This window comes from Staurois parvus, unplaced genomic scaffold (genome assembly GCF_062004578.1).
Source record: "Staurois parvus isolate SC_StPar_1 unplaced genomic scaffold, SC_StPar_1.0 ptg000362l, whole genome shotgun sequence".
NCBI classification, from domain to species: domain Eukaryota; kingdom Metazoa; phylum Chordata; class Amphibia; order Anura; family Ranidae; genus Staurois; species Staurois parvus.
In genome coordinates, this window is record NW_028318158.1 from 9,146,822 (window position 1) to 9,291,000 (window position 144,179).

General features: G+C 42.5%; 3 protein-coding genes and 1 long non-coding RNA gene across 4 annotated transcripts in view; 1 reads left to right on the plus strand and 3 right to left on the minus strand.

Annotated features, from left to right (window-relative positions):
• Positions 1–23,521: 23,521 nt before the first annotated feature.
• SDE2 (spliceosome associated SDE2) lies at positions 23,522–51,719 on the minus strand. The gene is made up of 7 exons (XM_089685092.1): positions 51,211–51,719; positions 47,829–47,946; positions 44,060–44,171; positions 36,235–36,404; positions 29,909–30,017; positions 24,985–25,384; positions 23,522–23,930 (listed from the first exon to the last, which is right to left on the minus strand). The coding sequence occupies exons 1-7, from the start codon at positions 51,358–51,360 to the stop codon at positions 23,721–23,723; spliced, it is 1,269 nt and encodes a 422-aa protein (XP_089541218.1). The 5' UTR covers positions 51,361–51,719; the 3' UTR covers positions 23,522–23,720.
• Positions 51,720–59,061: 7,342 nt separating this feature from the next.
• LOC149456419 (uncharacterized) lies at positions 59,062–75,438 on the minus strand. The gene is made up of 3 exons (XR_016313888.1): positions 75,314–75,438; positions 62,232–62,331; positions 59,062–59,525 (listed from the first exon to the last, which is right to left on the minus strand). It is a non-coding gene; the product is annotated as an uncharacterized LOC149456419 (long non-coding RNA).
• H3-3A (H3.3 histone A) lies at positions 74,799–94,546 on the plus strand. The gene is made up of 4 exons (XM_089685093.1): positions 74,799–74,927; positions 76,223–76,377; positions 85,492–85,645; positions 92,835–94,546. The coding sequence occupies exons 2-4, from the start codon at positions 76,250–76,252 to the stop codon at positions 92,961–92,963; spliced, it is 411 nt and encodes a 136-aa protein (XP_089541219.1). The 5' UTR covers positions 74,799–74,927; positions 76,223–76,249; the 3' UTR covers positions 92,964–94,546.
• A 28,018-nt stretch (positions 94,547–122,564) lies between these two features.
• The window catches only part of ACBD3 (acyl-CoA binding domain containing 3), a 47,474-nt gene continuing 25,859 nt past the window's right edge, over positions 122,565–144,179 (minus strand). The window contains exons 3-8 of the mRNA XM_089685094.1: positions 140,845–140,985; positions 140,477–140,635; positions 137,207–137,381; positions 134,041–134,242; positions 131,694–131,978; positions 122,565–123,678 (exon numbers count right to left, since the gene is read on the minus strand). Of these exons, the coding sequence (XP_089541220.1) occupies positions 123,467–123,678; positions 131,694–131,978; positions 134,041–134,242; positions 137,207–137,381; positions 140,477–140,635; positions 140,845–140,985 (1,174 nt within the window). The 3' untranslated portion in view covers positions 122,565–123,466. The remainder of the gene's footprint in view (positions 123,679–131,693; positions 131,979–134,040; positions 134,243–137,206; positions 137,382–140,476; positions 140,636–140,844; positions 140,986–144,179) is intronic.

Below are 144,179 nucleotides of genomic sequence, written 5' to 3' on the forward strand. Positions count from 1 at the left end.
CATGGACACAGAGGGGCTTCTTAACAACAACAGCTGCGATGGAAATTTGGATGGTTTGATGAATGGAAGACAGGACAAAAACAGGCCGTTTGTCCTTCCACTTCAATGCGAGCAATCCATCATTTTTTAAGCAGGCTTTCTCCCTCTTTCTAAGTTGGGTATTTACAAGCCATTGGAGGTGCTACATGCACCAATTCCAAGATTATACAAATGTCTAAATAGTGGTACACGTGTATAAAAATTCTCCATGTATAAGTGGTACCCCATATGGAAAAAGGGAGACACCAAGTCCCAAACTATCTTGCCACTGCTCCCAATGTAGTCTGGGCATCCTGAGGGCTTCATGTGACTATCTTTTCCCTCGTAAATCAAAAAATTACATGTATAGCCTGTTGCCCTCTCACAGGTCTTATACATTTTGACCCCATATCTGGCACACTTGCTGGGGAGAAATTGTTTAAAAATGAATGAGGGACTCATCAATGCAGATGGTTTGCTGGGGCATATACACATCTGTAAATTTTTGCTTAAGGTGATTTACGAGGGGCCGAATTTTATGGAGCCTATCATATTCAGGGTCACTTGAGGATGACAGAGTGTATTGCTGTTGACATGCATAAATCGCATTATATTCTCATATCTATGCTTGGCCATGGCAGCAGAGAACACAAGCATATGATGAATTGGGTCTGTAGACCAATACAACCGCAACTCATTCTTTTTAGTAATACCCATGTTGAGGGCTAAGCCCAAAAAAATTTAAAATTCAGAAACCATAATAGGTTTCCATGCAAATCGTCTGGCAAAATTTGAATTTGGTTTGGCAGCAATAAGTTGTGCGTATGAATTGCTTTGGTCTACAATCAAATTATACAAATCATCTGTGAAAAACGGCTCCAAAAAATCAAGGAGAATAGTTACATTTGCTGTTTCCACCTGAATTCCTGGGTTAGGCAGTGAATGGGGAAAATATGAGTGCTGCAGAATTTGTGGGCTGCCAGTCAGGATTTGCAAGCACATCAGGAAGGACACTATGGTCTCTACGGGCCTGTGTTTGAATTCTTGGTGGCTGCGGGACACTGCTTGTGCTAACCATTGCACCAGCTTGTACTGCACTTACAGGACTCACCACGTCACCAAGTGATACTGCAGTGCTGGTATGTAAAAGACCAGTATGTACTAGGCCAAAAGGTAGAGCGGCACTAGTACTGGCACTGTGCTTCATATGAGAATCATCATGCAATTGGAACACCTCAGCAACCTGGGAAAGGGATCGGGTATGCGTGACCTTAGCAGGGACCTCTACTCCATCTATCTGTCAAGGTGCCGCTGCTCTCTACAGGTTCGTATTCTGAGCCTGATTCTGTCAGTGAGGCTTCCTTCCCCCTTTGCTCTCATCTGACATACTCAGAATCCTGTAGATCTCTTCACTAGCGTACATTTAGTTTAATATTTTGGCCACTACACTAAATTTACAGATACTTCGTGTGACTCACGGGAAAACGAGCACCTGGCTGTCAGGGACTGCTTGAACCACTACAAAAAAAATTACCTGCTAGTGCTAGCAGAGATCAGGCTTGATCTTTCTAACCCTGCAGTTTTGTGTACAATGTATTAAGTGACAGTGATCTATTGGCACTGCACTTGCTGGGGGAGAGGTTAAGCGTAGGGGCTAAACGCAGGTGCTGGCAGGTGTCAGGGCTGATCCTGCTAATGCTGCATTTTTGGGGACACTATTGATCTGTTCAGACACTATACTAGCAATGGAGATTTATTGTGTATGTGAGTGTGTTCCTGGCAATCAAAGGGTTAAATGTGATGAATGATGTAGTGGTGAGCAATCTGATGCTATCTGGGAGGGACGCTAATGCTATCTGAAGTTGCCCATGACACTAATACAGTGATTAGTAAAAAAAATCTGTACACTGTAATAATGACACTAGTGACAGGGCAGTGAAAGGGTTTACTTGGGGTGATCAGGGGGTTAAATGTGACCTAACTGTGCATTTACTGTCTCAGTGTAGTGCCTGGACTCATGTGGATCTGCTTTCTTCTCTCTCTGGAAGGGAATGTGCCCAGGGAGAGAAGATTGCATCATTTCCTGTGCCTGTGTAATATAAACACAGGCACAGAAAGACATCTGATTCACTATAGCCAATCAGCAGGTCCAGGCCAAACATCATTAGCCTGAATCCGATCAGTGATAGGTGCTGTGCCGAATCACAGTACCGCCAGGCCGGCGCGTGCCCCCTGTCCGTGAACACGTAGGGAGCGCAGATCGCGTGTACAGACGTGATTTTGCGCAGGGAGTCCGCCCTGTAGCAGTAAAACTGCTATAGGATGGAGGGAAACTGGTTAAAAAAATTGTGACAACAGGTGTGGGGAGAAGATCCCCCACTCACTGTCACAAAACAGAATCAACAAAACATCAAACTATCCCTTTGCCCAAACTGGCATCCACAGTAGTGATGATTTTATAACAACAATTATCTGCACAGAAGCACCAGCCTGTCTCTGTACATGATAGAAGACATTTATAATATTTAAAAATCCCAGTTTCTACATAGTTTTGTATGTCATAGGTCTACTGAAATGATTATGCAATCAGCCTGATGCATGAAGGTGCAGACATAATTAATATTCATCAACAGTTTCTCATGAGGTGAATAGGCAGAAGGTAACACCATGCATCCACCTCATCCAAACAGAGAATGCTTTGCATTCATTCAGAAAATGCAAAGCATTCTATGAATGCCACCCATGCTGAGTGGCTGACCACCTGAATGCACCAGGCTGGCCACTCAGCATGGGACCTGGAAGCAAGTGGAGATCACTGAAATAGTGGATTTCCAACTTCCAGTGGCATCAGCCAAGTATGGTAAATAGATAGTTACATTTGTCCAAACTAGATGGTTGTTTTCCATCAACAAATTTTTTTTTTATCATGATCTATATTTGTTTACCATATATTTTTATCATTAGGAGTTTTAATTATTTTTGATTGTCAACCAGTTATCATCTACAGTATACATTCATGAATATAGTTAAATGTTTTACACATTCTTGATTTCAGTTTGCATTATGTGTTTTATTTAAGCTCCTGAGAAATACATGTGTATGTTGTGACTCCCAAAACCTTTTTACTATAATATTCATCATTTATTAATTTAACTTTAACGCAAAAAAAAGAAGAGGTAGCCTGCCCCCACACCCCTTCCCCAAGGGAATTTTGACACAGCCAGGAGCCCAGGCTTAAGCCTAGTACACACGATCAGAAAACTGTATGAAAAATACCGCTTTCAAAGCGATCATACGATAATCTGATCGTTAATACACAAAATTTCGTCCAAAATTATTCGCAGGGACGAGCACGAAAATTATACCCATACAATACCATACGATTTTTGTTTAATCGGTACAGTTTTCATTCAAAATCACAATGCATATATAATACATTACATCCCTTTCAAATTTGTTTTCTATCATACGAGAATTTTCATAACTTTAGTAACCTCTCTATTTTCGATATGAGACTAGCATGCAGAAAAATCCCCAAAAAAGAGACGATCATTTGTGTAATATTCTTATCGTGTGTACGGGGCTTTATATGGATGTTGTGCCTATCCAACCTTGATGATGGCTCATGATAACCTTTATGTGTAAAGTCCTGTACACACGATGAGAATATCAGATGGATGATCATCCGTTTTGGGTTTTTTTGCATGCTAGTCTCATATCAAAGCGAAGAGGTTACTAAAATTACGAAAATGTTTATACGATAGATTAAAATTTTGGAAGTGATGTAATGTATTTGTATTGAGTTTTCAGATGAAAACTATACTGATTAAACAAAAATCGTATGATCTGGTATCATACAAGAAAACTTTTAGTGCTTGACCCTTCCAATAATCTCAGATGAAAGTTGTGTAGTAACGCTCAGATTATAGTACTATCGCTTTGAAAGCGGTATTTTTTCGTACGATTTTTTCTGATCGTGTGTACTAGGTTTAAAGGTGCTTTTATCTGTCTGTACAAGAATAGGAAATCATAAACGGATGTGTATTGCAAGTCCTTTTTAATCCAGTTAAAAGCAGCCAGCGTAATAATCAGATTACATGCCCCTAGGAGAGGTAGAGATAGTAAGTAGGCTGCTGAGCTGTGAATTCTGTTTTGGCTCCTGTGGTATATTTATCTGTCAGTATGCAAGATTAGTGATGTGTGCTGTGGGTCAGCTGCCTGGGAATCGCACAGAAGCAAAATAAATTCATCCTGCAGATACTCAACCAAATGTAATCCTGGCGTTCACACTCCCAATACTAACGTGGACATATTTTAAAGGCTGTCAATGAACATCTCTTTCTTGCCCCCCTTCTGATCTGTTAAATATACTCATGAAAGTGTTTTGTTATAACTGTTTGATCAGTGCGGAAAAATACCTGTAGATCCCACTGGAAATCTTGTAAACTGATACTGTAACTTCCTGTGTTCTCTGTCTGTGCAGAATGTCTCTGAGGACTCCCGAACCATACCACTCTATGTTATGGAGAAGAGGAGCGTGGCAGAGTCATGTAGTCCTATTCAGTTTCTGTTGTCCTGATACAGGAATGTTGTCATCTTTTGGCCAAAAGTGTATTAATGGCAGAAATAAAGGTGCAAAAAAGAAAACTAATGCAGCCATCACATATAATATCTGTTAGGCTGCAATATATTGTTTTCTATTTTTGGGTTTAGCTACACTTTCAATACACCTGTCACAAAAATGAATTCATTCAATGGCTCTAAAATCAAAATTTAGGTATGGAAATTTTTGCATAGTTACATTGACCCAGCATGGACCAATGCAAGTACAGTATGTATGTTTCATTCATGTGGGATCCCTGTAGAAGCTGGAAATCACTGTAGTAGGCAACTCTACTACATGGATCGCACACAGCTTCTGGGCCCTATGCCAAGTGGCTGCCCTGCTACTTAATGAACATAAGTGCCATTCAGAGAACACTTTGCATTTTCTGAATGAATGCAAAGTGCTCCCTGATTGACCAGGATGAGTAGGCAGGGCGGTGACATTACAAGCACCACCTTGTCCAATCAGAGAATAATTTGTATTCATTGAGAAACTGTAAAGTATACCCTGAATGGTACCCAGCACAGGACCCAGGAAGCTAATGGCAATCACTGTAGGAATGATATCTATTACAGTGATTTCCAGCTTCCACAGAGATCCCACAGGTATGGCACCTTCATACTTACATTGGTTGAAGCTGGACCAATGTAACTATGCAACTATTGCCATACCTAAACTTCAGCTTCATAGGGAAAGTGAGAAAGGGAAGGAAGAGAAGCTCTACCACTACGTGCCCCAAGTACGGGCCACATGTTTTCAACCAATGAGAGGGCAGTCTCAGAGTAGAAGAATGCAGGCCATCTGGTGAGTGGTTAATAACAGCACAGACTTTGACTAGTTCGGAGATGGGAGACCAATTAGGCCTCTTACACACTGTACTGATGTAAAAAAGTAATCATGCCCCTTGAAATTTTCCCCATTTTGTCATGTTACAACCAAAAACATAAATATTTTATTTGGATTTTTTTTGATAGACCAACGCAAAGTGGCACATAATTATGAAATTAAAGGAAAATTATAAATGGTTTTAAAAATGTTTTACAAATAAATATCTGAAAAGTGTGGTGGCATTTGTATTCAGCCCCCTTTATTCTGATACTCCTATTTAAAATCTAGTGGAACCAATTGCCTTCAGAAGTCACCTAATTAGTAAATAGAGTCCACCTGTGTGTAATTTAATCTCAGTATAAATACAGCTGTTATGTGAAGTTTTGTTAGAGAACATTAGTGAACAAACAGATTTTTATCAATATGCGGCACATGTTTACTTGCCTGTATATACAGGCACATTTAAAACAATGGGCTGCATTAAGAAAATGCCAGTCTGTCTGAAAACTGAGCATTTTCCGGCAGCAGTGTGCAAAAGTCCTTAGGGGGATGTAAATAGGCTAGCATAAACTCACCTGAAATAAAGCAACGGGTTAAACCTTTTAACCTCTTCCTGATTAGAGTTTTTATTTTTAATCGCTTGGATGCCCAGGCTAAGTTACGCAGGGTTAGAACGCAACAGCTAGCTTGACAATAACTTTGACCAATTTTTCAGATTATTGGGTCTGAGAACTAGCGGCATGCACAGTTGTCCATTCTTAATTCTCTGCTGTAAGCAGGGGCGGACTGACAACTCATGGGGCCCCCCGGGCAATAGGGGATCATGGGGCCCCTGTGTCCTTGCCCAAACTCAAAAAAGCCTATGAAAAAGGTACCAGGTGCATCTCATGGGGCCCCCTACTGACCCCGGGCCCTCGGGCAGTGCCCGAGTTTCCAAATGGTCAGTCCGCCCCTGGCTGTAAGGTTAACATTCTAAAGGGAAAGCTCATATTCCATATGCAGTCTTAAGCCCCGTACACACGAGCCAATTACCAGCCAAAATCAGCCAGTACAGTAGATACCGGCCGACATTCGGCCCGTGTGTACAGATCCTTGTTTGACAATCTCACATCGGCATCCGATTACTGCTCTCAGCCAATGGCTGTGAGTGCTGACCAGCGTTTTCTGGCGGGAAAGGGGGGGGCGATCCCTCTGTCAGAATGCAATAGTGTGGCAGCGCCCAAATATTGCAGAGTTCCCCTTTTAAGCTTTAAATTTTCTAAAAGCATCTGCAGAACTAGGTCATCAGCTCACTTCCTCCCCCTCATTTCCTGTGGAACAATGTGTTCCAGTCTAGCAGCTGACACCCTAACTTTCAGTTGGTGATATTTTATCTAAATATGAAACCGCAAAGGCTATATCCTGAACTGTTCAGAATGTATTTTAACGGTCAAAAAAAGTAAAGAGGAAATTTATGCTTTGTGACGTAAATGTTGATATATATACACCTTTTAAGATGCTTTCCAAGGCACTTAGCTTGCAGACACGAGTCTGGCTAAGTCAAAACCAGCTGGTAAATAAAAAGCTTGTTTTCCTCAAGGTCGTGTACGGAGTTTTCCTGGAATTCCCAAAGTTGCTATTACAATAGCTCAACAGAGAGATCGCTGTACTAATATCACATAGTTAGCACAAAGACCTTCTCGCGAGCTCCTGGGCTGAATGAATAAAAAACTTACTGTGTGTACCAGGCTTAAGAACTTTCCTGTGGTAATGAGGTCCCATACTGTACTGCTCAAAAAAGGTACACTTTTATATCAGAGCATAGCATCAAGTCAATTAAACTCCTGGGAGCTGTGTGCTTTTCACAGATGAGAGCAGGTTCACCCTGAGCACGTGACAGACGTGAAAGGGTCTGGAGAAGCTGTGGAGAATGTTATGTTGCCTGTAACATCGTTCAGTATGACACGTTTTGGTGGTGGGTCAGTGATGGTCTGGGGAGGCATATCCATGGAGGGACGCACAGACCTCTAAGGGCTAGATAATGGCACTCTGACTGCCATTAGGTATCGGGATGAAATCCTTGGACCCATTGTCAGACCCTACACTGGTGCAGTGGGTCCTGGGTTCCTCCTGGTGCACGACAATGTCTGGCCTCATGTGGTGAGAGTATGCAGGCAGTTCCTGGAGGATGAAGGAATTGATACCATTGAATGGCCCCCACGCTCGCCTGACATAAATCCAATAGAACACCTCTGGGATATCATGTTTCATTCCATCCGATGCCACCAGGTTGCACCTCAGACTGTCCAGGAGCTCAGTGATGCCCTGGTCCAGATCTGGGAGGAAATACCCCAGGACACCATCCGTTGTCTCAGGAGCATGCCCCGATGTTGTCAGGCATGTATACAAGCACGTGGGGGCCATACCAACTACTGAGTACCATTTTGAGTTGCTGCAATTAAATTTCAGCAACATTGACTCGCCTGCTGCAGCATTTTTTCACTTTGATTTTCGGGATGTCTTTGAATTCAGTCCTCTGAAGGCTGATAATTTTCATTTCCATCAAACGATGGGGCATCTTACATTCCTAACACTCTACCCAGTCCATATCAGTATAGATATCCAGCATGATATTTTTTCCCACTGAGATCTGATGTGTTTTCAAAGTGTTCCTTTATTTTTTTTTGAGCAGTGTATATGTATTTTGGTCCTTTTTTTAGAGTCCGTATCTGCACACTTGTTCCAATACTACAAGAACAAAATCTTCATAAATTGTAACATAAGTCTACTCTGAGTTTTCTAAAAGCACTAGACTTTTATTTTGAACGTTCTGTTCTTGGTATTAGTTCCATGCTTTTGAGATTGCAGATCACTTATGGTCATTGATATTGGTTCAGCTGTGCCAGGGTTTTATGTTGCAATAACTAAGTATTGGCAACCTGGCATACTAGCATTTTAAAGTGGTAGTAAAGCCACTTTAACTTTTACCTACAGGTAAAAGTGCCTTTACCTTGCATGGGATTTTTTTTTGGATGCGGTTTACTACTGCTTTAAGCAGGAGAGCTCATTCAACGGCAGCCTCCATGGTTCTCTGATGACAGATTACTTTTAAAGGATCTATCTAAAGATAGCCATTCTTGTACAGAAATCTCTTGTTCAGCCCATGGGCTGACAGAGAAATCGAATAGATACCTCCATCCATGATAAACAATATTGTGAAAGCCAGCACCCACCACTGTCAGAATACCTGAACAATGCATCTGATTGGATAGTTGAGGAAAGTGGACAAATAGCGCTGAATTAATAAGGTTATAATATTGATATTGTGATCTTAAAGGCTAAGTTCACCCTTCTCAGCATGTTACACCCATATTTAGGGCAACATTTTGAGCATCTGCCTCCTTTCAAGGACCTTCATGGCAAACTCACCAGGTATTTTTTAATTAAAACTCTAAATTTTAAAATTACAATGTGCTATAGCAGGGGTCAGCAACCAGTAGATCTTGGCCAGGTGACTGGTAGATCATGGTTTGGGCTTGCTGACCTGCCATCCCAGAGCATCAAACAGGGTGCAATGCAGAGGGACTACTTGTAAAGTTGGATCTGTAGTAGGGAGCAAGAGCTGCATAAGCCGATGTCTCCTCTGTGGTGCCGGCTCCTGTCTCATGCGGAGTGATACCAACTGCACTCCACCTCTTATCCTGGCTATCGGTCTCCAGAGAGGTGCCAGCAGGAGTAAAGAAGAGATCTTCAGGTCAGTGTGAAGGAATACACTGGGCATAATAGTATAGGGATGCACACTGATGAGCTGCGATTAACCCACACCAAGGGTGCAGGGCAGTGTACATGCAGCTTTCCTGCACTAGACTTCTATTGTATCCTGCAGGCTTGGTGCACTTTCTGAAAGAGCACCAAAACTCCTGAATGCAACAGAAAGGGTTCTTTTACATTTGCAGTTTGGGGAGTGGTAAAACCCCATAGTTGAGATGTGTTTTTACCACACCCCCTTTAGCTGCAGTGGCCATGGGTGTACAAATGTTGCAGCAGGAGTTATATGCCCTGTCATGGTTGGTAAGTGTAGCCTAGCATGACCCATTCAAGTGAAGGCAGCTGCTCTTCAAGTGCCCTGCAACCTTGTGCAGTACAGCAAACAAGGGGTTAAAGCAGGTCATGTGTTGCTTTCTCACCACCTGCTTTAACCCTTTGGACCCCGCAGAAGCTTGCAGTTGTAAGGCGCTTGCAGAGTGGCCTCATTTACTTGAATGGTTCGCAACTGGCAGGCAGTTTTACCCACCAAAAGCAACAGGGTTTAATTCCTGCTGCGGCATGTGTACACCTTTGGCTGTTGCCTCAGCAGCTAAAGGGGGTAGGGATTGGGGGTGGTAAAACCACCCCACAACTCCACGTGTGTACGAGCCCTAAGAGTACAGCCACCGAACGCAACTAAGGGCTCATTCACAAGTGCAGCAGGCACTGCTGCTCCTCTGAATAGTGATCGGAGTGTGTTTGACAGGTGGTGAGAAGGTGATATGTTGCCTCCTCACCACCTGATTTGAACCCGTGATTGCTGTGCAGTGCACACGAGTACGACACGTTAGTTAAAGGTTTAAATCAAGTGTGAGGAGGTGACACTGGATGTCACTGTGCCCAGTGATCCTTGATGTCTCCCATGTTGTTCAGGTAGATCTCCACCTCTTTAAGGTTGCCTACCCCTGTGATTAAGCTAAGGCCAGGGGTTGGACTGACCATTTGGAAACTCAAGCACTGCCCGAGGGCCCGGGGTCAGTAGGGAGCTCCATGAGATGCCCCTGGTACCTTTTTCATAGGCCTTTTTGAGTTTGGGCAAGGACACAGGGGCCCCATAACCCCCTATTGCCCGGGGACCCCATGAGTTGTCAGTCCGCCCCTGGCTAAGGCTGGCCATACACTATACAATTTTCTGCCCAATTTCCTTTAGATTTACCTTCAACTATGTACTACAAGAGCCTGCCTAATTGGATACAATTGAAAGTGTTGTTAGTTTTGACCTCCTATTGTATGGTTTTTGGTAAACCTAAAGCAAAAATCTCAAGAAAATTGGATAATCTATGGCCAGCCTTACTGTACATGAGATTTTGGTGATTGGGTTTGCATTTACTCTAAGATCAAGTGCACATAACCTGATACTACATGAGACGTTTTTCTTTACATTCCCACTCACCCAGTCCCTAGCATAAAGTACCCTCATTGCCAGTATTAGCCACTTGCTCTTAATTATTCCGATCCTGATTCCAGAGACTTCAAATCTCTTCCTATGTAAAAGTCTAAGCATATTTGTAAACATGTTTGTTTTCCTGTGTACTTTACGGTCTATGGCTGGAAATGAGATGTACATACTAATGTGTGTTTTCTGGAGAATTAGGGAGGAAGGAAGGGGAGCAGAGATTACATTTTGATGAAAATTCTGTAGAGGAATAGAATGTAGAATATTTCCTCCCAGTCTCCCTACAAGGTACATACAGGTCACTGAGTCTCCCTGTGTGGCAGTTCTGTGTGTCAATAATGATGTGAATACAGCAGAGGCCTCCTATTCAGACAGACACCTGGGAGATCCCTGAGACACTGCAGGGAGTAGCAGGACCTACTGACAATACACCTGTTTTCTCTGAATGAGCCAGAAAGGACAACCAATGCCTAGACTAGCCTTCATAGCTGCTGAAACAGATCACAACCACAGAAATGTGCGCCAAGCTGCGGTCAATGCAGGTAATCGCTGGCTCTGTGAACAGACACAAATAACTGAAGCCACCAACAGCCAGTCATTGCACTGTATGGACATGGTGCCTCTCTGCTGGCCCAGCTCCTCCATTCCTTCCCTTTCCTATATAACCTTTCATGTCGCTGTGGGTGGAGGTCTGCTGGAGCAACATCTAAGATGGTGGCACCTAGCAGAAGACAAGGGAGACTTTTACAGGTAAACAAGATACAAACAATAGGATTATTGTATTCCCAGACTGCCTGCCTGCAATGTACTGTAGATGAGCGGCCTATGAAGGCACAGCAACTTATTGGTACATTGCTGCCTGCTTCCAGGTTTAGGGAGTGCGCCCTCTCCTTCCCTGCCAACTCCCGCTGTAATTGTACACAGAGGGCTCTGTCAGCAGGGCCCAGCCAATGATTCACGGAGAGGACTTGCTGATCGGCTGTGTGCAGTCACATCCCAGAGCCCTGTTTTGAAAATCAACACATTGCTCTGTACAAAGGATCAATCTCTGTTTCTCATCCCTGCAAAGGAAAGAACCAAAGAGATCTTTTAGAGAAAGCAGCAAATAATTATCACTGATAATTGCGTGATCACTGTATTACCCTGGTTCACATATATGCTGCGTTTTGGGCAGACACGAGAGCCTATTCATTTGAATTCATTTGAATGGACTCCTGTGCCCCGTGACACTCAGGGAAGAAGTCCCTGCACTTCTACAGAAATCGCAACCCACACTGGAACCTCGGTTCCCAGTATTGTTCCATTTAGAACTAATGGCACCCACATTTCTCTGTGCGGGTGGTGCGGCTGCACGGATTTTTGTGCGGATCCACAGTGGCATCACCCACACATATGTGAACCAGGGCTTAGTGTCACTGGAGGTGCCAGTGTCAGATTGTCTTCTGCACTATCATAGTCCTATTATAAGTCCCTGATCACCGCCATGAGCAGTAGCAGTATAAAAAAAATTAAAAATTCCATCATATATCCCATCGTTTTTAAACACTATAACTTTCATGCAAACCAATCCATATACACTTATTTGGATTTTTTTATTTTACCAGAGTCATGTAGCAGAACACATTCTGGCCATAATTTATGAAGAAAGTTGTTTTTTTTTAATTGGATATGTTTTATAGCTGAAAGTAAAAAATATTTTTTTTCAAAATGTTCATTTTTTGTTTATATTATTATTATTTATATTGCAAAAAATAAATCCCAGTGGTGATCAAATATCACCAAAGTAAAGCTCTATTTGTGTGAAAATAAATGATATAAATTTCATTTGGGAACAATGTTGCATAACTGTGCAATTACCAGTTAAAGTAGCGCAGTGCTAAATGGGAAAAAATGGCCCGGTCATGAAGAGGGTAAAACCTTCTGGAGTATAAGTGGTTAAGTCCATTGAGGAATACAGGATGTCATTCACCTGTGGGTTATACTGCTGCCTACAGTATGATTGGATGCTGGCAAACAAAAGGATTTTACCATGTACCAAAAAAGGGAATTTTGATTTAGCTGTAAATTCCATATCTTGAAGTACAGTAGAGGAGTGGGTATTCATAGACCCTGGTTATGGGCTGGTACCTTCAGGTGACTGGACACTGACAAAATGTTTCTGGACACGCTCCCTGGGCATACACCTATAAGCCTACCACACCCTATTCCACTTTATTTAAAGCAACCAATGCAGAGTAATGCAGGAAAAGGAGGGTGTCCTGTACTCCAAGATATGGAGTTTACAGGTAAGTCAAAATGCAATAATCGCACAATACATGACACAGGCTGGATAGGCATAGACCCTAGGACATCCCCAAGCAATTAATTAGAAGGGTAGGCAGCAACAAGGCAGACAGAATTGTGCCAACAGGACCAACAAACCAAGCAACATATTTTATGTTTAGTAGTACTCTGTACCATTGACACTTGCTATTTGTTAACCAATAGTTCGCCAAACTGCTGGTCCTTGTAGTTCCACAGCTGCAGTCGTTTTTTTCTTCCCTCTCCCTTTTCCCTATACAAGGACATTTGTAACAATACAACCCCAGGCCTGTAGAAGGAGCTGAAGCTCCGAGCACGTATCCTATATCTGGTCCCAATCCTCTCCTCCTTCTGTTGACGTCACTTCTCCTGTGCAGTTCTGGTGCACTTCCTCATGTATACAGGGTGTCCCAGGCCCCTTCTCTTCCATCTCCAAGTTCGGATTGTGATGGCGGATATTGCAGGACTTTGGAGTGAGCAGTGACCCAATATTGAAGAGCCTTTTATATTTGCACATCCTGTGAATGTTTTTAATCCTATATTAATAAATACTTTTACTAATGCTGCACTTAGCTGGCGCCTCCCCCTCTCTTTTTATCTACTTCATACAGAGCTGGCCAAACTCTGCAGATAGCTGCCACTGGTTCTGAATAGGACTTATGGACTTTGTATATTTCAAATATATTTGAAGGACTTTAACCCTGTTCTGTTTGGAGGAACAAAAATTATGACTATGACCCTAAGAACACCATCCCTACATTCAAGCACAGAGGTGGAAACATTATGCTTTGGGTCTGTTTCTCTGCTAAAGGTACAGGCCGATTTTGCCAAATTGAGGGGCTAATGGACGGGGTCATGTATTGTAAAATCTTGGATGAGAACCTTTTTCCCTCAGCCTGAACACTGAAGAAGGGTTGTGGATAGATCTTCCAGCATAACAATGACCCAAAACATACCGCCAAGGCAACAAAGGGGTGACTCAAGAAGAAGCACATTAAGGTCATGGAGTGGCCTGGTCAGTCTACAGACCTTAATTCTCTAGAAAATTTATGGAGGAAGCTGAAACTTCAAGTTGCCAAGCAACAGCCAAGAAACCTTATGGATTTGTAGAAGATCTATAAAGAAGAGAGGACCAAAATCCCTCCTGAGATGTGTGCAAACCTGGTAACCAACTACAAAAAAAAGTCTTACCTCTGTGCTTGCCAACAATGGTTTCTCCACCGAGTACCAAGTCATATTTTGCTTGGGGATCAAATACTTATTTTACTCACTGAACTGTAACTCCTCAATTTATAACATTTGTATCATGCAATTTTTTTTATTTTTGGTTGATATTCTATCTCTATCATTTAAAATACACCTATGATAAAAATTATAGACCCTTCATTTCTTTGTTAGTTACAAAGTCTGCAGGGGATCAAATCATTTTCCCCACTGTAGGAATGGCACAAAGAAGGAAGAACAATGGTGGAAAGCTGAGGCCACCTTTGGTAGAAATGAGGGTCTTTTGAAGAGTGAGGAAATGTTCTTTACATGAGAGAGCTGCTGACTCAGAAACACGTCTGACTGATATGATACCCACTAAGAAGGCTCTCATTTGTCAGCATCTTTAATGAGCAGGGAAGAAGAGACTTTACTACTTCCAAGTTAGGGTTGCAAGTCCACCAAGATAGGGAATGAAGCATAGGAAGATCTAAAGCAGTGTGCTTGTTCCAGGCCTTCAGAGTGTTGTGCTGAAGAAGCCTTAAGTGGAACTGAGCAATAGGAACAGCCTCAAACAAGGGTACCAAAAAGCCAATCTCAGGAACGGAGTATGGGATCTTAGAGAAGCAAGTTTGTTTGCTGGAAGGAAAACCTTTGCCAAAACTAAGTCTAGAAAGAGACCTAGGTATTCTAGATGAGGGGAAAGCTGGAGAGCAGACTTTTGAGGGCTGATTACCCCAGCTGAAGGCCCAAAGAATCTGGATAGTAACTTAGATGTCTGCAGATAGCAAAGAGCCTTTAAGACCATCCTAAATTTTCTGGCTACAGAATCTTTAAATAAAGAAACATCTTTTATTGGGACAGTAAGATGTTTAAGACTGAGGCGACAGGGTCTACTACTAGAACAGTCCACTTTTTGAATTCTTTTTCCACTGGATATAGCTCTGCAAAATTCCTCGATGGATTGAAAATCTTTTCAGGAGCACTCCAATCATCCTAGATTGCTCATTCTCTTTGTTCTTGTATGGGGCATGTCTTTTTAGACTTTGCAGGTCTCTTCGTACCCAAGGGGGCATAGCAAGACAGAGGAGAATCAAGTGGAACTATGCTGAAACTTTTTTTGTACAGCGTAAATGAGCAAATCTATGTTGCCAAACATTTTCGTGGAGCCAAGGTATCAGGTGCATAAGAGCTTGGGGGCAAGAAATCTTCTCTAGCCTCCATTAGCATCAAGCGGCCAGTCACGGAGTAGAGTGCAAAAATGAGATACAGTCAGGTCATTAAATATTGGGACATCAACACAATTCTAACATTTTTGGCTCTATACACCACCACAATGGATTTGAAATGAATTGAACAAGATGTGCTTTAACTGCAGACTGTCAGCTTTAATTTGAGGGTATTTACATCCAAATCAGGTGAACGGTGTAGGAATTACAACAGTTTGCATATGTGCCTCCCACTTGTTAGGGGACCAAAAGTAATGGGACAATTGGCTTCTCAGCTGTTCCATGGCCAGGTGTGTGTTATTCCCTCATTATCCCAATTACAATGAGCAGATAAAAGGTTCAGAGTTCATTTCAAGTGTGCTATTTGCATTTGGAATCTGTTGCTGTCAACTCTCAAGATGAGATCCAAAGAGCTGTCACTATCAGTGAAGCAAGCCATCATTAGGCTGAAAAAACAAAACAAACCCATCAGAGAGATAGCAAAAACATTAGTCGAGGCCAAAACAACTGTTTGGAACATTCTTAAAAAGAAGGAACGCACCAGTGAGCTCAGAAACACCAAAAGAATCGGAAGACCACGGAAAACAACTGTGGTGGATGACTGAAGAATTCTTTCCCTGGTGAAGAAAACACCCTTCACAACAGTTGGTCAGATCAAGAACACTCTCCAGGAGGTAGGTGTATGTGTGTCAAAGTCAACAATAAAGAGAAGACTTCACCAGAGTGAATAGAGAGGGTTCACCACAAGATATAAACCATTGGTGAGCCTCAAAAACAGGAAGGCCAGATTACAGTTTGCCAAACGACATCTAAAAAAGCCTTCACAGTTCTGGAACAACATCCTATGGACAGATGAGACCAAGATCAACTTGTACCAGAGTGATGGGAAGAGAAGAGTATGGAGAAGGAAAGGAACTGCTCATGATCATAAGCATACCACCTCATCAGTGAAGCATGGTGGTGGTAATGTCATGGTGTGGGTATGTATGGCTGCCAATGGAACTGGTTCTCTTGTATTTATTGATGATGTGACTGCTGACAAAAGCAGCAGGATGAATTGTGAAGTGTTTCGGGCAATATTATCTGCTCATATTCAGCCAAATGCTTCAGAACTCATTGGACGCCGCTTCACAGTGCAGATGGACAATTACCCAAAGCATACTGCAAAAGCAACCAAAGAGTTTTTTAAGGGAAAGAAGTGGAATGTTATGCAATGGCCAAGTCAATCACCTGACCTGAATCCGATTGAGCATGCATTTCACTTGCTGAAGACAAAACTGAAGAGAAAATGCCCCAAGAACAAGCAGGAACTGAAGACAGTTGCAGTAGAGGCCTGGCAGAGCATCACCAGGGATGAAACCCAGCGTCTGGTGATGTCTATGCATTCCAGACTTCAGGCTGTAATTGACTGCAAAGGATTTGCAACCAAGTATTAAAAAGTGAAAGTTTGATTTATGATTATTATTCTGTCCCATTACTTTTGGTTCCTTAACAAGTGGGAAGCACATATGCAAACTGTTGTAATTCCTACACCGTTCACCTGATTTGGAGGTAAATACCCTCAAATTAAAGCTGACAGTCTGCAGTTAAAGCGCATCTTGTTTCATTTCAAATCCATTATGGTGGTGTATAGAGCCAAAAATGTTAGAATTGTGTCGATGTCCCAATATTTATGGACCTGACTGTAAGTGTGTCTGTAGAAAAGCACCTGTGGTGTAATGTAACCTACCCATACACCTGATTTACTCAGTGTAACAATCTTTTTTATTTTACCCAAAGAAAAAAAAACAACTGAGCATTATATTGGGTTTGTGTGCACCAAAATTCATTAAAGTTTATGTTTGAAAAACTGCTGTGCAAATACTGTGCGTCATAAAAAATTGCAACACCCACCCATTTTATTCTCTAGGACCTCTTCTTAAAAATACACATTTGGGGGTGTCAAGTTATTTTCTTGCAAAAAAAAAAAAAAAAGATTTTTACATGTAGGAGAGAAGTGTCAGATTTGGCCTGGGTGGCAAGCAGTTAAATACATGTACTGCAAGCGATGGACATATTTGCTATAAGCTATGGTGTCAGCCAGATAACAATGACAAACCTATCTTACCTTTCTACATCGCTGGTCCCTATTTAGGTCCAGGCTTCTGCTGTCACTGTGAGCATACCCCCAGGGTGGTCTTCAGGGTCACGGAACCATAGGAATGGCTGTGCCCTAAATCTGTATGCACCATGTGGGTAACTACACTCATTGCACTTAGTGCCAAGGTGAGCACCCAAGCAGGATCTAGTGCCTAAAGAGACATTACAGGCAGGTCCGGGTATGTTTCTCAGGGTTTCACCTTCTAGCAGAAAGCAGCAAAGAGATGATTGAAAAATCCAAGATATGAGAGTTAATTGAAGAATCCAAATAATTGCTAGTAAAAAATTTTCATAAGGAAACAGAGGTCCATCACCTAAGGACACTGGCAAAAAACTGAGGTTCCACAGAGTGGGGTAGGGGTATGGGGTAAACCCAGGGGAATTGTCCAGCAAAGTTTTGCTATTGTCCAACCACCTGAAAGTATTTAATATTTATTACAGGTATTTATATAGCACCATCAATTTACACAGGGCTTTACTTATGTATTGTACATTCACATCAGCCCCCGCCCTCTAGGAGCTTACAATCTAAGGCCCCTAACTCACATTCCTTCATATACATATTAAGGCCAATTTAGACAGGATCCAATTAACCAATCAGCAGGTCTTTGGAGTGTGGGAGAAAACCTAAGCAGGCACAGGGAGAACATGCAAGCTCCAGGCGGATAGTTTCATGTTTGGGATTTGAACCGGTGACCCTAAAACTGCTGGGCAGAAGTGCTAACCACTTAGCCATGGTGCTGCCCATAATGTAGCAGCCTTATTTTATAACTATTTAGGAAGAAAATGTGCATATACAGGGAGTACCATCACACACACAAAAAAAAAAAAAGAGCCACATACATAAGGAAACAGTTATACAAGCCCAAAGGCATTTACAGTTCAGAGTTCCTGGGATCAGGAGTAACAGGCCATATACATCCCATCTATGACATATACCTATTGTAAGGCCACTCATACAGGAAATGATGAACGATGAGCCTGCAATACACAGAGTCTAGCACAAACTTTTATATTTGAAAACCTAGAATCAGTCCATCATGGGACCAAAAAAAAAACAAAAAAACAAAAAAAAAGGAAAATAACATGGAAAAACACTTCTCTTCTCAACTCACTGGAAGGGGAAGAAAAAGGGGGGGGGGGGGTGAAGGGGAGACGAGAGAGGACAGAGTGGGGGCCCACAGGTCATACCAGAGCTAGGGGTGGAAGGGCAGAGCAACACAGGGCCCTCCGCTCCATCTACCCCCCCCCCCCATACCATTTATACAGTTGGTAACAGCCTTATTATAACCCCAGGTATAGGAATATCCAGCCTGTGTCTTTAGCTGTACGATTAAGATACCCCAAATTTGCTCTCTTCAACTGAAAGACACAGGAAGCTTTTGCCTTTGGGATCTCCAAAGCAGTCCAATTGAGGAGGAAGGCAACACACAAATATCAGGGCCAAGAAAACTAGGGACTGCTTGCAGCTCAAAAAGCCACCTGAAGGATCTTATAACTGATGGATTCAGATGAGGCTGCAACATTTACCCAATAGAACTTAGAGAATGCAGGAATAGAAGACCATCTGGCACCATGCAAATTTGTAAAACAGTTGCTTAACCCTAAAAAGTACAATAAGTACTCACATCTAAAAGTGTGTGCCTTGACAGAAATAGAAAATTGAGACCATAAACCTGAATGATGGCCTGTCTCAACCACCTGGAAATATTGGAACCAGAAGCTGGGACAACCTTACCATCTAGGATGCCTTAAAAGGGAATCATTCTTTCTGAAAGAAACAGACTCACAACCTGAACCACATCCAAACAATGAAAGGGAAATTTTGTTTTGGTGAACTGGAGCCAGGGAGAGGGAAGAAAGAACAAAGTCCTGGTTGAGTTGAAAGGCAATTATCTTAGGCAAAAAAGAAGTCCTGGGCCTTTACACCACTTTGTTCATATGCAAAGCCAGAAAAGATTCTTTGCAGGACAGGGCCACCAAACACTCATCTTGCAGAGGAGATGGCTACACGGAATAACCGCTTGTAATTGACAGTAGAGAGGGGTCTTTAGTGGGCTCAAACAGTAATTTCAAAAGTGCAGCATGAACCAGACTCAGATCCCACAGACTTGCAGTGTAACAAACGGGGAGCTACATAGAGTCAAGGCCTGAAAGGCCAACGGTCTCTGAAACAAGATAGAAAGGACAGAAGCCTGACCTTTATTAGTGCTGAGAGCCAGACCCAGCTACAGGGAAGGAGAGGATTCATCTTCTAGGGTGAGAGCCCTAAGACTCACCAAGTGAAGTATGCCTCCCCTGCCCAATGAAAGACCTTGTGGGAAGTAACTTAGTATTTAGATTGTTCTTTTTCCATATTGACAGGATGTTGTCTTGTAGAGGTCAGGAGTGAAACTGGGCAAATAGGACTGTCTCAAGGAGGCTACCATCAGGCCTAAGACTTTCTAAAGTGGAAAGTCAGACTCTTTTGGACTCCTGTGTGTTACATCCTTGTGACTTCATGCAGGCCATAGACGGGTCGTATATCGACTGAATTTTCTTCCGCACGAAAAATAGGCCGATATTCACGCCGTTAGTGGGGTCAGCCCATCAGCCGTTTTTTTGGATCTTTTCGTTTACTTTTATTGGTCATGCTGGAAAATCCACGAAAAACGGCCATTTTTCGTGGACATTGGTGGTAGCACCGCTGCCAGCAACGACCGATATTTAGTTTAGCGGACGAAAATTCATCCGATAAACGATCCGTCTATGGCCAGCCTTAGGTATGTGTACTAACCAGAGAGCCATGGGGGAATAAGCCAGAAAGCCTACAGCAAACCAAGTTGAAAGCTACAGCCACTTGCTCTATGCGTTCTATATGTGAGGGATGAATTGTGATAAGATTCCTTTTCAGGGATTTTCAGCAGTCTGGCAGATAAAGTCCCAGGCAATAAAGAGTGTGATAAGAGTAGGACCTGTCAACAAGAGGTGTTCTAAAAATGGCTTACACCCACTTATTATCTGGGTCCTTAAAGACTGTTGCCATGTCCTCCCATGTTAAGGCAGGATAAGGTGGGACACTGTTAGATCAACTGTAGACATAGCATACTTTTGTTAAAAACGTCCCCCAATGGGCACAGGGGCTGGGGGAACAGTGTGTCAGGGCATTTCTAATATCTACAGAGGAAGAGTTGCAACAGCAGGTGCAAAAGGACCATTGTCACAGTCTTAGAGTTGCCCAAAACTGAAAACTGCACTGGTAGAAGCAACAGGCTGATCCTAAACATTTAGAGTGGTGTGCACCTCATCGATAAGAGCCAAAACTGTTTTTTTTAAATGGTGAGCAATAGCAGAAGATTGTGAATCCTCCAGGATAAGCTCATCTGGCAAAGCCTGGCCCAACTCAGAAGCCACTAAGGCTACACATAAATCAGATACAGACTCTGCAGGGGAATGTTCAGAAGCAGCCTGTGGGCTCTGCGGTTCGATCTAGCAAATACCGAAGTGATTGGTCCAAAAATTATTTTCTGACTAGTGAAAACTTCAGCCAAAACAGAAAAGGAACTAGCCACTCCCAGTGAGCTGAAGAGGACTCTGATGACAGAACAGACTCTACAAGCATAAGGAAGCATGATTCCAGTCTGCAGGATCAGTAGGTGTGCTGAAAGCATGAAATATAAGTGTGAAAAGTGTATAACACACAGTGAAATTTTGTAATCTGAAATTTCTAGCATCCGAACTCCAGCACTAGAAACGAGCAAACTCCTGCAAACTTTTTGCATCAATTAATGGCCAACACAGTACAAGACTAATGGAAGATACTTCCATGTCAAACTTACCCCCAGTTCACATGTATGCGGCCCGCGTTTTGCACGGTCACGATAGCCCATTCATTTGAATAGACTCCAGTGCCACGTAGGGAAGAAGTCCCTGCACTTCTTTGGAAAACGCAGCCTGCACGGGAACCTCGGTTCCCACTACAGTTGCATTTTCCAGTGCGGGCGGCGTGCCATTAGAACTAATGGCACCCGTCCGTGGGTCCGCATTTCTCTGTGCAGGTGGTGTGGCAGCACGGTTTTTCGTGCAGCCCCGCAGCGGCACCACCCACACAGATGTGAACCTAGAGTTAAAGGGCATCACTTTAACATACTTTAAAGATTACAGATACACTTTAACTATCAACCCGGCCATAGATGTTGCGGTTTTCTTTTCTGCAACCACGGATTTCCATGAACAGTCAGTGTTGATAGGGAAATCCTTCCTGTTGAGCCTATTGTGTTCTGCTATGGGGGGGGAGCCATCCCTGCTAGAAGAACACAGTTAACATTGCTAGCTGCTATAGCTACTGGCAATAATCGCATGACAGACTGGTTGTACCAAAGACGTACAACAAATTGGATACAATCAGCATGCCCATAGGCATTTAGAATCTTGGTCGGTACAGACTATCTATGGCTAGCTTTACACAATCTTATGACTGTTATGCAAGCCATAGACTGGTCGTATATTGGCCGAATTTTTGTCCACATGAAAAAAATTGGCTGATATTCACGCCGTTATTGGGGTCAGCCCGTCGGCCGTTTTTCGCGGATCTTCTCGTTTACTTTTATCGGTCATGCTGGAAAATCCACGAAAACCAGCCGTTTTTCGTGGACATTGGTAGCAGCATCGCTGCCAGCAACAACCGATTTTTCGTTTATTCGTAAAAATTCGGCCGATAAACAACCCGTCTATGGCCAGCCTTAGCAATGCTTAGGATAATGTAGCAACCAGACATATAGCCATCAGAATTCGAACAGCCAGCATCATCAACAAGCCCTGGTAATCCTAATGAGACAAAGCCCAAAGCACAGACTGCTAATAACCCCCTGATGTCTGTTTATCTGTATTAGGAACTTTTCAGCTCCTCTGTGATGATATACAGGTAAAATAGGATTGCAGCTGAGTGTTTGCACAGTGTAGGTAATGAACAGCAACAAACAAGAAACTGAGAAATGTATCACTTTCTGCTACTTAATCCAAATCAGTGATGATTAAGTAATTAACAGAAACCTCCACAAAATAAATCTGCATTGTCACCTTCTAGTCACTGAGCACATTACCCTGTAAGGCTAAATTCACACTTTGCATTGTGAAAACAGTTGTGCATTTTTTAACATGGATTACAGCATGCCTGTTGTGCACCCATTGCACGTTTCTAACGCAAGTCACTATACTCCATTTCCCTGCAGTTGTTGCATGTTCCTTCCTAAAAAAATGAAACTGAAAGATGTATAGTATACTGCACTTAAATACATTGAAAATTTGAACTAAATCAAATATAAATTTATTAGAGATACTGTGGTGCTTCTTAGGACATTAACGTTTCACAAGTTTAAAGTGGCACTATGGAAAAAATAAATAGGAGGAAGAGGAAGGAAAGAAATGGTAACTCACTTTGTGGAAAAAAATATACACAGCATATACAACTGCTATACATAAACTATATTGTAGTTCAGTGTCAAAATTCAATGCAATATGGAAAACTGGAGACATGCTGTATTACATTGGTGTACAAACACTCCTCCAAAAATGTAATTTCTTGCTTGTGTGATTGGCTCATTGATTTTCCCAGAGCTGTGCACCGAGATGCAAGTTAGATTTTAGTCATCCTCTGCAACGAAAATGTTGTATTTGGGGAGAGGCTCCCTGAGGGTTAGTTACTTCTAAAGGGAGGCAGACACTGCAACTTTTCTCATCAAAACAGAGTGCAGCAGGTGATTATAATCACTCCTATTCAGAATCAATCTGCATAAGACATAGTCAAACAAACAGCTATTTCTAAAGCAGATAGGAATCTGCAAAAAAAAAGGTTAAAATCTTTGCAATGTACATTGATCATGCAGATGCAATTTTTTTTTTCCTTCCAACAAAAGTGGAGTTACTCTAAATTAATGAAAGGTCCTCTCTATATACCAATTCATGAACTAGGAGAGCCATACAGGGACAGATTCCCTTGCCCCAAATAAAATTAGAAAAAAAATTGCCAAAACTATGTAAATGAAAATGTACAAAGTTTATTTAAAACAAATGTAGATAATGACTTTGTTCATACATAATGACTTGCTGACCACAACAATGACTGGTTCCTGAAGCCCTGTAAGCCCAGGTGCACCACCTCCTGCTGTGGCAACAAATCTGTGTCCCATTGTCCCCAGCTTTCTTCAGCCCAAATCACAGAGACCTCCTTAATGCTTTATTTTTTCTTTGCTTTGGTTGGTTTGGCAAAGAGAGCCGGGTCTATCTGATCTTTGGAAAGTGCACGCACCGAGAAGAGTCTGGCTGCACGCTCTTGTAATGTCCCGCCGCACTTCAGACCCAGAGCCATCAGTTCCGTTTTCAACTTGTCAAAACCCAGAGCCTCCAGCTGCACAGCAGAGGAGAATGACATGAGGTCAAAGGCGGCCTAAAAGAAAAGAAAAAAAAAAAAAAAAAAAGGAAAATTACTGTCAAGTAACATTAACATATTCTCTGTCTCCAGAGTGGATCTGTCAGGCTATAATTACAAACATGAAACAGTAACCGGCTTAGACTCCCTAAGGTTGAGTAAATTCTGTGAAACCAAATTGTGTACTGCGTTCTGTTTTTTGGACACGTTCCCGCCTTCCCTTAATTCGAGATTCAATGCTCTAGAGATGAGAGGCATGATACCCTATAGAAAATATTATGAGAAAGACTTAATGAAAGAATCCTGTGCAGTCTGAAACATGGGAGTATGCTTTTTACCTGTGCAGGCTCTGATGCTGCCATCCTGCTTCACTTTCTTTTAAGTTACTGACTTGGGACAAACGAATGACACAAGTCTGATGTTATTTGCTGTGTACTTATTCCAGGTCGCTATTGTGAACCTTTTTTTTTTTTTTTTTTTTTATTGTATAGCATTGACTGTGTTGATATTGTAAAATTACAAACACACACCTGTGAAACATTGTAAATGCCTACTTTCTGCATGCACTGCTATACAACACTCTGACAAATGGTCCGGAAACATCCGTTGGGAAATCAACACTTCGCGGGGTGGCAATCTCCTGGGTCCCCCCCACAGCTCTTGCCGGTTCCTCCTGGTGACCTCAGTTTATTACTATCTCCTGCAAGCCTAAGTATTCCTAACACCCAGCATGTTCAGTTTACTGTCAGCTCCAAGTTATCTTAGGAGCAACCAGTTTATCCCACAGTGCAATACAAACATTTCAACATCTTCAGAAATGTCCCCTATACATTATGAAATTATAGCCTATAATGTATCTAAGCAGTCACTTGTTCAACTTCCTGATGGTAAGGTACATGTCCAAGTTTAATGACGTTTTCCCCAAGGGTCCCACAAGTGGCAGGTTCACTTTAAAGTGGAACTCTAGGCATTTAAACGCAAAACTTTGCTGGGAAGGTAATTGTTCTCTACCAGTTTGTTTCTCACTAATAGTACTGAAGAAAACTTCCAGCACTATCACGCGTTTACTTACCATGCCAAAAGACTCCTTTGGTGGGTTAGGGGTGAAGGTTGGTTTCTCAAGTTCTGGCAGAGCCTCTGAAAGTTCTGTCTGCCCTTTGTCTATGGCCTCTTCGAAAAGTTCTGTCTGGCCATGTTTAGAGACTGGTTGTCCATTGTCTGCAGCCTCTTCAACAATTTCTGTCTGGTCAGAATCAGAAGCTAACTGTTCATGGCCTGTGGCCTCTTCATCAAGATTGATGTGGTTGCTCGGCTTTGTGAATATCAAGGGGGATGAGGAACACTGTGCCTGATCATCAGAATCACTCTCAGAGCTGTGCAGTCTCTGCTCTGCACTGTGACAAGATGCCGATGTGCTGGGTGACTCTGAGTCACTGTCAGAGCTTGAAACCTCCATCCCTTCCATTCCAGTCCTGAAATCAAAACAAAAATGTTTTACTTCATACACAATGCTGAGAAGACTTGAGTTTTATACAGAAAGTCACAGCCTTTGGGAGCTGAATTTTATGATCAATCTGAATTTAAGTTTTGTAAACAATACAGAAAAAAAAGCATTCACACAAACAATAACATTGGAGGGATATAAAACTAGACAAACAGAAAACACAAAAAAAAAAAAAAAAAAAATAATACAATACAGAATAAGGGAAGGGGAAGAAAATAAGACAGGCAAGTAGGGCAAAAAGCAATCAAAAACTGAAATAAGCTGGTGCTAAGTATCGTCCATAACAAAATCTAAGGCACATTGCAGGTAGCCTGGTTAAACAATATGGACAGGCCCCCAAAGGGTACAAAGACACCGCCCCGTCAGTGGTCCACCCCCCCCCCTTCCCCCATCCCTCCAGCAAACCAGCGCCCAGGAAAGGAGAAAAGAAAACGAAAAAAAAAAAGGGAGGGAAGGAAGGGAAGAGGAAGAAAAAGAAAGAGAAGAATAGACCCGCCTGAGGAAAGGCGCCCAGTGGGACAACAAACCTGTAAGGACCAGAAGGGGAGAAAAAAAGATAACTCGTTCAAGCAGCCAAGAGAGCCTGGAGTGCAGAGGACTCCCTATACATATTCCAGGAGAGCCAGGTCTGACGACAGCGTTCAGAAGTGCCCAATTCCAGAGCCAAGAGCAACTCCATACGTTCAATATGATCCATCTCCTCAACCCATTCCAGAAGGGTCGGGACAGAGCTAAGTCTCCAATGGCAAAGTATAACCAGCCTTTGATACGCGTTTGATACTTTTGAAAGAGCCTTACAAGATAGAAAGCAGAACAACTTGAGGCGTATTGGATACCATCTGGTCCATAACTGCAGAATAGACTCGGAAAACAAGATCCCAAAATGCATGAATAGGGGGCATTCCCACCAGACATGGAGAAGAGAGCCGGGGGCAGCCAGACAGCGCCAACAGAGATCAGAGGTGGAAGGGAAAATCCTGTGGAGTAGGGTAGGACATCTATACCACCAAGTGAGCAACTTGAAATTGGTCTCCTGCGCTTTGCTGGTCAGAGACAAACGGTGGGTAAGAGTAAAGGATTTCAGCCAGTCCTCATCCGAGATCTGGGTATCAAGGGCCCCAGCCCACTTAGAGGCATATGGTAGAAGATGCAGCTTCCGAGGACCCCAAATAAACTTCAGAAAAGCAGTTTGCAACCTGCTGAAAAAGGGCCAAGGGATGGCAATAGGCAGAGTCTGGACCAAATAAAGAAAGCGGGGGGGGAACATCCATTTTCAATATATTGATCCGGCCGAACCAATTCTGGAGATCCTGTAATGTGTGTTGAAGTAGAGGAGTAGAATTTTCAGAAAATATGTGAATGATTAGTAGGAATTTTAATACCCAGGTATTAGAGAGCCAGAGCAAAGCTTGAAAGGAAAGTTATCCCCCAGCTCTCGTAGCCGAAGAGGTGACATAGAAACATTAGGAATCTCAGACTTCGTCAGGTTGACCTTGAAATTGCTAAACTCTCTGTACCGTTGGAATTTCGATAAAATAGAAGACAGAGACACATGAGGATTAGAGACATAATGCAGGAGATCAGGGAGCTGAATTTTACACTAAAAACTGTAAAATATGTCACTAATTTACTGCCAGTATTGAGATTTTCATCAGCTAAATGGTAGGAATAGAAGTATTCACACCCCAAGTTATACACAGCAGACAGGATTTCTTAGAATTCTGTGCAGACACCAGCTCCCTCCAGTGGCTGCATCTGTGTTATTCAGGGGTGTGGAAATTGAGAAAAACTACTTGTCCAGGGACTAAATCAGTGTCCCAAATGACAATATACTTGTCCTGATTAAAAACAAATTTAACCAAAACTGTATTTAAATCTGCTTAAGGCTACGTTCACACTAGCTCTGTCAGCAGGCAACAGACAGGTGTTTGCAGAATTTTCAGAGGCGTTTGGAAAGCGTTAACGCTTCCCACATTGCAGCACACAGTGCTGTTCACACGGAAGCGTTAGCGTCGCGGCAAAATGGACGTCTCTGGTCGAGTCAGGAAGAGTTGAAGCCTCCCATTCAAGTCTATGGTGCCGCTCCGCAAACGCTTTGCGGTTGCGACATTTTTGCGGAGCGTTAACACCATTTAAACTTCATTATAGGCGTTTGTGGTGCATTTTTAACGCTTGGCAAACGCCTACCAACCTCCGCAAAACCGTGCAAAGGGAGTTTTTGGAGCAGCGGTAAACACGCTTCACAAAACGCCTGTCAAGCGCTATAGGGGCGTTTGGCAAGAGTTAAAAATAAAGTCAAGTGTGAACGAGCCCTTAAAGTAATGTCTGGGGCTTTTAAAAACAAAAGGGGCTTTATGGCGACTTAAATGTTTAATATTTTTAACATTGCACTGTTTATCTCCTCCCCCCCCTCCCTGCCTCCAGCCCCGCCCCCCGGGGTCTAGCAGGGAGAGGAGAGACCTTGCAGTGTAATGAGCACCGATTGGCTGCTCGTCAGGAAAGGGGAGTGTCCGACTTATCCTTTATCCATTTCACTGCCAGAGCTGTTTTCGCGTTATTCGCACACGTTTAAAAAAAATTTGTTTTAGGCCTTAAGATTACACAAACCCCCAAATCATGAAATATTTTCTGAAATCAGAGATCCTACAGAACAAAATAGCGGTAGTTCCCATTTTTTATGTCACACGAAATTAATCACAAAGGTTTCAGTAAAAAAAATACACTTAATTTTAGGGCACAAAAAGCAATAAGTTATCCAATTTTTTTGTAAAATATAAAAAGACGAGGTTGCAGCGAGTAAATAGATATCCAACATGTCAAACCTTAAATTTGCATGCCCTTGTGAAACGGCAACAAACTTTAGTACCCTATATTTTCTACAGGCAACACTTTTAAAGCCCCTTATAGGTCATTAGTATAGTGTTACAGAGGAGGTCTGGTGCTAGAATTATAGCTCTCATTCTGGCATGCGCGGCGATATGTAACATGTGTATTGCAATCCACGTTTTCATGTGTAGTGTAGGTGCCCAAGCATGTGCTTTTACGTTTGTGCATGTGTACATATGTGGGGGGCCTTGAAAAATTTGGGGGTGTTATATGCTTGAGTGTGACTTCCATTAAAAAAAAAAATAAATTAAATTTTTTTTTTTAAAAAAAAACCACATACGGGACAAAGTCCCCTATGTGATGATTTTTGGTGACAGGTTCTCTTATTTGAGACATGAATGCATGTCTCCCCTGTACTGCACTTAATGTAATGCGGTGCACATCGCACCGCATTACATTCTTTCCTGGCCTCAATGACCGGGAATCTGTCGAACGGGGACCTGGAAGTGACGTCCCATCATCTCCGGGTCAGAAGGGGAGGGAAGCTCCCCTATACCACATCCCGCAGCACCCACTGAACCAGTCTTGGGCCCGTAGATGGGCAAGCGGAGCCCGGGACATATAGTGGTAAAGAGGCTGACAGTGTGGGCTTCTCCCTCCTCTCTAGCCGACGGAGAGTCAGGCCCGCAGATGGGCAAGTGCAGCCCAGAAAACCTCAAGCCGGGGACGCAGAGAGGCTGGCACTGTGTGAAAGCAATCAGGGGCAGCGCTGCCGCCGATTGCTTCACCTGACAGGTGAGCCCGCTGCTTGCCCACAGCAGGGCTAAAAGGCCAAAAAAAAAAAATACCTACCCAGCACTACATGTCCTGGGCGTTGGGCGTTAGGAATTGCACATCCCTGTTGTTACACAAACACATAGATATTTCACACTATGGAAGGGTCTGGCTTCTATAGATTCTGGCCCTGTTCCAACCACCTTTGCAATTGTGAAAGTTCTTTCTTCTTCTGTTGCATTTTACATAAAATAAAAAACAACAAAATCATGGGGGAAGTGGGATTCTCTAGAGAGAAGCAGGTGTGCAGATCTAGGAACTCAAGCTTTGCAGGTTCAGAGAAGTGTAGGAATATTACCCATATAACCTGTGGATGATTGCATTCTATCTATGGTCCTTGGAGTCTAATGGATTCAGAGAAGTGGAAAAACACCATCTGTATGATTAAATGATAGCTGGAGCAGTTAGAGGTCCTCTTTACTGAGACATCTGGGGTTTATTAGACCCCAGATGTCTACTCTGCCTTTAGAAGAATCTGATCAAATCAAGACTGGTTTGATCAGATTCTTACACAAGACTTGTTGCTACAGATTTCTTATACCATAGAGATTATTGGGGGTATTCTGGTCCTCCATCTTTGGTAAGCTGCCGGCTTCAGTCCCAGCTCCGTTGGACGGGAGAGCTTGGAAACGGACCAAAAAGTGACAGTACTGCCGTTGCATGTAAAACCAATCCAACAGCTAATTAGCCGCTAAGAGCACTTTCACATATTGCATTATAAAAATTATACTTGGATAATGCCTGTAGCTGCAGGCATCAACCCCAGGTTAACCACTGAAAGTCCATGACATGGTACAATGTCCTGTGGGTGGGAAGTGATCACTGGGCTTACCATAGAAATTTCTGCTTGGATTTTCCTTTGCCACCTGGGGACTCTTTCCTACGTTTGCAACAGTCACTTGACTCTGGAGAAACCACTGTACTCGAAGAAGCTTGCAGACCTAGCTTAAAAAAAAAAAAATCATCAGTCCAATATATACACTGCTCAAAGAAATTTAAGGAACACTTTGAAAACACAACAGGTCTCAATGGGGAAAAAATATTATGCTGGGTATCTATATTGATATGGACGGGGTAATGTGTTAGGGATGTAAGGATGCCCCATCGTTTAATGGAAATTAAAATTATCAACCTACAGAGGACCGAATTCAAAGACACCATGAAAACCAAATTGAAATTTCATTGCAATTCAAAATGGTACTCAGTTTGTATGGCCCCACGTGCTTGTATGCATGCCTGACAATATCAGGGCATGCTCCTGAGACGACAGACTAGGACATCACTGAGCTCCTGGACAATCTGAGATGCAACCTGGCGGCGTCGGATGGACCAAAAAATGATATCCCAGAGGTGTTCTATTGGATTTAGGTCAGGCGAGTGTGGGGGTCATTCAATGGTATCAATTCCTTCATTCTCCAGGAACTGCCTGCATACTCTCGCCACATGAGGCCAGGAATTGTCGTGCACCAGGAGGAACCCAGGACCCACATCACCAGCGTAGGGTCTGATAATGGGTCCAAGGATTTCATCTGGATACCTAATGGCAGTCAGGGTGCCATGGTCTAGCCTGTAGAGGTCTGTGCATCCCTCCATGTATATGCCTCCCCAGACCATCACTGACCCACCACCATCCCACAGCCATAACATTCTCCACGGCTTCTCCAGACCCTTTCACGTCTGTCACATGTGCTCTAGAGTGAACCTGCTCTCATCTGTGAAAAGCACAGGGTGCCAGTGGTGGACCTGCCAATTCTGGTGTTCAATGGCAAATGCCAATCGAGCTCTATGGTGCCAGGCAGTGAGCACAGGGTCCACTAGAGGATGTCGGGTCCTCAGGCCACCCTCATGAAGTTGATTTCTGATTGTTTTGTCAGAGACATTCACACCAGTGGCCTGATGAAGGTCATTTTGTAGGGCTCTGGCAGTGCTCATCCTGTTTCTCCTTGCACAAAGGAGCAGATACCGATCCTACTGATGGGTTAAGGACCTTCTACGGCCCTGTCCAGCTCTCCTAGAGTAACTGCCTGTCTCCTGGAATCTCCTTCATGCTCTTGAGACTGTGCTGGGAGACACAGCAAACCTTCTGGCAATGGCACGTATTGATGTGCCATCCTGGAGGAGTAGACTGCCTGTGCAACCTCTGTAGGGTCCAGGTATCGCCTCATGCTACCAGTAGTGACACTGACCATAGCCAAATGCAAAGCTAGTGAAAAACAGTCAGAAAAGAGGAGTGGGGAAAAACCTGTCAGTGGCCTCCACCTGTAAAACTATTCCAGTTTTGGGGGTCATCTCATTGTTGCCCATCTAGTGCACCTGTTAATTTCATTAACACCAAAGCAGCTGAAACCGATTAACAACCCCCTCTGCTACTTAACTGACCAGATCAATATCCCAGGAGTTTAACTGACTTGATGCTATACTCTGCTCAAAAAAATTAAAGGAACACTTTTTAATCAGTGTATATTCAGCTACAACTGCAGAAAAACTATGCACTACAAAGGGTTACAAATTTTGCAGTTTAAATTTTTTTTACCAAGCTTTTAGAAACCTTCATAAAGCAAAGAATGTAATGTCTGTGAGCTGCTAAGAATCAATGTACATTAAAGCATAATTTCACCTAAAGGCTTGTTTGTATCCCTCACCCCCCCCCCCCCCCCTCCACTGCCACATTTGGCAGTTTTTTGGAGTGGCGCGGGTACCTGTCAAAACCAGGTACCCGTTCCCACTTCCGGTCAGATCACCACAGCGACATATGGCCCCTCCTCCTTCCCCTGCAGCCTTGTTGGACACAGCATAGGTCCCCAAAGACTGCGGGACAATTCACAAAGCTCAGCATGGCTTGCATATGCACAGTAGGGAACTGGCTATGAAGCTGATTGAAGAACTTGCTCGGTGAGGATATCGCTGGATCCCTGGACAGGTAAGTGTCCTTATATTAAAAAGTCAGTAGCTGCAGTATTAGTAGCTGCTGATAATTTTTTGGGAGACTGGAGCTCCTCTTTAAAAAAAAAAAAAAAGGAGTGTACACGCATCAGCATAAATTTATATTCACCCACCTACAGTGCCTTGAAAAAGTATTCATACCCCTTTAAATTTTTCACATTTTGTCATGTTACAACCAAAAACATAAATTTATTTTATATGATAGACCAACACAAAGTGGCACATAATTGTGAAGTGGAAGGATAAATGGTTTTATTTTTTTTTACAAATAAATATGTGAAAAGTGTGGTGTGAATTTGTATTCAGCCCCCTGGAGTCAATACTTTGTAGAACCACCTTTCACTGCAATTCCAGCTGCAAGTCTTTTAGGGTATGTCTCTACCAGCTTTGCACATCTAGAGTGTGAAATTTTTGCTTATTCTTCTTTGCAAAATAGCTCAAGCTCTGTCAGATTGGATGGAGAGCGTCTGAACAGAAATTTTCTTTCCACAGATTCTCAACTGGATTCAGATCTGGACTTTGACTGGGTCATTATAACACATGAATATTCTTTGATCTAAACTATTCCATTGTAGCTCTGGCTGTATGTTTCGGGTCGTTTTCCTGCTGGAAGGTGAACCTCCAGACCAGTCTTGAGTCCTTTGCAGACTTGAACAGGTTTTCTTCTAAGATTGCCCTGTATTTGGCTCCATCCATCTTCCCATTAACTCTTACTGGCTTCCCTGTCCCTGAAGAAAAGCATCCCCACAATATGATGCCACCACCATATTTCAGTGATGTGCATTGTTCGTTTTCCGCCACACATAGTATTCAGCTTTTAGGCCAAAAAGTTCTTTTGGTCTCATCTGACCAGAGCACCTTCTTACACGTTTGCAGTTTGTGAGAAGCTATGTGGGGAAAACAGCAAAAAACAGGACCTCTTATGGCTCTCTTAACAAAGGCTTTCTTCTTGCCATTCTTCCATAAAGGCCAGATTTGTGGAATGCACAACTAATAGTTGTCCTGTGGACAGATTCTCCCACCTGAGCTGTGGATCTCTGCAGCTCCTCCAGAGTTACCATGGGCCTCTTGGCTGCTTCTCTGATTACTGCTCTCCCGGACTGTCAGTTTAGGTGGACGGCCATGTCTTGGTAGTTCTGCATTTGTGCCACTCTCTTTCCATTTTCGGATGATGGATTGAACAGTGCTCCATGAGATGTTCAAAGCTTGGGTTTTTTTTTTTGTTTTTTTTATAACCTAACCCTGCTTTTCTTTTTTTTTTTAAATTCCCTAACATGCAGTTCCGGGTGTCAGGCAAGAAGGTTTTTTATACATTTAGCCCTGGTGCAGGCAAGCAGCAGGGTTTATAGCCAACGGTCAGCTCTCGTAAAAGCAATCCAAGCAGCTCCAGGGAGTGTGGGGGGGGGGGGGTGCACATCCCCTCCTGTTGCCTTCTGCACTTCTGCAGTCCGTCCGGGCGTCTGTGGAACCCCCCCTCCTGCTTAGCAGAGGCATGCTCCGGTCCAGTCCCACCCCCCATGCTGCCCGTTAGCTGACAGTGCCGCTAGTCAGAGCCAGGTGTTCTCCATGTCCAGCAGCTCTCTATAAGAACACAATCAGGACCGGGCAGCCATACAGAGAACATCTGGCTCTGGCTGGCGGCATTCTCCACTAATGGGCAGGGAGGGAGGCATAACTGGACCAGCGGAAGGTGGGCCTTTTTTTTTTTTTTTTTTTTTTTCTAATAGAAATATATTAATTTTAGATTTTTATTTATATTCTTATTGTTGTGGTCATTATCTGAATACAGTTATCTGCAGAATATGTTTTTTATTCATTTATATACCTTATTTTATTTTTAATTTTGTATTTTATTTTTTTAATTATCTTGTTTATTATTGACTTATCTGCAGATTATTTTGTATATTAAAATTATTTTTATAAAATAAATTTTTATTTATATTTTCATTTAATTTGATATTTTAATTATGTTCTATTTATAGTTATTGTAATCTGATTGTTATCTGCAGATATACATTTATTATTTTATTTACTTTTTTTTTATATATATTATTTTTGTTGGTGATATTACCAGATTATTATTATGTGCAGATTATATATCTTTCATTTTATTTATTTGTGTTATAATTCAGTTGTTAACTGCAACCTTGTACTGTCCCAAGTTCCATCCACTGGGAGGGGGCCTGTCCAATCCAGGACACCTGGACAACCAGCCAGCGCTTCTGCTGACTGATCATAGAGGTGGACAAAGACCAGCACCACTCTGTCTCTATGATTTAGGAAACAGGAAGCATATATCACTTTCCCTGATGGAAATGGCACCATTTTTAAAAATGAAACACATTTGATCACACCGATCTTGGTGTGATCAAATGCTTTTCAGGGCAGAACAGGGATTTGATGTCTTTATGACCCCAGATCTCTCCATAAAGAGTACATATCACTGCCAGAAGAGATGTATACATTGCTTGTGACAGTAATAAAAGCAATTTGAAAAAAATTAAAGTGACAGTGTCAAAATATATAAACGTTAAAGCACCCCTGCCCCCCCCCCCCAGTGCTCACGCACAATAATGAATGCATGCATGCAAACAACGATTGTCACACACCTGAGGTATCACCATGCACATCAGATCATGGGCAGTAATTCTAGCACCAGACCTCCTGCGTAAAGCTAAAGTGGTAACCTGTAAAAGCTTTTAACCGCCTCCCGCCCGCCATATAGTACAATGACAGGCACAAGGCGGTTCTCTCGTTCTGGGAGGACGCCATATGATATCCTCCCATTCTCACCGCGCATGAACGGCTCCAGGAGCGAGCAGCAATCGGTGGTGCGCTGTGTCCCTTGGACACAGCTGATTACCGATCCAGGGAAAGAACCGAAGATGTCTGCTCGGTCATGTGATCAGCTGTGTTCAATCACAGCTGATCACATGTAAACAGGGAAATGCCGGTTATCTGCATTTCTCTCCTCACGAGCTGTCACGCTGACAGCTTGAGAGGAGAGCCAGTAATTGGCATTCCTCAGAGGGGACATCTACACTGATCATCAGAGCACTAATGATTAGTGTGCCCTGATGATCAGTGTAGCTCCAGCAGTGCCACCTGCCAGTGCCCATCTGAGCTGCCTTTCAGTGTCACGCATCAGTGCCGCCTATCAGTGTGCATCAGTGCCACCTATCAGTGCCATATATGAGTGCTGCCTTTCAGTGCCCATCAGTGATGCCTGTCAATGCCCCTCAGTGCCACCTACCAGTGCCTCCTCATCAGTGCAGCCTATCAGTGCCCATCACTACAGCCTCATTAGCGCACATCAGTGGAGAAAAATCACTTTACAAAATTTTATAACAAAAACTAAGAAAAAAACTTTTTTCCAAAATTTTCAGTGGTTTTTGGTTTAAGAAAAAATGAAAAACCCAGAGGTGATTAAATACCACCAAAATAAAGCTCTGTCACAAAAAAATTATAAAAATTTCATATGGGTACAGTGTTGCATGACCGCACAATTGTCATTCAAAGTGTGACAGCGCTGAAAGCTGGAATTTGGCCTGGGTAGGAAGGGGGTATAAGTGTCCTTAGGCTAGTGATTAAAGCATCACCTATGGATAGTAAAATTTACACCATTTGTTGCTATTGCATGGGCAATTTTAAAGCATGACATGTTTGGTATCTATTTACTTGGCCTAACATCTTTTATATTTTACCAAATTATGTATTGTATTATTTTGCGTTAAAATGACAGTGCACAGGGGCAGACTGACCATTTGGAAACTCTGACACTGCCCAAGGGCCCGGGGTCTGTAGGGGGCCCCATGAGATGCCGCTGGTACCTTTTTCATAGGCTTTTTTGAGTTTGTGCAAGGACACAGGGGCCCCATGGTCCCCTATTGCTCGGGGGCCCCATGAGTTGTCAGTCCGCCCCTGGCTGTGCAAATGCCGTTTGACTTAAAAAAAATTTAGCAAAACCCACCAATTCTTTAGGGCTTCTGCGTTAAAAAAATGTTTGGGAGTTCTAAGAAATTTTCAGCGAATTGTTATTTTTGTTTTTTTATCAGGGCAAGTAGATTGTCATAAGGGACAAGTAGATTGGGACCTTGATTAAGTCCCTTGGACAAGTAGTTCCACACCCCTGTAAACAGTATACATTTTCTTTTTTTTTTTTAATTATTAAGGAGGTGTTTGTACTTTCCAGAAAGCAGCCACTAAAACACTCACCTTTGATGACAGAGTCCTCCAGCCTCTCAGACATGTCACTGCGCTGTTGGTGATACTCTGGGTCAGTGAAGTAGTGTTTTGGCTCTTCAAGCTTCCGTTTTAGTCTTTCCAGGCGCCTCTGTTCCTTCTCTGCTTCACGCTCTGCTTGTTTCTTGATCCATTCAGCCATGCTATTGAGAAAAGACCAAAAAAAGAGGACTTCTAAAAACTTGGCATCTAGAGAGACAGTCCCCACTTTCTCATTCTTTGCCTTGAGTAACTGTATAGTCTCCACAGGACAAACAGGGGTTAGACAAAAAAAATGGAAGCACTACATGATTTGCAATTTGAAAGTGACAACATGTTTCACGTTGAAAGCAAAAGTGATGTAACATTCTTTTGCTTCCACTGTGTGATGAGACACCTAGCTAACATGTGGGAAGTCTCACTTTCATCATTCACTGCGTGCACTGCTAGTAATATGGGGTCATGTCAGAGCTTACTGAGCTTCAAAAAAATGCAAACTGTTGGTGCATCTGAAGTCAATTTATTTGCCGTGTCACAGTATCAAAGGTTATGAAGGAATATACGGTATCCTGGAAAACGTCATCTAATGCCCATAAGCACACTTGACATGGTCCACTGACAGACAAAAAGGACATTGCGCAGGATTGTGACCCGACTAATACAACTGCTGTAAAAGTGAGTGCAGAGCTCAATATTAATCTCATGCAGGTGGAGACTACGCTCTGACCCTAACTGTATACGATGTTGCCCCGAGCTTTTCGGGTACTGCACAGCAGTAACTGCCTGCAAATCTGTAATTTATGCCATTGATTGAAATGGATCCTATAGCATATTCTAGAACATATCCAGCTTTCTGAAAACCATAATGATGCATTCACAGGACTCTAGGGTTCTGTTCACAAGTTTGATAAGATCTAGTGTCTCTGGATATTCTTGCCAGGTATATCTCAAAGCATGATGTATGCGTTTTGTATGCTAAAAACCTATGGACCTCTTCTTTTGTAAACAGAAGTTGCCTGATAGTCATGCTGAGCTTCTCACTTTAATACCCAGAATCACTGACCCAGAACAAATATGCAAGCAGAGATTGAAAGTAGTACTGAACCCTCAGCAATTTTAGTTAGCACACTAGGAACAATAAAATAAGTATTCCCCAGTAAACAATGTTACAATTTCCATCCCAGCACTTGCAGTTCACAACTTTCAATGCTGCTGCTGGCTCTATCAGTGCTGCTTCCCTGAACTTCTGGTCTTTATAGGAAGAAATTAACAGTGGACAATTTAGAAAGCATTAGGATGGTATAAAGTGAGCGCTCCTAACCAAGCAGCTAGCACTAGAGGTAATCACAGTGTACCCGTAAACAACAGAATAGTAATAACAAAGTGCAGCGCTGAGAAATGAGTGTAAAAAGCAAATAGTCCGTGGTTATTAGCTAATATAAATATATAGTCCCAAGAAAAAGCTGATGAAGACCAGGAAGCAATGGAAAGAGTGCGCACTCACCGGACGCGCATGGAAAATGCGCATAAATGAATAACTCCTGGAATCCTAGAGTAGATGGAGAGGGTGAATTCCAATATGTGGATCAGTCAGCCTGGGAAGATATATCAGAGATCCGGAGGTCCCCTTAAGGTAGGTATGATTATCAGCCAGACTCCAAAAGCTCCGTCCCTCTGGTGGTGATAGGTGAGTACTACAGGGATCCTGCAAATGGATTTAGCTCCCAATGGGAACCAAGAAACAGGTGCCCATAGTGTAGTATTTTAAAATATGTTTATTCAATGTAACTCAAATAACAGGCAGGGTAGTAAGGCTGTGTACAGTACATAAATAAAGCAGAGTACGCAGCAATGGTACTCACCCTGAGTTAAAATGGCCGCGGGGCTGTCTCGTGGCTCCGGGCAGAAGATGACGTCATGCTCTGTCGGTTCCTCCGAAGGCCTTTCGTGCCCAAGCACATCATCAGAGGGGATACCAACCAGAGCATGACAGACGTCCATCTGATTTATTCTGAATCGCGGCATTCGCGCATGCGCAGTGCGGCGCCGCCATTTTGCCGAAGTCTATGGAGTGCGCATGCGCGACTCCATAGACGCCATTTTGCCATAGGTTAAAAAGCATATGCAGTTCCTGATAAAAACGGTTGTTACTAACATTAAGTGGTACAACCAAAACCTTATAAAATTACATTAGGGGTCAAATAGAGATGAGGATTACAAACTAATACTCAATATAATAGATGGGTAAAGTATCAGACCCAAAAAATTCTATTTAATATCCAAATAATAATCAGGATTATTATACTCTGCAATACGGCAAAAGGGCACAAGGGGGTGCTAACTCCAATACGGAATAAAGCACTAATAATGAAATATACTACAGAACGGAACAACCTATTATATAGTTATAAAAAATATATACATGATGTTTCATAATATATAATAAAACATGTACCAATATCAGGATATGTAATACAATTTCCTAAAAAATCGTGATGAGACTCAATATAAAATCAATAAAAGATAAAAAATTTATAATAAAATAAAATAGTATAATAGTATAAAAGAGACAAAAGAAAAAATACCAGGAATCATGGGGTATTAAAGAACCTAATAGGGCGAAAGATGTGTAGCTTAATAGTAGTCAATTGTTTGCAATAAAGCAGTTGACATCAATTTCTATATTGTGTCCTAGTGGGTATAAAGTACCCAGTTCATATACCCACTTAGTTTCTGCTTGTGATACTGCACGCATTTTGTTCATGCCTCTCCAGTGTGGAGTGATGATATCAATCGCCGTAAACTTAAGCGAGGTGGGATCTTGATTGTGATAGATCCTATAATGATTTGATAAGGCATGGTCCTTGTATCCTTTCTTAATGTTGGATACATGCTCGTGTAAACGATCACGTAATCTCCTAGTGGTGCGACCCACATACTGTTTTAAACAAGGGCATTGTAGTAAGTACACTATGTACCTACTATTACAAGAAATAAAATGCCTTATGGTATATGTTTTACCTGTAACATGTGAATTAAATGTATTTACCCTGCGTTTCCTGGTATTACCACATTTACAAATAACGCACCTGTTACATGGATGAAAACCCGTTAGGTCAGCAAATAATTTTACATTTTTAGGGGGGTCAATGACATTAGATGCCAGACTGTGTCTCATAGAGGACGCTCTCCTAAACACAATTTCTGGTTTGTCTGGCAGAATATTACTCAAAATTGGATCAGTTTTAAGAATATCCCAATTCTTTTTTATTATTCTGCTAATAGATCTATGCTGGATTGAAAATGTTGTAACGAATGGGCAAACTTTAGCTTGTATAGGTCTAGTACTATTCTGTAGCATTGCATTCCTATCAAAGTTAGCTACATTGTTAAGAGTGTTTACCAGAGTATTATCGTCATATCCTTTTTCAAGGAATCGGTTTTTCAGAATATTGGCCTGAGAATGGTATACCTCTAGATCTGTACAATTTCTCCTAATCCTCATGAATTGACTTTTAGGTATATTAGCCAACCAGTTAGGGTGGTGACAACTGTTGGTAGGGATATAGCTGTTTCGATCCGTATTCTTAAAGAAAGATTTGGTTATAATCCTTCCGTCAATGTTCATGAGTGTTAAATCTAGAAAATTTCTCTTGTTTACTGTATGAGTAGGTGAGGTGAATATTTAGTTTGTTGTTGTTCAAGGTCCCAAAAAAGTTAATTAAGGATTCCTCATTACCATTCCATACCAACACAATATCATCTATATATCTTTTATAAATAGTCAATTCCGGCCAATCTCTAGCATATATAAAATCTTCCTCCCACCTTGACATAAACAGGTTAGCAAGACTGGGGGCAAACTTTGCCCCCATGGCCACTCCCTTAATCTGCAGATAGTGGGTCTTATTGAACCAGAAATAGTTTTTCATCATGGCAAAATCCAGTAACCGCAAAATGAAATCTTTCTGTACAATGGGTACAGTGCTGTAATGTGTCAAATAAAAATCAGCGGCCTCCATTCCATCACAGTGGTTAATATTAGTATACAGTGAAGTTACATCCGCTGTAACCAAAAATGTGTCTGGGGAGATATTAACATTGTTGATAAGGTTCAATACTTGCTTGGTGTCCTTTAAGTAAGACGGTGTCTGTATAACCAAAGGCTGCAAAAAGAAATCAATGTATTTTCCAATTTTTGAGCACAAAGACCCAATTCCACTAATTATGGGGCGACCTGGTGGTTTATTGGGGTCTTTGTGAATTTTAGGCAATATGTATAAAATGGGTAGTTTAGGGGCAGCAGGAATCAAAAAAGCCTTCTCTTTCTTATTTAGTATGTGATTATCATTACTCATACAGTAAACAAGAGATACATTTTCTAGATTTAACACTCATGAACATTGACGGAAGGATTATAACCAAATCTTTCTTTAAGAATACGGATCGAAACAGCTATATCCCTACCAACAGTTGTCACCACCCTAACTGGTTGGCTAATATACCTAAAAGTCAATTCATGAGGATTAGGAGAAATTGTACAGATCTAGAGGTATACCATTCTCAGGCCAATATTCTGAAAAACCGATTCCTTGAAAAAGGATATGACGATAATACTCTGGTAAACACTCTTAACAATGTAGCTAACTTTGATAGGAATGCAATGCTACAGAATAGTACTAGACCTATACAAGCTAAAGTTTGCCCATTCGTTACAACATTTTCAATCCAGCATAGATCTATTAGCAGAATAATAAAAAAGAATTGGGATATTCTTAAAACTGATCCAATTTTGAGTAATATTCTGCCAGACAAACCAGAAATTGTGTTTAGGAGAGCGTCCTCTATGAGACACAGTCTGGCATCTAATGTCATTGACCCCCCTAAAAATGTAAAATTATTTGCTGACCTAACGGGTTTTCATCCATGTAACAGGTGCGTTATTTGTAAATGTGGTAATACCAGGAAACGCAGGGTAAAAACATTTAATTCACATGTTACAGGTAAAACATATACCATAAGGCATTTTATTTCTTGTAATAGTAGGTACATAGTGTACTTACTACAATGCCCTTGTTTAAAACAGTATGTGGGTCGCACCACTAGGAGATTACGTGATCGTTTACGCGAGCATGTATCCAACATTAAGAAAGGATACAAGGACCATGCCTTATCAAATCATTATAGGATCTATCACAATCAAGATCCCACCTCGCTTAAGTTTACGGCGATTGATATCATCACTCCACACTGAAGAGGCATGAACAAAATGCGTGCAGTATCACAAGCAGAAACTAAGTGGGTATATGAACTGGGTACTTTATACCCACTAGGACACAATATAGAAATTGATGTCAACTGCTTTATTGCAAACAATTGACTACTATTAAGCTACACATCTTTCGCCCTATTAGGTTCTTTAATACCCCATGATTCCTGGTATTTTTTCTTTTGTCTCTTTTATACTATTATACTATTTTATTTTATTATAAATTTTTTATCTTTTATTGATTTTATATTGAGTCTCATCACGATTTTTTAGGAAATTGTATTACATATCCTGATATTGGTACATGTTTTATTATATATTATGAAACATCATGTATATATTTTTTATAACTATATAATAGGTTGTTCCGTTCTGTAGTATATTTCATTATTAGTGCTTTATTCCGTATTGGAGTTAGCACCCCCTTGTGCCCTTTTGCCGTATTGCAGAGTATAATAATCCTGATTATTATTTGGATATTAAATAGAATTTTTTGGGTCTGATACTTTACCCATCTATTATATTGAGTATTAGTTTGTAATCCTCATCTCTATTTGACCCCTAATGTAATTTTATAAGGTTTTGGTTGTACCACTTAATGTTAGTAACAACCGTTTTTATCAGGAACTGCATATGCTTTTTAACCTATGGCAAAATGGCGTCTATGGAGTCGCGCATGCGCACTCCATAGACTTCGGCAAAATGGCGGCGCCGCACTGCGCATGCGCGAATGCCGCGATTCAGAATAAATCAGATGGACGTCTGTCATGCTCTGGTTGGTATCCCCTCTGATGATGTGCTTGGGCACGAAAGGCCTTAGGAGGAACCGACAGAGCATGACGTCATCTTCTGCCCGGAGCCACGAGACAGCCCCGCGGCCATTTTAACTCAGGGTCAGTACCATTGCTGCGTACTCTGCTTTATTTATGTACTGTACACAGCCTTACTACCCTGCCTGTTATTTGAGTTACATTGAATAAACATATTTTAAAATACTACACTATGGGCACCTGTTTCTTGGTTCCCATTGGGAGCTAAATCCATTTGCAGGATCCCTGTAGTACTCACCTATCACCACCAGAGGGACGGAGCTTTTGGAGTCTGGCTGATAATCATACCTACCTTAAGGGGACCTCCGGATCTCTGATATATCTTCCCAGGCTGACTGATCCACATATTGGAATTCACCCTCTCCATCTACTCTAGGATTCCAGGAGTTATTCATTTATGCGCATTTTCCATGCGCGTCCGGTGAGTGCGCACTCTTTCCATTGCTTCCTGGTCTTCATCAGCTTTTTCTTGGGACTATATATTTATATTAGCTAATAACCACGGACTATTTGCTTTTTACACTCATTTCTCAGCGCTGCACTTTGTTATTACAATTTAGAAAGCATTGCACCAGTGATCAGTAGATTGCTGATGCCATGCAGGTCTCCTGCAGATCTGTCAGAATATCTGCTTGCCATATGGGATGTACGGTCAAGCAGATATACTGTCAGGAAGCTTCAATGAACTACCACGGCGCACCACAGCACTGTGGTAGTTCACTGAAAACTGCAAGCCCACAGCCGCTAAGGCTGCCGGGACTTATAGGTACTCACTCACAGAACACTGAATAAGTGACGCAGTTGTGTGGGCAGTGCCCCGCATGGCGTCATTGTTTTAAAATCTGACAGATAGTATGGGGAAAGTTCTCCTCATACTATCCTTCAGAGGAGCCATCTTAGGCTGTGTATTTCTATTGTTACACACAGTGTAGGGATACACAAGTCTAACTCCTGCATGCAAGAATGGCTCCATAAGATGCTGCAAGAGAAAGGAGCCAATCTGAAAGAGGAAACCTGAGGCCGAAGTCATAGCACCATCTTAAAATGGAACATAGGAAAGGATTAAAAGTGGCATAACAGGTAAGTAATTAAAACAGCTGCTGAAAGTGCTTAGAAAAAAAAAAAAAAAAAATTTAGGTTTAATAGGGTTTAACATTATATTAAGTCCTCAGAAGCAACTGAAGCCAATGAGCCACCATTGAACTGTGACAGTTCTGGGGGAAAAAACAAAACAAAAAACACTACAGCATGGACAGAAATCAATCAGTGCTGTCATATGCAGCATCAATAATCCTGTATAAGCCAAGAACCCAGTAACCTGTAGCTTATACAAGGATTTCCTATTACTCCAGGCAAGTGAATGTAAAAGGTAGGTGGGTAATGCTGCCATGGCTAAATTCGTTCTGAAAATTCTAGTTGACTGGCTGCCATAATGACCCTATTCCTTCAACATATCATGGTTAATTCAGTACTCCTTGAACTGCTCTATATACACAGAAGCACTCTCACGCACAAGAGATTCATTTTGCATTGCATGAGCAATAAAAAGCTGAGCTGCAATGCAGACCTTCCTTTGGCAATTTGTGGGTACTGAAATAAACATCTTATTATAGGGCTTGAATGTACTGTGTAATCCAAAAAAGGTCAACAAAATACTGATTTTTTTTTCAGTCAGTTTACAACACATTTATATTATACCCAGCAAGAATTTGTGACTTACGCTTTTTCATGATTAACATCTCTAAGTCGCCTTCCACTGAGATCACGACAGGCCTCTCTATTTGTAGTCTTCTCAATTTGAGCCCCCAGTGCCCTAAGCATGGAACCAAAACCTACAAATAAAGTATACACTAATTATTTCCCTCTTCTCAAATTCTCGCTCGGAATACAACAAAACAAATGCAGTACACCTCTGCAATACATGCACATTTCTCCATTTTTGTCTCTAACCAATATACTACCATTTATTCATTTTCTGAAAGCAGAGACCCTGGAGAATAAAATGGTGGTATTTTCATTTTGTCACACAATATTAGTGCACATATTTTTCAAACCCATATTTTCAGTAGACAAAAAATAAACCTATAAAAGATGAGGTTGTGGATTGTATATAAAAGTACTCAACATCAAAACTGCACATGCCTGTGAAACAGCAACAAACTTTGGTACCCCAAAATTGTTCAAAGGCAATGCTTTAAAGCCCACCTATGAGATTACATAAAATCACAATTTATGCAATCCTAGGAAACTGGGATTTTTCAGTGATCTATTTTGCCATCTGTGTCCCAATGAGGAGATTTCCCTTCACTTCCTGTCCCAGAGCCAAACAGGAAGTGAGAGAATCTCTCCAAAGTAAGGGAATCCCTGGTTGTTACCAGGATCACTAGAATTGGTGTCCCCATTGAAGAATTTCCCCTCCATCGCTGTCCTGGTAACAACCTAAAGTTTGGGATTTTCTTTAACTTTCATTCTTGGTGACAAATAGAAGACAAATAGACCGTAGGAGTCTCCCTAAAGAGACAGCAATAAAAAACTGAAAAGGGTTTTAATCCCTCTCCGCTCTATCAAAAAAAAAAAAAAAAAAAATTGCTTTTAGATACACTTTCACTTTATTGCTCTCACATAGGGAGGACTAATAGCCCCCTAAGTGATAGCATAGTAGAAATGACAGGTCCTTTTTAGGGAGAGCACAGGGGACTATCAGATCTCGAGTGTCACTTATAGACCCTAGTGAAGCTGATTAACCACAGCTCATGCTTGATCAGTTTCTTTCCCAGCCAGTGTTGCCATGGAATGACATCTAGCTTTGAACCTGGAAGTGACAAAATTGCTAGTCTACAAGCATCTGAGCTTCCACCTCACTGTTAACCTTCTTGTCCCTTTAAATTTGGAATTTGCAAGACTCTACAGAAACCGCCCTCTTAAAACTCACCTCTGATTTAACTGACAAAATTAATGGTCACTACTCTGTACTCTGACTCGGATACTGAATTTTCATCTGTATTCAATACAATGGACCACTGGCTCCTCCTCCTCAAAAAAAAAAAAAAAAACACAACAACTTAACCTCCCTCTGCAGTGTCCCCTACAACTATCCCCTCTTCCTTAGGGGACATCCAACCCTCTGTTCTCAGGTTTATTCTATTCTCTACATACACTCCCTCTGCCTACACCCTTTGTGTCCCACATCCATTTGCTGTCCAAATCTTGCCACCTTTATCTAACAATTCCAAAATTCACCCCTTCCTAACAAATTACACCACAAAGCTTCTTATTCACTCCGTTATCTCTCACCTCGACTATTGCAACTCCCTCCTCATTGGACCTACCTCCACACAGGCTATCCCCCTTTAGTCTATCATGAATGCTCTGCAGGAATCATCCACCTTACCAATGGTTCAGTGTCTGCCACTCCTCTCTGCTATTCCATGCACTGGCTTCCGTTCACCCAACAAATAAAATTTAAATACCTAGTATATTATACAAAGCCATCCACAAGTCTGCTCCAAGCTAAATCACCAACCTCATCTCAAAATATCACCAAAACTATCCTCTATGCACCTCCCAAGACCTCTTCCTCGCTCGTCACCAACTCCCATGCTTGTGTCTAGGATTTCCCCAGAGCTTCTCCTATTTTCTTGAACTCCCTACCCCAATTCATCAATCTCCTACTCTATCTGCCATCAGGGGATCCCTGAAAACTCATCTCCTCTGGGAAGCCTATCCGATCTCTACTTAACTGAATTTTACTTTCTCCATTAACTCATACCCCCACAGTTATTACCTTTTGTATCACTTACCGCTCTCATTAGATTGTAAATGGTACCTAGCAAGGCCCTCTGAACCCTCCTATACTGAACTGCATTGTAACTGTACTGTTTCCCTTAATTTTGTAAAGCACTGTGCAAATTGTTGGCACTATATACATTTTGTATTATAATAATAAAAAATAATAATCACATGCAAAACTGGCATAAGTAATATGTTGCCTGTTGCCTACCTTGCTGTGCAGTGTAGCAGATGTGTGTAAATTACACAGAATTACAAAGTATGCTATAGGCATGTTGAACAGTAAACATACATTTAAACTATGCTTTTAACCTCCCTAGCGGTCTGATTATGTCCATATTTCTGTGCTCAAAGCGGTACATTTTTTTGCATGGAAATATGTATTTTTTATTGTAGACCTGTAATTTTTAGGAATAACTCACTGAAATCTGTCCGAACAAGAGTCTAGTAAACATCCCGGGTAGGATAAAATTTGAAACACAAAATCAAAAATTATAATTTAATAAATAATCATAAAAAATAACATAATAATAAATTTAATTCAATAATATAATCAAACCAAAAACACAGAATTTTGAAATATAGTGCCAAGTTCGCACATCACTGAGCAAAGTCGCAAAATCGTTTTCAGTGTCTGATGACGAATTTCCCCACGAATCATTATCACTCAATTCTGCAAGTGGTTCTGATTTACTATCGCTGTTCTCTAGCTGGTCTAAAACCGCTTTTGACCTAAAGGGACGCTTTTTGGACGCCATGGACTTTTCTCAGTTTCCAGGCAGAAAGAACAGACAAAATGCAGGCAGGGCAGAGGACAAAGCATTAGGGACAAAATGTATGTGAAATGGTTTGAGACAGTAACGTTATACTATGTGATTTTAGTGTATTTAGTGAATGTCACTTTTTGTCATTTTCAAATTTCCTGCTCTTCCGTCCCCTGTACATCCCGACGTCGCAGGGGACGGAACCCAGATGACAGATGCCGGCATCCGCCGGATTACATTGCCGGGGACACTGCAGGAGGGACAACGTGGGAACGCAGGACAAGGTAAGTGGTTGAGGGATCCCGGAGCAGCACCGCATGGTAAGCCCGAGTGTAGCTCGGGGTTAGCGCTTGTGGTACTGAAACTTTACCCCGAGCTACACTCAGGAATACCGCCAGGGAGGTTAATGGACTGTCTGAAGCTCTGCTTTCACTTCTCTAGCCAGTAGCGGGCAGTAATAAATAACCTGACTGTTCAGTATTTGCATTATGACCTTTATCTCCAATTAAGACATACAATACAACCTTCATTATATACTAGATGTAGGGTGTTTGGATATGTGAGATTAACCCCTTAGTGCCAGTCATACACATATGTGGCAGCCTGGAAGTGGGCCTTATTCTGTTCCGCCACGTGTCCATGTTCCGTGCTGGGAGCATGTTCTCGCTCATGCCCACAGCACAGTGACCACACTGTCACAGACAATTCCCAGCCACACAGCGAAGACCAGAAGCCGATAGGACTGGCTCCCGATCCACATAATCACTGTGACAGCCAATCACAGTGATCACATTATCGGGAAGCCCATGTAACACCTGTGGTGTTATAATCTCATGACGAGCCAGCAATAAGGGGTTAAGATTTGATGATTTTCCTGACAGAGTGGATAAGATTTGCCAATAACTTTTATGATTTAGAAAAACTTCACAAACATACCTCCTTTTCCTCCACAGAGTCGCGGCTCCACACTGTAAGTGTATCCATTCTGCACAGCGTCATCTCTGCTAAGTCGTCGCCCATTACAGGTCACATAAAAGTCCCAGCAAGATATTCCCTGAAAAGATGTCAAACCACCATCAAGTTACACCAAATACTTCTTAAGAGGGACCCTGTTGCCAACTTCTAAAATGCTGTCAAAAGCACATAAAAATCAAGCACTTTAACAAATAATTTGCTGCATTTTCTTTACCATTAACATTGTTTTGCTTACTTGTGTTTAAACATGCTAGAAAATCTTTGCTCCACAAAGTGTCATCCCTCTAAAACAGCCCCCTCTGTCCTTGTACACCATAGAAACGCTCAGAAAATGAGAAAGCCGATTACTTTTTGTACTGGCCCAGCTGCTATGCCCCTCCCTACACAACCTGTTATGTGTCTGAGAGGGTAAGAATGAAGGGAATTACAAAGGCATAAATTTGAGCTCTGTGTCTGCAGACACATCTGAACTGGTGTGTCCTCCACTCTCTATCCTAAAGGCTGTGTGTTTGGCCAGGACTGTATTGGGTTAAAGCGATAGTAAAAAAAAAAAAGGTCCCGGGCAGTAATGTGCTAGTATGGTGTGCACCACACGCTAGCACATTATGACAGAGTTGATTGAAAACGAACTCCAGCGGCACGCTATCACCACTGTCTTCACCCAGTCTTCCTACCTGGTTGGCAGGCTTTGGCGGTATGAATGGCCATGGCACGGGAGATACGGTTTAAGGCACAGGGCTCTGAAAGTACGGCCTGGTATGCTGTTCCTTCAGAGCTCATGCGCCGGTGATGTCACCTGCTGCTGCCAGAGTCAATATCTCCTAAAAAGTGCACATTTAGGAGATACATACCGTACCTATAGGCAAGATTCAACCAAGGGAGCTTAATCCCACTTTGAGAGCTCTCTCAACACAGAAACATTGGTCATCCAACATATGTGAGGGCATTACCCTGGTTCACACTGAACGCGACTTTGAAAATCGCTCTACTTCCTTAGAACATCTGTCAGGTTTTTATTGCTGTCTGTGTCCCCATAAAGGAGATTCAACCTCTCTATTTGTCCTGTTTATTGTAATTAAGGGTGGCACAGTGGCTTAGTGGTTAGCACGTCTGCCGTGCAGTAAATGGCTCATGGGTTCAATTCCCAACCATGGCGCCACCTGCATGGAGTTTGCATGTTCTCCCTGTGCTTGCGTGGGTTTCCTCCGGGTACTCTGGTTTCCTCCGACACTCCAAAGATATGCTGGTAGGTTAATTGGTTCCTGTCCAAATTGTCCTAGTTTCATCCCTGGCTATGCAGGATCTCCTGCATGGTAGGGGTTGGGGAAAGATTTGGCAACCTACCCTGTAAAATAATTGCGAAGACAATTCATGGAAAAAGTAGCTTACAAGTGACAGCCCATGCAATCGCCAAGGGTCGGATACGACTGAATGATAGAGATTGTAATTTTAAAAAATCCCAAATTTGGTGTTTTCCCCAGAACAGGAATAGTGGGAAATCTTCCAATGGGTATACTAGTTCTGGCAAACCTGGTGACAACCAGAGACTCCCTCACTTTGGAGGGATTTCCTTTCCCTTCCTGTTTTGGCTATTGGACAGGTCACAGAAAATCTCCCCAATGGGACACGGTGCAAAAAAAACTAGACAGGGGTTATAACCCTCCCTTACTATATCCAAAATAAAGAGTGTTTACTTTTGTTCTACTTTAACCACTGGAGCTCTGGAGGATTTTACCCTCTTTGTGACCAGGCCATTGAATGCTATACTGCACTGCGCTACTTTAACTGATAATTATGCAGTCATGCAACGCTGTACCCAAACGAAAGTTATATCATTTTTTTTTTCCACACAAACAGAATTTGCTTTTGGTGGTATTTGATCTCCGCTGATTTTTTTGAGATTTAAAAAAAAATTTTTTTTTTTTAAATTCCCCCAAAACATTTTTTACTTTCTGCTATAAAACATCTCCAATGGAAAAATGTTTACAAATCTAATTTCTTCAAAACTTTTGGCCAAAATGTATTCTGCTACATGTCTTTGGTTAACGAAAAAAAAGAGACTAATAAGTGTATTATGATTGGCTTGTGTGAAAAGTTTGTATTTATTTTATTTTTTTTTAATACTACTAGTGGCAGTGATCAGAGACTTATAATGGGATTGCGATCTGACTGATATCACCAATGATAATACTGTACACGGCCACTGTACTAATGGCACTGGCTGGGAAGGGGTTAACATGTAGGGTGATCAAGGGGTTAAATGTTTCCTTAATGTGTGCTGATTTTACTAAGATCTCTAAAGTTTCAAATGCATTATTACTACTTCTGTACAGAGCTCTGTGTTGCCTGTCAACACAGAGCTCTGGGCTGTGATAGGACATAGCCGAAAAGCAGGTCCAAGCCATGAATCACTTGGCCAGGACTTGCTGACAGGCTCCCGCTGTGTACAATCACAGGGGTGCCGCCCAGGAGGGGAGGTTGGTGCATGCACGCTCCCGAAACCCAGAAGTAGGGGAGAGGTGTACAGATACATTGTTTTGTACCACAGAGGCCACCTCCCTACAGTACATTGCAGGCAGGCGGTCTGAAGGTGGTTAAAGCAGAGCTCCACCCAAAATGAGAAGTTCCGCTTTAAGCCCTCGTCCCTTGCTCCCCGTTAAGGATTGACATCTTTGGGGGGGGGGGGGGGTAGTTGCAGTTGGAGCGGTTACCCATTTTGACAGGTACCCACTTCCGCAGAAGATCTCCTCGCCCCCTTGCAGTCTTCTAGGACACATAGATCCCAGAAGACTGCAGGCCCATTCACAATGCACAGTAGGAACCCAGCTTCACAGCTGTCACAGCCCAGCCGGCTGCCCACGCTTAAGATGGCGGAAAGAGAGGACGGCCGGTGAACCTGGCTGCAGTGAGCACATCGCTGGATGGAGGGATGGGCGAGTGTCTGTTTTTTTTTTTTTAGAGCTCAGCAGTTACAAGTCGATCGCAGAGTTGTAAAAACTGCTCTGGTCCATGTACAGCGCTGATTGTAATGTACAGCGCTGAGTGAACTATTGGTGCTTTATAAATACTGTATAATAATAATAGGGCAAGAAAAGGTGTGACAGGGAAAGTGGTTAAAACTCCACATCCATGCAAGAGTATCCTGTCCACAGGGTGACAACTCTGCTGTGTCATTTCACTGTGGAAGGAAGAGTTGTCACCCTTTTAAAGGAAGTGGAAAATTAACAGCCTTCCTGGCAGGATCCATAGGTAATACAACTATACTACTGAGGGAAGGTTAGTGCCAGTCTGCTCCTTGTGGATAACCTGCCCTGGGCCCCCGCTGTCATATGAAGACACTCACCGGGCCGCTGGAGGGAAGGAGCTCCCTCACGGTGGATCCCTGTGGCAGCTCCGCCTGGCACAACCGGCCATTCTCCGGGTCCCTCCGCCACACCAGAAGCACAACCGCCTCCATCTTCCCCTTCCCTGAACACAGGCGAAGGGACGGCATCACCCAGTCACAGCACGTCGACCAGGCGTGGGCTCACATGACCCGCGCTAAATCGTCACTCACGCAAGGCCTTAACGGAATCCCCCAATCGCCATCTTTGTTGAGGTAAAGTCAAAGGCAGATATGGTTCTCACAATGCCAGAGAATGTTCTAGAAAATGTCGACAGCCCTCGACGGAAAACTAGGCAGAGTCAATCTAATAATTAAACAGGCGACTAAAAGTTGTATTGGCTGTTCGATTGCTTAGTCTTACAAAGTGATGGTTTTGTTAGTAAGACGTTTTTCTCGCGGTAGTGAAGTTATAAATGACTCTGTCGTTTAGTATGGCGTTCCTTTTCGATATGAGTGAGATGGAGTTCTCTTCCCCAAAAAAAGATGTCCGATAATAGGCAGCCGAGGGCGTGAGGTGGGCGTAAATCGCTGTGGTTGGTGGTTTGTGTTGGTGGGCGGGGCTGGGTATTGTGTATGCAGATTTGGCAGCAGCTGGGAGCTCCCTCAGGCATGTGTTGTGTCAGAGCTACATGGTCTGCCATGGGCTGCAGAGACTGAAGAGAACCTGTCCTGAGGGCCATATGCAATGTTCTCAGTATTCAATGTTAGCATTGTGAATAGAAAAGATTTGTATGTGCCATTGCCTATTACTAAGCTTCAGAGTCAGTCATGTCTGAGATGTCACCTTAGCCCTGATAGTTAATACCCTGGGGGGATCGATCAAAACTGGAGCAGCTGTGCATGGCAGCCAATCATCTTCTAGTTTTTCTTTTCGAAGCTTAAAGGAACAGTTTACCTTTATATAAAAAAAACTCTGCCAAGGGACGTCTAAATAACAACAAACTGCTGCTTTGACCCAACTTGAATAATGTCCTTGCTGTAGGTGACGGCCATTTATGTACCTCATGAAGTGTGACAGGAATGTTTCTAGGATGTTGCTAAGTGAGGCCTAGCTGTTACTGCTCACCTCCACCATCACCAGAGTGAGCTCTTTCTCTGATACAAACCCCCTCACTTTCTCTTTCTATGATACAAACCCCCTCAAATCCTCTTTCTCGGATACAACCCCCCCTCACATCCTCTTTCTCGGATACAACCCCCCCTCACATCCTCTTTCTCGGTTACAACCCCCCTCACATCCTCTTTCTCTGATACAAACCCCCTCACATCCTCTTTCTCTGATACAACCCCCCTCACATTGCCCTTCACTGATACAACCCCCCTCACATTCTCTTTCTCGGATACAAACCCCCTCACATTCTCTTTCTCTGATACAAACCCCCCTCACATCCTCTTTCTTGGATACAAGCCCCCTCACATCCTCTTTCTTGGATACAAACCCCCTCACATCCTCTTTCTTGGATACAAGCCCCCTCACATCCTCTTTCTTGGATACAAGCCCCCTCACATCCTCTTTCTCTGATACAAACCCCCTCACATCCTCTTTCTCGGATACAAACCCCCTCAAATCCTCTTTCACTGATACAACCCCCCTCACATCCTCTTTCTTGGATACAAGCCCCTCACATCCTCTTTCTTGGATACAAGCCCCCTCACATCCTCTTTCTCTGATACAAACCCCCTCACATCCTCTTTCTTGGATACAACCCCCTCACATCCTCTTTCTCTGATACAACCCCCCTCACATCCTCTTTCTCTGATACAACCCCCCTCACATCCTCTTTCTCTGATACAAACCCCCTCACATCTTCTTTCCCCTGATGCAGTAGCTCTGAGCTCAGCGGTTGAGAACACACTCCTGTGAAAGTGAAGGTGAGCAGTAACAGCTAGACCTCTCTTAGCAATGTCCTTAGCAACATCCTAGAAGTTTTCCAGTCAGGCTTCATGAGGTATGAAAATGGCCTTCACCCATAGCAAGAAAATTATTCAACTTTGACCAAAGCTGCACAGCCTGTTTTTACCTACAGGCGCCCCTTATCTGCATAGGCAGTTTTTTTGGTAACGGTGAACTAACCCCTTTAATAAATAAGCTGAAGCTGATTGGTTGTCATGCACAGCTAGTCCAGTTTTGATCAATTCTGCTCAACATCTTCCAGCTTCTGAGTGTGCATAAAAGGGTTTTAGTAATAAAACTCAGTAAGGCTCCGTTCACACTTGTGCAACTCCATAGTCATGCCATTTACATTGCGACTTTGATGCAACTTTGGCTTTGACTGTTGCACAGTTGTCACAGTGATAACATTGACCCCTTCCTGCCTATGGCTACTTTTACACTGAGGAGTTTTTGAAGCGTTTTTGCATTTTGCATTTTTGCATTTTTTTGCAAAAAGCACCTGAGAAGCTCAAGAAAAACACTTCCCTATGTATGTGAATGTATGTATGTTTTATGTATGTATATCTATGTATGTTTTCACACTGAGACTTTGCGCTTGCGTGGTGTAAAAACTGCTTGCAGCATCTTTGGGGCATGTTTGGTGAGTTAAAAAAAATACCCCAAAAACGCCTCTTCCCATTGAAATCAATGGAAAACACTTGAAAAATGCCTCAAAAACAAGTGCCTCAAGTCACGCTCAGAAAGCGTGGCAAAAACGCCTATGCATTTTTGCTGTGTTTTTGCGGCAGATCAGTGTGAAAGCAGCTTTAGGGTAAAACTAATGTTAAGGCCTAAACACAAGTGCAGCCCAGAAACAATGGTGTGCATTTTGCTTTTTTTTTTTTTATCCTGCCTAAAACACACTGACCTTAACTGACACTGATGCTAATTAAACATTTTTATTTTTTTTAAATTCTGCCCAAAATATACTGACCATGACCTTTGATCCTTACTTGACCCAAACACTAACACTGGCACCAATCTAGATCAGCTAGGTCTTTTTTCTTTATTATTAACCACTTGCCCTCCAGACGATTTACCCTCCTTCCTGACCAGGCCATTTTTTATGTTACGGCACTGTTACTTTAGGTGACAATTACACGGTTATGCAATGCTGCACCCAATTTAAATTTGCGTCCTTTTTTTCCCACGAATAGAGCTTTCTTTTGGTGATATTTGATCGCCTCTGCAGGCTTTATTTTTTGAGCTATAAAAAAAAAAAAATAGACTGACAATTTTGAGAAAAAAAAACAATATTTTTTACTTTTTGCTGTTAAACATGTCCAATAAAAAAATTTAAAAAATCTAATTTCGTCATAAATTTAGGCTAAAATGTATTCTGCTACATGTCTTTGCTAAAAAAAAATCCCAATATGTGTAAATTAATTGATTTACGTTTATAACTAGCGGTATATATTGGGATTTTTTTTATTTTTACTAGTAATGGCAGCGGTCAGCAACTTACAGCGGGACTGCAGTGGTCATAACGACACTGGGGGGAACTGACTTGGCGTCACTGACATCCCCAGTGACACCAATACAGTGATCAGGGCTAATAAAAAGCACTAACACTGTACTAATGGCACTGGGCAGGAAGGGGTTAATGTGGGGCAATCAAAGGGTAACTGTATGCTGTTTTACTGTAAGCTGTGTGTGTGCTTCACTGTAAGCACACTACTTTGTATGGCTTTGCTATGCAGAGGCACGCAAAGCAGTGTGCCAGAGCTGACAGGGACGAGAACTGTATTGTTTACTTACAGTTCTCTCCCTCTGTTGGTAATGCTCCTCGATCATCGAGTGCCGGCAAGTAACCACCGGGTGGGACCTGGTGATTGACAGCCGAGGCCGCGAATAGTGGCTCAGGTAGGACGTGCACAAGACTTACGCACACCCCCTACCCGGAAATGCAACATCACGTGTATATATATATACGTAATTTTGCGCACCCCTGCCACAGTATATCTGCTATAGGGCATCGGGAAAACAGTTAATAATTTTTTTTTACACACAGTTATGTTTTTTTTATGTCTGCAAAGGAGAGAGAGAGAGAGAAAGACAGAGAGAGAGAAAAAGAAACAGTTAACCCTTTGATCACCCCACGTTAACCTCTTCCTTTGATCAGCCCCAATGCATGCCCTCCAAACCTCAGATTAGCCCCAGTGAATACACCTTTGACCTCAGATCAGCCCCAATGCAAAAACATCAGACCTCAGATGAGCACCAAACCCTGTACATATAGGAAAGCAGGTAGGTAGGTATGCAGGTGGGCCTTTTCCAAGTTATTAACAGGCTTTCAGTGACAGCAGGGAGGTGAGTAGGCCAGGCTTTGTAATTGACAGCCAAGTGAGCAGTCACTTACAACCAATGACAGCAGGACTCATAGAAGTTCTAATGCTTCTCCATTCTGAAAAAAAAACAACATTTCTGGCCAAAGTTACACTTTTAACGTTCTTTCCTTTTTTCCTGTTTGTAGCTTAGCTGTGAAAATATTCTTCATTAGACCGAGTCATGCAGAGGATATTTTTACCAGCATCTGGCAAGTCCAAAGTTTGCAAAAGGGGTTGCAGTGTGGTCTATTCTCCGTTATGTAAAGTCTAGGTCTGCACACCTGTTTCATCTGTGGTGTGGCTTTGATGATGCTGATGTTTATATAAACTGACAGTTTCAGACTTTGGGCCCAAAGCTTAAAGTAAGTCCTATTTTATAAACAGAATTCAGCAGAACTTGTCCAGTTATGTCTGGAAACCCTACCGATTCCTGTTTTCCAATGCTTGCTGTTCAAATTCCGCTTAATGTAGCAACTACTCTTAAAAATACTCCCTCTCCCCTTCTAACACTTATTCTGACTAACCTGTGTAAGAGAGATTTGTATATTTATCTATTTTCAGGCTGCTGCGGTCTGGTTACGTGATCTCTCCTGTGTCAGCCAGTGCCAGTTGCAAGGGAATCAAGAGAACGCTCTACAACAGCTGGTAATGCCTCGGAATGGTGATGTCACCCATAGGCTCCTAAGGCCCATCCATTGTCGGCTCTCCCTCCTCTCCCCTGCAGCCACCACTGGCTAACAGAGGGGAGCAGGAGCATGTGACTGGACCGGCACAGCCTGAAAATAGGAAAGTATATACATCTTTCTTAGGGCTCCTGTACACTGCAGCTGGTAAACTCACGACTAGGAGCTGTTCGGCGTTTTTTTCAGCAGCCCCTGAATGTTTTCCTATGTGTCCATGTACACATCTTCGTTTACAGTTGTTTACAAGCAGTTGAGTTTACAGTAATGTTTTTGAACACAACAAACTTGCGTTCAGACGTCGATTCTATCAGTGTTTCAAACACAAAAACCGGAAAATCGCGTTTATAAGCGTTTGCAATTTTTTTTTAATTCTTCCAGTTCCCAATGCTGTCCAGAGCCTTTTTTCATCATGAAACATGCATGCAAAGAGTTTTCAGGGTGCTCAGATGGACAAAACCCTTAACAGGATGGACAAAACACGTAACAGGATGTTCCTACCAAGCTTGTCACACATTGTCCTAGATTGTAAGCTCCAAAGAGCAGGGACCTTCTATCCCTCTTGTATTGAACTGTATTGTTGCTGTATGGTCTCCCGTTATATTGTAAAGCGCTGTTGGTGCTATATAAATCCTGTATTATAATAATAATTGTAATGATCAATTCACACCTCAGACCTCTCCCACCCTTTGAAACAAAAGATATGTTAATGACCATTCACAGCTCAAATTCCTCATGAAGACCCCCTGCCAGGTGACCTTAATGACTCCCTCCACCAGACACCTTCCCACCCTTGGAAACAAAAAGAAATGTTAATGAGCAACTCCCACCTAATTATCTCAACACATACTGCTGTGTCTGCTTCTACTGTGTGTATTTCTCTGAAACAGTCTGAAATAGTTAATAATTTACCACTTTTCAGTGCATTCTGGGCATTTGGGAGGTTCTCCTGTGGTTATCTTTAAAAAACGCTTCAAAATGCAAACTCGGCTAAACGCGGTATGCAAACTTGGCAATGCGAACGTTTTTTAACCTGCATTTTCTTGCTGTCAATTTCCAGTGTTCAGAAGTGTTCTCCAAATATCCCGTGTACAAGAGCCCTTAGGAGGGTGGAGGGAGCATTTTTAAGTTTAGTTTGGCTTTGCCTGAAATTCTACTTTCCAGTCAGTGATCACTGGAGTGCTTTGGAGAGAAATGCTGCATGTGAACTCTGTTCACTTCAACATTGACCATGAAATCTGCTTCACAGAGTTTTAGGGGAAAAATGTTCCTCCATATACGGGTCAGCTATGTTCAGGGGCTGAAACTGGTAGTCCAGCTGGTGTACCTACTCTGGCCTGTGACATTAAAGTTTTAGTTTTTTTCCTTTAAAATAACAAAAATGTTATACTTATCTACTCTGTGCAGTGGTTTTGTACAGAGCGGCCCTGATCCTACTCTTCTCGGGTCCCCTGATGGCACTCCTGTCTCCTCCTCTGTTGCGAGTGCCCACCATAGAAATCCGCTTATTATGGGGGAACACATGCGGGCTAGCTCCTGAGCCTTCCTGTCTGCGTCTATAGAAACAGACATTGCCGCTCTGCCCTGCCCCCTACTCCCTGCAAGTTAAGAGCATAATGTACTAGTATGCATTGCATACTAACACATTATGAAAGACCTACCTGAAAACGAAACCCTCCAGTGGAGTGTTGTCTCAGTTCCCCAGGGCTTCCATCTTTACCCGGTCTTCCTTTCAGGTTCGCAGGCTGCAGCAGTTTGGCCGAGCCCAATGACATCACTCCTGCGCGGGAGTATCCACAACGGCACGACTCCATGCCGGCATGCCGGCCATTGAGAGCGCAGTATGCCTGTGCCAATGACATTACCAGCACTGCTAAAGTAAATATCTCCTAAATGGTGCACATTTAGAAGATGTTTCCTGTACCTACAGGTAAGCCTTATTATATGCTTACCTGTAAATTACAAAAAAAAAGACGTGACTTTACTACTAGTTTAACAGTAAGATGTTTATTGGTTGGTTTAAAGTATATGTACAGGTGTACCTCGGTTTACAAACGCCTCGGTTAACGTAATTTTCAGTTTACGAATGATAATCCATTGAAAATAATGCCTCGGTTTACTAACTTTTTACTATTTTTTTTCGCAATACGAAGTGTATGTCTGGGTTGATTTGTAAATGCAATTGCCGGCTTTTTTTTTCTTCACTATAGCTCACAGAATTAGCTGTCACTTTCCCAGAGTTAACGGAAACTTTGTTTCTGTTAAGAAACTAAAAGGAAACATTGTTTCTTTTAACTTAGGGAAAGAAACTACTAGAAAACTTTCTTTCTTTTAGCTGGGGGGACAGCTGAATTTCTGAGCTATAGTGAAGAAAAAAAAAAGCGGTATTTACATTTAAAAACCAGCACCATAATAAATAAAAAAAACAGTGTGGGGTCCCCCCTCCCATCCATACCAAGCCCTTCGGGTCTGGTATGGATTTTGAGGGGAACTCCCCAAAATCCATACGAGACCCTTATCCGAGCATGCAGCCTGGCAGGTCAGGAAGGGGGTGGGGGACGAGCGAGCCTCCCCCTTCCTGAACCATACCAGGCCACATGCCCTCAACATGGTAGGGTACTTTGGTGCAGGGGGGGGCTCCCCCCCAAAGCAACTTGTCCCCATGTTGATGGGGAGAAGGGCCTCTTCCCCACAACCCTGACTGGTGGTTGTGGGGGTCTGCGGGCAGGGGGCTTATCGGAATCTGGAAGCCCCCTTTTACAAAGGGGCCCCCAGATCCCGCCCCCCCCATGTGAATGAGTATGGGGTACATGGTAGCCCTACACATTCACAAAAAAAAGTGTAGTGTGAAAAAAGACAGGACACAGTCTTTGACAAGTCATTTATTAAAAGAAAAAACCAAAAGAATGTCCCCCACCGTAGATCCAACATCAATCACGATGCCCCGAGGACATCATGCATGTGACCCCACCCTAATCTTACTTCCTATTGCATCTTCCCAGCAGGAGACAGACAGCAAACACCTACTTGACAGAGGTTTTAAAAAACGTGGCAATTTATACACTTTTAAGCCAGTTATTCTGATTCTTGCAAAAGCCAAGCCTTGACTGATCTTTATTATGACTGGAAGTAAAAAATAAATACATAGAAGTTACACAGAAACCCTGGCAAGTTTTCCAGTGTTTGTGCTTTATTTCCTGCTGACAGGTAATGGACTTGCCAGGAAGCATGCTTCTTTGAATAGGAGTAATACTATGTAGTGTGCTTGATTCATTTATCACAGGATGTGGCTTCAGCTTGACTTGTCATCCTCACATCAAAGTACACTGGTTTCTTGAAAAAAAAAAAAAAAACCCAAATGAGAATCTCAATTGCTGTAATTAGTCCTTTCTTTTGTGCATGCCAGCTCCAGTGACAGGTGTCACCTGTGTCTCTCCACTAGCTGGAACTAATTTCCAGGGACCATCCCTGGAATTCCCTAATGTGTGCTGAAGGATGTCAGTTTTCATATTTGAGCAGCTCTAAGGCTTATTTCAGGCAGATGATTTCAAACAAACCTTTGATGACTCCCGTAGCTTCTTAATAGCCAGCCACTAGCGGCACAAGGCTTGTGACAACAGGCTTTTGTTCGCTTCAAGCAGCTTTTGCATTCTTATACAAGTCTGTTAAAATGCAAAATCCACTTTAAGCAGCTAAAATGCAGGTGAGCAAGAGGTCTCCTTCAGGTCAGATGCATGTGTCAATGAATTCTGAATGATCTCAGAAGAGTCTCTGACTGATGCCCTCGATACATGCCCAGAGTACATCAACATGGGCCCTAACATGCTTACATATCACCTTTCCTATGGAGGAAGAGACGAATGCTTGAAGACATTGAAGGAGATTGCTGCATTGGGATGGAAGAAAGATAGACAATACAGGTCCCCAGAGAGGTAAATATAATACCTCTACTGTTGCAGTCACTTTTCATCCATATTTTTGGCTAACCCCTTCTCACCCAGCCCCAGTGTCCCTTTAACTAGGCTATTATGCCTGGGGCACGGGAAGGTCTGCCTGATCACATGACCACTGTGATTGGCTGTCAAAGTGGTCACATAATGGGGAGCTGATCCCATCTTTGACAGCTCATCATCTGTGCTGGGAGCGCACGCTCAGCACAGAAACCTCTACTGCTTATGGACACATATGTGTGGCATTTGGGCATTAAAGCCCATCCCCTTTGCTACCACATATATGCATTAGGTAGGCGGAAATAGTATAACTGCTTTGCTGCTAGAGAAATTTTTTTGTTAGGAGAAAAAAAATCTACATTTTGGCTATAAAATTACTTAAAATTCCAAGAATGTTATATTATTAAAATAAAAAGGTGTTAGTTACCTTTAGGAATAAAATAGTAGTAGTTGCAATTTTTAATGCACACACATAATCCAGTACCCTTTTTTTGGTCAAAATATTAAAATTGGAGTTGCATTGAGTAAATAGATACCAAACATGTCAACTCTGAAAATTGTGTGCACTCATGATTGTTCATACATTGTTTCAAGCTAGATCAATGTAACTATAAAAAAAGCCATACCTAAACTGCAGCTTTAAAGTGATATTAAAGGCATTTAAAAAAAAATAACAAACGTGGTATACTTACCTGCTCTGTGTAATGTTTTTGCACAGAGCAGCCCCAATCCTCCTCTTCTTGGGTCCTCCGCCAGCGCCCCTGGCTCCTCTCTCCTGCCAAGTTCCCCAAGAGCAAGCAACTTGATATGAGGGCACCCAAGCAGGCTCGCTCCTGAGCCGCTGCTCTGCGTGTCCATTCAGCTGTGGTTCGGCTTGCCCCCTCTATCTCCTCATTGGGTTCACTGGCTGTGACTGAAAGTCAATGGCTCCCGCTGCTGTCAGCCAATAAGTAGGGAGAATCCCTGGAGAGCTGAGACTCTTGTGCACATCGCTGGATCACAGTGGGGCTCAGGTAAGTATTAGGGGGGGCTGCTGCACACAAAAGGTTTTTTACCTTGATGTATAGAATGCATGAAGGTAAAACACTTTAAGCCTTTACAACCACTTTAAACACTGATCTGTAAATGAGTTCTCAGTGATTTTCTGTAGGCTGCAGTGAAGGAGTAGTTAAAATAATAAGCACCTGTATCCCAGTTTGGTAAGTATGTTATGACAGGGAAGATAATGCTTCTTGGTCCTCAGAGACATTATTGTACATGACTAGGTAGAATACCTTTTTAAACCTGCCTCCTCCCTGTGGATTGAGGGAATCTTACCTTTTAACAGAAAATGTGTGAATGAGAAAGTACAGGTTCCAACAGTGGCTGTCGGCGTGTAGTTCTCTCCACAGAGCCATGGTAATTCATTGAATTTTCCTTTCAGTATATCTGATTGCTTCTACAAGCAAGATAGACTGACAAATCTGCAGGAGACCTGCATGGCACCAGCGATCTACTGATGTGCATTTTTTTACCAAAAGGTGAACTTATTCCTTAAGCACTTTACAAACAGGTTTTGGTTAAATGAGCTGTGAAGCGCTTTCCAGTTCCAGAGTTATTATCATTGTCCATTGGGAAGGCTATAGACGTTAACTGCAGAGTTTTGGTGCGATAGTAACAGGTACAGGGGCGGACTGACCATTTGGAAACTTGGGCACTGCCAGAGGGCCCGGGGTCAGTAGGGGGCCCCATGAGATGCCCCTGGTACCTTTTTCATAGGCTTTTTTGAGTTTGGGCGAGGACACAGGGGCCCCATGATCCCCTATTGCCCGGGGGCCCCATGAGTTGTCAGTCCGCCCCTGAACAGGTATTAACAAGCCTTGGTCAGTGACTGTTAACCCCATTGACTCAAAATTCTGAATTGTATTGAAAACATCTGTTGATATGCATCCCAATGCATTGAAATGCATGTCAGCGCAGAAAGGAAAAGCATGTTGATGCACCTACCTAACACTACAGAAAACACACCTCTAACCACACTCATAGGTGTAAATGGGCCCTTAAAGCAGTATTAAAGCCAAGACCAAAAATGTAATAAATTGCAGCTTACTAATCATAAGATGTGGCGACTGCATCAGTTTTCTTTTCTTTGGCTTTTTTCCTCTCTGTTTTCACCTGGTGATCTGACCAGTGACACACGTCTTGTATATCTGGAGGAATAAGCACAGGAGGCACAGCAGACAGCAGTATGGTCAGTCTGGGGGGAGTGTTAAATGTACCAGCAGATTTAAATATAATAACAAATTGAAGCCAAACTCCAGCTCACACTTTATAATCAGTTACAGTAACAACTTTTTTTCCTTTTAGGATAAAGGTTTTACATGAATAAATAAAAGTTGTTCATTTTATTTACCCCTGCCAGTGTTAACTGGATTGTCTCATCCATGTAAACTGATGCATTCTGCTGAAGAGTCTGAAAAACAACAGATGTGCTGGCTGGATCACCAGATGAAAATAGAAGAAAGATAGCCCAAAAATAAAAACTAATGCTGCCATCACATCTAAGAACCGGAAAGCTGAAATATAATAAATGTTTGTTTTGGGTTTTACCTAAGTTCCAACAGTCCAAGGTCCAAGAGGCCCCTCCCCAGCATCAGCATCTTCTCTTCAGCTTCTTTCAGATGCCACTCTTCAGCCATTTTAATTGACTGGCAAAGTATGGCGTCACTCCTGCACATGTGTGGGAGTGCAGTTATCCCTGCACACTAACTGTGTGTTAGAATGTACCCTGAGCTGCGGATGCACAGCTCAGTGTACATTTGTTAGAGGATTGCGACTAGGTAGGTGAGTGTACTTTATTGCTGAAGAGAGATTGCATGTCTCTCTTCTGTAATAAAAGCATGCCTGTTCACAGTTTTTAACTTGTTATATTTAGTTCCACTTCAAAATATGTATACTGTGAATTTGAAAAAAAATTTGATTGGGGTGGATGAGGGACAGCAAAAATTGTTGGGCATTAAGAGATAATATGGTTACTGTGGGTTACTGTCCTATGCACATTATCATTGCTATTTGTGTGTGTGTTGTGTTAAGCAAGTTGTACAAAACTAACGTGTCAGGGGTGCTTTTATGCTACTCAATTACCTTTACAATTATTAATAGAAAACAACTGTCAAAAACAGAAAATAGGTACTGTATGTGATGGAAGCTGCTGGTTGTACAACACAGCTTTCTAAGGAAATGCCATGTGGGTTACAACGTACAGTGCAAAATAGATACAGGTGTAGCTAGAACATATTGCACATACTAAGAAAAAAACATGATGGGGGAGATTTACTAAAACTGGAGCACTCAGAATCTGGTGCAGCTGTGGATGATAACAAATCAGCTTCCAACTTCAGCTTGTTCAGTTACCCCTGGTTCACATATATGCGGTTGCGCGGGCACGAGGGCCCATTCATTTGAATGAACTCCTGTGCCCCGTGACACGCAGGGAAAAAGTCCCTGCACTTCTGAAAACGCAGCCTGCACAGGAACCTCGTTTCCCAGTACAGTTGCGTTTTCCAGTGCGGGCGGAGTGCCTGCGGGTCCGCATTCCTCTGTGCGGATGCAGGGATTTTTGTGCGGATCCACAGCGGCACCACCCGCACATATGTGAACCAAGCCTTAGGCTTTGGCAATCAAAGCTGGAAGCTGATTGGTTTCTATGCAGAGCTGCACCAGATTTTGCATGTTCCAGTTTTAATGAATTCCAAACAAGATTATGATGTTCAACTGCTTATATGCCTAGGAATTCAGTAAAGGACTGCAAAATTGGAAATATATCAGTTATGCAGCTGATTATTAGTAACTACTATACATTTCGTTGATAAGATTGCTGGTGATTAAAATAGAACTATGGCCTTCCATTAAGAAAATATGTGCTGCAGCACTTAATTGTAAGTGCAAGGTCCTTGCAAAGTCCCATAATTACCTGTTTATCTTGCTAGTGAAGTCCACCTAATGCAGCTTACTGTGATGAGGTGACAACAGTGCTACACTCAGAGCAGAGTTGGCACTCTTTTTTTTGCTGCAATACTCACCTTCATTTCACTGCTGTCACCACAGTACTTCTTTTCAACCACTGGGTGTTCACAGTCTAATGGACAGCATCATTTAACCCACTTCCTATGGGCCCAGGCTGTTATGGACCTGCCCTGGCCTGTGACCTACACTATATTGCCAAAAGTATGGGGACACCCCTCCAAATCATTGGATTCAGGTGTTCCACTCACCTCCATGGCCACAGGTTATAAAATCAAGCACCTAGGCATGCAGACTGCTTCTACAAACATTTGTGAAAGAGAGGGTCACTTTAAAGAGCTCAGTGAATTCAAGTGTGGTACTGTGATAGGTTGCCACCTGTGCAATAGGTCCATCCATGAAATTTCCTTGCTACTAAATATTCCACAGTCAACTGTTAGTGGTACTATAACAAAGCGGAAGCAACTGGGAACAACAGAATCTCAGCCACGAAGTGGTAGGCCACGTAAAATGACAGAGCGGGGTCAGCACACGCTGAAGCGCACAGAGCGCAGAAGTTGCCAACTGTCTGCAGAGTCAATTGCTAAAGACCTCCAAACTTGGTGTGGCCTTCAGATTAGCACAACAACAGTGCAAAGAGAGCTTCATGGAATGGGTTTCCATGGCCGAGCAGCTGCATCCAAGTCTTACATTACCAAGTGCAATGTAAAGCATCGGATGCAACGGTGTAAAGCATGCGCCACTGGACTCTAGAGCAGTGGAGACGTATTCTCTGGAGTGACAAATCATGCTTCTCTGTCTGGCAATCCAATGGACATGTCTGGGTTTGGTGGTTGCCAGGAGAACGGTACTTGCCTGACTGCACGGTTTCAACTGTAAAGTTTGGTGGAGGGGGATTATGGTGGGGAATTGTTTTTCAGTAGTTGGGCTTGGCCCTTTGTGGGAACACAAAGTTTGGGGATGGCCCCTTCCTGTTCCAACATGACTGCACACCAGAGCACAAAGCAAGGTCCATAAAGACATAGTTATGAGAGCCCTGACCTTAAACTGATAGAACACCTTTGGGATGAATTAGAGCGGAGACTGCAAGCCAGGCCTTGAAGAATGGTCAAACCTTCCCATAGACACACTCCTAAACCTTGTGACCAGCCTTCCCAGAAGAGTTGAAGCTGTTATAGCTGCAAAGGGCGGGCCAGCTCAATATTGAACCCTACGGACTAAGACTGGGATGCCAATAAAGTTCATGGGCATGTAAAGGCAGACGTACCAATACTTTTGGCAATATAGTGCAACCATGAAGGAGAAGCAGTTATTTTTTTAGCTGTCTGTAAGGGTTTCTTATTAAAACACTTTAAAATAATTTATCCAGTCAGGTATCAGCAACAGTAATAGTAAAACTGAGATGTAGCAGTATTTTGGTTATTTGGGTCAGTAGTCTGGTCTTCTGATTCAGTTTAGAGTAGCAGTGTGTAGTCAAGTACCAGTAAAGGTTTCTATCATTGGGTGGTAGTAGTAGTAATATACAGGTCCCCTCAGTCTTCGCGTACTACTAGTAATACTATACAGGTCTCTTTAGTAACTGAGTACTACTACAAACTACTACTCCTCATTTACTAAGAAGACCTTTATATTATCACTACTACTCACTGAGTTGTAGTATTAATATAAAGGTATTCTTAGTAATTTAGGAGTAGTAGTAGTTGTAATAATAATAATAATAATAATAAACAGGTCCTCTCAGCTATTGAGTAGTAGTAGTTATGTACAGGTCTCCTCTTTGATTAGGTAGCAGTAATGATCATGTCAGATAACAAAGTAAAAATAAGAGCTGTGTTTCTCACAAACTGGTAAGTTATACCACTAGTGCTGGGATAGCACTGCTGAAGTGAATGCATTGGTTTTATTTGCTTTTCATGCTTTTTTAATAAATGGAATTATGCAATGTCTTATCTCGATCCAGTGTTGTGGCTGCCTGCTGCGGCGATTGCCTCTGTTCCTCTTCCCACAGGACACAGAGGCAGCAATGGGAGCCATTGACTTCTGCTGCTATCAATCAAATCTTGTGAGGGTGGATGAGGCTGAGACGTGCTCTTTGTGTCACATACTGTAGCTTGCTATGGGGGCACACATGGAAGAGGAGGAGCTGAGAGCGCTGGCAGAGGACCCCAGAAGAGGAGATTTGGGGCTGCTCGGTGCAGTACCATTGCACAGAGAAGGTAAGTATACATGATTACTATTTTCAGAAAACAAATCAAGTCTTTACAACTGCTTTAATTAAAGTGCAAAAAAATGTGCAAATCAAATGTTGTCAAATAATATCTTCACCCTAAATAAGCTATGGGCAGCACAGTGGCTAAATGGTTAGCACTTCGGCCTGGCAGTACTAGGGTGGTTGGTTCAAATCCCAGCCACGGCAACTCCTGCCTGGAGTTTGCATGTTCTCCCTGTGCCTGCTTGGGTTTCTTCCGGGTACTCCGGTTTCCTCCCACACTCCAAAGACATGCTGGTTGGTGAATTGGATCCTGTCTAAATTGTCCCTAATATGAGTACGTATGAATTTAAGTTAGGGACCTTAGATTGTACGCCCCTTGAGAGTTAGGGACTGATGTGAATGTACAATATATATATGTAAAAGCACTGTGTAAATTGACGGCACTATATAAGTACCTGAAATAAATAAATAATAAAAATGTGACATAAAATAAACAGTATACAGTAGGTATATCAACAAAACATAAGACAAATATTAAGAAAGAGCAACCAATATAAAGTCCACATATCACGTGACCAAAACCAATTTTTTTCTAACAATGGCAATATCTTTCAAATCATTACCGCGCTCTAATACCATGTGCACATGTTATGAGAGTGGGCAAACCAGCAACCTAATACACATAATTGTCAGTATACCTCAGTGGCTCACAAGTTAATTAGTACTCATATTTTAATGGCAATATCTTGCCCCCAGTGCAAGCATCTTGTGCTGATGGCACTCAGCAAGGAGGAGGGGTCACAAGTGCGGGCAGGAGATCCGAGAAGAGCAGTATCAGGACTGCTCTGTGCAAAACCATTGCACAGAGCAGGTAAGAATGACAATTTTGTTATTTTAAAGGAAAAATAAATAAACATTGGAACCACTTTAAAGCAGAGCTATAGGCAAAACTTTTTTTTCATTTTGGATAGAGTAAGTGAGGGTTAAAAACCCTGTAAGCTTTATTCTTGCCATCATTGTCCCATTGAGGAGATTTACTTTCACTTCCTGTCCCACAGCTAAACAGGAAGTGTGAAGAACTCCCTGCTAATTAATCTATTGGGGACCCCCGGGTCACCAGAACTAGTGTCCCCCATTTGAAGATTTACCCTCTTTTCTGGGGACAAATGCCAAAATTTGGGATTTTCTTTTACTTTCATTTTCAATGATACCGGTAAACAGGACAAATAAAGAGGGGGAATCTCCCTAATGGGGACACAGACAGCAATAAAACTGGAACAGATGTTCTAATCCCTCTCCACTCTATCCAAAACGAAAAAAAAGTTTTGCCCTTACTTATACTTTAAATGAGAATCAAATGCTACCATGTCACTGTGCAGCCTGTGTAAACTTCAGTGCTCTGACACCACAAGTACACACCACCTCCTTACAAGACAATATGACCTCCTAATGCTGAGGTCAAATGGCAGTTCAGGATAAAACCACGCAACAAGGTCGCCAGGCCGCCATAAGGATAAATGTAATCACTCCGCGGCAGCAGTTTTACCAAGAGCTCAATCCTTTCCGGATGATGTTGCCAGCACCCCCCACCGATCACAATAGTGTTATGGCTCCAAATGACGTGGAGGAAAATATAGGAGCTATAGTGCATTGATGCAGTTCCGGCACCTTCAGCACCAAATGGGGTGCTGGGGTTTGCTGGAGGGTCTACTGATGCCAGCTGCTGAGGGATCTATTGTCACTGGGGATCATTTGTTGCTGGGGATATCTATTGTTGCTGGTTGTGGATTTATGTTTGCTGAAATGATATTATGTTGCTATGGAGCTAATTGTTGCTGGGAAGGATCTACTGTTGAGGGAGGGGTCTATTGTCCTTGTCTGCTGGAGGGTCTATTAATGCTGGCTGCTGGTAGACCTACTGTATTGTCACAACAAAAATAGTTGGGGTCTATTATTACTGGGGGGGTCTATTGTTCTTGGAGGGGGGGGGTATTTTGATGCTGGTGGTCTATTGTTGCTGGGGGAGGGATATCTATTATTGTTGAGAGGGATCTATCACTGCTGGATAGGAAGTTGTTCCTGGCTGTAGTGGATTGTGCTTGGAGGTGGGTAAGGGGACGGAGACAAGTGGTGACTCGGAAACAGACAGTGCATGCTCCTATTATATGAAAAAAAAATCCCAGGCGAGATGATATCACAGTCAAGGCCCTGCCCAACTAGTTTCATTGCACAGGGCGTCTCCAGGGGACTTTATAGTGGTTGCACTTTCTTTCAGTTTGCTTTATGTTTTGTTGATATACATACACTGTTTATTGTAAGTCATGTGGAATTCATATAGGGTAGAGTTATTGTAATTATTGGACAGCATTGTATTTGCACATCTTTTGCACTTTGATGAATGTTTTGTGGTGGGTTTAGTCATTCACAATATATTTTGGCTGACTTTTAAAGGGACAGTGCAACTATGTTTACCTAATGAGAAGTAGTAGCAGAGTGTAGATTGTGACTTTGTGTTTGTACACACATTCCTGAGCTCTGATGAAGAACTTGCATTATTCCTGATTGGCTAGGACACACTGATGTCAGTCACTTTTCATTTGTGTGTTGCAGCCAGCGGCAGATGCCTGTGCGCTCTTTCCGGCAAGCAAGGACAGTGAGATTCCCTCTTCCCCTCCCAGGCTTCTAAGCTCCCAGAAAAATGCCTGTAATGGCTCCAGATCCTAATCCTGTCCTTCCTGGCTTCCCATGGCACAGCAAAATCCGGATCCCTTCAGTCAGTTAGTTAGTGAGTGGTAATAGCAATCTCCAGGTCCACTCAGCAGTTCTTTATTGAGTAGTATTAGTAATATACAGGTCTCCTCAGTCATTGAGTAGTATTAGTAATATACAGGTCTCCTCAGTCATTGAGTAGTATTAGTAATATACAGGTCTCCTCAGTCATTGAGTAGTATTAGTAATATACAGGTCTCCTCAGTCATTGAGTAGTATTAGTAATATACAGGTCTCCTCAGTCATTGAGTAGTATTAGTAATATACAGGTCTCCTCAGTCATTGAGTAGTATTAGTAATATACAGGTCTCCTCAGTCATTGAGTAGTATTAGTAATATACAGGTCTCCTCAGTCATTGAGTAGTATTAGTAATATACAGGTCTCCTCAGTCATTGAGTAGTATTAGTAATATACAAGTTTCCTCAGTCATTGAGTAGTATTAGTAATATACAAGTTTCCTCAGTCATTGAGTAGTATTAGTAATATACAGGGCTCCTCAGTCATTGAGTAGTATTAGTAATATACAAGTTTCCTCAGTCATTGAGTAGTATTAGTAATATACAGGGCTCCTCAGTCATTGAGTAGTATTAGTAATATACAGGTCTCCTCAATCATTGAGTAGAGGGGGCAATCTACAGGTCCCCTGGACAGTTATTCATTGAGCAGTATTAGTATTATACAGGTCTCCTCATTAAATGAGTAGTATTAGTAATATACAGGTCTCCTCATCATTGAGTAGTATTAGTATTATACAGGTCTCCTCATTGAGTAGTATTAATAATATACAGGTCTCCTCAATCATTGAGTAGTATTAGTAATATACAGGTCTCCTCAGTCATTGAGTAGTAATAGTATTATATAGGTCTCCTCAATCATTGAGTAGTATTAGTAATATACAGGTCTCCTCAGTCATTGAGTAGTAATAGTATTATATAGGTCTCCTCAATCATTGAGTAGTATTAGTAATATACAGGTCTCCTCAGTCATTGAGTAGTAATAGTATTATACAGGTCTCCTCAATCATTGAGTAGAGGGGGCAATCTACAGGTCCCCTGGACAGTTATTTGTTGAGCAGTATTAGTATTATACGTAGTTCTGATCAGGTCCCCTCAGTCAGTAATTCAGTAGTAGTAGCAATGATCAGGTCCCCTCAGTCAATTATTGATTAGTAGTATTAGTAGTAGTAACGATAAGGTCTTCTCCATCTGTTATTGAGTAGTAGGCATAAAGATCAGGTCCCTCTAGCCAGCCATTGAACAGTAGTAGTGATGATCAGGTCCTCTCAGTCAGCCATTGATTAATAGTAGTAACAATCAGGTCCCCTCCTCAGTCAATCATAGAGTACTAGTATTAGTTAAGATCAGGTCCCCTCAGTCAGTAATTCAGTAGTAGTAGTAGCAATGATCAGGTCCCCTCAGTCAGTCTTTGATTAGTAGTTGTAATGATGAGGTCTCCAAAGTCAGCCATTGAGTATTAGTAGTGTACAAAGGATGTCTTTGTGTATACAGACTCCTGAGCTGTCATGTAGTAGTAGTAGTAATAAGTTTGTACTTATTATATAGTCAGTCGTTGAGTAATAGAAGTAATGATCAGGTCCTCTCAGTCAGTCACTGAGTAATAGTAGTAGACCCCGAGGAAGTCACGAGACCACGTGACGTAACGCGTTGGTACGCCGATACGCAGCTTCCGGTTTTTGAAGTGACGCACTTCCGGACGCCATCTTGAAAACTCCCAGGAAGTACCACATGAATGCAGTTTACCCATGCAGGGGAGAGGAAGAGGCTGTATTGTAATGTGAGTAACTTCTTTTCATAAATAAATGAACTGCGAGCTTGATTTACTACACTATAGAGGATCTCTTTCTTTGCTCACTAATATGTGAGTGAGACTTCACAGAAAATCTGTTTAGAGGACCTTAAAGGTCACAGAGGAGAAAGTTTGGAGGAGGCATAATAGGAGAACTACTTGGGAAGGAGATTTACCAGACAGGATTGTTGAGGATCCAGGGTGATCCTGAAGGCTTTCTGGCCCTTAGGGGTTGCAGAAAGGAGGTGAGGAGGCACTGCAGCTGGAGTGGAAAAGTGTATTGGCACTTACACGATTGAGCACCAATTGCACATTGCATGTGTATGTCGTATCACTTATTCAAACACAGGACTTATATATTTATGTGTTCATTTATGAGATTTGAAGTGGCACTATCCCATGATATATGTCTTTTATTTTAATATTGTTGAGTTATTTGCTGGCACGTGTGTAGGGCACGAAGATGAATTTGTCACTTTAAGATATGTTATATGTTTTACATTTAATTTTTTATGCTTTTAGTCACTATTCACACGTAGGTGTGTTTGACTTGTTTAGCCCATGAATTTTAATTTATGGTGATTTAGTTTATTAGCGCTGCACTATTATTTATATATATATTTTCTACACTGAGTATTAGTATTAGTAATGATCAGATTCCATCAGTCAGTCAATGGGGTTGATTTACTAAAGGTAAATAGACTGCACTCTGCAAGTGCAGTTGCTCGTGAGCTTAGTAAATGAGGGGATGTTTTTTATTTTCCTTGCATGTGATTGGGTATTCTTTGCAAAGTAAAGCTTCACCTCATTTGCTAAGCTCTGAAGCAACTGTACTTGCAGAAACAATGTACCGGTAATTAGAAGTCTCAGTAGTAGCAGTGGAGTGCAGAGCATGTGTTTGTGTTTGTACACACAGTGGGAGCTGTCATTGGTTAGTAGTATCAGAAGTGATGAGTCAGCCCCCCCCCTCATTGAGGAGCCTCAGTAGTAGTATCAGTCGTATCAATATTAGTAGTAGTGTAAAGCAGAGCATGTCTTTGTGTTTGTATACACACTCCTGAGCTGTTATTGAGTAGTAGTCGTGTCAATAGTATCATAGTTGCCAACTGTCACAGATTTCCCGGGACAGTCACAAATTTTTAAATGATGTCCCATCATGCCTCAGCCCCGGCCTGTGTCCCAGAAATCTGACATCAGGGCAGGGGTCCCGGCCAGTGTGCCGGAAATCTGAGATCAGGGCAGGGGTCCCGGCCAGTGTCCCGGAAATCTGAAATCAGGGCAGGGGTCCTGGGCCAGTGTCCCAGAAATCTGAGATCAGGGCAGGGGTCCCGGCCAGTGTCCTGGATATCTAAGATCAGGGCAGGGGTCCCGGCCAGTGTCCTGGAAATCTAAGATCAGGGCAGGGATCCCGGGCCAGTGTCCCAGAAATCTGAGATCAGGGCAGGGGTCCCGGCCAGTGTCCTGGAAATCTAAGATCAGGGCAGGGATCCCGGGCCAGTGTCCCAGAAATCTGAGATCAGGGCAGGGGTCCAGGACAGTGTCCTGGAAATCTGAGATCAGGGCAAGGGGTCCCAGCCAGTGTCCCGGAAATCTGAGATCAGGGCAGGGGTCCCAGCAATCTGAGATCACGGCAGGGGTCCCGGCTAGTGTCCTGGAAATCTGAGATCAGGGTGGCGGCAGCAGCAGATAGGGGTTCCTATTGCAAGAGCCTAGAGTAGTTAAAAGATTAAAAACTGTCCTTGCCTTTTTTGCTCAGGGGAAAAGGGGGGGTAATGGCAGACTGGGGATTATTTCCATTTTCGGGTGCAGCGGAGTAATCTGTAGCACAGCTGTTTCCTCTTAGTAAACTAAACTCCCAGACACTTTTGTATCAATCCGCCAGATTGCTCCGGTGGATTGATGTAGAAGAGGCCATTAGTTTAATGCATGGAAGCCGCAACACTGCAGATTAGTCTGCAGCACCTGAAAATGGAGAAATTGTCCCCAGAAAAGTTGTTCATCTTTTAACTACTCTAAGCTCTTGCAGAATTAGGAACCCCTATCTGCCGCTGCCCCCACCCTGACCTCGGATTTCCAGGACACTAGCATCATGTGTCTTCTCCATCCTGTCAACTCCATCCTACAAACACACACCTCCATCCTACACTGTACATTCCCTATTTAACTTTACCACATTCTGTACTATGTAAATCATCTCAAACTCTATAAACCACACCCCCTGTAAGCCATGCCCAATATTTGGCATATTTTAAACCACGCCCACTCCCCCATGGCTACAACCACACCCATAACATATGAATGCCCCGCTCCTAATTACAGAGGATTTCCTGCCACACAGAAAAAGTTTCCCATAAAAGTTTTCAAATGTTGGCAACTATATAGTGTTAGTATTAGTAGTAGTATTAGTAGTGGTGTCAGTATTAGTAGTAGCGTTGTCGGTGTCAGTATTATTAGTGGTGGTGTCAGTATTATTAGTGGTGTCATTATTAGTAGTAGTGGTGTCAGTGTCAGTATTAGTAGTAGTGGTGTCAGTATTAGTAGTAGCGTTGTCGGTGTCAGTATTATTAGTGGTGGTGTCAGTATTAGTAGTAGTGGTGTCTGTCAATATTAGTAGTAGCGGTGTCGGTGTCAGTATTATTAGTGGTGTCAGTATTATTAGTGGTGGTATCAGAATTATTAGTGGTGTCGGTGTCAGTATTAGTAATGGTGTCAATACTATTAGTGGTGTCAGTGTCAGTATTAGTGTCAGTATTATTAGTGGTGGTATCAGAATTATTACTGGTGTCAGTATTATTAGTGGTGTCCGTGTCAGTATTATTTGTGGTGGTGTCAGTATTATCAGTGGTGGTGTCAGTATTAGTAGCGGTGTCAGTATTATCAGTGGTGGTGTCAGTATTAGTAGCGGTGTCAGTATTAGTAGCGGTGTCAGTATTATCAGTGGTGGTGTCAGTATTAGTAGCGGTGTCAGTGTTAGTAGTGGTGTCGGTATTATCAGTGGTGGTGTCAGTATTAGTAGCGGTGTCAGTGTTAGTAGTGGTGTCGGTATTATCAGTGGTGGTGTCAGTATTATCAGTGGTGGTGTCAGTATTAGTAGCGGTGTCAGTGTTAGTAGTGGTGTCTGTATTATCAGTGGTGGTGTCAGTATTAGTAGTGGTGTCAGTATTAGTAGTGGTGTCAGTATTATCAGTGGTGGTGTCAGTATTAGTAGTGGTGTCGGTATTATCAGTGGTGTCAGTAGTGGTGTCAGTATTATCAGTGGTGGTGTCAGTATTAGTAGTGGTGTCAGTATTAGTAGTGGTGTCGGTATTATCAGTGGTGGTGTCAGTAGTGGTGTCAGTATTATCAGTGGTGGTGTCAGTATTAGTAGTGGTGTCAGTATTAGTAGTGGTGTCGGTATTATCAGTGGTGGTGTCAGTATTAGTAGTGGTGTCAGTAGTGGTGTCGGTATTATCAGTGGTGGTGTCAGTATTAGTAGTGGTGTCAGTATTAGTAGTGGTATCGGTATTATCAGTGGCGGTGTCGGTATTATCAGTGGCGGTGTCAGTATTAGTAGTGGTATCGGTATTATCAGTGGTGGTGTCGGTATTATCAGTGGTGTCAGTAGTGGAGTCAGTATTATCAGTGGTGGTGTCAGTATTAGTAGTGGTGTCAGTATTAGTAGTGGTATCGGTATTATCAGTGGCGGTGTCGGTATTATCAGTGGTGGTGTCAGTATTAGTAGTGGTATCGGTATTATCAGTGGCGGTGTCGGTATTATCAGTGGTGGTGTCGGTGTTATCAGTGGTGGTGTCGGTGTTAGTAGTAGAGTAGAGCAGAGCAGAGCATGTCTTTGTGTTTGTACACACATCCCCAGCCCCGGGCCGGCCCTCCATTGTTCCTGATTGGTCGGCGGGCAGTGAGTGGGCGGTTCTCTGGGACACACCAACGTTCAGCCATTTTTCAATTGTTGCAGCCAGCAGCCGCCTGAGCTCTGTGTGTCTCCAGTAGCGGGGAAGGTAAGTTTCCCGCCCCCCTCCAGGACCCCCGAGCCCCCAGAGAACCCTCCGTCCCGGTGCCGGGTGTCCCCCATCTCCCGGCCGTCCTGTCCCCGGTCTCCCCCGCCCCCTCCCGGTATAAAGTTTGGAGGGTGTAGAGCGTCGGGGATGAGCGGCCCCCGTCCTCTGCCAGCTCTCCCTCCGCTCACCCCAGGCCGCCTTCACTCGATGAATTCTCCCGCTCTTTCCGCCCGGCGCCCCCCTCACCTGCACCAGGCTGGCCCTCACACCCCCAGCCAACCGGTGAGAGTGGCCCCGGGGGCCCCAGAGCGGATGAAAGTGGAGAAAATCGGGTGCAAAGCTCCCCCCGGTGTCCCCCGCTCCCCGGTAGTGTGCGGAGCTCTCACCATCTTGTCTTCTCAGTCCGGTCACCATCTTTCCTGCCTGGCTGGGAGGACACAGGAGGGAGGGGGGCTGGGGGCACCTTGTGAGGGAGGATGGTGGGGGTGATGATCCTTGTTACACCCCCCCCCCTCTTTTCTCTCTATTACCCCCCCCCGTACTGATTTGGGGGGGGGGGGTCCTACACGTGGGGTCTTTGCTGCATTGTGTGGATGGATACAATGTAACAACACCGGGAACTCCGACACTTCCAGCCAGGTGTGGGAATCCCAGCCCCCCCTCTTCCTGGATCCCTCACTACACACAGGGCCCCCCTCAAACTTTACCCTGGGGCCCCCTCTAACTGTTGGGGAGGGGGGGTCTAACCCGCTGGATGATGACATCATGGTGCTGGGGGAGGGGCGGTGAAGCAGCTGCTGGAGGAGAGTGGCAGTTGGCTGGAGTTTGCCCAGTGTGCCCGGTCCCAGATGGGGCCCCCCACCCCAGTATGGGGCCCCCGGAGCTGTGCCCCCCCCCCCCACATTGATCTCATCTGTCTGATGAGGGTGGAGGGATTTGATCGAATGTGTTCACCATGATAGCAGTGCAAGCAGATCCTGCAAAGTGTGATGAGACCAGGACCCCCCTCTCCTCCCTCCATGGTCGGGGTATGGGGGGGGTCAGGACTGCCTGCCCCCCACAATCTGCTCCTTGCCCTCCATGTAAATGAGGAAGTTGGGGGGGAGGGGGGAGGAGAGCTGAGCACACAGCAGCCAGCGAGCGCCACAGTTTGAATGTCGGTCATGTTAGGTGACTGGGAGCCGAGGAGATGTACGGAGCGCGGGGCTGGGAGGGGAGGAGAGGGGGGCACCTCATTGCCGCCTTATTTACAACATTTATTTGTATTTCCTGTCCCCTCCGCTCCCCCCGATCAGGTTTAGGACCCATCCGTCGTCGGTAAGATGGCCCGTACCAAACAGACCGCCCGTAAATCCACCGGAGGGAAGGCCCCCAGGAAGCAGCTGGCCACTAAGGCAGCGAGGAAGAGCGCGCCCTCTACCGGAGGGGTGAAGAAGCCTCACCGTTACAGGTAATGCGATCAGCCAGCGCGGGTGCCCGTGCCGCGCGACTGTCTCCGCGCATGCGCGGCACAATTTAGCCGCTTATTTTTGTTTTGGTGATGAATTCATGTGGGGGGACCGATGTTGTGCAGCGGCCAGACGAGGAGTGTGTGCTTCGCAGGGGAGGCTCTGATTCTAGCCTGCATGTACAACAAGAAAAAGTGCAGGAGTGTTATGTCATATTTTTTTTTTCTGCATGATTATTTGAGGGTGGCTTTATATGGATGAGCTGGTGACAGTGTGCGCTGCATCGTGCGATTATTCACTAGATGAACCATTCATGGAGCATTAACCGCACAAAATGCAGAATGGACAGCAAGCAGATGCGGTAATGGCAGTGATGGGGGACATGCAGATTTGCAGATTTTGGTCAAGTTTACATTTTTGTTTTTATTTTTATTTTTTTGTAGTGTTACTACTTTTTTTTTTTTTTTTTTTAATGGCTTGACATTTAAGCCTGTCGTTTCAATGTGCTGTTTGCCAAACCATTATTTTAATAATCCAGACCTGGCTGGGCTTGTTAAAGTATGGTTTGGGGCTCATTCTGCACATTTGATGTTTCGTTTTTTTTTTCTTCTCAGTCCGCCAGAATTGGCACAGTTCCCATTAGACTGGCGTTGTGCTGTGTGCTGCTCCGGAGCTGACCATAGAGGGCAGCAGAGTGCCATCAGCCAATATACACAGAGCTGTGGGTTTAACAAGTACAGCGCTGGAAGACAGTCGTAGAGGAGTGTCTGTGTGTGAGGATTCACATGCCACAGGGTTTTTTTTTTTTTCACCTAAGTTTACTTTACACCTGTGAGATATCTGCAGGGTGTTGATTCAGCCTTTTAGCAATACTTTCTAAATGTTTTTCAGGCTGGTAACACATCTGCTTGTCAGTGACCTTTAAGTTAAAGTGAAGCACAACTGCGGGCACACGCTTGGTTAATGCGTTCTAAGTGAGAATAAAGCAAGGTTTGGCCCTCTTGCTCAAAAATATTCCATCAAATTTAAAACTTTGTTGGAAAATATATGGGCAGCACAGTGGCTAAATGGTTAGCACTTCCGCCTGGCAGTACTAGGGTTTTTGGTTTGAATCCCAACCACGGCACCACCTGCTTGGAGTTTGCATGTTCTCCCTGTGTCTCTGTGGGTTTCCTCTGGGTACTCCAGTTTCTTCCCACACGCCAAAGACATGCTGGTAGGCTTATTGGATCCTCTCTAAATTGGCCCTAGTATATGTATGTATGAATGTGCGTTAGGGACCTTAGATTGTATGCTCCTTGAGGGTTAGGGACTGATGTGAATGTACAATATATATATGTAAAGCGCTGCGTAAATTGAAGGTGCTATATAAGTACCTGTCATAAAATAGATGATTTTGAAAGTACGAAACAATCTTTATTGCCCTTGTCTGTAGCCCTGTCAAAATTTTTTGTTGCTGTCTGGTAACTGACTAGGTCCATATCTTTGCGCATTGGGAACGCACACTTTCCCGACGCACAGGAAAATACACTGCCCTTTAGCAGACGCCTGTGGTGCCGTTAATTGTTAATGACACCCCTACGCATCTGTATATGTCAGGGGTGGGCAACTGTGGCCCTCCAGCTGTTGTAGAACTACAAGTCCCATGAGGCATTGCTAAACTGACAGTTACAAGCATGACTCTCGAAGGCAGAGGCATGATGGGACTTGTAGTTCACCAACAGCTGGAGGGCCACAGTTGCCCACCCCTGGTATATGTGCATATCAAACCACAAGGTGCTGAAGCATCATGCTGTTCAGTGTGCTACAGAGTCAGGGAATTCTTTTCTGCATTTCTTGCAGGTAGAGCAGCCCATTGAAATGAATAGGCTGCCTGCCGTTACGTCAGAAAAACACATGGAAACAAGCCCACTTTTGGTTGCAATCTGTAGATGAGAATGAACCTTAAGGCTTGATTCATGTTTGGCTTTTGCTTCCCTTCTGAAAAGCTGTCTTGGGTGGATCACTTTTCAAGAGGCATTGACAGATGGTGGGAAGGTGATATGTCGCCACCTTCACTGTCTGTTTTTAACCTTCAAAATGCCAACCCACAGCATTGCACATGGTTGTGGTGCAGTCCATTCGCTTGAAGAGGTGATGTTCGTTTGAGGTACTGCTCATCAAATGTGACATGGTGTTTAATTTTTGTTGTGATGCTTTGCATGTGTACAGTCCTGAGAAGCTTTTTTTTCTAGAAGAGCAGTATGAGTGCAGCTCAACAGCCTGCTTTTACCACACCCTGGCAGTCCTTGTGAATGAGCAATCTTGTAGATTTACCCTCTTTGTTTATCCTGGTGACTACTGTCATTAGGACAGAAAGATGACAGGAAATCCAAGAGTTTACAATTGTCACCAGAAGATGAATAGAGAAGTCTCAGTGGAGACACCTGGTGGTGGCAACTGTATAATAGAGGAGGTAAGAGAAAATCCTTCCAACAAAAGCAAAAAATAAACTGATGGAGGCTTTAATCATATGATAAAATGAATAATCCTGGCTTTACATACACTCAGCGTTTGCAGAAAAGACGTTCTGAAATATTTTCAGACACTGCTATTATGCAAATTGTATGTAAACATTTGGATGTTGTCAAAATAAATGGTGTTCTCACCTCAAATGCATTTTACTGTTCTGTAATGCATCTTGTTGTGTGCTTGAAACGTTTACCGTACACCATTCAAATGTCTTACTGACCATCTCATCACTGTACTGTACTTTAAGTCTTCTGTAAATATCTGCAGGTTTTAAGCCTCTTTTCACAAGAAACTTCATCAGCACACGCTGTTCCATGCACGCACGAACACTGTTGTCTGCCATCTTGATTACCGGTCTCTGGACTGGCCTGCAGCAATAAGACACACTTGCCACTCACTACTGCATGTGATAACTGCACACTAGCATCTCTTTTTCTATCTGTAAAATTAAAAGTCCCGGTTTGACATGAACACCCCTCGTATATGTGTCCAACGGTTGCAGCACTTGGGAGCTTTTATTGAAGTGAAGTCACAAAGTTTCATCGAAGTGTTTCATATGAAATGCTAGAATATTGGCCTGAAAGCGTTATTAAATGGCACACACAAAAAGTTATAAACAGGGACCCCCTATAGGTTTATGCTATAATATGTTAGTGTGCCCTGCACAGTAGCACATTATGAGAGATTTACCTGTTAAAGGATGCCCTCCAGTTATGAGCTGTCAGTGCTCAGACATTTTCATTTTCTCCCGGTCTTTCTCTAGGTTGAATGGCTGGCCGCGATGACGTCACTCCCGCACATGCTCACAGGAGTCACTTCATCACATCACAAAGCTGGTGCCATAAATGTTTTCTGAGCCGTGTAGTGTACATTACCGCTGACAGGCGGGGGAAGCATTTATGACAGAGTAGGCCATTAGGGTCTCTTCTGTCATAAAATCCCTGCCTGTTAGCATTTTTTTTTTTTTTTTTTTTATTTGAGTTTAATATCACTTGAAGTTAACCCTTTCAGGCTTTAAAACACATCTTTTTAATAAGTGAGCGTATTTGTGTAAATAGGAACCAGAAAAGAGAACAATGACCAGAGTAAGTATACACATAGGCAGTAATCTGTATTGAGAATGCAAATCCAAGGCAAATAAAACATTAATAAATTAAAGAAAAAAAAAGTCTTCCTCGGAGACCTAAAACTAAAAAACAAATCCTGATCAAAACCCGTAGGTAGTTTCTTTATACAGAGTTCTGCCTGTGTGTGCCTACCCTGGTGATGATTCTTATTTCTCATTCCTGTTTACATAAATATGCTTGTTAAATTGTTACTAGATGTGTTTGCAAGCCTGTCTTCATCTTGAAACTAACATTTCACTTGAAACTTTGTAAATTCTCTTCAATAAAATCTGTTGCGTGCTGCAGCTGTTGGTTGTTTTCTATATATGATTGGGAACACCTTACATGGAATTCGCTCCATCCAGTGAAGAGCAACTGACATTCACAGCTGAAGTGGGTGTACAGTACAGGGGCGGACTGACAACTCATGGGGCCCCCGGGCAATAGGTGATCATGGGGCCCCTGTGTCCTTGCCCAAACTCAAAAGAGCCTATGAAAAAGGTACCAGGGGCATCTCATGGGGCCCCCTACTTATCCCGGGCCCTCGGGCAGTGCCTGAGTTTCCAAATGGTCAGTCTGCCCCTAGTACAGTATGTATGTATATGTGTGTGTGTGTGTGTGTGTGTGTGTGTGTGTGTGTGTGTATATATATATATATAACAGGTATCTAGTGAGAAAAACCTTCAAATGTTCTGTTCCCTCTCTGATTTGCTGCTGAAAACATGTACTCCCTCCTTTTCCCATCCATAATCCAGTGCTTGCTGCGTGAGTGATGTAATTGCTGAGCTCCGTTGTGTGGAGTAGGTTTGCCTAGCCATATGCAAATACTGACATACAGGGAAGTTAGAATTCTTACAGGACCACTGTGACAGACCAAAAGGACGTTAGATCCTCTGAACATAAAATGTGGCTCCTATGCGTCTAAGAGCTTAGATGGATTTAAAGTGACTTTGGCATGAAGAAAGAATGGAAGCTGCCATTGCAGGCATTGGTTTTAAATTGCTTGATGCCTGGCTTTGTCTGACCTTCTTTCATTTAGAGTCCCTAACAAGCATGTTGTAAATGAGTGTTTGTGCTACTTCTCTATACTTTGGCAGGTCAGTGGCTTAGCCTTGAAGTCGCACACTGCTGAGAGCCTGAGCCAGCTGCTCCTGTCCTCTCCACAGTCCTGCTATCCAGTGAGTGCCGGAGAGGCAAAGCAGAGAGCGGTGCCTGACAGTCTCCGCTCAGATCAGCCTGAGATCTGAACGATAAGTGGTCGTGTCATCACTTAGCCCTAGTTCAGCAAACTTGTAGTGGGGAAACCTGTTAGGAACCCCAACCACATCCCTCTAAGAACTGACAGCATTAATGGCCACAAAGAATATAAATCCAGTTTTTATTCACCGAATAACTTTTGCAAACAAAGTTATCTTTTCTAAGTAGCAGTGACATAAGTGCTGCACTGTGCTGAGAGGAGCTGTGTTGGAGGGGGGAGGTGGAGTGAGAAAATGGTCAGTGATGTCAGTCTTAGAAGTATGAAGCACACTTCAGGCCAGATGTTGTCTCAATAGGGTGGATCATATTTGAAAATCTGGTCGTGTAGTGGCCAGTCAGTTGTCAGAAGTAGAGAGATTACATTGATCACTAGTGTTACTTCTCCTAACAAATGAGGCAGAGTTTGTGCATATTTAAGGCTTTTGATTTTTTTTGTTCTACATGGGATTCTCTTTTTAGGTTTCTTACTCACAGGTGTTCAGACTGGATCTGTTCAGTTTTTTTGACTGATCCAAACTGCACCGCAATGTAAGTTTATGGGCAGGCGTATGTAAACAAACGTATGTCCGCTAATTTCCGAGTTCCTTTTATAATCGCAAGAAAAAACTGAAAAGTTCTGCAACCTTTTCTGTTTTTGTGGACAAAAGCAAATGTCGTCTGTTTATGTCTGTTCTGTTTGTCCTTCCTTATTTATTTATTTATTTGTGTTGTCTGTTTTTAGACAAACATATTGTTTGTTTTTGTCACCTATGACTAGTTTCTGGGGTGGAAAGGTTGAGAGAGGGGGGTAGCTTTAAATGATAGCTGTCATATACACTTCTGAATGAAAGTATTATCTGACAATAGCAAAATGAATGTTAAATGAAGAGAGCTCTAGTTTTTGCACAGTGGCCTGCCCACATCCTGGACTTGGGTTTTGTACCAGCTGCGGTTCCTGATACTGGTATAGGAGGCCCAGGAGGTGGTTGTCTCAATCATCAAGTTGCTTAGCACAAAGTCTGCATTATTGTTTTCCTGGTGCATGCTAGATGTGAGTGTAAAATTACAGCTTCAGAAGCTGTAGCCATTGTAAAGGGTAGGGCTAGTCGGTCCACACTGTCTGAAGATAGGGGTTCCATTTTGAAGGGTTCATTCATCTTTACTGACTTATGGCAGAAGCATCCTGTGCATTTGTGTTCTCAGTACATTACATGCAGTGCTCCGTTTTGTAGAAGATGTTTCATTGCCATCCCCTCTTTGTCCTGCAGATGGCAGGATGTACTGAGCATTGGATGTGTCTCTGGAAACTCACAAACAAGCACTCAACCATTCATTATTACTATCATACAGGATTTATATAGCGCCAACAGTTTGCGCAGCACTTTACAAAATGAAGGCAGACATTACAGTTACAATACAATTTGGTACAAGAGGAAACAGAGGGCCCTGCTCATTAGAGCTTACAATCATGCACAGTTTGCTGTCTTACACTCTCACAGAATGCATATACTGAAAATACCATAATGTTTTAGGATGTTTTTAGCAAGTCCGTAATGGTGAGCTAACACTCTAAAAAAAAAAAAAAACAACAACTTTTTGCATTCAGAAAAATGATTGAATAGTAAGCACCGTCAAGTGTCTGTTTCTGCCTTTTGGTTCATTTTTAAGCTACTTGGAACCCCTAAAACCTGTAAAAACAAGCTTTGTTTCTGAATGTCCAAGGCTGGACTATCTGTTTTCCTTACTTAGTGACTGTGTAAACCTCCTTCTTTTTTTCTTTTTTTTTTTTTTTTTAATACATAACAAGCGTCATACTTACCATGATCCTCCTCTTCTGGGGTCCCCCAGTGGCACTCCTTTCTCCTTCCCACTGCTGAATGCCGCCATAGCAAGCAACTTGCTATGGGGATACTGTTGCAGGCTTCATCCAGAGCCATGGGCTCTGTGTGTCCAAAGTCACTCATTGTATGGCTCAGCCCCACCCCGCCTCTCTCCTCACAGGCTGTGATTGACAGCAGCATGGGCCAATGGCTGCCGCTGCTGCCTCCATGTCCAGCGAGGAGAGAGCTGCTGCGCTGATTGAGATAAGCCTCAAGTATGTATTAAGGGGGCTGGGGGGGAACTGGACAAACAAGACTTTTTATTCACATGGTTTGTTTGTGGGTTTTTTTTTTCCTATTGATGCAGTTGTTAAAACACCCCTGGCAGGGTTTCATTTGTCCTGACCCATGTATCTATCACTTTTGCTTGACTGTCTGATCTACATGTGAAGAATAATTTTAAAGTGTATGTAAACTGTTAGTGATATGAAGGGTTCGGATTAAAAAAAACAAATATGTTATACTTACCTCCTCTGTGCAGTTGTTTTGCACAAAGCAGCCCCAATCATCTTCCTCTAGGTTCCCCGCTGGTGCTTCTGGCACCTCCCCTTTGACCAGTGCCCCCAATAGCAAGACGCTTGCTACAGGGGGCACTGGTGCATGCTCACTCTCAAGTCCAGCTCTATGCATCTTCAAGACATACAGAATACATAAAGGTGAAAAACCTTCTGCCTTTACAACCACTTTAAATATACAGCTGATAGTATTATTGTGTGCGTGTGTGCAAAAAATAGTTGATTCTGCCAGAAATCCAGTGAGCTGGTCTCTTCTTGTGCTGGACTTTATCAATTAGCTTTGTTTCCTGTTCCTCCTGCAGACTGCAAAACTTGTTACAGAGATGAGAAAAGGGGAAGGTGTTCTGTAGACCCAACACACTTCTGTTCATAGGGTGGCAGCACTGCTCCTTCAGACTCAGTATGAGGACTGCTGTCACCCTAGGATAGGAAGTGTGCTACTGCCAGAAACAAACATAATGCAGCCACTTCATCATTAAAATGTATAATACATTTTTGTTCTTCAGTGTTGCTTGTGCAAATCTAATTTTATATAGAAACTTTGGAGTCTGTGCTTAGACTTGGCAAAAAGAGTCCTGGTGTTCATTACTAAAAGTGAAAAAAAGAATTTGTGCTGCCTACAGAAACCAGCCACGTTGTCTATCTATATCATGCCTGGAGTGCTGTATATGAATGCGTGTATAGGTCAGTCTGGATCTGATTGAGAAGTACCATATTCCCATCTTTAACCACTTTCCATCCGCCCCATAGCAGAAGTACTGCTACAGGGTGGCACAGCTGTGCATAATCACGTTTCTGTGTGTGTGTACACATATATATGTATTTATGTATGTACGTTTGTATGTGTGTGTGCACATATGTATGTACGTGTGTATATAATATATATATTATTGTGTGTATAATTAATGTGTATGTGATTTTCATTTCTGGGTAGGGGGGTGCACGCCGCTCTGCTATGACTGGGCATGTCGATCACCGCGTCCTGGCCAGCAATTTTCAGCTGGCACTCTGTGATTGTCAGCAAAGCTGACAGGGGAAGAGACCTGTGTGTAAATAACACAGGTCTCTCTCCTGTCAGCATGGACATGCTGCTTTCCATCTCTGTGCACAGCAGAGAAATACAAAGTGGCATGTCTCCTAAGTAAAATAGCACACAATGTAAAACACACAGTACACAGTTAACCTTTTGATCGTCCCAGATGTTAACCCCTCCCTGTCCAGTGTCATTAGTACAGTGTCAGTGCTTTTTATCAGAACTGATCACTGTATTAGTGTCACTGGGGGTGTCAGTGCCTGCTGCAGTCCTGCTATAAGTTGCTGACCGCCCCAATTACTAGTATAAAGAAAAAATAAAATTCCAGTATATATACCGCCATTTGTAAATGCTATAACATTCACGTGAACCAATTAATTTGCACGTATTGGGATTTTTTTTTTTTTAGCAAAGACATGTAGCAGAATACATTTTGGCCTAAATTTTTATGAAGAAATTTGATTTTTTTTTTTTTAATTTCATTAGATATGTTCTAGCAAAAAGTAAAAAATAAATATATATATATTTTTTTTTTTTTTTTTTTTTTGCTTTTTTCAAAATAGTTTTTTTTTTTTTATAGCGCAAAAAAATTAAAACTGCAGAGGTGATCAAATACCATCAAAAGAAAGCTCCTATTTGTGGGGGGAAAAAACATAAATTTATTTTTGGGTGCAGTGTTGCATGACTGCGCAATTGTCTGTTAAAGTAACACAGCGTCGTATCGCAAAAATGGCCTGGGGGGGGGGTAAATACTCTGGAAGCAAGTGGTTCAAATTAAAGGAAAAAATGACTAAAGGATTTTTTTTTATGGAATGTCTTGACTGTGTCTCTTCAGGCCGGGTACCGTGGCTCTCCGTGAAATCAGGCGTTACCAGAAGTCCACTGAGTTGCTGATTCGCAAGCTTCCTTTCCAGCGTTTGGTTCGTGAAATCGCTCAGGACTTCAAAACAGATTTGCGCTTCCAGAGCGCTGCTATTGGTGCTTTGCAGGTAACCTTTTTTGTTTTTTTCCAGCTAAACAAAACCCCTTTTGAAAGAAATGTTGTTAATCTTTTGTTTAGGACAATTCTAGTTATTTGGTTTTTAATGTTCACCAACTTGCTTTAAACTTTGAGTCACTGGCCCAGGATGTAATTGCGAAGGACAGCCGACTTCAGAACTCCAGTATCCTCAAAACCTTTTTGAGTTTCTAATTTAAGAGCTGAAAATGAGTGCAGATAAAATGCAGGGTAAAAGAATGAAAGTATCCGTATAGGGCCAGGTATAATAGGCAAATTCCCTTTAGGCGTTGATTCTGCGTCACGTGGCCTTGAGTGACAATGCCATATCTTCACTCAAAGCACACCTTTCTGGCATTGTGCCTTCTGTTCAGAGCTACAGTTCGTCTCATGACCCAACGTCTTGGGTTTAGGCCATGTGGCGTAGCCCTAGAGCACCTGTTTTTTGCAGCCAATAGACAAGTTTTGAAGACTCATAACTCTAGCCCCCTTTCCTGATCAATTTAAAGCAAAAGTAAATTTATTGTTTAGGTCTGAATTGTTAGAGCATGTGGAGACGTGACTCATTTCGAAATAATGCCTCTGGTTGCATTCTCATAAGTGATGGTTTAGTACACAGACTGTCTACCTCTGAGATGCAAGAGGGACAGGTGCACTTGTATGCAAATGTTCTTGGGAGTGCCATGTCCTTAGAATGAAGTCCTCCATCAGTGCACTGTCACCGCTGACAGGACTTCCATCTTTGCCTGGTCTTCCTTCCCGGTTCGAGGGCTCTAGCCATTTGATTGGTTGAGCCGCGTTGTCACTTTCTTGTGCACAGGAGTCGCGGTTATGGCTCAGAGCTCTGAAGGGACAGCACAGGTATGCATTCCCTTTAGAGCACATGTATCCGTGACGTCACCGGCTGCATCCAGTGTAACGATCTCCTAAATGGCACACATTTAGGAGATATTCACTGAACGTACAGGTGAGCCTTATTATAGGCTTGCCTATAGGTACACATTTCAAAGCGGAATTTACTACTACTTTGATGTGTAAACTTTTTTTTATAATATACATTTGTTTGTTTACACCGCTTTCTCCTCGTAAGAAGAGAGAGGTAATATGTATTTCTCTCCATTCCGAGAGAGAAAACAAGGGAGTGGGCTGCACAGTGACTGATCACTTTGATAGCTAATCAGAGGCTATCAGAGTGATCAGGTGACCAGGAATCGGTAGTCACGGGTCCCAATCGAGTGTGGTGCACTTTCAGCATAAAGACAGATATGCATATGTGGCCCCACGGAAAACAATCCAGTTCAGTGAAGACGCATATATACGTACAGTTGGCTGGAAGGGGTTTAGAATTTCATACTCCCTACCTTTTTTAGGTTTTATTTCTGCTCTGTGTCCCATTATGTATATTTCCTTTCAGTTCCTGTCTCCACAGCTGGAAGTAAGAGTTGATTTCCACAAAGTGAGGGGGGTTTTCCTTTCAAACAGCTGTCCCCATCAGAAGCTTTTCCCTCTATTGCTGTTTCAGTGACAACTGAACCATTTTGGATTTCCCATCACTTTTTCCCCCAGTTATAATGGTCACCATAACAGTTGAGAGGGTGAATCTCCTCAGTGGGGACTCGGCAATAAAGACCTGGTGGGTTTTGAACCTTGTGTACTCTGTCCTACAACCAAAGGAGATGCTTCATTCTCAGTCAGCACACTTCCCATTGTTTGTGAGGTGTGACATTCATCAGTTGCATACATCAGCTGTCTGTCTCCGCCAAAGCTATTCAGTGGAATAATTGGTTTTTAATGAAGCCTGAACAGATGAGCGTAATAACAAAAATAATTACCTGCGCTCTTGTTTTTCTTCAACATTGAATACTGTAAGTCTTGTAGTCTGTAGTACATTGTTTACTGCACAGTTAATACCATATTTTCCTTGCTTTGGCCATGCAGTAATAAATGTAAACATCTAATACTTTAACGTTTCATGTAATTAAAAGATTGCTTGCCTGCGTATTCTACCTTTAAAGTATATGTAAACTCTCACCTTGTAAAACCACTCAGTTTAAAATAGAAATGAAAGGCAAAACATTTTTTGTGTATACATATAAAAAAATTTTAAACTTTTTTTTTTTTTTTTTTTAATTTTCTTTAGTGATCACATATTTTCTGTGCTTAGCTGCATAAAATCTGGGGAGGAAAAACTGCAACACACTGATCTTCCCAGTGAATGGCTGTACAAGGGGACAAGTTTGATCATTGGAGGAGAGCAGTTAGTGAATAGCAGCATAGCTAGAGAACTGAGCACTATGCTGTCATTCCTAGTGTGGTTGGTTTTAATAGGAAAGCAGAGGGACTGGCAGGAACACCAGGGATTTCACACAAAGGAAGCAATACAAAGAGAACAGGATACTTCATGTACAAGTACATGGTACAGAAGGCACTTATCGGGAATATGAAATGTTGGGTTAACATACTCTTTAACTACTCTGAAGACAATGGAGAGCCATGATCTTTATTTAAAACGAGAAGATAGAACCACTAAATATATCCAATAATTAGTTTTAGCAAAATTCTTTGCAGTGGGAGAGGAGTGATTTTGCAGCCTAACGTTAGAGGCTCAGATTTTACATAGAACATTAGAGGTGATGGGGGGGGGGGGGGGGGGGGCTGCTGGATCACTTTGACTAAGCAGGGATCCTAGTTATGTTTTTTGTGTAGGGAAATTCCCTTAGGCCTCATGAGAAAAGATGGGCGATGGCTTGACTTGTAACCTACATCATTATAGGATATAGATGGAGAAAAGTGATCTTTAAAATTCATCGTGGGCACTACACACTTTAAAGATTGCATTGAAGGTGAACTTCTCCTTTAATAGTCAATATTTTTGGTTGGTTCCAAAGGGCTTCTTCATCAGGGATTGATCTGTGCTAAGATAGTTGTGTTATAGTTGTGCTAAAATAATAATGGGGGACACACTGCAATATGTTTTTTTTAAAGCAATTTGTAAAGTCACTTTTTTTTTTTCTTAAAATAAGGAGGCCTCTTACCACTTTCTTTGGCATCCTCTGCTGGTGCAGTTTGCTCCTCCTGTCCTGCATGGGGGGGTACATGTGTGGAAATGCCCCTCCTAAGCAGAGGGTGGCTCAGCCATGCCACCCACTCTTTCCTCACAGGATTTGACAAGCAGGGGGGGACAATGACTTCCACTGCTTTCAATGAAGTCTGTGAGAGCAGGGAGAGGGAAAAGAGCTGCACAATGTCACAGAGCTTGATTGATAGAGGATTCAAGTAAGTGTTTGGGGGGGGGGGGGGGGGTGACAGTTAGCGGAAGGTTTTTTTACATATGCAATAAAGTTAAAAAAAAAACCTTTTGCTGTTAGAACCACTTTAAATCCAGTGATCTTGCCAGTAACACACTTCCTGACACAACAGTCCACTGCCCTACTGTGTAAGGACAACAAAGGACTATAGAAAACGCATCCTCTCTTCTGCTCCATAAAGGGGCAGGTTTCTGTAGTCCCCAGAGATAGCTGGGAACACTAACAAATGCAGCACAAGTAGAGGGTACAGAAAGCTATCGGCTCACAAGAATTTTGGCAGGCACTGTTTTGCACATATCGAACAGCTATAACAAAACACTTTTCAGTCATATATTTTGCAGAGCAGAGGGGAGTAAATACGTTTATTGGGTTCACGTACACTCAAAGCAGAAGCCTGCACCAGACTGCCAAGGTAGCGACTATACACAACATATGTTATAGGATTTATTTTTCTTCTTTATTCTATTGTTCACAATACACCTCTCTTAGCACCGATAAAGGGGGTACCCACTGGAAATCCAAAAAATGCTTTGGCTTACTGAGTACCACCTTGTACTAAAAATATATTTTTGGACTCTACAACCTTTTTCTGGTGCTTTCCATCACATATCTTTACCCTAATGTTGTGTCTCTGCTTGCCCCTTCTTTTTTTTTTTTATTATGTGATGCAGCTTGGTTGTATGTGTCTTGTTTCAATAATGAACATAAAGAGTTTACTAAAAGCAAAGTTCTATAATTCATCTTGTCTTTCCCACCACTTCCCCCTCCTAAGCAAAATACTAATGGGCTTTAGCAGCATTTATGATTTGTGCTTCCAGTATCCTATGTCATTTATGCACTAGGCCCAACCATAGGGAATAGTGATGTGCTCCATAAAATGCCAGAAAAATGGTTCCTCTGGGTCCCTGTGGGAGCCAGTCATGTGATCTGTGCTTTGAGACTGATCAGGTGACTGTTCTCCTTGGGATTCTGGAACGGGTTTTCTGCAGCAAGAGTGGCTGTTGGGTTAGGTTTGAACATTCACTTGAAACAGGATAATGGTACATTGGTGGTACTGCCTGTGTATGATTTTGTCCATGTGAAAGCTACTGTATACCTTAGGGGGCTTTTACAGATGCTTAAAGTAGAACTACAGGCATAACTTTTTTTATTTATTTATTTATTTTTTTGGATAAAGTAAGGGAGGGTTATAACCCTTCTCTGACTTTTTTCCCCATCTGTGTCCCATAAGGGAGATTTCCCTTTAACTTCTTGTTTGGCTCTGGCACAGGAAGTAAAGGAAATCCCAGCACATCTGGGGAATTTTTCTTTTACTTTCAGTGACAATGGCAAGCAGGACATATAGGGGGGCAATCTCCCTAATGGGTGGGGCAGGCAAGAATAAAAACTGACAAGTGTTCTAATCCCTCTTCACTCTGTCCAAAACTATATAAAAAAAAAAAAGTTTTGCCTTTTAGTTATACTTTAACCACTTCCTGACAAGGCCATTTTTTGCATTATGGCGCTGCGTTACTTTAACTGAATTGCGCGATCATGCAACTCTGCGTCCAAATGACATTTACGTCCTTTTTGCCCCAGAAATTGAGCTTTCTTTCGGTGGTATTTGATCGCCTGTGCGGTTTTGGTTTTTTTTTTGTTTTTTTTGCGCTATAATGTTGAGAAAACAATATTTTTTACTTTTTGCTGTTAAACATGTCCAGTAAAGAAAATTTTAAATAAATTTAGGCCAAAATGTATTCTGCTACGTCTTTGCGAGAAAAAAATAAAAATCCTAATACATGTAAATTAATTGGTTTACGTGAAAGTTATAGCGTTTCCAAATGGCGGTGTGTATATATACTGGGATTTTTTTATTTTTCTACTAGTAATGGTGACTTATAGCGGGACTGCGGCGGGCATTCTGACACTGGGGGAACTTACTTGGTGTCACTGACATCCCCAGTGACACCAATACAGTGATTAGTGCTAAAAAAAAACCCCCAAAAAAACAGCACTGACACTGTACTAATGGCACTGGGCAGGAAGGGTTAACTGTGTGCTGTGTCCATGTGCTTTACAAACCGTTCTCCTCCCCGTCGGAGATGCTCTGCAATCACCGGGTGCCAGTGAGTAATTGCCAGCCAGGACCCGGTGATGGATAGCCGTGGCTGCGAATGGCGGTGCGGGTAGGGCTCTCGCGCGCCCCCTACCCGGAAATGCAAAATCATGTATATATACGTGATTTTGCGCACCCATGCCGCTCTGTAGCAGTATTTCTGCTATAGGGCGGTCAGGAAGCTGTCAAAGTGGCTCTAATACAATATATACATTAAGGTAAAAAATCTTCCAGTTGCTGTTTCAACCCCACCCCCAAGTCACTGTTTTTCTGAGAGCAGAAGTCACTGTTTTTCTGAGAGCAGAAGTCACTGTTTTTCTATCCATCTTTTCTACTTCTGGTCCCCTGAAATAATTCTCCCTTCATTGTCTGGACTTTGTGTTGGGTGTCCATCTCACAGCCGTTGTTTTCTTGTTGTCCTTGCTGGTCCCATCTATCGTGGCTAAGACACATCATGAAACAAACTTGGTCTTAGGTATAGGTTTCCTCCCTCTTCCGGTGCACTCTGCCAGATCTGTCAGTGTTTTGGGTGTTTCAGCATCTGGCTGCTGTTTTCCAGTTTTGAGTTTTGCATTTTGCACCATGATTTTCTCTTTTCATTGAAGCCTAGATTGGAGTGGCACTACAAGTCATATCGAACAAACCCAGGGCAATTTATTCCATATGGAACGAGTCTTTGCATCTTTGTCCGTCAGTTGGGGAACGTGGCAAGCAGCAGTGTTATAGTCACTGCCTGGGGAATTGTTCCTCCATCCAGTTGATATTGATTTAGGAGGTCACAACAGTCAAGATCTAAGGATTTTCACTGTGTCCTTCCGTGAATGCAGAGAAAAGGATTTTTTTTTTTTTGCACTTCTGAAACAGATATAACAGACTGTTTGCTCTCAGTAGTATATTTAACACACCTTCGTGATATATTTGACTAAATTGGAGCACTGATATCCATTGCAAGGGATTGCTTACACTTTGAGTATGGGCATTATTGCTTTATATGGCAGAGTACACGCAAACTCAACACTGCAGGATCTGATGTGGACTTTGAACATAAAAGCAAAACAGTGGCCTATAAACTCTACCTGGCCCTGGGTATCTTTTAGGCATAGGAATTCTAAATTTATAGCCCTTTAGTACAAAGGGTGGTAGACCAAGCAGAAGGAAAAGTACACCAAAAAGATGATCGTGTTCATGTCTCTGGTGTTGCATATAAAGGTTTTATACCCTCTTCCTCATGGCTGTATGTCGGAAAGTGCAATCATTTATAATAGTTTCACATGTTATAATAGTTCAGTCTTCTCTCAAATTTTTTTTGGGTGTTTTGTTGTGTTTTTGTATTCTGTCCCCATCAAAGTGGATGTGTTGAGCTCTAAGGCCATATACCATACCTTACCCTAGCCCATTGCTAGGACAATCGAAACAACTGTCATATAACAAGGGTGCTGTTAAGATTGAATTAATGAAAAACATAAGGCTTTGTTGTGTGACAGTTTTTTTTCCTCTAGCAGTTGGGACACATGATCAGGCCAGATGCAGGTCGGCCTTTATGGTTGCCCTAAGTTTGTGCTGGATCATTATCCTTGTTCTTTTTGGGAGAGTATGGAAGAGAATAACAGCACATACTTTTTTCTGAAAGGTAAGACTGCAGTATTGTCACTGTAAATGTTTAGCTCACTTACCATATGAATTTTGCAGCCCATTGTCATCAATTTATGAACTTTTGTGTTATGCAATCTGATTCCTTGACATTAAATCTGAGCCTAACCCACACTTTGTCTTTGTAGGAGGCTAGTGAAGCCTACCTGGTCGGACTGTTTGAGGACACCAACTTGTGTGCTATCCACGCCAAACGTGTCACAATTATGCCAAAAGACATCCAGCTAGCACGCCGCATCCGTGGAGAGCGTGCTTAAGAAATAAAAAAAAATATTCCTATCTTGAGATAAACATTGTCATCTTCAAACCCGAAAAAAAAATAAATCTCTTCTTCCGTGTAATTGGTAGTTTGAGCGTTTAGATATATTTTTTTTTTCTTCATGGGGTTAAAGGTACCTAAATATATGATTGTGAATGGAAAATGTAGGGGGACAGGTTCAAGTGTGCTAAATTTCTTCCATTTTCATACGTGTGTGATTTTACATGAAAGGATCAGTCCATCCAAAACTGATATTCCAATTCTGGACGGGTGCTGGTGGCTTCTGTCACCTACTTAACTTCTTGTACACTTACTACAGTGGTGATTTCCTGCCTCTGTACCCCATAGTCATGTCTCAAAACAAGTCTTAATTCTCCTGCTGCAGTCCCTCTAATGTAACCTTAAAGGGAAACTCTAATTGAGAATAAACTCTGGCTGTTTGTACTTGGTGCTTTTCTAACAGTGTAGGGTTTGTTTATTTTTTTGTTTTTTTTTGGAAGCATCTGCCTCTGATTTACAGGCAGCCAAAATGAGAATTCTGTATTTGAATCATCACATTGCCACTAAGTTTTGTGCACTCAACATGTCAGAGTTTTTGCTTTTATTTCCTGCTATAAACAAATATTTATGGAAAATGTTTTCCTTTCCCATATATCACAATGAAGACAGGGAAAATATCCATTTACATTATATATTGTTTGGCCTCATGGCAGGTGTGCAGAGATGGGATCTTGGAGATTCTGTGGCTAGATTTTCAAAGCTATAGGAAGCTTGAGTGACCTGACCCACCACAATCTCTCCCAAAGTGAAATATCTGTTTTGGGTTAACTGGCATTATGTAAAGTGTACCTGTCACATACACACAAAGGAAGAAGCCACTTTGGAGCCCAAGCCATCAACTAGTCTTTTAATTAACTGCAATCAGCATAGCTGTTTAAGGTGCTTGATGCCTGCAGTTCCTTTTTAATTCAAAGGGTGTACTTGTTGAAGGGTATATGTCGCTTGCCAGTTCATCAGGCCTTTAGGAGGCTATTTTCTACCTTTTTATGAAGCAGCAATTTCTGTCTCCTGGTAACCATGTTAGTCCTAGAGCACTGAACATCAAGTCACTGAGTGTCACATGCCCAACCCATGGACGTTGGGTAGCGCCACTTCCTCATAAGGGTTTTGACTGAGCCAAATATGCTGGCAAGTGACGTTTCCTTCTAGCGCTCACAAAACGGCAGACCGCACTGTGCATGTGACAGAGTACTCTTCAAACACATTCAACTACAACAAAAACTTTGTTCAGTGAGTTAAAATAGAAAAAAAAAACACCAACTTTATAATAAAAGTATAAATAGACCTGTTTAAAATATTTTTTTTTCTGGACAATGCCAGCATTTGGATTTTTTTTAAATAAGTAAATTTCTTATTGATGGCAACTAAATGTTTGTAGCATTTTACCATATGGTAAATTCCATCCATTCACTCTATTTTTTTTTTCTAACTTGAGTTGTCCTGCATTCAGATACATGTTTTTAATGTTGTCTGTCTTCTGTGCTGTTCTGTAAGTTTGCTATTAAAAGACATTAAACAACATTTGTTTTACGGGGTTTTTTTTTTTTTTTTTAAACCTGAAGTGTACTTGTCATGTATAGCAAGCTGAAGTTAGTTCTCTTTTTAGGTGACAGATGATGCCTGGTAGAAAAGTTTTTTTCCTTACTAGCAACAATGCAGCCAGTACAGTGAATATGAAAGTGTAATTGGTTCATTAAAGCTCAACTACTAAATATCTATAAATCTGTCTCCCCTGCAAGTTTTAGGTCTAATTCACACATTACGGTGACAGACGTTTTACTGCACTGTAAAACATCCATCACCGCAAGGACACACAGAAAACTGCTTTACTATGTGTCCCATTCAAACGGCAACAAAATGCAGATATGTTGTATTTTATCGCAGCACAGTGCATTGCACTGCACTACATTGTCATGAATGAAGTGTGCGATTTGCACACTTCACATATAGTTTATTAAAAAAAAAACAGGAGCTGTCTGAATCATGCATCGCACTGCCCCCTACTGCAGACAGCAACGAAGAGCTGCTGGAGTAGTGCATCACTCCAGCAGCTCTCCATTGAAGTGTGCATACAGCTTTTAAAGGAGTGTAATCAGTCACCTTTGCTGTATTTTAGCCATGCAAAGTTTCAGTTGCCAGTGTCAGATTATACTGGGGATATCTAGACAAGGTGACAGCCCTGCTTGTGTATAGATACAGTACAGGGAGTAAAGCTGGCCATCCACGGGTAGAATTAGTACTGAAGAAATTTGATTTCAGAATGTTTTATTTTTTAATAGTTAATAGGGTGACATCAGTGATCACTGATTGTAAAACTTAACAAGCGTAATTCTAACTGAATGTGGGTTTCAGCCTGAATAATTCTATTCATTCCAAAATCAAATGGTAAAAGCCATTTTAAAGTACATTCAAATGACATTCATCAGATCTGATGGTATTATGGAATGTACTGACACGATTTGTACAAAACTGATGTAAAAATTACAAATTTAAAGCACTGCTCAAACGATTGGCGCTATATAAATCCTGTATAATAATTGCATAGAAATTTACCAGTGTATTGCCCAGCTTAAAGGCTGTTGCCCCCCAGGAGTGTGTTACTGGCAAGATCACCTGGTGAAAAATTACATGTGGTGACTGCTTTGTTTTCTTTTTCCGTCTTCTCTCCCTAGGAATTGATTTAAAACTGCTTTTTTTTTTTTTTTTTTGGATATAATATTGGTATAAATGCAGAATACAAGTATTTTTTTCCTGTATCGCCCAGTAAGTCCTCCATTTGAGACATGGCGTAAATACGTTAAGAATACATAGCACATTAAAATGGCAAGAAACTACTCTTTGCTTTTTTTCTACCAGCTAGGATTGCGAGGTGCACTGTCATTTTTGAATGTACACTTGCACGTTTCCGCATGCAAGGAAATATGGGCATATTCTGATGGTGTATGAGGCGCCAAAACCTGTGGTTTGACCAATAGGTAATGGTAACCACTAAGAGGATACAAACCTTTGCCTGTATTTCGGAAGGTTACCTCTAGATGGGATACTTTACAGGCAGAAGTTTAATTGTATAACATTCCCAGCTGGCAAGTAAATCTTTCAGTACATGAACACTTTTGAAATCCAATAGGTTTACAAGCTGGTGATGAACTATTAAAATAAATGAAGAGCTTTCTGTGGAAGTGCATTAGGTTTTGATTATTTGCTGGTAAGATTTTTGATGATCCTGTGTGGTATTGGGCATGGTGCACAGCAATAATTTCCATAGGGAAACTTTGCAGGCTCAAACAGCTTTAAAGCAGGAACATCTAAGCGCAGGAAAAAATGATCTGGGAAGCCTAAATGTTTATACTTCTGGATAATTTTTCTTGTGTTTTTAGAAAAGCTAAATGCAGGATTGCCAGTGTGAATGAGGCCTCAACTTTAAAGAAGACCTTAATTCACAAAGTAAAGATTTTCCATCTTCTAGGAATTGTCTAGAAATGATACTGGTCCATAAGCTGTACCCTGGAAGGTATGCCTTTTGCCTTGGGTTCCTTATGAAAATTAGCAATGTGTTTTGTTTGAGCTGTATGTCTGCAATGTGAGATTGTCTAAGGCACTGCTGTCTCTGACTGCTAATCTCACCAGATTTTGAATGAGATTTGTTTGTCATCCTTGTGCTGGTCACTGTTCTTGCTGGAGTAGAAGCTGGACCTGAAGTGCAAGGATCTGCCTGCTTCATTTTAAATATCTGCTTTCTGCGCCTCTTCTGCTGCTTTTCTCATTGCGTCATCAGTCAAGTCTGATATAAGCTCAACTCCTCTACAAGGATGGCTGCCTCCAAACACAGAGCAGAACAAAACATAAGTTAGTCACGGGGAATGGTTGACTGCAGGAAGCCTACAGGTAATACTGGTGGCTATACTTTTGTCTTCTAGCCTTTTTTTTTTTTGTCCTTCGTGGGCTCCTTTCTCTGGTACCTATTGTGTCCAAAGAGGTATTTTCTCCTGCCTTCATTGTCCTGGAACAATGAGCCCCACAATTAAGGTCCCTTTTCATAGTTTATGGCACCAAAAGGGGATCCTGTATTGTACACCCTTCTTGCAAGATTTGGAAACATCCTATGAATCTTTAAGTTAATTCTTAAACCCTGGTAGAGCGCCTGGATTCTTAAAATATATATCATAGGACACAGGTGAGTTAACTCTTGGACCATTGGGTTATGCTCCACCTCCAGTGATTGGCAAATGGCAAAGTTTGACTCAGCCCTGCATAACCTCTCCTACTTCCAGCATTTCCTCTTTCTAGTGTCAATTGTGGGGAAGGCCTGTAAACTTCTAGCACTGGATTCCATGACAGATGTTCACCATGGCAGGTAGTTGCATTGGATGAGTTAGCAGGCAGAGACTACAGGCCCATGGCTGTGATCTGCTGTGGTGAAGCCCAGACCCTGCAGAGTGTGTGCCTAATCATGGAGCAGTGAAGATTGAGCTGTTTGTTGGCTCTGCTGCTAAACGTAAGTTGCCCCTAATTTGTGGGGTCCCCAGTGCTAGTTAGTGCCGTTGAGCTGTAAGGAACTTGGGCCTAGTTGCCAGGTTTCCTCACTGCAATTGGGAGCTGTGGGGAGTAGCCGGATGGTGCTGCCAGATGACACCTTACTTGCACCGTTCTAGGCATTCATAGCCTTTAAGCTATGACTGGCAGGAGTGGCTGTGATGACACATGTATGCGCTAGTGGATCTGGCTTTCTCTGACGTTGAGATACTAGGAGGCCACCCCCTACCGTTCATCTAGTACTGTGAGTATCATGCCTGTACCAGCGAGCATGATGGGTCTGACCCATGGGGGACAGGGATCTGGTGGACTAAACTCCCATTCTACAGTTGGGGACAGTCTTCTAATAACTTATTTCTGGGGCTACAGATTGGCTCTGAATCTGCATCTATTTTTTCACTCACTCCTTTGTGGACTCCTTTCTCAGGTACCTTTTTGTCCAAGGAGGAATTTTCACATTATTCCACTGCATAGCTTGGCGTCATCTGCAAAGACTGAAATGGTACTTTTAATCCCAGACCCTATATCATTTATAAATATGTGAAAAAATAAGGGTCCAAACACTGAACCTTGGGGTACACCACTAATAGCCCTAGACCAGTAATGGCGAACCTTTTTGAGCCTGAGTGCCCAAAACTGCAACCAAAAACCAACTTTTTTATTTCAAAGTGCCAACACTGCAATTAACCACTTGCCTACCGGGCACTTCTACCCCCTTCCTGCCCAGCCCAATTTTCAGCTTTCAGTGCTGTTGCACTTGACAAGGACAATTGTGCGGTCATGCAACACTCATTTTTTCACACAAATAGAGCTTTTTTTTGGTGGTATATAGTCTCCCTGACGGTATTCCCGAGTGTAGCTTGGGGTAAGGTTTCAGTACCAAAAGCGGTAACCCCGAGCTACACTCGGGCTTACCATGCGGCGCTGCTCCAGCATCTGTTCTTCACTTACCTTGTCCTGCGCTCCCGTGATGTCCCTCTTTCAGTGTCCCCTGTAATGTACTCCGGCGGATGCTGGCATCTGTCATCTGGGTTCCGTCCCCCTGCGAGCGTCGGGACGTACGGGGACGGAACTGGCGGGAAATTTGAAAATGACATAAAGTGACATTCACTAAATACACTAAAATCACACAGTATAACATTACTGTATCAAACCATTTCAGATACATTTTGTCCCGAGTGCTTTGTCCTGTGCCCTGCCTGCATTTTTACTGTTCTTATTGCCTGGAAACTGAGAAACGTCCATGGCGTCCAAAAAGCGTCCCTTTAGGTCAAAAGCGGTTTTAGACCAGCTAGAGAACAGCGATAGTAAATCAGAACCACTTGTAGAATTGAGTGATAATGATTCGTGGGGAAATTCGTCATCAGACACTGAAAACAATTTTCGACTTTGCTCAGTGATGTGCAAACTTAGCGCTATATTTCAAATTTCAGTGTTTTTGGTTTGATTATATTATTGAATTAAATTTATTATTATATTATTTTTTATGATTATTTATTAAATTATAACTTATGATTTCGTGTTTCAAATTTTAACATACCCGTTATGTTTACTAGACTCTTGTTCGGACAGGTTTCAGTGAGTTATTCCTAAAAATTACAGGCCTACAATTAAAAAAAAAACATATTTCCATGCAAAAAAATGTACCGCTTTCAGCACAGAAATACAGACATAATCAGACCGCTAGGGAGGTTAATCACCACTGGGTGTTTTATTTTTTGCACTATAAATGAAAAAAGAGCAAAAAATTTAAAACATAAAAGGTTTTCTTTGCTTCTATTATAAAATGTCGCAAACAGGTAATCTTTCTTCTTTGATGTGTGTTGGTGAGGCTGCAATAATGGGCAGCACTGATGGGCATTGATGAGGCGGCACAGATAGGTAGCACTGATGAGGCGGCACTGGTGGGCATTGATGAGGCGCTGATATGCAGCAATGATGGGCACTGATAAGCGGCACTGACTGATAGCACCAACTGGAGGCACTGACAGACGGCACTGACCGGCGGCACTGCTGGGCAGCACTGACGGGTGGCACTGCTGGGCACTGATGGGTGACACTGCAAGCAGTTAATCTCACCTCTGGCAGTGTCGGTGTGGCTTCCAACCCAGCAGCTCATTCCCATCCACGCTGAACACATCGCCCCTGGCCCCGGAGCAGTGTGGGAGCCTCTTCCTCTCTTCCACGCCCATCCCCAGCTACATCACCCCTGGTGCCAGATCCGCATAGGAGCCGTTTCCTCTCGTCCACACCCACCCTGGCCCCAGAGACATGTGGGAGATGTAGTTTGATGGGGGTCCAGTGTGGACAAGATCTGGATGGCCGGTCAGTGTGTGTGGTCCGTGTGCGCTCATCTTCCTCTTCTTCCTGGCGTGCCCACTGAGATGGCTCTGCGTGCCAGCTCTGGCACAAGTGCCATAGGTTCGCCATCACTGCCCTAGACCATTCAGAGTATGAATCCGTAACCACTACTTTCTGAATACAGTCTTTTAGCCAGTTTTCTGTTTGTTTTCAAAGTGATTTTTCTGAGCCTGTAGACTTTACCTGACAGCCATGTGAGGGGAAATGTGTCAAATGTTTTGCAAAATCCAAGTATACCACATCCACCGCCACCCCTCTGTCCAAGTGTACCATATCCACCGCCACTCCTTTGTCTAGGGTTCTGCTTATAAAAAGAAATCAGGTTTTTTTTTACAACTTCTATCTTTCATGAATCCATGCTGTCTGTTGCTTAAAATATATATATTTTTTTTCTAACAAGTACTCATCTCGTCTTTTGTTAAACGCTTAAGTATCTTCCCAACTATAGAGGTTCATTTCAGACAGCTGTTCTACTCCCGTGAAGCCTAGATTGAACAAGTTGTGCTTTAAGTATTCTAGGAACCCTGAAAGGGTTAATTCTGTGTTCTATGTGGATGTTCTGATATCCAAGTTCAGGTACCTGAAGGCAGTAGCAGTGGATGCTCTGGTCACTCAGGGGGATAAGCATAGCCTGATATATGTCTTTCCACCCCCTCCAGACTTTCCCCTACATGATCAAGATCAAGAAGGTTATTGTCATTCTCGTTGCACAGGATGGTCCAAAAGGACCTGGTACTCGGATTTCTGACAAATGCTCCATGGACTTTTCCAGATCATCTGGACCTCCTTTCTGAAGGACCAGAGTTCCACACCCTGCTTCTCAATCACTGGCTTTAATGGCATGGCTGCTGAAGGACAGGCGCCTCTTGGACTCTGTAACCCTTAATCTCTTAAAGGCTTGGAAACCAACTTCTTGCAAAGTCTATCATCGCACCTGGAAGTTCTACTTGTTGCAAGGCCCAGAACTTCCATCCTAGAAAGTACTCTGTGGGACTTGTTTTATCCTCCCTCCAGCCTGGTTTGGACCAACATCTGGCCTTCAGTACAATCAAATTTTGTTCTTTGGTTCTTTTTTTTTATTTTTATTTTTTTTCCTTAGAGATACCTGGCCTCCCAACTCTCTAGTTCAAGCATTTATCCAGGGTGTAGCTGACTTTTTTCTTCTCCTGTGTCCAATTGGGACTTCAGTCTGGAGCTCTCATACAGTACAGGACACATGCTGAATAATCATAGACCATGGTTATAGGCTGGTGCCTTCAAGTGATTGGACACTGGCAAGGCTTTGTAAGACATGCCCCAGACATTCCCCTATAACCCTACCCCACTCAAAGGCCTCTGTTTTTTGTAACATTCTATAGAGATGGATCTCTTAGCTTAACTACAGTAATTTAGAGGTCCATCTATCATACTTAGGGTAGTTGGAGTAATATTTTACTTTGGATTTTTCAATCAACTCAACACTGTCTTCTAATACACCAATAGAAGCAGTGTATCCGGATTGGTGCAGACCTGGTATAACCTTGGGAGCCGTACTTGGTACAACTTGTGTACAGTCAGGTCCATAAATATTGGGACATCAACACAATTCTAACATTTTTGGCTCTTTACACCCCCACAATGGATTTGAAATGAAACTAACAAGATGTGCTTTAACTGCAGACTGTCAGCTTTAATTTGAGGGTATTTACATCCAAATCAGGTGAACAGTGTAGGAATTACAACAGTTTGCATATGTGCCTCCCACTTGTTAAGGGACCAAAAGTAATGGGACAGAATAATAATCATAAATCAAACTTTTACTTTTTAATACTTGGTTGAAAATCTTTTGCAGTCAATTGCAGCCTGAAGTCTGGAATGCATAGACATCACCAGACGCTGGGTTTCATCCCTGGTGATGCTCTGCCAGGCCTCTACTGCAACTGTCTTCAGTTCCTGCTTGTTCTTGGGGCATTTTCCCTTCAGTTTTGTCTTCAGCAAGTGAAATGCATGCTCAATCGGATTCAGGCCAGGTGATTGACTTGGCCATTGCATAACATTCCACTTCTTTCCCTTAAAAAACTCTTTGGTTGCTTTTGCAGTATGCTTTGGGTCATTGTCCATCTGCACTGTGAAGCGGCGTCCAATGAGTTCTGAAGCATTTGGCTGAATATGAGCAGATAATATTGCCCGAAACACTTCAGAATTCATCCTGCTGCTTTTGTCAGCAGTCACATCATCAATAAATACAAGAGAACCAGTTCCATTGGCACCCATACATGCCCACGTCATGACACTACTACCACCATGCTTCACTGATGAGGTGGTATGCTTAGGATCATGAGCAGTTCCTTTCCTTCTCCATACTCTTCTCTTCCCATCACTCTGGTACAAGTTGATCTTGGTCTCATCTGTCCATAGGATGTTGTTCCAGAACTGTGAAGGCTTTTTTAGATGTCGTTTGGCAAACTGTAATCTGGCCTTCCTGTTTTTGAGGCTCACCAATGGTTTACATCTTGTGGTGAACCCTCTGTATTCACTCTGGTGAAGTCTTCTCTTGGTTGTTGACTTTGACACACATACACCTACCTCCTGGAGAGTGTTCTTGATCTGGCCAACTGTTGTGAAGGGTGTTTTCTTCACCAGTGAAATAATTCTTTGGTCATCCACCACAGTTGTTTTCCGTGGTCTTCCGGGTCTTTTGGTGTTGCTGAGCTCACCGGTGCGTTCCTTCTTTTTAAGAATGTTCCAAACAGTTGTTTTGGCCACGCCTAATGTTTTTGCTATCTCTCTGATGGATTTGTTTGTTTTTTCAGCCTAATGATGGCTTGCTTCACTGATAGTGACAGGCCTTTAGATCTCATCTTGAGAGTTGACAGCAACAGATTCCAAATGCAAATAGCACACTTGAAATGAACCCTGGACCTTTTATCTGCTCATTGTAATTGGGATAATGAGGGAATAACACACACCTGGCCATGGAACAGCTGAGAAGCCAATTGTCCCATTACTTTTGGTCCCTTAACAAGTGGGAGGCACATATGCAAACTGTTGTAATTCCTACACTGTTCACCTGATTTGGATGTAAATACCCTCAAATTAAAGCTGACAGTCTGCAGTTAAAGCACATCTTGTTGTGCTGGCAAGGACCTGGCATGGATGGCAATCCAAGGGGGGTTGCCTCTCAGGACATTTATGCATGCCAGGAACCTGAGCAGATACAGACACTGCCCCTTCTGCATCATCCACGAGGAAACGGCTCAGCACGTTTTCTGGGAGTGCTCTTTTGCTCAGGACCTGTTGAGGGCCCTGGAACCCGAACTCAAGGACTTTGTACCACAGACAGCCATCACACACTTTGGGGTGCTGAACGGACTTTTCTGTGGAACTTTTACTCTGGAGGATATTGACAGTGCCTGGCGGGTGCTGTGTTGTTTTAAGGATGCTTTATGGTGCGCCAGGAAGCGCCTCATCCACCAGCGGGAGAGGATGTCCATTGAGGACTGCCGCAGACTGATCCTCAGTCTGCTCAGGGACTATACCTTGATGGACTTTAAAGAGGAAGAGGATGTCTGAAGATCTCCCCTTCCCCCTACTCCCCCTTGCGTGTCTTTGCCCCTTCCTTCAATAAAGCTTCGGGCCTGTGATCCCTTTTCCCCTCCCCCCACACACCCGATGCTTATTGTAAATTGTAACAGTCGTAACATGCATGATTTTGTGATTACAGGAAATGTTTTCCAAGCATGCTATGGTCTCGGGGTAAACGGCGTTATGCATGATGTGATGGTCTGGGGATTCGTCCGCCACGCACATCACATCAGGCATCATACCGTTGAGTGAATGTATTTATTTATTGAATGTATTTATTGTATGCCTGGAACTATATTGTAATGTGGTGTATTATGGGCTGCGTCGCAGTATAGGGCAAGATGTACCCCTATTCTGAGTATTGTGTTTTTTTATACTTCTGTAAATAAAGTATGAATGCCTAGACCTAAGGGAGTGGTCTTTGCACCGAGAGGTCTTTCGAAGTCTCTGTCAAAGGTGGGAAAAACCAGATGTGTACATCCTAGGCTGAAGGTTCAACAACAAGCTGAACAAATTTGCAGCCAAGACCAGGGATCCTCTAGCCTTTGAACAAAGGCCAAAATATGAGTGATAGTATGTTCCTTGGTACTAAGCTTCATGTCCTCGCATCAGGCAAAGAAAGCTTCCCATGTGCCATGGTAGACCTTGTGGTATTTGGATTTTCTTGCTCTGAGTAAGATGCAAATAACAGTCAGCAAAACCCCTAATCCTTTAGGTTTGAAAAGTCATGCCAATAAAGCCAGTGATTGAAAAGCAGGATGGATTAAGGGACCTTGGGCCAGTACAGCTGGTCCATTTGGAAGAGGACAAGGCACATCTGCCAGAAGTCTGAGTATATGTTTGTACCATGTTCTACTGGGCCAATGTGGTGCTATGGTAATCAACAAAACCTTTTCCTCTTCTATCTTGCACAACAGTCAAAGGAGGATCTTCATTGATGGGAAGGCATAAACCAGCTTGAATTGAGTGCAATGCAAACTGCAGCAGTGAAAAATCAAATTCTCTCCTGTGCCAGACAAAACTGTGCTATGTGACAGAGCTTTGCAAGTCTCATAACTGGATGGAGAAAAAATTGTATTTTTCTATATACTTACCTGTAAAATCCATTTCTTGGAGTACATCGCAGGACACGGAGCAGGCTATTCATAACTATGTGAGTTATACGCCACCTATAGGTGAATGGACACTGGCTGACCAATCAGAGAGGAGGTCCTCCCCTATATAACCCCTCCTACACAGGAAGTACTTCAGTTTTTGTATCAAGCAATGAAATTCCAGAAAGAGGGGTGGGACCTCTGTGTCCTGTGATGTACTCCAAGAAATGGATTTTACAGGTAAGTATGTAGAAACAAAATGCTATTTTCTTTATCATACATCACAGAATACAGAGCAGGCTACTCATGACTATGTGGGATGTAGTAAAGCAATAACAACTTTGAGGGAGGATGACAGATATTAGCCATTTGCAACAATCCCTCAAGACCTACACAGACTTTCATAAGACGCTGTGGCCAAAGGCAGAATCTTCAGTGACTCTGACATCCACCAGGTAGAACTTTGTGAATGTATGAACCAAAGCCCATGTAATTGCCTTGCAAATCCGAGCAACTGCCACCTGATGGCGGATCGCCCAAGATATCTTGGTACAGTGTACTGTCACCCAAAAGGGTGGGACTACCCTTCATACCATAGGCTTGAATGACCAGCTTGCAGATTCAATATGAAATAGTCTCCTCGGATGCCGCCTGCCCCTTCCTGGGCCCGTCAGGTAGCACAAAAAGAGCCGATGACTTCCTGACCTGTGCTGACAATTTCAGGAAGACCCTTCTAGCATGTACAATATCCAGAGTATGCAAAGATCTCTCTCTCGTTGGCAAAGGCCTAGGAAAGAAGGCAGAACAATGTCCTGATTGAGATGAAGGACACAAAGGTAATCTGACAGGAGGAGCAATACGCATTACTCCTTGCGAAAAAGTTTGAACCACAGAGTGAGATGCAATGGGCCTCTGGAAAATGCTGAAAACCTGGCCCTTAATGGTACCAACAGCCAATTTCTTCTCCAACCCTGACTGAAGAAATGACAGAATTGTACCAATAACATATTTTCACGGGTGCCATTTCCGGACCTCACACCAGGAAATGTAAGCATTCCAAATTCTGTAATAAATTTCCAGGAAACTACTTTTCTAGCGCTCAACATAATGGGGATGACAGAATCTGATATCCCCCATCCTTCAGGATCTGGGTCTCAATAGCCGTGCCGTCAAATTTAGTGACCGTAAAGCTGGGTGCAATATAAGTCCTTGAGCCAGCAGGTCTGGCCGGCAAAGCAGAGACCACAGGCCGTCCACTGCCAGTTTTACTATGTCTGCGTACCAGGCCTTCCTTGGCCAGGCTGGGGCAATAAGTAGCACCGGAAGTAATTCCACCCAAAGACGTGGCAGTAGCTGAATCGGAGGAAAATAAATCAGAGAAAACTGGTTCCAAGGAATCACTAAGGCATCTACCCCTGCAGCACGAGGGTCACTTGGCCTGGACACAAAATGGTTAACCTTGTTCTTGAACCTGGATGCCAACAGATCTACATCCAGGTAACCCCATTGCTGGCAGATTGTCTCAAAAAGCCCAATCCCCTGGAACCAATTATCAGCAACTGAGATAATCCACCTGCCAATTCTCTATGTGTTTCTTCACCAGGGAAATAATTCTTTGGTCATCCACCACAGTTGTTTTCTGTGGTCTTCCAGGTCTTTTGGTGTTGCTGAGCTCATCGGTGCGTTCCTTCTTTTTAAGAATGTTCCAAACAGTTGTTTTGGCCACGCCTAATGTTTTTGCTATCTCTCTGATGGGTTTGTTTTGTTTTTTCAGCCTAATGATGGCTTGCTTCACTGATAGTGACAGCTCTTTGGATCTCACTTGAAATTAACTCTGGACCTTTTATCTGCTCATTGTAATTGGGATAATGAGGGAATAACACACACCTGGCCATGGAACAGCTGAGAAGCCATTTGTCCCATTACTTTTGGTCCCTTAACAAGTGGGAGGCACATATGCAAATTGTTGTAATTTCTACACCGTTCACCTGATTTGGATGTAAATACCCTCAAATTAAAGCTGACAGTCTGCAGTTAAAGCACATTTTGTTTGTTTCATTTCAAATCCATTGTGGTGGTGTATAGAGCCAAAAATGTTAGAATTGTGTCCATGTCCCAATATTTATGGACCTGAGTGTAGATGCCCCAGTAGTAGCCACAATGCCAGATAACTGCAGTGGTTCAGAGTGCCCAGTCACTTCTGGCCTGTCAGGAGAGGATACTACAGCAGAAATCCAGCTAGGTTCCTCAGGACTTGGCGGCAGTACATTGTTACCCCTTCCTGTGCCTCCACCACTCCGCTTTCTGGAAGACATCACTTCACTTAGCGTTAAACCTGTGCACCTTTCGATAGTAAACACAGATGACAAGATACAGCTATGCAAGTAGTGTGCTGATAAAAAAACACTGAAGGCAAATTGCTAACCTAACAGACTGCCAAGGGCAGCCTCCTGACTGACTGGCCAATGTGTCGTTCCCTCAAGGCAGTACTCACGTGCGCCACTGAAAAGTCTGCCCCAGGAATCCACCAGCAGCAGCCCACATGTGCCCAGGCCCCCTGATAAACATGGCCGACTTCCATTTTCAGCCTCTATTGCGCATGTGCGAGTGATCCCCGTGTACCCCAAACGCGTGCCCACAGCCCTTTTTTTTTTTAATGCTCCCTTTAGTGGTCCACCCAAAACAACAGCCAGGCATAACTTTTCCCAAGCTAAATGCTGTGAGCACTCCCCCCTGGTGGCCAATTGCACCAAGAAACTATTTTCCCTCCAAAACCTGCGTTTTGTTTTTCTGAGAAAAAAAAAAAAAGAGGTAGTTTACCAATCCCGCTGCAGGGCCCTGACTTCAGCCAGGCACCAACCTTCACCCATCACAGCGGGCATTGTCATTCAGACTTTTCAAAGGCTCAGTCCCCATAATGTGAGTTCACGTCCTCGGACCTGTATAGTGCCCTGCTAGAAAGCACCTTGGTCAGATATCAACTGCACAGGGTTCTATCTACGCGGGGTCCAGCACCTTTGGGCTGCATTACAGGAAAACCCCAAAGATTCTTCTCGTTATCCAGTGAGGCTCGGGTACCATCCATTTTAGGTCACAGCTTTCCCAATGAATCCGATTAACGTCCATGGTTCTCCAAGGAACTGTACTAGACCCTAGGTATGCTGTAGGAGCACAAGCACCACCTTCAGTGACCATCCACCTTACACTGTGGAAAAAAGTACTTCCTGGGTAGGAGGGATTATGTAGGGGAGGCCTTCCTCTCTGAGTGGTCGGCCAATGATCATTCAGCTATAGGTGGCATATAACCCACATAGTCATGAATAGCCTGCTCTGTGTCCCATGATATAAGATAAAGAAATACATACCCTTTGACAGGTAAAACAGCTCTCATTTATGTTTTTAATATGTGTATTTATCTGTCTGGAGTTCAGCTTTAATAGGAACCGGCCTTGAGTGTAACATTATGGCTGCTATTGCTGACTTCTACTGACAAATGCTAGTTGTCTGGCTGTCATACTGAACCTCAATATTTTAGGCCACTGACACAAAGCATATAGTGATAGTTTGTCTGATGTTTCTGATAGGTCTGTGTGCTTGTTCCAGGTCTATGTCACACCAAAGCTTTGAAACCAGAGGGTCATCAAATATACCAGTCAGTTAGCATTTTCAGAGACTGCCACAGGCAACCCCTTTGTCTCTCTCATGGCAGGTGTAATCTGCAGTGAACGTGGCACATTGAGGAAAATGTGTATAAAGTAACACTAAGGAAACGCTGCCTGCACTTGTCTTCAGATCTGTCCCTAAGGGTCCACAGGACCTCAAGATGTTTAAATGTCCCCTATGTCATAGTTTACCAACAAAGGAGCCTCTGGCATATGACTGTTGGATGGCAAGTATGAGGCTTACAGTTGACTCTCTGGTTATCATCAGGAGGTGTCAGGCCGAGCTCCCGATCATGTGGTCTCATCATCGAAAGTTTGTCAGACTTCAGAACCCAGCTCACCCCATCCCCAGGCATAAAGGCCACCTAAACCGATGCCAGGGCTGAGCAGGAAGAATTTAAAGACTAGAATCCAGGGTCACCCCAAATCACAAAGGAACTGATTTATAGATCAGCACAGTTACTTTGCCTGCACTCTACTAATAATGTTTTTATACATTTTTACAGTGAAAACATTCCTTTTTGGTGCAGAAAATATCTTGCAAATTTTTAGCCACAATATCAAGATCTTACCCATTTTAGCAATATTACAGTTGCCAAATTTTAAGAATCCTGCTTTCCCATCAAGCAAGAGATCACCCGCACATCACATCCTTCTCAGCAGGAGGGACCCTTCCAGCATGAAGGCATAGGACATACTCTTGCCCTTCCACCCATTATTTGGAAAATCAAGAATACCTAAAGGGTTACTGGTTTACCCACAAGTGCTTTTTTTCACCACTATATTTTTTTTATTTGGTAATTAAATAGTACTGTTTTTTATTAATATAAAAGTCTCTACATCAAACTAAAAAGAGAGACATCAGAGGAAGAAAAATGGATAAGATTTGACTCCAAAAGAGGGATAATTCCTCCAAATCAGGGACATGTTTTTGTTACTAAGTTCCCAATATTATGCTTTACAGCTTTTGATATTTTTCACCTAGGGCCCTTTTCACAAATTCAGCAGCCATCTTCCAGGATGAGTCACAGTGTCACATGTTAAAATTATAATCCCGAATTAAGATACAGGTGTGTGTCTCTTAGGTTTGTGTAACTGCCAGAAAAACACCTACTGTAAAATGTTGCATTGCTTTAAGTATTCTCAAGTTATTTAATTCCCAAGTACCCCCTAAGATCAATGTAATGTCCCACCACAACAAGAACAGCCGCTTTTGTGTTTAAATACCTCCATTAAAAAGAAGTGCTCCATTTTGTCTTAAGTGTACTTGTTCCTCATCACTGAGCATTGTATCTGGTAGTATGGATCAGAGGTCATTGTCAGCAGTTGCTGCTAAGGGCCTATCTAGTGACAGAAAGCAGCCAGGGTAAAGCTGGCTTTAGGCACCACTCACCTAGTCCTTCTCTCTCATTCTCTGTTTTGAAGGGTATTATTAAAAGTTAAAATAGATTTAGGTACTTATATTAGCTGTATTTACAAATACATATACTTTTTTTGATTGGATGACAATCACATCTATCTGCCCAGCATTCAGCTTTAGGGCCAGTTCACATCACAAAAACACACGCCAGAGACGTTTTTGTTTACAGTTCTCACCACACTCCATTCCGGTGCAGTTTTGATGCAGTTTGCAATGTTCCAGTATGGTTCTATGCACCATGTTCTACTTTTTTTTTGTGCACCAGAAACTGACTACATTGGTGTGAACTAGGGCCATTGGAATACATGAAAAACTAGTCCTTAAAGCATAGCTAAAACCAAAAAACAAGAAATGTATTTTCCTTGAGGGATACAGTAAGCCTTTGCCTTCAACTTACACTGCCACCTACAGGAAGAATGTACAGTAGTAAATAACCCCCTTCCTTACCACTGCTACCAGCATGTCTGTTTTTTGCTAGTGTTCTAGGAGGGCGGATGTTTTCAGTTCTGTCCAATGGTTCTTACCAAGTTCTGCACAGTATCTATCAGATCTACCATCCATCACCCTAGAAGGACTCTCTGACCTTTGTGGCTAGCCAGGACACCTACAGATCATGGTCTTTCCTGGACTATGACTCTTCAGTCTCACCCCTGCACCCAGGATTTTCTCCACAGTGCTGGCTCTTGTTCTTGCCCTGATACCTTCTAACGGCAATACTAAAAAATGGGTGGACTCGATGGACAACTCTGGCTTTTTCTGATGTCACTTTTCTAGATTTCTGTTGGGGGTCGTTTACACAAGCTCCTGTGAATAAAGAGCCAGTGCAGACCTTATTGGGCAACATCTCCCCGATTGTCTACATGTCTCCACAATTCAGAAGGACCTTGTATCATCAGAAGCTAGTACTGGAAGTTTCTCATTGCTGGGAGGCAGTTTATTTATTACAGGTACTTACATAGTGCTGTAGATTTACACAGCACTTTACAAATTTAACCACTTGCCCTGCTGAAGATTTATCCCCCCCTTCCTGACCAGGCCTCCTTTTGCTATACAGCGCTGCACGATTTCAACTGGTAATTGCACGGTCATGCAATGCTGTACCCAAACAAAATGCATGTCTTTTTTCACACAAATAGAGCTTTCTTTTGGTGGTATTTGCTTACCTGTGTGCTTTTTATTTTTCGCAATATAAACAAAAAAAAGACCAAAAGTTTGAAAAAAAACAAAAATGTTTTACTTTTGGCTTTAAAAAAATATATAGTAAACTCAAAGTTAGTCATACATTTAGGCCAAAATATATTCTGCTACATGTTTTTGGAAAAAAAAATCCCAGTAAGTGTATATTGATTGCTTTGTGTGAAAGTTATAGCGTCTACAAACTATGGTATAGATACTGCAATTTACAGCATTTTTTTTTCTAAACAGCCCCAGGCCCCCATGTTTGGCATATATGCTCTTTTTTTTTTAACTGCGGATGAAAAATCTCATCCAATAGCACTGCCCACATTGACATGTATATTCTGAGAGCAAGTTCTTGTCAGAATAAACAGGTCAGTGCTGCAGGTGAATGACATTCCTGCAAAGAAAACAGCAATAGTTAACAATAAAACTGTAAAATCGTAACAGTAACAATGACCAAAAAAACAAACTATTTTTGGTTTTTAAAATTTTTTATTTTCTTTTTGAACTTGAACTTTTTATTTTAAACTTTAACTTTTTAAAGTAGATTGTAGGGTCTCTCAAAATGCAATAGCCAGTTTCCTAACTGCTAACATCTTTCGAGACCCTGTGTAAATATGTGCCCTGAACTGTGCCGTGCTGTACCCTATACCAGGGGTGGGCAACTGTGGCCCTCCAGCTGTTGGTGAACTACAAGTCCTATCATGTCTCTGCCTTTGGGAGTCATGCTTGTAACTGTCAGTTTTGCAATGCCTCATGGGACTTATAGTTTTACAACAGCTGGAGGGCCACAGTTGCCCATACTAATACTCCACTAGTGTATGGTAGCAACGGAAGCAGTCTTCGAGGCAGAGACCAGGTTGGCCAAAAAAAGGGACAAAAAAAAGCGGGTGTTGCTTCTTATTCCGTCCCTGCTAGACATGAGATCTTCTTTGGGGTGACTTAGGGTATTTACAAATACAGGCACAGCTTTGCACTTCCATTCGCTGTAGATTGGCAGAGTCTCGGCCAAAATCACTGGCCGAGACCTGCTGACATACACCTCCTACAATGAATGACAGCAAGGGTCAGCAGGGGGTTGGGGGGGGGGTGGCTGTGTGCATGCATGGTCTACACCCAGAAGAACAAAGCGATGTACGGGTACATTCCTTTGCCTGTAGCTACCACCTGTCCACAGTACATTGCGGGCAGGAAGTGGTTAAACTTGAATGTTTTTTTTTCTGCAAGTAATCTTCAGTATTTTTGTTCTCAGACCCATATCCCATTGTCAGGAAGTCACTTCTCAGCTGTTGCAAGACAGTTGTGTGTTGATGTGTAACCCCTCCGAGGGACTGTACCTCCCCTTTTCTATAGTAATTCACCAGCCATAGCTCTTCCCTCTGCTGTCATAGGTCAAAGTTCTAAGTAGACTGTCCTGTCTGCCCAAGGACCATGTAGTTTTTGCCCTGATAGATCAGTTGTCCAATTCAGGAGTTGGGCAAGTATGCCTTTTCCACCTTCTGGAAGATCCTATATTTACAAAATGTGCTCCTTATAATTTACATTGAGTCCCAGAGGTTGGGGTTTCTTCTACATTGCAGAATTATCAATTTGACAAGGCTCCTGATATGGACGCAGTCACACATCATGTTGCTGGCATGGTATACTATGAAGAAAGAACAGGAAATCTTGCAACAAGAGGGGTAGGAGCCTGACTTGGATAGAATGTCTTGTTTTCGCCCTCATCTGCAGTGCTCATCCCTAGTACAGTCTACTGGAGGTCAGGTGTCCCCCACCTGCTAGATTTCGGACCTAAGGAAACAGTCCACCTTGTAGGCCTCATGATATGGGCTCACTCCATACTAAACAGGCTTGTTTCCTGGCTAAGGAACTCTCTGGCAGTAGCAGTGAATGCTCTGATGACCCCTTGTGACACACACCTGGATTTAAATCTATCCTGCTCACAGAGTCAAGAGGATCTCTTTGATGGATATTTCTTTGACCTTAATTCTCGAGAGCAGGCTCTAAAGAGAAAGAAAACCTTTGCCTGGGATGTGTCAGGACCAGACCTAAGTATTCCAGACAATGAGAAGGCTAGAGAGCATATTTTGAAGATCTTGCACCCAGCTGAAGGCTTAGAGCATCTGGACTGTCCTGTGGATAGTTGCAGATAGCTGGAAGGGAGAGGAGTCCTTCAGGAGATCAACCAGACAACCTCTGACATGAATGCCCTGATTTCTGAGAAGAGTACAGAGACTTTTGTGAATAATCTCAGAGCAGAGAATAAACCAATTGGAAGTGCCTGGCTGCTGCTGCGAAGTGCAGAAATCACTGATCATGAGGCTAAATGGGGATATGCAGATAGGCACCTTGGATGGATACAGATGCCAGGTATTCCTGTCTCAGAGATGCAATAATTGACTTTGCAGATTCTATGCAAAATCTTGCAATGTGAAGGTATTGAGGGATTTTAAGTCCATATTGGGAAGAATGGACCTGTTGGGCTTTGGAACCACAAGCAGGTTTGAGTAAAAACCCTTGAACCTGTCTTGTGGAGGTACTGGCACAACTAATCCCTGGGACAAGAGATAGATCACAGCATTGTGCAACTATGCCTGTTCTTGGACAGACTTTGGTCTGTTTGGTAGAAAAAAAAAAAATGGTGAGGGGGTAGAGTTTTGAAGTGACCAAATGAACCAACGGGTCTGAGACCCAAAAGAATTAAAGTAAAGTCACCAGACTGCAAAATTTAAACTGGACATCTATAGTTTAGTAAGCTCTGGTCACAAATGGGTAAAGCAACCTTCGGCTCCAACCTGCAGCCCCCTAATTCATGCCCCTCTTATATAGGTTAAGAACTGGTGTCTGGCCTAACGGTCTACAAAGATGGTGAGTGCTATACAAGTGTACGGAATTAAGGTCAAGAGACTCCACATACACCATCTTCAGTTCAGAACACACAAAAATATCTACAACTTCTGCTGTGAAATCAAAAAGAAAATGGATTTTAATGCGGATAAACATTTTGTTTCATAAGAACTAAATTTACAGTGTATGTTAATCATTCTGGTCAGACAACAGATGTGATATCAAAACACACAAAAGAATAGTAAAGATACAGAGAACTGTAATTTTAATTATATGGTAATAGATTTATCTCAAGAAATTTTATTCTTTAAATTGCACTTGTACTGTATTATGGAACAGCTTGAAGGCAGCCGGACAGGAAAGACAAACCAAGGTGGAGTAGATTGACCTCAAGAGGAAATAAAGATGAAGAACATGGGACATAAAGCAGTGAACATCAGTACTGGCATTCGGTTATACAAACTTTGCTTTGCCTGTCTGTGGATTTTATATGCAGTATCCTGAAACAAGGAACGGAGGACACAAAGTGTACCTAAACCCAAAATGAAAATACAATACATTGCTGCTTACCAGTCCTTGGATGTGGTTGCTGCATTGGTTTTTTTTTGTCAGGCCACTATTTTCAGCAAGTACAGAAAAAAACCTTTTGATCTTGCCAGAAATCTAATGTCCTTGTCACTTCATGTGAACTAAACAGATAGCAAAGATATGTTCTTTGCAGGATACACCTAGTAAAAATAAACAGGACAAAGCCCAACAAAACAAAACAAATTCAGTCCACATCTGTTCTTGGGTTTGGATATCCTTTGCATCATCCCAATTCTCTGGTTTCCTGACAGAGTCCATTTCCTGTGTGTAAAAAATAATTTTAAAACTAAGAACAGAACAATTTAAAAAAAAAAACAAGTGGCAGTCCAGAAGTGTTATTCAATCCTTTCCTTTGAGCCCAGGCACACACTAGGCTAGCGCCATTATACACTGCCTAAGCAGCATTAGGGCTTGTTCACACTAGCCTGCAAAGCATTATGAAACACAGCTAAGTGGCTGTGCGAATGGGCAGTGCAATGCGAAAAAGACTCAAGTTTTCCGCATCGAATCAAACCAGCTTTGTGGTGTGAATGGAGTACATTCACTATATTCAGTGTGCGCACATCATAAAACAGCACTCACATGTTAGGAAGCAAGCTCTGCTCAAAGCTGAAGATGGAGGAGGGGACCATGCTGGCCATGTGACTGTATGGAGAAATAATAAACATGCCTTCCAATTTTTTAAAGGCCAGTTACAAGTTAAATGTGTCCATGCTAATTAGTCTGCATTTTAGAACTGCTAGTGTGTCCTCATCTTATATTTTAGTATGATTCATATGAAGGACACAGTGGCTGCCACTATCAGCTAGGCAACCAGAATTTTGTATTAAAAATAAACAATGCTGCATTCAGGCAAAATTTGCAATTATCAGCCATCAGCCAAAAAAGGGGCACACCAACCTCCTGAAACACTGATTTTCTCTTTGTGTGATCAGAGCCAGATGCTTCAAAAAAGAAGGTGCAGTATTACTGTGGTTTTGCCACCAGTACCAGGCAAGGATTGTGGGGGTCCTACCTATCATTCTTTTGGAGAGATCTGCCCTTCTAGGATCCAGACTGAGAACAGCATATACATTACAATCTGACTCTTCCATCTCCTTTATATTTACCAAAACTATATAATAGGATACCTGACAAAGTGATTGTAAACCCTCACCTTGTAAGTGATCACATACCATCTGTTCTCATCTGCATAAAGAGCTAGGGCAGGAGAAACAGCAGCACACTCATTTTCTTAGAGAATGGCTTTCTAGGGGGAAGGCTGGACAAGCCTGATCATTGGAGGAGTCAGTTTTTAATAGGAAAGCAGAGGGACAGGTAGGAACATCAGGAATTTCACACAAAGGAAGCAAAACAAAGATAACAGGATACTTATTCATACAAGTACATGGTACAGCAGGCACATATCAGGAATATAAAATGCTGAGTTTACACTGTCCAATCACTTTGTATCCCATCTGGTAGGACTTTGCACTATATACTACATGGTAGATCAAAAGTAGATTGTACAGTCAGATTGTAAGATATAGAGAGAACTTTACGGTAATCAGTGTGGTACAACCCCCTGCTGAAGAGCCACAGACCCCTGTCTATCCAAAGTACCACACAACTGGAAAAAGGCTGCCCTACAGCCAGCACACGAGAAAAAAATCTGAATATAGGGATCTGAATATTCCTCAATCCCACATTCCAACATCCAACTACGACAAAGGATTGTTTAATCATCCAATAATGGGTGCGTGCAACCTTTCCAGATCCATATTATGTACAACAAGATCCGGAAAGAGGGACAGAGCCAGGCAACATGCATGTGTTTTAACCAAAACAGAAAAGTGCACAAAAAGCAAACATGAAATTCTACTCCAAGATCACCGCATAAACAGCCGAGTGTGGACACACTGCAATCTCCTGCAAGGGATCATTACAGGAAACAGAAAAAAATGATATATGTATATCAGGTAACTGCAAGATTTAGTGACAGAAACAAGGAACAGAGTACAAGAAAAGATCTGCCAAATCCAAGATCAGGGTATCAGACACTGAAAAAAAAAAACCATTGTCAGAAGTACATAGTACAACAGCTTCTAGGATTGCCCATTTCTCTTACATAAACATGAGATTAGTGCAACATGAAATCTGTATATTGCGCAGAGTGAGATATCTACAGCAGAATTCCTCAATCCCATCTTTTTTCTACAGCTGCCCCATAAACAGGCATACTGGGGAAACAAAAACTGGATTTGTGATTTATCAGTATAATCCATTTCCTGAAGTACAGTACTGAACACAGACTCCCTCCCAAGCCATCCTCAGTTTTGTAGTAAGCAATAGAGAGATCATAACCAAGGGGAAATCAGAAATCCTATTTTCCTAGTCATACAGTACAGGTCAAAGGCTCTTTAAATGTCACAACTGGGATGTCCAAAAGCAGTCCAACTGAGGGTTGAGCAACACAAAAAACAAGGCCTATATAACTAAAATGGTCAAGAAGCGCTTGACAGACTCAGAGAGCAGCCTGTAGCACCTTATGCCCGAAACTCTTATCAGAAGAAACCTGAACATCTATCTGGTAAAACTTAAGGTATGAGCAGAAGCAAAAGTGGCAACCAAACAAATCTGAGAAACGGATGCGCGATGCTGAAAAGCCCATGAAGCACTAAGGTGGAGTGCGTCTTAACAGAGAAGAATCCTATCCTTCAAACTATAGCCTCCACCTGAGCCACCTAGCAATGATGGAGCAAGAGACAGGGAGACCCTTACGAGCAACCTTCAGGAAACACAAAGGGGAGTTCGATTTTCCAAAGGAGCAGTAGCTGGGAGGTAAACACTCACAGTGCACACAATGTTCAGACACTGGAGAGAAATCTCATCAGGATATTTCAGAGCATGACATAAGGAAGGACAATATCCTGATGAAAGTGGATGGCAGAGACCAGGTTTTGAAGGTCCTTAGGTCCCAAGAGAACTTTGCCCTTGTGCAACATTAAGAATGCCTCCTTACAGGACAAGGCTACTAATTCAAAGACTCTACTTGCAGAGGTGATGGCATCAAAAATACCACCTTCCGTGAGAGGGTCAGTCAAGAGAATATTCCCAATAGGTTCAAAGGACAGCTACTTAAGGGGCAAAAAAATCAGACTGAGGTCTCAAGGGGATACAGGCGATAATACAAGCAGGAAAGGAGGGTAGATGTGACCTATGCCCTGAACAAAGACCTTAACTATTTTGTAAGAGACAAAAGGTCTCAAACACAATGGCCAGGGATTTAGCCTTTAATTTCTCCTCTTGCCCTTTAATAGTACTCAAGCCAGATGTTTGTCCAGACCAGACTGGTGGAAAGACAGAATCTGTTCCCGATTGCTTATTAGGATGAAAGTTCCTGAACTCACACAATGCAAAATAAACCTTCCAGGTGCAACCTTAAGAAAGGTTGATTTCCTAGCCTTTGAGAAGGTAGGGATGACTATATCTGAAAAGCCCGTCTCTTTAGGATTGTGGCTTCAACAGCCATACTGTTAAAGTTATCGACTGAGTAGATTGGAATACTGCCCCTTGTGACAGGTTGTTTAGATGCTATATAAGGGCTAACAGAAAGACTACCAGGAGTCTGAGTACCATGTCTTCCTGGGCTGATGAGAATGACTGGAATGCCCTTCTTCCTGATGCGGCAAAGTAAGCAGGGAAGAATATGGAGGGGTGTAAAGTTGTAGATCAAACTGAATTGATCGTACGGTGTCACCAGAGCACCCACTGTGAAGGCCCAAGGGTCCCTGGATCTGGCAACAAACCTATCCAAACCTTGACAGCAGCAGATCCACATCTGGCATCCCTCATTTGTGGCAAAGAGTTTGAAAAACCATCAGATTGGAGAGCCTATTCCCTTGGAAACATACACTGGCGACTGAGAAAGACTGCCTGACAACTTTCCATGCTTGGGATGTGAGTGGTAGACAGGGCTGGAAGGTGAACTTCTGCCCTAAAGAAGACCAAGTCCATTTTCCTTTGAGCAGTGTAACGTCTGGTGCCTCCTTGATAATTGACGTATGCCACAGCCATGTCATTGTCCGACTGGATGCTCATCAGATGATCTTGCAATAGAAGGGTACAGCGTTGAAGGGATAATAAAATGGCAATGAGTTACTGGATCTCTAAAGCACCCTATGGTTAATGACGTGTTGCACTATGTGCCAAGGACAGTGCCCACAGCAGTGCAGAAGCAACATTACAGGTCCTCCCTGCATCTTCCACTAGGTGGGTGTCCATGTACTGTCCTCCAAGGCTGATCCAGAAGCTGCGTGAAAAGTTGCCATGGCTATGGTGCAGCTGATTGATAGAAGAATCATCTTGAAATACTGTCATCCAGAAAGAGAGAGAGAGAAACCTCTATACAAGAAGGTAAGCTTTCAGAGAGATGAGGTCCAGCACCTTAGGACACTAGCAAAAAAAAAAAAGTGAAGCTAGCTGGCAGTGCAAAGTGTTATAAAGTGATGTCCTAGCAATTGTTTTTTTTGCCAGTGTCCAATTACCTAAAAGGTAGCTGCATATAACCATTTTTAATGGCTATAGAGCCTGTGTTCTATACTGTACACAACTAAGAAATGTTTTTAAACCACCAGGCCGTGCCAAATCTGTGACAAAAATGACAGTCACTTTGTGCAAGTTCCGACCATCCATGTGAAGCAAGGATTAACGATAAACATAGGAAAATCACACACAAACATTCCAATGCACAATCATAGCTTTTATCCCAGCTGTCTCTTCCTGAGCTACTAACACAGTACATGGTAGATACAATCTGACTGTCAAAAGATCTTTTTTCCAAACCTGCACATTCAGCTAAATGTGCACATTTATACCTGTTGAGTAGGTAAGGGAGTCTCTCAGCCAACAACAATTGCAGGGTCAATAGGCTTCTAAGGAGGGGTCGGTGATGCCTGACAAGGTCAAGTGCTGCATATGACTAACTGGCAAATGTGATCCCAAGTCTACAGGCATCTTTATCCACGTAGATATTTTCTGGGGTAACAAACACAGTCTAAATTTAAGCAGACAATATATGAATGACCCATTCCTGACTGATGTTTGACTTGCCTCAGAACTCAAAAAGAATTTGTTTGCTGCAGTGAAAGAACACTATATTTTGGAGATTTGTAAAACACAATAGGGGATATTTATAAAGCAAGTTAACACAATTAGGCACAAATCAGGCTGACAAATTAAGTCTGTGTGACAGTTTTTCAGTGTGTTTGCGTCCCCTGGCATCAGGATTCCTGGGCAGTCAACTGACACAGATTTGTACAGGTCTGCAAAAGATTTAGCAATGAAGAGACAGATTCTCTTTCAAACATGTCTATTCACGTAAATGGAACTTTGTGGGTACCAAATATTATACATATTTTATTATTATATGGATATTAAGAGTAATAATGATTAAAAGTTCAGTGCCACGTGGCATAAATACAAAAAGACTGCTATAACATATACTTGTCCTTTAGACAATTTTACCAGTATGCGTACGGTTCTGCAAATCAGGGATAGCACACATGGTACACTACACACACGTACTGGTAAAATTACATAAGTGCTGTAAGGTTGAAAAAAAAAAATCCTGAATTATAACTTCTATAAGATTGCAGTTTCTCTGTACTACCAGTGTAAGTATGTAAATCCCTATTTCCCAAAGAAGCTAAATGAGAAAAGCACTGAATCCAGCCATCTCTTCACCATATGAATAAAGTTATATCTACATGTAATCAAGTGCTCTGATCCCAAATGGGCTGTGAATATATACTTAAGCAGGGAAGGTCAGAAGTTTGCCATCAGGGAAAACATATGCTCCAGCAAGTGGCAATGAACTTTTAAGTGCTATTACTCTTAGAAATTTTTTTTACATACAGTAGTTTATATGGCCCCCAGAAAGTCCTATTTGAATAGACATTTAAGTTTGGAAATTACAAAGGATGTGTCATAATGATCACCCATCAATCCAATCTAAGTTTTGTAAAAGACTTTTACTCTGAACTGATGTACAATGAAGGAATGGTCAGGGGCGTGTTTTATTCTGTCATAGTGTTACTTTAGCCCAGCTAAAGGAGGAATTTATGAATGAAACTGCACTCATAGCAAACCTCTCTTACAATTCATTTTTGCCTGGCTGTGCAACAGAAATCAGCTGCACTGAAATCCAAGACACCGATGACGTCTCCCCTGCTGGACTACAGAACAGCTCTCCCTCCCTATATATAATATAAGGGGTGTGTTCTGTAGTACAACAGGAGAAAAATGGACAGGACTAATAACACTGCATGAGATTTCAGATTAGTATAAAAATGTGCGTGTATTTCAGAGATGTACTGAAAATATGTCTTTTGTTTTGTTTTTTTTGCAGAGACATACACTTAATAAGCCTGAAACATTTGCCCTCCAATACTTGACTAAGGTAATCCCAATAGACAAAGTACATCTAAACCCAAAAACTAAACTTTAAATATATTGCAGCATATCAGTCTTTACAGTTTTGTAGTTTTCTTCAAGCTTTTTTCTATATAATAAGTGAAGTGAACTTCTGCGCCTACCAAGTGATAAGCAAGGTGATAGATGCAAAAAAAAAAAACAAAAAAAACTTTGTGACTGCTGCTGCTCACATCAATTGTATTCCCACAACAAACAAAATTACATAGATAAATGATGTAGTGCTGCTTAAATATTAAATAAACATCAATTTGACATTATAAACAACCAAAGTGAATCCACAGTACTCATAACAAAAAATTATATAAATGATTAAAGTGCTCCAAACAAATGCATAATGTTCATAAATATCCAGATATATCGCGATCCAACACCATAGATGCAAATCCGTGCTTAATGTGGATTTCATGCATTAATTAGTGCCACTTCTGTGCTCTCAGAACTCTCACCTCCAAGGCATGTAAACTGCGTGTTTAATGAGACATCTCCACTGTAGGTCACTATCTCCTTTTAGCCACTAGGGGCTGTCCACTCTTCCTCCCATGCAATGGATATTTTAAGGTAGCCTTAGAAATCTTCAATTTACTGGATACCAGTAACCTCACCCAAAAGAAAAACCGCCTCATATAGTGTAGTAGTTGAGTAAAACCTCCAATATTTATTAAAAACACACTTCCATTCTGTTTAAAAAAAGATGTGCTTTACAGATCGTAAAACACATCTATTTTAAACTACACAATATGAGGCGTTTTTTTCTTTGGGGGAAGTTACTCACTAAACACACAGTTTACATACGCTGGAGGTGAGAGTTCTGGAGCACAGAAGTGGCACCAATTAGTGCATGAAATTCACATTAAGCACAGATTTGCATCTATGGTGTTGGATCGCGCTATATCTGGATATTTATGAACTTTACACATTTGTTTGGAGCACTTTAATATTCATTTATATAATTTTTTGTTAATGTATGATATTTGCATCAATTCATATATTTTATTATTATTATGAGCACTGTGGATTCACTTTGGCTGTTGATAATGTCAAATTGATGTTTAATATTTAAGCAGCGCTACATCATTTATCTATGTAACTTTTTCCATATAATTTCACCCGATGAGCCTGCCAGTTAAGCTGGCCATAGACAAAGCGATTTCCTTTCCTGCAACCGCTGGTTGTAGGAAAGAAAATTGCTCAATTTCCCCAGAAGGAGCTGTCCCCGCCAGGAGAACACAGTGAGAACTGCTAGCAGCTACAATGGCAGCTAGCCATAATTGCATGTAAAATCCGATAGGCTGGTTATCAACTTGGGTACAACCTGCCCATACATGGTTCAAATCTTGGCCAGTCCCTGCTGAATGGCCAGCCTAACACATTTACAACTCAGCTCACTCACTGCACTGTATCTGTGGGAAAGCAGCATTGTCACCCTAGGCAGCCTTTATGAATTGAACTACAAATGCCTCCCTCTCTCCTCAGTCTCCATTATATAGGAAGGAGGTGTCCTGAAGTTCACACAGATAGGTGGGAAGGTCGATAAGATTGTTGATATTTCAGTTTACTGATAAGAAGTTACAATGCCATAAGATCCCTTGCAGGATTACCAGGTATTTCCTTTACTTGCAGAAAATGTACTTATCTTGAAAAGGAAAACAAATACACGTCACCTCAGCTAAGTACCGGTAAGCTGTAACATCTAAAATTTTGTTCTTGGGTTTAGACCTTAACTTCAACAACAATTTGGGAGACCCCAAAACTATTCAAGGTGGGGGATCATCTTTGGGTCAAAACAGGAAGGCCTGAAAAAAATGACTCGTTCGAAATATTAGAGAATAATTATTATTACAAACCATAATTCATAGGATTAATATTAGATTCACAAGGTACATGAGATCATTTCATTAGCGTACCAGAAAAATTTAGAAGCGTCAGATTATAAAACTCTTCTGACAAACCAACAAGATCGATATGGCAGGGGGATTTTGCAGACAGGCTGCACAGTATTATACATAACTATGAATAATAATAGAGAAGAGAAGGAAGGTCACAATCAATCATGCAGCAGACAGTATTGTATACCCGCCCATTTTATATATCTCCAATATTAAATTATTAAGGATCACACTCATTCATACGGCAAGAACAACTTTATTCTGCCGTGTGTCATACAAGCTTCAAGCCCAGGTCCACCATGAAATCAGAAGGGCAGCCACATTTTGTCCCATCGTCCAGAACCATTTCCGTTCAGTACAGAATTTTCAGGATAATTATTAGGGAAGCTTTGCTTGTCATTTGTCTCTTCACACAAGAGATGTTAAACACACCAACACCAGAAGGACAGGAATTCTTCATAAGTCAAGGAACTTTTCAACTGATACACCATGCCACTCCCACGCACAACTTCCTGTTTCTCCTCTGCAGATCAGAAAACTCCATAAAGGGCTTAATTTAAAACAGAAAATAAAATAAAACTTGGTACAGGAGGATAACAATAAGTTGCCAACGTAGCTGAATTCCAACACTTCGACCCTTTTACTGTCAGAGGCTTGATGGCAACGAAAGGAATAAACTGCGCTGGGCTGAGTTAGTGTTGCACTAAGCAGGTTCAGCCCCCAAATATCACAAGATGAGGAGAGATGGAGGGACAACACTGACTTGACGGGATCCAGCAAAAAGTGATCCACTCACTGCCTTAGCCCTGCTGTTGGCCTTGGCCCTCCCCCCTTTATCTGGTGTAGTACACTCTGTAGTAGACAGACTTTGACCTCCACAAGGAGTAAGAGTTGTCAAATTTCAGCAGGTAGACCCCCCTGCCAGGGTACTGGTGACTTCCGGCGTAAACTTCTTCATGACAATCCCGCCTGTATACCGGTACTATTTCATCCACCTGAGGCTTGTTGGAATTCTTCTTGGTTTTCTCTTCACTGTTCGGGTTTTCTGTGTGAAGAGGAGAGGATTAGCCAAATACTTTGATGGTGAAGATTTTTTACTAAATCAACATCATAGAGGCAAATTAATAGGGATATCCAAAAAAAGGTTGATTTCCTTAGTAATGTCTACAGTTTAAACACTACAGAATAGTATGTGAATAACTGATCGGATAGTTGGGAAGGATTTTTCTGACCCACCCACTCCCCCACGTGGCAAAATTGGCAGCAGTAGCCAAGAGGGATTTGGTTTGGGCTTTTTAGGATCAATTCAGTGGCTACATTTGCCAATGATGATTATTTTTTTTCAGCTCTTCTTGGTTGTGACAGCTCAAAATAACAAGATTTTTGACTTGCTATAAATTCTTTTCCTTGGAGTTCATTAAGGAACATAGAAGTCTCAGAAGAAGTTCTGAGAAGTATAGGTTTTACTACCATCTGCAGAATTGGACAATGGCAACAAAAAAAAGCTGTTAGCTAGTATATAGTTAATTGCGCACTGACCATCTAATCCCAGCGTTTCAGTGCACCCAGAAGAAACATGCGCAGTGTCCAGCACCACTGTTTGAAACCTGTCAAAGTCTATAAAAGGCTGAAATATGCTGTTGCTGGACAGGACTGAACACCATACTCCAGTGGCACTGGAATTTAAGACCCTATGCGTTCAGGGACACATGCCTGGAATGTAGAACACCTGCACTCTGGGCATATCTCCTTGAACATATAGGGCCCTAAACTCCCAGTACTGCTTGATGTAGCAAGCCCTGTTCAGCCCCAGTGTATTTTAGCCTGCCATAGACTTTGACAGGCTGCAGGCAGTGGGTCCTGTGCCTCCACAGTGCACTAAAATGTCAAAAGGCCTAACTCCTCCAACTCCCATTATGCTTCAGTATCATGCAAAACAGTAGTAGGAGTGATCATAAAATAGGGGTGGGACCTGTGCCCAAGAAAAGGATTTGACAGATATTCAAATCTTTCATTAAAGGACACAGTGTCCAAAGGAATTCTGAGATGTATCGAAAGTAAAAAGCAATTCAACTGAGGGGTAGGCAATTAAAAGGTTAATAGGGCCACAAAAAACAAAGTAAAATTTAGGGTTGTTTGCAGCTCAAAGTGCTGTCGGAAGGTCCTCACATACGAAGCTTGCAGAAGATGAAGCCCAAGCATCTACCTGCTAAAACTTAGAGAACGTGTTAAAAAAAAAATCTAGGTGACAGCCTTTCAAAGAGACAAACACTTAAAGTATAGGTTCACCTTTTGCAAAAAAAAAAAAATAAATGATCTTTTTTTGCAGGTAACAAAATGTGCATTTATTATTTTTGTCTGCAGGAGCCTGTAAAGCATTGCACCAGCGATCAGTAGATCGCTGGTGCTATGCAGGTCTCCTGCAGATCTGTCAGTATATCTGCTTGCCCGTACGGGATGTAAAAGCATACAGATATACTGACAGGAAGATTCAATGAACTACCACGGTGCTCCAGAGCGCCGTGGTAGTTCATTGAAAACTACAAACTGACAGCTGCCAAGGCTGTCGGGACTTGTAGTGCATTAATTCACGGAACTCTGAATGAATGAAGTGGCTGTGTGGGCAGAGCCCCGCTGTTTTGATATCTGACAGACCGTATTATTATTATACATGATTTATATAGCGCCAACAGTTTGCGCAGCGCTTTACAATATAAGGGAGACAGTACAATTACAATACATTTCAGTACAGAAGGAACTTCTCCCCATACTTCTGTCAGAGGGAGGGGGGAGCAGCGGCTGCAGCATTGGGAACATGTTACATGAAAACATAAACATGTTCCCAAACTGATCCTTTAATGCCAAAAGGCCCAGGAGACACTTACTGATATAGTGGAGTGTGACCTGACGGAAAAAGGTTGAAGCTTGTTCTTAAGCCTTTAGGCCTGAATGATTAGCTGCCTAATTCACTCTATGGGAAACCGCAGGAAAAAGACAAGTCAGCGAGCCTGAAAAAATACACAGCTGAAACGTAAACTCTTAACAGCTCCCACCACATTCAATAATGGAGCAAAACCTTCTTGGGGTGTACAGAACAAGGACAGAGATGGTAGAACAATGTCTTGAAGATTATTCGATGGATCTAATTTCAAACAATTTAACAGGGACCGCCTTCTGTCGAATGAAAAGGTTGGAAAATTTTAATTTGATCAGCAACTGCAGCACTGATCAGTCTATTCTGACAGAGGAGTACCACCTGTTGTCAGAACACAATAGCACAGTGGCGAGGATTCCTCCATCCAGATCGGTTGTGTGGATGGGGAAGTTCATTATTTATTTTTTTCCAATTAGCCCACTGGTTGATTGAAAACAAAAAATAAAAAAAACGACCTAACTATGGGCAGCCTAATGAAGAAAGAAGGCCTCAGATCTCTAGGCAACCTTGTCCTTGTTGTAGGACTCAACAATAGCGAGCCACTAACTCTGAAATGCACCTCACAGAAGTGAATGCAACAAGGAAAACAACTTTGTGAAACAGTGTTGACCGTGAAATATCCCAGAGAGGTCCAAACAGTACCCATTGAAGAGCTGAAAGAACCAGGTGACCAACACCCTGTACAAAGATAGACACCAGGAAATGTGATGCAAGCAGTCTTCAAATTAGAAAAAAAAAAAAAACAGCCAAATGTTGATCCAGACCGCATTGGAGAAAGGTTAAGATGTGTTCCTTGAGTCCCTGAGATGAAGTTTCCATGCCTTGCACGATACAAAGTGCACTTTCTAAATCTAACTATAACCTTGAGGGAAGTAAATTTCCTAACTTGTAGGAGGGTAGGAATAACCAAATCAGATAGTCCACTGTCTCTGAGAACCTTGGCTTCAACAGGCAAGAGGCCACAGAGTGTCTTGCCAGGAGTCTGATCAGGTCAGTGTTTCTCAATCTTTTTCCACTCAGGTCACTCATGAAAAGTATTTTCAGTTTCAAGACACTGCAGTCTAAGGCTTAGTTCACATTACTGGGTGTCAGGGAACAACAACCTGCGTACATTCCCAACATGCAGAGAAACGTGCTCTTTAGCAGATACGCAGGGGTGCCATAAGGTCTTAAAGGTGCCCCTATGCAGTCTGCTGCTGAACCTCGAAGCCAGGGGGTACACATATCTAGTGTTTTCCCCCTGTGACACCAAGCCATGGATAACCTGGTCCAGGGTGCACAGCCACAAACTATACCTTCTTGTTCCATGGTGCCAGAATGTTGTGTTGCAACTCTTTGGGAGTGAAATTGGGCAAAGACTACCATAAAGGAGGCAATCATCAAGCCCAGAACTTGTAAAGCAGAGAATATGGAGGCTCCTTTACAGTAGAGTACAAAAATAGGAGCGGAGAGTCAGAAGGTTTTCCTGCGGAAGGAAAGCTCTGAACTGAGCAGTATTTAGAAGATAACCTGGATATTCCAAACAATGAATTGGTTCCAGCACTGCCTTCTGGAAGTTCAGGATTCAAACACACTTCTGTAGAGTTTGAACAATTTGTTGGACATTTGACTGATAAAATCTGCGCCCACTGTTCTCGCAAGAGGTTGTCTAGAAATGCCACAACTGGAATATCAAGCTAGTGAACCAAAGTAAGCACAGGGGCAAGCGCTCTGGCAAGTATGCTTCAAGTCAAGAATAGGATGTATGCCCCTAGGTCTACTTTAAACTTGGGAAACTTAAATAGGTTAAAGAAGAAGCCATGATCCTGCTGGATTAGCAAAAATTTGAGGCATGGGTGATCTTGTTGGCACCATCTGGCTTGACAACATTTTCCACTTAACCTTTCTTAAAGTAGTTCTAAAGGCTCAAGGCTTTTTTACCTTCATGCATTCTCCATTGGCTCCCACTGCTGTCAATCAGGTAATCGAGCCGCAGCTCTATGTGTCTAATAAACACGTAGAGCATTGGCTTAGGGGATGAGCACGCAGCAGTGCCCCCAGTGCGAGCGGCTTTCCTTGGGGGCACTGCTCGAAGGGGAGGAGCCATAAGCACCACCTGGAACCGAAAAGAGGAGGATCGCTGCTGCTCTGTGTGAAACCACTGCAAAGAGTAGGTAAGTATAGACATATGTTTATTTAAAAAAAAAAAAAAATGAAGCTTTAGTGTCACTTTAAGGGAGACAGGTGGAAAATTGTTTGCCAATCAGACGCAGTCACTGTTCAGGTATTCCCAACAGCCGCAGGTTCCAACTGTCAGAATACAACAGCTGGCAGGGGAGATTCCAGCATCCACACTGTTTAACATTGATGGGGGAATAGATTAGATTTTCTCTCAATCAACCCATATGTGACTAGCTTTAGTAAACAACTCTTCCAAAGGCTATTGCTCTGCAAAACACTTGGGAGAAAAGAACAATTAGTCAGAATCAGACCAGTCACCATACAAAACCGGTTGCAATAACGAGCATACTGGGAATTTTTAAGGGAGCCCGATCCTTTGAGAATGTTGCGCCAGTACTAAACACTTATGCATTGTGACAATAAGCACTAATAAGGTTCCTTAAAGCCTAAAGCAGACTATATATTAGTCTTGAAATGACTTGAATATGTGGGATTAGGCATTATTCCCACTGAGCTATTGTGTTCTGACAGTGGGAAGACTTAACCTCCTCAAAATACAATGATCCAATCGAGCGGCATTTATCAGATGGGCTGGTTCTACAGAAGCCGATCAGTAGATCAACTTCTGTACATCCAGGGTGCCCATACACGAATCGAAATTCATCTGGTCCCTCCTGAACCGGTCGAATTCCAATTCATGTCTGGGAGGCTTCAGAGTAATGTCTTTAGGCAGAGCCTGTTCAAGCATAAATGTGGCTGAAGGGAGAGACTTCAGGACTGCTTCCTATGATCGCACTAACACAAGTATGTAAAATTTGAAAGTTCGCACAGGAGCACTTACCCACCAACTGCAGGAGCAAGAGAAGTTACTTTGCCAACAGTGACCTATTCACTGTGAGGAAAGAGAAAGAATAGATCGTGTAGGGCCCTTGAAGAGGAGCAGTGAGGCTTACAGTAAAGGTGGAAGGGCAGAGCTAGTGCAAGCACACGATACAGCCCCACTCAATAGCTAAGGTGCCTGCAACACATCCAGAAAGTGGCACAGCACCCATTTCTGCCAAGTACCTAAGACCAGAGAATCTTCAGGTACAGGCTATTACCAGAGGTAATATCAGGGTCCTTGACCTGTACAGTGCTCTGTGGCCAACACATTACACTTGGTGACCTGGAAAGTGCCACATCCAAAGGTCACAATAATAGGCAAAGCACGCCCCACATTATCTCCGTGAAGGGTCCAGGTATGGCCTTCAAGGAAGTGAGAAAAGTTAGGTATCTTGCAACTGTAGTAAACAAAGAATATTGACTGAAGAGAAAATATCTTTAAAAGAAAAAAAAAAAAAAGTCAAGCAAAATGGGCTTGATTTTCTGAGAAGAGAAGACGTCCATTTTTCTAGGACACTATCAGGAAACTGAAGCATGATGGGAGTAGGAGAGGTTATTCAGGCTAACAGCTTTTTTGTAGCCAGTGTCCAAATCTCTTGTAGATGGCTGTATGACCCATACGTCTCAGGAATCCTTCTGACCTTGTGTCCCTTAATGAATAAGCATATAGTCATGTAAAAACTGAAATCAAAGGCAAACAAGCAGAGAAAAACATTACAGCTGAATTACACAATCTGTTAAGGGATCTGTATTTCTGTCTAGCTGGTCCTGAGTTTCAAACAGCACAAACTAGGTTGATGACCTGTCAATTCTGTACTGCAGTACAGCCTGGTCATCCACTTGTGCAATCTGTTCTCTCCTCCAGTTCGCATGTTCCTTATTGGTCAGGCTCCTAGTTCTGCCCTCCCTACTCCCAGACAAGTGCTACTGCCTAAGGGATTACAAGAGGCTCATACCAAATCAAATTAAAGGTGCTTACACTAGTGGCATCTAAAGTGTTCTTAAAGTGGTTATAAGCTTCAGGTTGTTTTTACCCTAATGCATTCTATGCAAGAAAGTAAAAAAAAAAAAACAAAACCTGTGTGCAAATTCCCCCAAAGACCCCCTCCCCCCCACCTTCAATACATACCTACATACATTCCAGCACTGTATACGAGAGAAGTGTTTCTCCTAGGTCTCTACCTCCTTACTGGCTGAGATACAGCAGCGGGAGCCAAGGGCTCCTGCTGCTGTCAATCATAGCCAGTGAGGAGGGAGCGGGGCTAAGTCGTACTGTGTGTCTTAAAGACACAAAGAGGCGGCTTTAGAGCGAGCATGCACGAGTGCCCCTAAAGTAAGCAGCTTGCCCTAGAGGCATTCAGCAAGGGAGGGGGGGGGGGGGGTACAGAGCAGGTAAGCATGACATTTGTAATAAAAAAAAAACAAAAGAACCTTTAGAGGAAACAGAGGTAACCTATTCCAGCAGTGACAGGTCCAGCCTTCAGTCATCAGATCCAATACGATCTTTTTTTGGCCACTGATGAACTAATCCCTGCATATGCAAGTAGTAGTTACATCTTCCCCTGAACCTAGTTCCATTCTATTCTCAGCATGCCAAGAGTAAACCTGAATATAAACTACACTGTGAAATGATGGTGGAAACCTCCTGCGCTTAAACCTAAAAACCTTTATCTAGTCTAAATAACGGAAGCTGCTAGCATCCAAATGATTCAAGATATAAAAATACCAAAGTGATGCAGCGCTACTCTGATGAGAATATTGGTAACACTATATCAATAAACATATAAATGAAAAAAAAGTGTATAAAAGTGACACAATGTGCAACAAAAACAAACAGTGACCTGATCCTCCAGGGATCTATAATAAGATCTATAACACAGATCCTTTGAAGGGACGTAATGAATCACTTCTGCCTCCACAATGACTTGTGGAGGCAGAAGTGATTCATTACGTCCCTTCAAACTGCTGTTGACAGTGTGTTCCTGCACTCACTTCCTGGGGTCTCGATGGCTTGGCCTCTCAACTTTTTGGTCTACAGGTCTCAATGAGTAATATTGGCGCTTACCATATGATTTACCTGGAGAGGATTCTACTGCTTATATGTACATCCCTGGGAGTGAGATCGCTGAGGGGAGAGATATCCAGGAGTAGAGGAATCATATACATGGAGGACCTGTGTTAGTGATCCAAAAAGTGTTTTGACCCCTTGCGTGTCAAAGCAAGAAGGTGAGCGGCCAATTCGGCTTTTGACGGATACCCTTATGTGATTACTCACATACACCATCCACGAGTACAGTAGTGTAGTGCCACAATTTGGACTTTTTTCACTAGTTTTCCACTTTATTTGGAGTCATGCGTTTGCATATTATAGGTTCACATTTGTTCAAAGTATTGAGTGTGTTTGATTTGTGCATACATCGATTGTGTATGAAAACACTTTATATATTTTTTTGGATTTGGATTTTTATGTTTATGCACGTTTCGCACTTTTCATGCGTTTCCTTGAGTTTATTCTTGGACGTATCATTATTTAGTCCTATTTGGGCTAAGTTCATATATTTGTTTGCTTGATCTGTTTACACTATTACTTTGGTTGTATGCACAATTATACCATACGATCAGTATTGGTAAATCTGAAATTACTATCTTTTGAGTGGTTCAACATTCACGGTGTACACTTTGGATCCATTTAGGATCAGTTCACTTATTATGGATCCCTGGAGGATCAGGTCACGGTTTATGTTTTTGTTGCACATTGTGTCACGTTTATACACTTTTTCATTTATATGTTTATTTATATAGTGTTAGCAATATTATCATCAGAGTAGCGCTTCCGTATTTTTGTAAACTACACTGTTTATTTTATATCTGCTTGGAGTTTATCTCCAAATAATAGTCATTATCAGCTTTTAACATCTGGGATGAGCTTTACATGCAACACTATAGTAGGATTAAACAGTTTCCTGTTATCAGCTGAAAGCATTCATCCATGTTGGCCAAAACAGACACAATCAAAAAGCTCTGCAGGCTCTTTGTAAAAGTCATAGCAGAAGAAAACAGATTAGATCAACCTCCTAACCAACCTTCATCCTCCTCCTCATCCTCGCTGGATTCACTGACGTGAACACTGACCACTGTGTTCGGGGAGTCTGTCCATTCAAAGTAAACCCCAAAACCAATGTCAAAATTATCTGTGGCAAACTCCCAGAAGAGGTAGGATCCCTCTTCGTGTGTGGGGACTCTGACTGTCACCACCTCCCCTCGTCCTACAGTGATCACTGAATCTGCGTCCTGACGGATCTTCTCCTTGAAATCTTTAATCTGTGGTCGGGTCCACATGGAAGGAGCGGCTATCACCGGCGTAGTCTCTGCAGAAGGAAATTCCACACAATTTAGCTGCAGACCTCCAATTCACTGGACATCTTTAGAGAATATGCTTGACCATGCATGTGTTTTAATGGTACAGATGCACATTTCATGAAAAAAACTGTTTAGGTGATTTATAGTAACTCAGACTACTAGAATCATCTGGGGAAAAATGGCACCCTATGCTTTAAGCCAGGGCTTGAAATTTCCACTCGCCTGCTCGCCAATTGCCATGCGTCTACGCGTGTATATTTCTGTGTATGTACATTTATCTGTGTGTATGCGTGTCTGTACGTGCCTGTGTGTGTGAATATGTCTGTATGTGTGTGTGTGTACATGTGTGTCTGTGCGTATGTGTGTGTGTGTGTGTATGTACATGTCTGTGTGTGTGTACAGGTGTGTCTGTGTGTGTGTTTGTTGGTGGCGAGTAACTCTTAAGGCCTGGCTAGTAGCTCAGGACTTGAAATTTTAAGTCCTGCTTTAAGCCACAGGTGCCAAATTGTCGTTGAGAAACTACAAGTCCCATCATGCCTCTGCCTTGGGGAGTCATACTTTCAACTGTCAGTCGTGCAATGTCTCATGGGATTTGTAGTTCCGAAAAAGCTGGAGGGCCGCAGTTTGACACCCCTGCTTTAAGCTATGCAGGTTCCATAGAGTACTACTGACGAAATCAAGTAGGATTGTATAATGTTGTAATTGTGTGCCATCAATGCCTAGTAGGTGCCACTTGGGTGGCTTTCACCATAGGGAGGTACTGATTACAGTGGTAAGCAGACCATGGCTCCCACTCACAATTAATCACAGGTATTTAAAAGGCTATTAAAAGCACACCTAAGAATAAAAAACACACCTGTGTAGCGAATTAGGAGGAATTGCGTGTCTATGGATGCATACTGAACTCCACAGATACATCCCTGGCTATGATTATGTGCGATGGCCCCACAGAAAAAAACAATAGGTGTATGTACACCTTAATATGTACTTCGTACTTACTCCATTTTGGATAATATATAAGATTTTTGTTAAACTGAATTTTAAAAAAGTGCAAAAAAATTATGTTTATCTTGCCAGACATCCAATACTGTCTTGTGTATTCTGCGGTGTTACTTCATCTCCTCTTTGACCTACAGAACATTTCCACCCATGTTATGGAGATTGGTAAGAGATACAGTACAGTGAATGAATTTTATCACTGTAAAGCAAGAAGTGTTACTGGCAGGATCAGTGGAAGAAAATAAAGGAAAAAAAAGCATAAAAAAATAAAGTTATTGCAGCCACCACATTTAAGGACTGCAATCTTAACTTTTTGTCCTTGAGTTTAGTTGCACTTGAATGATAATCTAAAAAAGTGGTACTATAAAGTGGTAATGTTATTCTGTGATTTGCAAGGGAATTACGGTGTTTTTTTTTTTTTAATTGTGTGAGTAAACAAAACAGAAAACAAATGAAAAAAACCCACAATTTTTGTTTATATTTCAAAGCAGAACTCAAGAATTCAGTCACTTTTAAAATATACCAGCTTAAACTGGGTTAAGTCCAACAAGGTGTAAGCCACCTTGCGGACATCTCTCTTAATTAACATTTACTGACTATTGCTGTTTTACAACTATTGCTATACTCTTGGCGCTCTGACAGGAGTGATCCAGCTTTCTCACAAAGTAGCCTTGTTACCTGCCCCACCCCTCTGCTGTCCATTCACAGGCGGCTTTGTATTTTGTAAATGGATTCATATAATACATCAAATTCTGTGATTGGGCAATAGAAAATAAGGGCGGGCAGAGCGGCTGCTTGCGTCTGGAGAGACAGAAGGTATAGTGATAATTGTAAATTTTAAGAAAAATGGCATACACCAAATTGGATTTAATCCACTATAAGAAAACTAAATTTTAAAAAGTGATTAAATTCTTCGAGTTCCTTCTTTAAAAAGCTTTGATGTTTTCACTGCTGCCAGTGTTCTCATTGGGGAGACTTCCTGTCCCTATAATGCCTATCACCAGGCAAGCAAAAAATATCAAGGTGGATGTACATACAGAAGTTGCCTGGCTGAGAAATCTGATCTCTCACCTTTTGGCCCATTCTCTAGGATATCATCAAGGGGGTCAGGTTCCAATTCGGTCTCTGTGCCATCTATGTGCGGGTGACTCTGACCATTCACAGAGGGGGATTCTCCGGTTGCCATTGCACTTCCTGAGCTTGCCTTAGTGGGAGAGTTCACTGGAGAACCACTTCCGGCTAATGCCGCCTCCTGTTGTTTCTGTAGTGCAGCCTGCAGAAGAGGATTAGATGACTGAAATTAAAATTAAATGCCACGTACCCATACAAATTTCCTCGCTTACCAACTTCGTATGGGTGAGGTCAATATTTATATTCGGCATCTCCAACCACATGGTACCACTGCCAGTGATAGAGCAGATTTAATTTAAAAGATAAATGCTGTGTTGCCAACACAGGAAAATATTAGGGATACCCTTGTTATTGACAGTCATGTTTAGGGATAAAAACTGGATTTTTTTCTACATACTTACCTGTAAAATCCATTTCTTGGAGTACATCATGGGACACTGACAGGCTATTAATGACTATGTGGGTTATATGCCACCTATAGGTGAATGGACACTGGCTGATCAGAGAGGAGGTCCTCCCCTATATAACCCCTCCTACATAGGAAGAACTTCAGTTTTTGTAGCAAGCAATGAAATACCAGAAAGATGGGCAGGACCTTGTCCTGTGATGTACTTCAAGAAATGAATTTTACAGGTAAGTATGTAGAAAAAAAAATCCAGTTTTCTTTATCGTACACCACGGGACACAGAGCAGGCTACTCATGACTATGCGGGATGTCCCAAAGCAATAAAGAAATTTGAGGAGGGTGACAACATGATAGCCACCATCAATAATCCCTCAGGACCTACTCAGCTATCCATAAAACACTGCGGGCCAAAGGCAGAATCCTCTGCGGCTCCGACATCCACCTGGTAGAACCTTGTGAATGTGTGAACCCAAAGACCATGTAGTGGGCCTTGCAAACCTGAGCCACTAACACTTGATGGTAGATTGCTTAAAATGCCCTCACACGCCTGGTAGAGTGTGCCTTCATCCAAAAGGGTGGGATTTACCTTGCAAACCATAGGCTTGACAGATCCAATTGACATATCCAATGTTTAAACTGCAAACCTCGTTCCTCAGGGTGCAACGTTTCCCTGGAGGCAGAAATATCTTTGCCTGAACCGTGTCTAGGAACACCCCCAAATACTCCAGGCTCTGTACTGGCTCCAGAGCCGATTTCTTGAAGTTGAGCACCCAGCCCAGCTGTTCCAGGATCTACATCGTAAGGACCACATCCTGCTTCAGACCTGGCACCAACTGACCTCTGAGCAACAGATTGTCTAGATAACCTATGACCGATACCCCCCAAGTTCTGAGCAGCCCAAAAACCGATTACTTAGTCCCCTGCAAAACCAATGCAATGATAGCTGCGATCTTATCCTCTAAGCCCGCTAAGGCTGAAGCAAGATCATCCTTGGTTACTTATGCTGAGGCAGATGCTCCAGTAGTAGCCACAATGCCAGATAAACACAGTGGCTCAGACTGCCCAGTCGCTTCTGGCCTTCCAAGAGAGGATATTACAGCGGCCATTCGGCTAGGTCCCTCATGACCTGGTGGCGGCACATTAATGCCCCTTCCTGCTGTGCCTCCCCTATTCCGCTTTCTGGAAGACATTACTTCAGATACCATAAAAACCTGTGCACCTCCAATAGTAAACACAAACCACAAAATACAACTATGCAAGTAGTGTGCTTAAGAAAAACCTCAATGGAAATTATTGACCTAATGGGCCACCAAAGGCGGCTCGTGACTGACTGGCCAACGCTCCTTCCCCCTCAGAGGAGTACTTACATGCCCCACTGAATAGCCTGCTCTGTGTCCTGGCCACAGGAATTCACCAGAGGCAGCAGCGCATTTGTGTCCAGGCCTCCTGATAAATAAATATGGCTGACTTCTGTTTCCAGTCACTACTGTGCATCCGTGCGCGAACCTCGTGCTCGCACACGCCCGCCGAATACGAGCACGCAGCCGTGTACGCACCTCATGGCCGATGTCCGGCAGCACTCCTAGGAACTAGAATGCTCCTTCTAGTGGCCCCAACAGAAACAGGCAAGCATGTCCCCGACTAAAATGCTGTGAGCACTCCCCCTGGTGGAAACTGTGGCCAAACAATACCTCTCCTTTTCCCTCCAAATTTGATCTTTAAGCGTTTTTTTTTTTTTTTCTTTTTTACAGAGAGAAAAAAAAAAAAAAAAAAAAAAAAAGGCTTGTCAGTCTCGCCACAGGTCCCTGACTTCCGCCAGGCACCATCAACCATCATGGTGGACATTGTCATACGTTCCTTCAGGGACCTGGCCCCCATGGTGGGGCCACTGCCTTGGACCCATATAGCACCCCACTGGAAAGCTCCTTGGTCAGATTTAAAACTGCACAGGGTTCTATCCACGCGGGGTCCAGTGCCGCAAGGCTGCATTACAGGCAAAACCCCAAGGATTCTTCTCCTTATCCAGTTAAGCTCAGGTACCTTCCATTTTGGCTCACAGCTTTCTGAATGGATCCAATTAAAGTCCATGATTCTCGAAGGAACCATACTAGACCTTAGGTATGCTCCTGGAGCACAAGCAACACTTTCAGTGCCATCCACCTTACGTACACTGGCAAAAAACATCAAGTACTTCCTGTGTAGGAGGGGTTATATAAGGGAGGACTTCCTCTCTGATCGGTCGGCCAATGTCTATTCACCTATAGGTAGCATATAACCCACATAGTCATGAATAGCCTGCTCTGTGTCCCGGGATGTACGATAAAGAAAGCACAGATACCAGATGGCCATTAGTAGTATCTCCTTTGTTGAATTGTTACAATAGAGAAGGACTTAACTCTCAGGGATTACTTTATTCTTGATTTACCGGTATTCCCTCTTTGTCAGGCTGACTGTCGGGCCTTCCTTTTTTCCTTCCTGAGCTCAACATTGAAAAGAGACAGAAAAAAGGTGCTGCCTGGGCATTCTGACACTTAGCTGACAGTAAAGGAAAAAAATTAATAGCACACAGATGATTCCTAACAGGTAGAGCTACACTATTATAACCATAAGACTGAAGATTACCAATGCCCATTCCCGACTAGTCCAATTTAGAGATATACTTGCTGTTGTATTTGTGAAATATGGGACCTGGTGACATACCTGTTGCTGTGCCAGCTGAACTTGGTAGAGCTGTTGCATGTACTGTTGGTAATGCTGTTCTTGCAGTTGTCGGATAAGGATCTGTTGCTGCTCAAAGTTTCCGGGGTACTGCTGTGCTGCGTACTGCTGAAACTGAACAGCTGTCTGTGAGTTCAGAGCTGCCATGATTTGCTGCCTGTGAGGACATAAAGCAAAGTCACTCTTAATGCTCCCAAGCACTTAGTGCCTTTGCATCTGGAGTATTTCACCATCAGAAGGCTATAGCCCTTTCTCTCTCAGAATGGGCTACACTATGTGTGCTAAAGAGCCAATTTAATTACAATATAGAACATAATCCTTAAAGGCTAATTTCCAGTAAAACTATTTTTTTTGGATAGAGTGGGAAATGTTTAATTGCCATTTGGGTCCCCTGCTTTCAGTCCAGACAAGAAAGGATGGTAAATCTTTCCCACAGGGGAAGAAACAAAGAGGTTTATTAGTAAAGTGAGGAAGGGTCCTTCCTGTTCCTGTGGCAACAGATTCGCCTATTTGCTTCTCAGGTGTTACAAGGACAGGAAGTGAGGGAAAATCCTACCAACAAGGACATAGAATATAAAATCCTGACAGAAATGTGCACCCTTCCACATTCTATCCAAATAAATTGCAAATTTGACTAGGTTTTGGAATAAAGTGACAAAGGGCCTCCGCATACCAGCAGCTGCATTTCACTTGTACTCACCACAAAATCAGAAAACCAGTATATAAACTGTTCTAGTAGCAAACAGAGCCCATGGACAAATACCAGACAAATATCCAATAGTTCTTCAAAATATAGTTACAGTTTAGAGCATTCCCCAATTCATTTCAGTGGCTGCATTATATTTCCTAGCTACTTAGACTGACTAAGGGTTCTTACATAACAACACCAATTCCAAAAAGTTGTAATGCTGTGTAAAATCTACATAAACGGATTTGCAAATAATTGCATCCTGTTTTTGTGTATATTTTACACAGCATCCCAACGTTTTTTGAACTGGGGTTGTACAAACTGACTTTTGCATTTCCTAATTAGAGCCCAACTATGTACTGAGCAGCAAACTGAGCCGCTACACACAGAAACAAAAAATGAAACCTCTCCATGTGTGGATGACTGGGCGTGAACACCATAAAATGAAGAATCGGTTCACTAAAAGTGATATTTAAGTTAAAAGGTACAGTTTTAGGCCTTTTTTCACACAGATATTAAAAAGCAGGAGTTTGAGGCACATTTTTAACTCTCCTCAAACTCCTAGTAAAGCAGTTTGCAATACTATGGACAGCACACAGTGCTGTTCACATTATCAAACATGAAGAGTTTGTGTCGTGTTGCTGCTCTTCAAAAATGAAGCTTCATGTAGATTTTGGATGGAATTGAAGCATCTCAATGTCTTCTACTCAAGTCTATGGTAACACACCATAAACTCACTGGCATGTGTTTGGGGAGGAGTGGTTTTAACTTACCTTTAATGCGTGTTAAACACGACACAAACTCGCATTAACTCTATAGCCACATTTGTTAAGTGTCAGTATATTGAGCAAGTATGAACAAGGCATTAAAAATCGTGCCCTGGTTTTTTGCATCCTGGAAGCCCAAGTAGCTAGATCACCCGGATAACATTCCTGTGTCTATTCCAACTCACCTTGGAGTCCTGAGTGTCCCCACCCGCCATTGTGTGCTCCAACTCCTCCTGTTACATTCTCCTTAACCACTTCAAGTCTGGACACTTTTATCCCCTTCCTGCCCAGGCCAATTTTCAGCTTTCAGTGCTATCACACTTTGAATGACAATTGCGCGGTCATGCAACACTGTACCCATATTAATTTTTTAGCATTTTTTTGTGAGATAAAGCTTTATTTTGGTGGTATTTATTCACCACTGGGATTTAAATTTTTTTTGCTATATAAATGAAAAAGTCCCAAAATTTTGAAAAAAAAAAAAAAAAAGTGTTTTCTTATACAATTTTGCAAATAAATAATATTTCATCATAAATCTTGCCCAAACTTTATTCAGTTATCTTTTTAGTAAAAAAAAAAAAAAAATAACCCAAATTAGTTTAGAACCCAAAATTATAATTTTTAAAAACTTTTTTACATTTTTATTTTATTTTTTTTATATTTATTTCTATATACTTTCACCCTAGCAGTACAGTGTCACCATGGTGACACTGTACTACTTGTGGGGGGGTGATGAAGATTTTTTTTTTTTTTTTACACCGATTGCTTTTACACCCATAAAGGCTGTAAAAGCAATAATTTCTCCTCCTTTCTGGCTGCATTCTTGCAGCCATTGAGAACTATTGTGTGAGCCATGATTGGTCACAGCTTGTCACATGGTACAAGGCTGTTGTGAATAGCCTTGTTCCATGTGACCTCTGTGATCATTCACAGATTTCACACGTAGTAAGCAATGATGTCATAAGTGACAAATTGCTTACTACTCTGCATGTGATCACTGATTGGCCAATCAGTGATCACATGATCGGGACCTCGCACAGAGGTCCCATACGACGATCTATTTTCCACGGTGTCCGAAGGTCTAGACTTTGACTGGCCCATTCTAACACATGAATATGCTTTGATCTAAACCATTCCATTGTAGCTCTGGCTGTATGTTTTGGGTCTTTGTCCTGCTGGAAGGTGAACCTCCGCCCCAGGCTCAAGTCTTTTGCAGACTCTAACAGGTTTTCTTCTAAGATTGCCCTGTATTTGGTTCCATCCATTTTCCCATCAACTCTGACCAGCTTCCCTGTCCCTGCTAAACAAAAGCATCCCCACAACATGATGCTGCCGCCGCCACCACCATGTTTCACGGTGGGGATGGTGTGTTCAGGATGATGAACAGCTGTATTTATAATGCGATTAAATGACACACAGGTGGACTATTTACTAATTAGGTGGCTTCTGAAGGCAATTGGTTCCACTAGATTTTAGTTGGGGTATCAGAGTAAAGGGGGGTGAATACAAATGCATGCCACACTTTTCAGATATTTGTAAAAAAGTTTGAAAACCATTTATCTTTTCCTTCCACTTCAAAATTATGTGCCACTTTTTGTTGGTCTATCACATAAAATCCCAATAAAATAAATTTTTGGTTGTAACATAATAAAATGTGGAAAATGTCAAGGGGTACGAATAGTTTTTCAAGGCACTGTATATTGTTAACACTTAAGTAATAACTTCCAAACAAACACCAATTAACTTTACACACACTCTTATGAAGAGCTTTCAGGCAGGATTAACTTAGTTTCTTACTTCTGCTGCTCCATGCGGAATCGCTCATCTTCAGCGCGCATCCTCTCCTCCTCCTCTCTCCGCAATCTCTCCTCTTCCTCCCTTCTCCGCTTCTCCTCTTCTCTAAGCAGACGTTGTCGTTCTTCTTCTTCCCGCCTCCTGCGCTCCTCCTCTTCTCTCCTAAAAGGAAAGATATATTTTAGCTTGGTCAATACCATGGCTGCCTTAGCAAACCATAAAAGAGCAAAGAGTTCTGCAACTTTAGCAATAAGTCAGCAGAACATTTTTTTCTGGGATAAAAAGATTGTATTGACCACTAGCAGGGGGATAAACAATAAAGACAAGGATATTTGTTGTGAAGACTGCTGCCATTTTGGTGGGAGGCTTACCTCTTCCTCTCCTGCTCCTCTTTCTCTATTTTATGTGATGTAACATATGTGGAGAACAGGTGACAACATCGGTTCAGCAGCCCCACAAACTCAGTCATGGCTTCCTGTTTGCTCATATTGCCAAGGGCAGCCCATTCTTTCCTACAGAAACACACATTTGTCAGACACTTATAACAGCTATAAATGGCACAGGGATAATCTAATAGGTAAGCATTGTTTGGTGTATTTGGGTTTTAGCAGTCAAGGTTCTGACCAGTAAAGATTAAACTGTTCCAATGTAGACATGGAAAGTGAATCTTTTAGCCACCTTTAACAGTATGAAGTGGAAAAAACCCTTGTCAGTTTATTTTCTGCTTTTTCCCATTGGGGAATTTCCCTTCACTTGCTGTTCTAAAAATGCAACAGCAAGTTAGGGGAAATTTCACAAAGTGAACAGAAATGTAATGAAATGGCAAAAGGTACCACAAATAAATGAATAAATCCCAAATCCTCAGTCCGTAAAACCGCAGTGTGCTATGCAATGCAAATTGTGGTATTAAAAGTCAGGAAACAGGGAAACCCTTTTCTACTTTATTCACTATGCTGGGCCTTCTACAGATCCAGGCTTCTCCCATCATGGTGATTATACCCCCAATGGGTCTAGGAACCATAGAATAAGTGCACAGCCCTGGATCTGTATAGCACCCTTACTGCACCCGTTACAATTCGTGCCAAGGTGAACACCTCATGCAGGATCCTGTTCCCAAAGCAACCATTACAGGCTGGCCTGACATAGTGGGGTTCAGGTACAGTCCCCAAGATACACACGAAGTGATACCGATATAGAAAATGCAAGACACCCCAGGGCATTAAGCAGTTAGATTTTGACAGAAGCCCTGGAGAAAAACTGAATGGCTTACAAAGAAAAATACTTCTTACTTCTCTGGAGAAGAACAGGTACATCACCTAAAGACATTGGCCAAGCACTGGAATCTCACAGACTGGGTGGACTTATAAGAATGTGCGCTAGGGGCGGCCCTAGCAATTTTTTTTGGCAGTGTTCAGTCACTAGACTATAGTCTGTATATTACCCATGGTTGATAAATACATGTTCAATGTCATGTATTGAATGATTAAGATAAAACAGTTTGAGCTACCAATTCATTATAAGCCCCCAGTGTCCAAGCTGCATTTTGTTACCCATTCTGTGGCCCTCGGTGCCCCGGCACACAATTGTCCGTTTGGCCTTGCTTAGGTGCTAGCTCAGCCAGGTAAAAAAGGTTTTTTAGACTAGGTTCTAGTGGTTTAAAGGCTTCTGTTATTTACCACCATCTTACTTTTTTTGTCCTACCCATCCTTTATGATGTTTTTTTCCCTATTATCTTTTATAATGAACCTTGCTGAGAGAACTATTAAATGTAGCAGAGATCATTTCAAAAGGGCTGAAGGGAGCACAAATTGATTTGTAAAGGGCTATAATAACCGTGATCTCTAGCAGCCTCATACACATATAATGTGTCTTCAATCTACGACTACTCACTCTTCAAAAATGCCTATAGAAGGTGTACAGTCTTTGACCATCACTAGGTCACAGGGCTTTTTTTCTCAGAGGAAAGGTGGTGGAACTCCCCCACCCAAACCTGGCCACGCCCCCATCAAACCCTAGGACCACCCCTTTAGAGAACAGGAATGCAAGTAAAATTTGGGAGGGGCTATAAAAGTAAATGTATGGAATTAACACCGCCCCCCCCCCCCACATTAGTAAGAATAGCGAGTAACACTGCCCCCCCCCACATTAGCAAGAAAAGCGAGAAAAATTGTATCGCCGCTCCTTACCTGATGCTGACGATCCGCGCTATGGTAGGATCGACGAGCAGAGGGCGTGATGACGTCAGCGCGCACCGCCGGGTGTACTAAGATACACCTTTCCTATGGGGGTGGCCGCGCGCCCCCGATGTTTACACGCTGGCGGTAGAGGGGGGGGGGTGAAGCGTGCATGTCCCCGCTCACCGGCTGTGAGCAGCGGCAGTGACAGGTGCCGGGCACGCGCAAGCATGACATAAACAAGCCGCGTCCGGCACCTGTCACTTTCGCTGCTCTGCATAGCTTGTCAGCTCTGCAGAGGCAGTCGGTGAGCGGGGACAAGAAGAAAAAGGTGGCGGAACGCAGTACCGCCGCGTTCCGGCAGAAAGAAAGCCCTGCTAGGTCATGAATATCACCTGATTTAATTTTTTTTAGATAAAAGGAAATCTGGTACAAAACAATAAAAATATATATATATTTTTAAAATGTAGCTGTATATTTCTTGCTATTAAAATAACCTACCACCAAAAGAACCACCCAAAATAAATTCTGCTCCTGAGAATCGCAGATACTACATATGTGTATGTCATTTGTGACTATATTTTGGTCTGAAAACAATAGTGTGCATTTTTTTTCTTTTTAACACATTGATACTCAATGAAATATTGCTTTTTTATGATGATCTCTATGCTTGATGTCAGGGGTTGTTCAACTTGTATTTTTCTTCTCAATAAACCTATTGAACGCAAAAAATAGCTTTTTGTTAATTCAACAGAAAATACACTGACCCAGACCTTTGACGCTAACCTAGTTAAAACCCCCACTTTTTTTTTTTTTTTTAAACCATGTATCTTTTTCTCCATTCAAGAGGAGACTATCACAGCAATCAGGTGATCAGGAACCAGGTCACCAATTATTAGTACAAGACCAAGGGCTCTGTGCTGGGAGTGCGCTGTGCAGCGCCCTCTCGGCACAAACACTGTGCGCAGTCCCACAGAAAAAGTCCCATGCTCGTATTTAAGGGGTATAACGCTTTGATCAGATCTTGATATAATCATATAAAATGTATGTACTTGGTGAGCATAACTGTTTTTTTCCCTAAAAAGGAGAGAAGCAGCACCGTCTAAATGCAGCAATAAAAGCAAATAATTTTTTTCCATAAAATTGGGAACTCACAATAGTGGTAGTCAAATGAGCGCTTGTCAAACTGGTGTCAACCAATGCGCAACTCCTGGCTGGTCCTGCTACAGGCAGGTCTCAACTGCATTCACCTTGGCTGTGCTGGTGGTTCCCAGTACTTCCTGGTCAGAGTGGGTCCACAGAGCAGGCGGGAGTGATGTCAGCTGCAGGTACTGCAGAAGTAGGCCTGGCACACGTTCAGAGCATGCATGCTCCTTTATCAGGTGACCTGATGAAGGGGCATGCATGCACTGAACGCATGTAATGCCTACTGCTGCCCTGTGGACCCACACATCAATATATACCATTCTTCCAGTGGGGTAAGGTTGCAAGATCTGGCAGTTTCATACCAGAGGTATAGGAACAACCAAAAA

Coding starts and splice junctions, on each gene's coding strand:
- H3-3A (XM_089685093.1), top strand. CDS start 76,250: ATGGCCCGTACCAAACAGACCGCCCGTAAATCCACCGGAGGGAAGGCC. Junction 76,378..85,491: donor AAGAAGCCTCACCGTTACAG/GTAATGCGATCA, acceptor GTGTCTCTTCAG/GCCGGGTACCGTGGCTCTCC. Junction 85,646..92,834: donor CTGCTATTGGTGCTTTGCAG/GTAACCTTTTTT, acceptor TTGTCTTTGTAG/GAGGCTAGTGAAGCCTACCT.
- SDE2 (XM_089685092.1), bottom strand. CDS start 51,360: ATGCCGTCCCTTCGCCTGTGTTCAGGGAAGGGGAAGATGGAGGCGGTT. Junction 36,405..44,059: donor GATGTTAATCATGAAAAAGC/GTAAGTCACAAA, acceptor TTTTCTCAATAG/CATGGCTGAATGGATCAAGA. Junction 30,018..36,234: donor GGAGGACTCTGTCATCAAAG/GTGAGTGTTTTA, acceptor TTTTTAAGCTAG/GTCTGCAAGCTTCTTCGAGT.